Raw genomic sequence first — 105,060 nt, forward strand, 5'->3', positions numbered from 1 at the left:
ACTGACTCGTATGTGAGTGTCAAGAAAATCAATGGAGATATCGGAAGATGGGATGTTTATAAATTTGTCCCGAAGAGTTGAAGGCAATAATAGAATTACTTGTTTGAGATTGACATTTAATTAAACATATATATTGTCATTTTTCAATACAATACTCTATGTTAATTGATTGAGGAACTTCCATTATCATATCCATAGTGGTCTTCCCCTTCTTATTGTAGACATGGTGCGAATTGTTAAACTCATAATCATTAATTTTTAGCTTGTGTTAATTTAGGAAAATTCTAAGGTTTTTTTTGTTAAATATGAAAATTCTAAGGTGTTAATTGGTATACATAACTCTTATATCGAATATCACTTTAAAGTGAGTGGTGAAGACTTTGAATATGTACCAAGACAACGTCAATCTTGTCCTATCACTTTTTGACTTTGAGTTTGTACAAATCCTATCGCTTTTGACTTTGAGTTTGTACAAATCCTATCGCTTTTGACTTTGAGTTTGTACAAATCCTATCGCTTTTTGACTTTGAGTTTGTACAAAAGCACGGTGCCAATTGACACAGTAGCCCCAAAACTATCATTGTCCTTAGTGACTATTATTGTCTTTTGGATATTACTCTAGTATATTATTACTCTACTAAATTACATCAATTTATACCATGAATCACTAATACAAGTTCATTTTTATTGTAATGAATATTCATTGTTAAGTATTACACTCAATATACTTAGAAATGAACCTTTTGGTCAGTGGTACACGGTATAACAATTGCTACATTTCATTATTGTCCTTTACATTACTATCCTAGAGAACAATTCTTACATTACCTTCAACAACATTTCTTTATTTTTTAGTGGAGTTAATTCCAGCAATGGTCCTCCGACTATATTGATTTTCCAAAATTAGTCCTTGACTTTTAATTTGGACACTTTAGGTCCCTTGACTTTCAATTTCTTTCCAATTGAGGTCCTTTCGTTAGAATACGGTTAATTGAATTTTAAATGAAGGGGTAAACTCATCATTTCACTTGCCTATGTATTATTCTTAGTATTTCTCAATTGTATACGCGATATATATGAAGATAATCTTAGTCGAAACCCTAAAATGTTCCTCGTCGTTCCCCATTTGCTGACTACTCGTGTGTACGTTCCTCTATTATTGAGATGTTTACAAGGTATAACAGCGAAATACGAAGGGAGAAATACGAAGAATAATACATAGGCAGGTGAAAGGACGAGTTTACCCCTTCATTTAAAGTCTAATGAACCGTATTCTAACGAAAGGACCTCAATTGGAAAGAAATTGAAAGTCAAAGGACCTAAAGTGTCCAAATTAAAAGTCGGAGACTAATTTTGGAAAATCACTATAGTCGGAGGACCATTGCTGGAATTAACTCTTTTTTAGTGCCTCCAACCTTTAATTACTCAGGTACAAACGTAAATAGACTACTTCCACCATATACACACACAATAAGTAATCCACTTTCTGCATAATTAACAAAAATATAGGGTTACACAACATTACCCATGGACAAGGCCGATATATGCATTCGCAAGAGCCAAGAGAACTGTGCATAAATACTTTCAAGTACAGGGAAACCTGGACCTGCAAGGTTACTTTTTAGTACAAAATACAGATATAGTTATATCTTCTGCAAGGGAAAGAAAGAAATGCAGAAATCATCACAATTCGTTCCTATTGTTCCCCTCAGAAAACTCTTTGCTGGAGAAGATCAATTACTCCTCCAAATGGAACACCACATTATTCTTCTTGCTGAAGTAGTGTGTTGTGTGATCAACCACCTGTGTGAAACCGCAATTTACATTATTATTGCATCCTCAACACCCCCGAAGAAGACTGGAGTAATATGAATAAAGCTATCTTGCTGAAAATAACTTTTAAAAAAGCATACATATTTGAAGACCAACAAGCCACTTTGAGACATTTGTTGCATCACCTCTTAAAGTTGTGATAATGCAACACCTTCAAGTTCTCTCTTGTAATCTTAGTATGAAAAACCATTACATTCAAATCCATTAATATTAATACTCATTATGTCTTATTTTACCGGTCAATCTGTCATGTTTACTATTCATTGGTCAAACCAACTCTATCTTCTTTGCTTATTTTCTTTAGTATTTTTTAATTATTTTAAATTTGATTTTTTGTGTTTAATAGTACTTTTAATGTAGTTACTAAATATATAAATTTTATATACTAGTACTAAATTTAATATTATGAAAAATTGAATTCTAAATAACTTCAGTCAAGTCTCGTTAACCGAACCAAACACATAAAATAGGACAGAGGGAGTAATAATGATGACAATGACAACAATAATAAAAACAAAGCTTAGTATCCAAATTCAATATTGTGATTATTGTCAAAGGCCTATTCTGCTTCCTTATCCCGCATCACGGATTTTTTATGATGCACACTGAATCACAATGAACTCCCATTGCACTGATGTGATCTATATATATGGAAAGAAAGTTTTCCATGAATTACGTACAGGAGACTATATTATCCCTACCATGTTAGTCCAAATCTGGTCTCACTATATCTTGCAAAAATGAATCTTTTTGGACCTAGGAAGAAAAGGGATCCCCAAGGGACGAGCAACTTGAACAGACACCATATACTTAGTCTAAAGAAACTATGTAATAAGACAATGCAAGAAGGCCTTACATTTGTATTATTGAGTTCCAGATTGTAGAAGTCCATCACACCCCCGTTAAACAATGGTCCAGCATGCCATGTACCTCGGTTTAGCTTTATAAACTTCGAGCCTGAAATTTTAAATGCATGTACTTCGTCAACAGCAGGAGGCACATAGAAATGCCCACTATCTGATTGCTGGATATTAACACCCGTTTCTCCCTTAATTTCACTTGGATCTACAATAGATGACTTAGCAACTCCAAGATACCAAACATTGCCCCCAATTGATCCAAGGCACTGTGTCACATTGGCATGGTGTGTAATGCTTGAAAACTTCAATGACCGACCTTTGAGTTGCATAATGTAAAACCTGAAGTGTTGCATCCATAAGCAATTCATTCATCGATATGATTATGCATTCACATATATTGATGGATTTGGATGGATAAAGGAGAGCATTTGCAAATATATAGATACACACACGAAGAAACTTCTGGTGCCTTTTCTCCTACGAAATCTGAAACTTCAAGCACTTCCATGATCTAGAAATTTAATGTCATTAATCAAAGGCTCTTGCAAAAGCATGCTAGCAGAACATCAAGAATGAGCAACTCGAGAACCTATTATCCTTAGTTCTATTTCATAACCTTAACCTCTTCCATTAATTATCCAGTACACAAGCAATAAGCAATAAAACAATGAAAATCCTCTCCCATTCATTATCCATTTTATTTCCCTTTTGCTACCAGTAATTTATACGAGAATTGCTTACAAAATTAATCTTCATTATGTATTAGGTAAACAACAGTATGAACTTTTCTCTACTCTCTAGGTGATATCCTTAATTTCGCATATTACTTTCAGTTATGAATATCACAACTGCTTCAGAACAAAATCAAACTCAGCAGAAAGGCAATCTAAGCAACAAAATCAACAAAAAATGAAACTAACAATTTTACTGGCAAATTAAGGACAACTAATCGATCGATTGAGCTTGAGAGAGATTGAAAAACCTAGGAACGCCACGGCTGAGGTCGAGTTGAGCATCGCGGGGGCCGAACTCTTCGCCGTCGGGCGACGCCTCAATCACTTGTCCAAACTCTCGGAAGGTCTCCGGAGTAGCTTCGATGGGCTTCAGCTTCACCACGGCCGGAGAAGGTTTTGTTTCGCAGGCGCTCTCCATTTTCACGACTGAGAGTGGCTGAGAACGGTTAGCGCGAGGAGGGACCGGAATGGAATTTCTGCCACCACTTAGCGGTGGAAGTCCGATCAGCGATATGCCGCGGAGGACAACAACAGCTGGAGGACGAATAGCCACTCCATATGGCTTAATGAATAGGAGCAAATTGAACGGTGCGGATTTCATCAACATTGCAACAACTTTCTTCAACAGCAATTTACACAAAAGTTGATGATATCACATCTTACGGTTTATTTTATCCAATCATCGGATCAAATTTGTCATAAAATTTAAATTCTTTCTTGAAAATGTATATTGGTTTTACCTCTTGCAATGAAAAAAGACTTGTAATAATTTGCAAAAGTAAGATTTTAGAGAGACATTAAATCATAAATTTAATTCTTATCAATACATTTCTTCTTGATTGAATTCGTTACCACATACAAAGTATCATTATAATGTAGTATACTACCACTAAAGAATATATAAAAGACATAAAGATTGTGCTAGCAATTAGTGAATAATTGATACTAAATAATTGTATTAACAGATAATTTATTGTGTTTGTTGAAAGACATTAAAAAAAAATACGGAGTAATATTTTTATTTTTAACTTAACATGTCAAATTATGTTTACCAAACACATATAGTAGTTGTTTGGCATTTGACAAATTTAAAACAACTAAAGTTGGTTAAATCAATTAAATTTTGACTTATCACGGTTACCAAACAAAGTGCACAATTAGAAAAAATATGAATTGAGATAAAACACTATGATTATTTTATTGAGTTTATACCAGTTGAGTTCTCTTGACTATTGTGAATTACCTTTTAACTACTAACACTTGACCTAAATTAGTCATCTGTTACATTTTACGTTAACTTTTCGTCCATGTTAGGGGTATACTCATCCATTCACTTAGCATATTATTATTAACCATAGCAAAATACAAAACCACTTATAGTGAGGATTCTACAACGCTCTGACCACCGCCACTCCCATCTCTACTCAGCAGTGGCCGTCGGTATCGTCTTCCTCCGCTTGCCACATGAAGTGTGCATAAGATCCCAACTCCGTACTGTTATCATTTTTAATTTGAGTCTCCAATAGTAGTTTCAATTTGAAATCGCATATATATATTAATATTGAAGTGCAATCACAGTGTATAAACTTACCCATCATCAGGAGAAGCACGAACAACTTGATCGAAGTAAGATTTGGCCCTATTATCATAGTGTTCAGTTTCCCAATCAATTCCCCGCACATGGATAAAACTTCTCAAAAATATTACATTTTTCGTTATAAGTAACAAACGCTTGTCAACATTACTAGGAAATGTAATACTTTTACGTAAAACACAAATATTACATTTTCTCTTATAATAAATGACAAACATTTTATTTTTTATTAGTATTACACTTTTATGTATAAATACTACATTTCAATAATCAATATTGATCGACCTGTCACACAGATAAAGATACGTGAGATGGTCTCATCACACAAGTGTAACCCTAATTTATACGAAGTATTATATTCTTTATTATCTAGTCTATTTCTTATAGACTATCATTTTTATTCCTTCAAAATTTATTTTGTGAACCAAACATGCGATTAGTATTTTAGTTAATCAAAATAAGCATAATATAAAGCAAGAAAAAAATGCAAACGAAGGTAAAAAAAAAAAAAAAAAAATTAAAAAAATTAAGGCAATTTGAAAGATTCAACCATCACAATTGATTCTTTCTTTTAGTTATTTATTTATTTATTTCTTCAATAAAATGAAGAAAAAGATAAGTACTGCATGAGAAGATTGGGTACGTACGTGTAGACTAGGGCACACAAACGTCGAAGAAAAGAAACAGCAACCAATTAATTTAACTCTACTTTGACCCCGACCTTGAAGCTCAAGGAAACACCAAACATTCACATTCCTTTTTTTTTTTGAAAAATACCAAACATTCACATTCCTATATACGCATATAAATATCATAAATAATAATCTAAATCTACCCAAAAAGTCATCCTAGTTCTAGTCAATTTCAAGACCAACCAATTCCATTGTTTTTTAATGTGACGAGAAAAATTCATATTCACTATTTTAAAATGTGCATTGTATAAACTCCATCCATATATAATAGCTTGTAAATCATACATAAAAGATAAATTACATTAAAAAGATCTTATATAATAAATTTGATTGAAAGAACATTAATAAGGGGGGTGTATTCAATCATGACTTTCATAGAGTTTTAAATACTTTTATGAACTTTAAAAGTTTGAAGGTATTCAATTCAAACTTTTAGAGAGTCTTTAAAAGTCAAGCGGTATTCAATCAATATTTTTAAAGAGTCTTTAAAAGTCATGTGGTATTCAAAAAGTTATGAACTTTTGTAGACTTTTTAATTTTAAGACTTTTGTAGACTTTTCCTTCTCAAATATAAATAATTGAAATCCAACCATCAACCCCCAGATTTCAAATTTTCTTTCTAACAACTTTGAATGTTTTCTCTCTCTATTTTTTTTTCTCCCTATTTAAACTCTATAGACCTATCTAAATTCAATAAAATTATTTTTTTCTTCATTATCCTATATTTTCCTCATACCTAGACTTTACCAATTTTTCTCTCTCCTAAAAATTTGAAATAATATTATTTTTACTTCATTATTGCTTGTTTATATTGATTTTTATTTTTTTCTATGTTTCATAATATTCATATAAATACTTATATATTTTGATTTTTATTCTTTTTATGTTTATATTCATAATATATATATATATATATATATATATATATATATATATATATATATATATATTAACAACAGGTTACTACGAGTAGCAAATTATTGTTCGCAACAACAATTTGGGGTTGCAAATAGTAGCACCTTGTTATTGTTTGCAGTCTCAAATTGCTATTGCAAATAATAGTTCTTTGCGTGATGCCTAGCAATATATCAAGTATAATTTTATATATATTATTAATATTATTTTTTTATTTTTTTATTTTATGCAACTTGTAATTATATTTTTAAATATTTTATTTGATAAAGTCTTTTATTATATATAAATTTTATTATTCAATATTGTTATGAATTTTTAATGAAATATTTTTTTTTTGTTGATGTTTATTAATAATATATATAAGTAATTAACATATAAGTCTTAGCATACTATGGATAAAAATAATAATGTTGAGAATGTTGATGTGGGTGAAGAACTATATAATAAGAAGAATTTTATGATATATTATAAATGTTTTGTAAGAAAATTGTAAATGATAAGAATCAAAATCATTGAAAGTTTTTAAGGATGTATTCAATTTAGAATTTCAATGACTTTTGTAGACTTTTTAAAATAAAAAATTGATAAAAGTCTATGAATGTTTTTTATATAGACTTTTATAAAGTCTTATAAAGTTTTAAAAAGTTTTGAACAGCTCTATGAAAGTCAATCAAAATTTATTAAAATCTATCATTTTAAAAGTCTTTAAAACTCTACAAAAGTCATGATTGAATACACTCCCCTAAGAATTGAACTCGTGACATTTTAATACGAGAGTGAACTAATTAATTAATTTGATCGCTTTCCTGTACTACTGCACTGTTCGTCTGTGTATAATGTGTGAATTGGAATAAAGTCTGGCTTTAAAAATAAAAGTAGGTCTATTTCAAAAACAAGACTAAAAGTAGGTCATTTTCAATCAAGTGCCAAGTCATGAGTCAGTCTGTCAATGGTCGTTGGAAGATGGAGTTTAGCGCCGGCCCATCACAACTCAATGTAAATGCATATATACACGTATTTAAAAAAAAAATAATAGTATATTTTTTTTTTGAGTGACGAGAAAAAAATTATTGTTATTATTTGGGGTGTAATCTCATTTTCTGATCCTAACTTGTAAATAATTATAATAAAACAAATCAAACTAAATTGTTTATAATTGATCAACTCAAATTAAGATGGTTAATAGGTCGGAGTCAAACAATTTATATTAATATATTTTAATTAATTGTCTGTTTAATAAAGAATCTCTTTATTTGATAATAAAATAAGAAAGTGTCAATATTTAAGAAAGTATATAATATATAATACCTTGTAAAAAATTAAATCATGAGTGCTTTAAAAAAAAGAAAATTTCAATCTCGTACTCCCTCAACTTCCTTCCACTTTAAAGTGTTGCCTTTTGGTTCAGCAAAATCTTTTTGGAATAGTCTTGTTCTTGCGAGTCATAGGTGAGGACGTGTCATTCTTCTGGACTTATTATGTATTAATGCAACAATATTGAACATCACTGACGTACGTTAGTTTATACATGGAATTAATTTTCGGTCACCTTAATTTAAGACGGTCCAGCAAAATTTAGTTGAATTAATAATGACTTGATGGAGTGGAACAATCCAGTTATGTTCTCCCAAAATGTTGAATCATAAACATTTTGAAGGAGGTAAATTACGATGATGCACACAAGAGATCTGCTCATTATACTGTCAATGTTTGAACCTTGATCTCTTCTTCCAAATACCGCCTACTGAAACATTGAGTTATCCGAGCACAATCCAACTATATTGATCAGACTATTAGTCTGACAATTACAAAACTGTATTTTAACTCCCATAAGTAGTGATTTGTTGGTCTTTTAATTTGGAGTCAATCAGGCTATAAATACCAACTTAAGTTGATTTACTACAAGTTTCCCTCACATTGTGGTCGGGTCCAGGTTCACCTGGTTCACTCCGAGAGGCACAGAAGCTGGCCCAAAGAGAATCGTCACTTGTGGAAATTGGAAGCAGGTTATCCCGAAATTCTCTCCCACAAAGAGAGCTCATTTGCCACTTGAGCTACCCTGTTGGGTTGAATTATTAAGGGGTTTATAATACAAGGTAAATAAATATATCACTGTTAATTAACTTCCTAATTAAAGTGACGTTTCCATTATATTGACCGATTGGTGCATGTAGGATGATGGCTTCCCAAAGTCTTGAACGCAAACACATTTTCCCACTATAATTTCCGCTAATTTTCCATTCAGATTTCAGACAAACTATTTATCTATCCTTTGATTTCTCAGTTTCTCACCCCTATTTTCTTTTCTAACTTAAACGATGAGTTTGCTTTTCGAAATATCGATGATCTATTTTTATACTTTGACGCGGCCCCGAAAATACGTGAGAATGGATAAGGATAATAAGGTACATGAACACCCTGCTTAGTGAATATCGTGGGGTAACTTTAATTAAGTTGGTTAAATTACACGTTTGACTCTCAAAGGAGTATGGTTCAAGTCAATTAGCTATAGACAACTTAGATTGGTTTACCTTCTACAATGAACAGATACTACAATGTAATAGAACCAGTAGCTTTCAAAAAAAGATTGGTTTACCTTCTTATTGTCAATACCCTTGCATAAATATATGGGTTTGGTGTATTACAAATTAAGGACCTTTTTAATAGATTATGTACTTTCAGTTAATATATTATGTATATTTAGTTATAAATGAATGTACATAACATGTTAACTAAAGGCACGAAAGACCGTGACATTGCAAAATGTTCATACATATAAATATATAGGCTTATATCCCATCAGGCACTCTCAAGAAAAAAAACTAAGAATCAATGTTAATTTTATATCTATAAAAATCAGATGGATCAGATCAAACAAAAAAAAAAAAAAAACCTGATTATATTTTTTTAATTATAAACAATTTTACTGTGCAACTTTTAACACTATATATGTGTGTGGGGGCAACTTATGAAGCATCGTGGAAGGCCGGTATGGTCTGTTCTATATATACCAATCGCAACGTACGTATCGATCTCATCGATCATCACACAGAACAAATATGGAATACACCACCGGTGACATGACCGCCGCCGCATCATCATTGAAGACTCCATTCTCGCCGCCGTCTTCATCTGCTGCCTCGTCCCCAGCCGCCGTGTCTCCCACGAAGACGAGGAGTTCCTCTCCGGTGTCGTCGTCGGTTGCCGTCGTCTCTCCCTGCGCGGCCTGCAAGATTCTCCGGCGGAGATGCGTGGACAAGTGCGTGCTGGCGCCCTACTTCCCGCCCACCGACCCGCTCAAGTTCACCATCGCCCACCGCGTCTTCGGAGCTAGCAACATCATCAAAATGTTGCAGGTACATTAATTACATACATCACACCTCTCTTTTAATTGCATCATAAATATAATATTTAATTTAATAATGATTTCTATTTGTAAAATTCTAAAATTTTAATCACAAACTCAGCCGGACAAAATTTATAATAAGATAATAAATGACTGTAACTCAGAAACTCATTAGGTGAAAAGATTAACGTATGATCTCAATAAATAATTCATCATATTAGGTGTAACTCTACAATGCTACATAGTGCCTATATAGCAAGTTTGAACATTTTGAATTCTCATTTGGTGATTTGGGCCAATTAATTAGTGGTTGGAATCCTACCAACATCCACTTTTGACTTCAATAAACTGTTTGCTCTGATACCAAATTGAAATATGTGTTCTGTTTTTACAGGAGCTCGGTGAGGATCAAAGAGCGGATGCAGTAAACAGCATCGTTTACGAGGCGCAAGCGAGGATAAGGGATCCGGTGTACGGCTGCGCCGGCGCGATATGCCAGCTACAGAAGCAGATAAGTGAGCTGCAAGCGCAGCTGGCCAAGGCGCAGGCCGAGATCTTTAACATGCAATACCAAAACGCCAGTTTAGCGAACCTGATTTGCCTGGAAACGGCGGCGGTGGCGGCAACAACAACGGCGTCGGGCATCGGCATCCAAGAAGAACAACTGCCGTACTTTGACAACGTTGGATCCTTCTTTCTCGAAGATAACTGTGCAGCTCTGGAGCCAATGCTTTGGACATGGAAATGACAGACCAAAATCATATCATTAATTGAATCAGACGACAATCAGTTATTAGTTTATTATCATTGGCCAAATTGGTGTTGTTTGGCACATTACTTAGTATAGTAACACCAAATAATAATTAACAGGACTCAATCAGCTAGGATCAAAAGGTAAACTTCGGCCAAAACACATATCAATAGCAGTTAAAGCTACAGTTTTCTTGTAAAGTTAGACTCACTATATATACTTCTGTAGTTGTATCTCAATTTCTTTGTCCGATCTAATATTGCATTAATTAGTCAATTTAAAATAAATTTTGATTTAAACCCCTTTTTTAAACACTCATGATTATTTACAAGATAATATTTGACTATTTGTTATATACTAACTTAATTTTATATGAATATAATCTAACATATATCCGTGTTGGAAATTATGTAATTTCCGACCACCTAAAAGTGATCTTAAATCGAATCGAAAGTAAAAAGTGGTCAGAAATAGCAACAAAGATTTTTCCGGATACCAAAAGTTATCGAAACAAACTAGGCTTTCAACTTGATTTAAGATCACTTTCAGATGGTCGGAAATTCCATGATTTTTAGTACAGTATTTATTTAACAATACGCATTAGTAATTTGAATTCTCGATCTATTATATTGATTCTTTGTGCGGAAATATAGTTTCATTGATATCTTTGGACAGAACATAGGAGTTAGAAGTTATCTTTAGATTGATAATGTTGTTGATAGAAATGTAATTATAAAATAAAGTCAAGCTCAAAGCTAGGGATTCAACGAAAAGTATGAGTGGTCGTGAAGATGGGGCCAAATATAGTTAACGAAGTCACTTGATTGCAATAAAAATTCCAAGTCAATTTTAATTTTGCATACTTTCTATGTTAGTTAATCAACCAAACTGAATGACCTAATGCTCTCATCGTCAGCGACGGATCTATAGTGGGGACAATTGTCCCCTTCCTCTCACCCCACCCCATATATAGTCTTGTAATATAAATATATATATATATATATATATATATATATATATATATATATATATGACAAGTACCTTATGCTTAGATGGTATGTAGTGGCCTTTTTTATGTGAGAGGTCTTGGTACTTTATGCTTCATTATGTTGAGAAAGTATATTTGAACAGATACTACAATGTAATAGAGTCAATAGCATTCAAAAATAAATAAATAAATAAATAATATATATATATATATATATATATATATATATATATATATATATATATAGAGAGAGAGAGAGAGAGAGAGCATGTATAGAGTATAAGTAAAAAACAAAATAGATATAAATAAATGAAAGATGTGTTAGACGGGTTGGTAGAGCATGCATGTTATGGAAGGTTGAGTGTTCAACATTGCACTGCTAAATGGCTAATTTTGTTTCTATTAAAATGCATTCACACTTTGAAGGGAAAATTTTGTGACCATCATTTTGTTTTAATATATATAGAGATAGAGATTATCATTGGTAAAACATTAAAATTAGTAAGCATTTAATTTGTAGATACTTAATCTGTTGCTAAATATGTTGGTATATTTTAATGTTTTCTTGTAGTGTATTATATCAAAATGCATAAATATCAAAAGTTACGTTATTGAATCAAATTAGAATGATCGATTTGAGTCGTTTAAATATGAAATCATCTAGGAGAACTATTCTAAATAGGACCAAAAGCACATTACATTTGACTGAATTAAGTTTATATTTTTTACGAGTTATTATATAAGAGTAATTTTACTTCGTACATATTTTGAATAGTGACATGAGTTCTCATCGTTATCCAAAATAATAATAATAATAATAATAATAATAATTATTATTATTATTATTATTATTATTATAAATTCCACTAATATTATTCTACACGTTTTTATTCTTAATTTCCCGTCAAACCTAAATTAGATTATATATGTCTATAATGATTAAAACATATACCCATACTGCCAGCATCAGCTAGCTAGGAACATTTGCCCAACCATAATTTTCCACGCAGAATTTGGAGTGTTTCAACTTTCAACTACATTACAATATACCTCAATTTCTTGATTCTTGATGGAATTTTGACAATGTTGGCATGTTGCATTTGTACTTGTCATTTTTTCTTTTTCTAGAAAAATAATAATACTTTCCCTGGAAAATTTTGTCTTTAATTTGGAAAGACCATTGTTGTTGATAGAGTCTTTTATTCTCTATATTTTTGTTGCCACATTAAGTAAATACTAAAAAGTAAATTTCAAATTAAAGTACGTAAGATATAGTATGTAGAAAATTAAAATGGAAGAATGTGCATGTGCTCCACGTTTCACTTCATTCCGCTTTTTCATCCACTATGATCTCCCAACTCCTCTCTATCTGCTACCAGACTACCACCACTCGATCATCTCATTGTGAAAGTAAGTAGATGTGGACATTGTTAAGTAACTTATACTCAGTTGGTACCTCTATGGCTCTCTTCGAGAGAAGATTATATTATTGGATCGACTTTTTGAGTTACAATAGATAGAGAAAGTATATTGAGCAGATACTATTTTGTAACAGAGTCAATGGTACTAGCTAAAAAATGTATATATATATATATATATATATATATATATATATATATATATATATGCGGACATTAAGTGTGTAATGTCTTAGCAGATTGATTAAAGTTGTTAATATCAAATTTAAACACACACACATAATGTCCCATCCACTAATACCAAATTGAAAAATTAATGTGTTCAAACAATAATAATATTATACATTTATTATAATTATATATTTTTTGTCCAACAAAGTCTCTTTCTCTTTCACACACACACCTCTTCCAATCTAAATATATATCTTTTAGATTAAAATCTTTCATCACGTGTGATGTCGTGATGACCATTTCACATTAATCCTTTTCAAGCTAGCTAGTTACGTATAGTATATACAATTTCAACATTGTATATCACGTCAAGATAGTTTATTACTTATAATTTGTTATGAATATCCTTTTAAGTTTTAATCCAACCTATATTCACATTATGTTTATAACATACCATTCATTTTCCATGCTTATTCTACACGTTGCCTTCAATTTAATAATTTTTTATTTTTTATTTTTTATTTTTGGTTTCTTACCACTTAATACCGAAGACATGCATGCATGTATGGCATTTAATTTTGGCATGATTCACCAAAAATATAATTGGGTTTGGTACGGTGTGTTTCACCAAATAAGTAACATTAATCAACAGAAAATTTTATATGATGTAATTGTTCTGCTAATTAATCATGTACATACGAAGTACCTTTTCATGTACTGATTACTGAAGGGTCGGACTAAAATTTTCATATAAACTAAAAGTACCCTTAATCAGTAAGGTTCAAGTCAAGTCCAAAAGGGCATCACGATCCATCATTAGATAAAATGTCATTGGTTGCTGGGTATGGTTATACTATCCGTAAATTAAACAGGAGAGGTAAATTATACTAGGAAGATTATGTGCAATAGGCTCGACTGAGATAGTAATGACAAATACTGAACCCGTGACTTTTAAGTACGGACATCATGTTTCACCTACTCAATCCTCTCTTTCAGTACAATTTTTCATTTTTCTAAAAGAATGAAGAACTTTTTCTGAATTAATAAATGTGGTATAAAGATTTTAGGTGAAACTCAACTTAACACGGACATACAAGCTGTGGAAATGGAGGACTTTAGTCAAGTTAGTACTGCAAACATGTCCATACTTTCATATACATGCATCAATGCAATCTAAATGTAATGATATAGATCTTGAAAAACACAAGAACGATCAGATTTCAAACTTGATATTCAAGTCCAAACTCTTAATTGTTATCTTAATAGCTAGCTAGTTAGGTATAAATTAAATAAGCAACCACTATAAAGTGAACACATGGATTAACTATTAGTAATAGTCAAGCACATAAAAATATTATTATAAGTGCTTTTTTTTTTTTTTTTTTTCTTTCTCTCTCTTTGGTAGGAGGAGAAATTTTCAGAACTATCTCATGTAATAGTCTGCAAATCACAAAATAAACTACATTAGAAAAACCCAGGAAGACAGGTTCGACTAAGTGGGTATTTCCAATAATCAAACGTATGACCTTTAATTACAAAAATCATGTTCCCCCTACTCGACCACCCTGTTCGTTCTCAAAATGAAAAAAAAAAAAAACATATATATTTATTGGTTATATTAAGTGATCGAAATGAGAATTGAAAAAAAAAAATATATGTAGATTATTTTAAAACTGTTTATCTTTTTTTTTTTAAAAAAAAAAAAAAAAGATATGACAACATCATAGTAATAAGATCGAGATATTTAAAAAAAAAATCATTAAATTAATATAATTTTCTTATGCTTTTAATTATTTTTTCCCCTTTAATTTTGGGGCTGAGTTAATTGTAGGTGTTGTGAAAATGTCAAATTAGCCTGGTCTAAACGCACTAGTAAATCTACAAAATAAAAGAATATATATGTGTGCTAGTTAATTGCTATAGTAGCTAGACATCATTCAGCCAAATTGCCAACTTGTTTTTTGCGGCGAATCTCTTGGAAAAATATGGAGCAGTAATTTTGACATATTCTAGACTAGTGGCGGTCTAGAGGAGTCGAGACTTGAGTTCGATGGGTCAATATGACTAACTTCATATTATTTGATAAGGTTGTGTGTATATATATATAATTTTTATTGAAAATAATGTTTGATGGAGATATTAGATTCGGCTCAATAAAACAAGTTTAAAGAAGAGTGGAACTTGAGAATAAAAAGTCTAGGGGTGGGTGACGGGGCAAATTAGATTGTGAATTCTGGTTCACATTACAAGTTAGAGGCGTACTACAAGTCTACAACTGATAAATACTTATTTTAATATACTAAAAGTTTTTTTAAAAATGTATTGTATGTTCATTTTTAGGCGGATCCTAGTATTAAATTGTGTATTTTTAGTATTAGAAATGTGAACATTTAAAATATAAATTATTTTTTTTTTTGAGAATTTAAATTATAAATTGTGTTTCTATGTTTTAAGTATTTGTGAATATAATACAAAGTCATCATAAATTTTTAAAAGGTAAACTTTAAACATTTAGTAGGTAAATTGTGTATTTTTGAACTGAGTTTACATAATAATTTGCCCCCTATATTGGGGTTGGCTCGATTGAGGCCAATGTGAGTTCAATGTATAAGACTATAGGTATTTTAACGTCAAATACAATGAACATTTGTTTTGTCAAAATTTATAACCTAATATTTTGAATTGAGTCGTTTATCTTCCACCTTTAATTTCCTAATCTTTCGGCTTGACCTTGAGTCCATTCTTTAACATAAGAAATTTATTTGTGTAGTGTGGAACCTTAATTTATTTTATTGTACGTTAATTGATTGTAATTTGTTGTTATTTATGTATTTGAAATTGTAATTGTAATGACGACGCATTACTTAATTAAGCCAATATAATTATATTATTGAGCTCAATATAGTTTTTCTTTTAAATTGTTTTTAATCTTATTGGAATATAATATAATAGTTGTTAAGCATGATTTTGCTCTTTCATTGTGTGTTGCACGATTCTCGATATGGTTGCACCCATTGTATTCTCTAATAAAATTATTTGTAGAGAAAATGGTAAGCAAGAACGAACTTAGAATCTTTAAGTATGATGGAAGAGGTTTTGGCTAAGGAGAATTATTTTTTTGAATTTTTTTAACATTAACTTTTATAACAAAATAAAAACAAATAAATTTTATTTGTGTTAGTTTAAGAGAGATACACACACACACATACACAATACCACAACATTAATTATGAAAGTAACATCAAACTTAATATTTAAGTATATATGTCTTGCGGTTTTGAAGACTTTTCATTCGGTACGTTTGAAAATGTGAAAATTGTTTTTTAAAAACTGACAAATTTTTTAAAAATATTTTAATTTTATGGTGTTTAGCTGAATGTCACAAAACTATCTTTTTTGTTTGACTGAAAGTTAAAAAATTATATTTTTTTCTGTTTGGTTCATTTTCTTGAAAATGAACATATTAATTATTTGTAATAATAATAATAATAATAATAATAATAATAATAATAATAATAATAATAATATGGTGATGGTGGTGGTGGTGTGGTGGTTGTGGTTGTGGTGGACTGGTGGTGGTCGTGTGGTAATGGTGGCGGTGGTATTGGTGGTGGTGATGTTTTGGTTGTGTTGTGGTGTGGTGGTGTTGGTGATGATGGTGATTGTGGTGGTGCCGTGGTGGTAGTAGTAGTAGTAGTAGTAATAATAATAATAATAATAATAATAATAATAATAATAATAATAATAATAATAATAATAATAATAATAATAATAATAATAATAATAATAATAATAATAATAATAATAATAATAATAATAATAATAATAATAATAATAATAATAATAATAATAATAATAATAATAATAATAATAATAATAATAATAATAATAATAATAATAATAATAATAATAATAATAATAAATAATAATAATAATAATAATAATAATAATAAAATAATAATAATAATAATAATAATAATAATAATAATAATAATAAAATAATAATAATAAAAATAATAATAATAATAATAATAAAAAAAAAAAAAAATAAAAAAAAAAAAAATAATAATAATAATAATAATAATAAAATAATAATAATAATAATAATAATAATAATAATAATAATAATAATAATAATAATAATAATAATAATAATAATAATAATAATAATAATAATAATAATAATAATAATAATAATAATAATAATAATAATAATAATAATAATAATAATAATAATAATAATAATAATAATAATAATAATAATAATAATAATAATAATAATAATAATAATAATAATAATAATAATAATAATAATAATAATAATAATAATAATAATAATAATAATAATAATAATAATAATAATAATAATAATAATAATAATAATAATAATAATAATAATAATAATAATAATAATAATAATAATAATAATAATAATAATAATAATAATAATAATAATAATAATAATAATAATAATAATAATAATAATAAATAATAATAATAATAATAATAATAATAATAATAATAATAATAATAATAATAATAATAATAATAATAATAATAATATAATAATAATAATAATAATAATAATAATAATAATAATAATAATAATAATAATAATAATAATAATAATAATAATAATAATAATAATAATAATAATAAAAAAAAAATAATAATAATAATAATAATAATAATAATAATAATAATAATAATAATAATAATAATAATAATAATAATAATAATAATAATAATAATAATAATAATAATAATAATAATAATAATAATAATAATAATAATAATAATAATAATAATAATAATAATAATAATAATAATAATAATAATAATAATAATAATAATAATAATAATAATAATAATAATAATAATAATAATAATAATAATAATAATAATAATAATAATAATAATAATAATAATAATAATAATAATAATAATAATAATAATAATAATAATAATAATAATAATAATAATAATAATAATAATAATAATAATAATAATAATAATAATAATAATAATAATAATAATAATAATAATAATAATAATAATAATAATAATAATAATAATAATAATAATAATAATAATAATAATATAATAATAATAATAAATAATAATATAAATAATAATAATAATAATAATAATAATAATAATAATAATAATAATAATAATAATAATAATAATAATAATAATAATAATAATAATAATAATAATAATAATAATAATAATAATAATAATAATAATAATAATAATAATAATAATAATAATAATAATAATAATAATAATAATAATAATAATAATAATAATAATAATAATAATAATAATAATAATAATAATAATAATAATAATAATAATAATAATAATAATAATAATAATAATAATAATAATAATAATAATAATAATAATAATTAATAATAATAATAATAATAATAATAATAATAATAATAATAATAATAATAATAATAATAATAATAATAATAATAATAATAATAATAATAATAATAATAATAATAATAATAATAATAATAATAATAATAATAATAATAATAATAATAATAAAATAATAATAATAATAATAATAATAAATAATAATAATAATAATAATAATAATAATAATAATAATAATAATAATAATAATAATAATAATAATAATAATAATAATAATAATAATAATAATAATAATAATAATAATAATAATAATAATAATAATAAATAATAATAATAATAATAATAATAATAATAATAATAATAATAATAATAATAATAATAATAATAATAATAATAAAAAAAAAAATAATAATAATAATAATAATAATAATAATAATAATAATAAATAATAATAATAATAATAATAATAATAATAATAATAATAATAATAATAATAATAATAATAATAATAATAATAATAATAATAATAATAATAATAATAATAATAATAATAATAATAATAATAATAATAATAATAATAATAATAATAATAATAATAATAATAATAATAATAATAATAATATGTAAACTAACTTTAAAAAAGAAGAGATGGAAGAGAGATGAAAAATAAAGAACCCGGATCATGTGACTAAAAAAAGACTAAATACGCAAAATGGTCACTCGACTATAGCTAAATTCACAAATTGGTCCTCGACTTTCAATTTCAACCAATTAAGTCCTTAACTTTGCAATTTTAACACGATTTGGTCCTCCATCTATTTGACCGTTTGTTACTATGATTTTTGAGGATATATATGTAATATGTAATTTCATGGTCCATCGTCGGTTTTTTAAGGTTCCGATTACATTTCCAGACCGCACTGTTACATTTGAATCCATGGCGTTAGAGTTGGGGTGCACACAGGAGGTCACGTGCGAGATCGATCGAGATTAGGCCGGCGCTGCACCCCATGCCGGAGAGATTATAGATTTTGATAGACAGATCGACGAAATCCCTGGAGCGGCTCTACGAGAAAGCCGTGACTCCAAGCGACGTCAGCAAGCTGAACCGGCTCGTGATCCCCAAGCAGCAAGCGGAGAATCACTTCCCCTTCCGAAACGACGCAGTCACCTCCAAGAGCGCAGCGTTCTCTTGAGCTTTGCAGATGAAATTACATAAATATCATCATAGATCATGGTCAACAAACGGTCAAATCGACGGAGGACCAAATCGTGTTAAAATTACAAAGTTAAGGACTTAATTGGTTGAAATTGAAAGTCAATGACCAATTTGTGAATTTAGCTATAGTCGAGGGACCATTTTGGGTATTTACTCCTAAAAAAACTAAGAAGACATTTTCCAACAAATTGGACATTTTTTATGTTGACCATAATGAATATTTTCCTTTGACTTCATTTTTCCTTGAGTATCCAAACAGTGAAAATTTTAAAAATTTTGGGTTTCCAAACGAACCCTTAAATTTAAGAAAGTTGGAGTTATTTACATGAACTTGATATTTTAGAAGTCCTCTTTTTTTTTTTTTTTTTTTTTGAAACCAAAAACTTTATAGAGCACTAATTGGTAATAGGAAAAAAAAAGAGAGGAGAGAATACAATTAGGAGGAGTGAGAGTGAGAATCATATTAAGATTATGATACCCTAGCTGATGTATGGGCAATCAAGTTGGCTGATCTTTTAATGTGTAACAATAAACAAAATTAAAATTTGACATAATATTATAACATTGATCGATGATAGAACCAGTACTAGGAATGATCCATAGCCCTGTGAGTCAGAGTCGAGCTAGATTGCTTTAGCGCAATCAAATTCCATCAGAATAGTTGTGAGACCACAATTTTTTATCTATGAAAATGCCTCCCTGCAAATCAATCATATTTGTGTTGAATAGGGCCTTAAATAGTGGCAAAACACCCCATCATGAATTTAACTCAATATCTCTAATTAAGTTAGTAGAATTTCACAACATTTTATCCACATTCTCGTGGCTTTATAGCTCATGGCTTTGTAGAGTGTTCTTTAATGTATGTATATTGTGCTAAGTATGTTTATGAGGACTAAACTTATATGTTGAAGATGAGGAATTTTGAAGTAAAGAATGGTCTTAGGAGAGAGAGAGAGAGAGTCAATCTTATTTTCTAAAGAATTCTATCCCATTTATGGGGTGCTTGAGAGTTAACATACAACTATACAAGGTCTTAGTGGTATATCATTGATTAACTACATTTAATGGAGGAAAATTCACATATTTAATTATATATTTTCAATTTATAAATATTTTCATTCACTTACAAAATTTTAAAATATAATTATTTAATTATTTGTCATGTTGTAAATATAGTCTATCATCTATTTAGTTTTGTTTGGGAGTAAGTTTTATGAGGTCATTTTCGTAATATCTTAATCTAGTATACACTTTTTTTCCCTACCTCTACAACCTAGCTAATATCTCAATCTAATATACAATATAATACCAATAGCATGCAAGAATGCTAATTTTAAAACTGAGTACTATCCTCCAAAATTATACTTCTTCACTTTTACTCCGAGTAAAAGACATTTTTAGTCCTAAATTTATAGTGGCTTGGACAATTTTAGTCATTTATACAAAAATTTACCATTTTATGAACAGAGTTATTGTGGCGAGGACATTTTTGGTCCTCCGTCTATATTTCTGTTAGATAACTGTCTGAGAGAGGGGTAATTACGTCAAATTAGGCTATCTCCTTCTATCTATTATATCTATGTGTGTTTTGTTTTCTTCTCGGTCATAATTCGAAGGAGTCGGAGAGTCCAAGTTGCAGTTGTACGAAGAAATTGCCGGAGAATTGAAGCCGCCAAACAGGTAACAAATCAAATAGATAGAAGGAGAATCGAAGCCGCCAAACACACATTGATATAATAGATAGAAGGAGATAGCCTAAATTGACGTAATTGCCCCCCTCTCATACGGTTATCTAACAGAAATATAGACGGAGGACCAAAAATGTCCTCGAAATATAGACGGATGACCAAAAATGTCCTCGCCACAATAACTCTGTCCATAAAATGACAAATTTTTTTTATAAAGGACTAAAATTGTCCAAGCCACTATAAGTCTAGGACCAAAAATGTCTTTTACTCCTTTTACTCCATAATGTGACAAACAACGATAAGATATTTTCATCATCTGAGTCACAGAAAAAATGTCTACACCAAAGATTTGTGGGAGGTAGTAGAAGTTTGAAGTAAGAAAATTGAGTACATGTAGTATTTTCCTTTAAAACTTGGTGACAAATGTTAGAGGAGTTGCGGCCAAGTTAGTATAAAAATGAGGATTAGCATTAAAGGGGAAATTTTTTTTAAAAAAAATTAAAAATATAGAAATGCCTTTATAAAATCATACCTCCAACTAGAACCGAGTAGCTCTATTAAATTAGATTGTAGAATACATTTATAATTTGATAAATAATTAGCAAACATAGTTTCAAAAAAATAAAAGAGAGGACATTGATAAATCATTAAAAAAAAATAACAAACAAGTGAAGTTAAATTGAGAACTCTTGGGAGATAACTCAACTAATCAATTAACTTAAAACCAGGATTATGTGGTCCAATGGTATCCGGGTTGGACTTCTATTTAGAAGGTCGTGAACAGATGCTACAATGTAATAGAGCTAGTAACATTCAAAAAAAAAAATCAATTAACTTAAAATAAATTATTAGTAATCAAATATCACAGGAGAAAATATAAATTTAACGACTATTACATTTTACAATTTACGTTATTCACCCGTCTCAAAAACCTTGAAACCAAAGTTTGGTTGAAATATTTTAATTAGCTTAAAAACCTTGAGGTTCGCCAAAATTACAAAACAATAAATCCATGATGAGTCCCAAAACCTAGGCTAATTGCATTTCACTCCCTCGTCAGCTCTAACAAGTCTCAGTTTGACGCTCTCTCTCTCTCTCGCCGTCTTCTTCCATGTCGATAACCGCCGCCATAACGCTTCCGCTTACGGCCTCCAGTCGCCGATCTCTGTCTTCTTCCTTAACCGCTCCGTTCAGATTTTCTTCTCCTTCGCCTTTATCTCTGCAACGACGCGCTCTCCAAATCCCTGCTTGTCCCCCCTTCCGGCGCCCTACTTTCTGCATTTCGGCTGCTTTGTCAATGAGCTCTGAAGCTACCGAGAAAGCTTCTCCAGCTTCATTTCTCGATCACAAGGAAAGTGGATATCTCCACTTCGTCAAGTACCATGGCCTAGGCAACGACTTCATATTGGTAATATATAGACGCATTATGTATGTATGTATTTGTGCACACGTATACATACGGTCATAGGAATTTCTGTCAATCTGTGTGCTAACTTCTTCTATCAATTTTCTTTTATTTTAGAATGTTTAGAGGATTTAAATCGTAGATAGGATAATGCTGAATTTTTATGTTAGTGGATATTACAAATAAAATTTTGAGTTATTTCTGGAAATAGTGGCCTCAAAATGCATACAATTATGTTAACTAGCTACTTAATTATTGGTGAAAATTTTTTAATTCGGTCATCCACCAATGGAAAAAGGACTTGATATGTGAGCTTCATATGTACCATTCCTAAAGCATGCCATTTCACGGTTAGCAAGGTGGAAAATAATTACTGATTATTATCACAGATTTGTTTAAAGCTCAGTGATTATTTGTTCCTTTTGTTTTCAGGTTGACAATAGAGATTCAACAGAACCTAAAATCACACCTGAGCAGGCAGTGAAATTGTGTGATAGAAATTTTGGCATCGGTGCTGATGGAGTGATTTTTGCAATGCCTGGTACCAATGGCACTGATTATACCATGAGGATCTTCAATTCTGATGGTAGTGAGCCTGAGGTGATTTTTTCATCCTTAAATGAGGATATTTATTTCTAGGTAGCAGTTCACCACCTTAGAAGTTGAGTTACTTGCAAATGTTTAATTGTGCATGCAAAATATCACAATGGTTTAATATTCTTTTTCAAGGTGCAAAACTAGAACTATCTTTTTGAACTGCTTACACATTTATAATCTGTGACAGAGAGGTCCTTTTATATGCAGATGTGTGGCAATGGAATTCGATGCTTTGCCAAATTTATAGGCGAGCTTGAGAATTTACATGGCAAGCAAAGGTCTGCTTTCATATTATGCTTCTTTTTATGCTATCCTTCATTTTACACTTCTAAGGACATTGTTGGATACTACTTGGCTTTAGTTCTTTGAAGTAATAATTACTTTCAAATCTTGGATATTGTAAAAGACTTGCCCAAATACAAATAAAAAGTAATACTCTGTGATTCTTTCATCACTGTACATGAATTATGGTGTTTAACTAAAACAAACAGATAACATTTCCCTATTATTCACAATTGGGTGAATTTTGATTCCTGTAGTTTCACCATACATACTGGGGCTGGCTTAATTGTTCCTGAGATACAAGAAAATGGACAGGTGATATCTCTCTCCAAAGACATACACTCTCTATTGAATGTCTTGACATATAGTGTTCCATGGGCTCTATATTTGGCATGGAAGTTGTCCTTTTTTTTAATTGAAAAGTTGTGCATCAAAATGATATTTGCTATCTTTCTTCCTTCAAAATTAGATATTAATTCATTTCAAATTCCAGGTTAAGGTTGATATGGGCGAACCAGTTCTGAAGGCATCAGATGTTCCCACAAAATTACCTGCAAATAGAGATCAATCTGTTGTCAAAGGAGGACTGGATGTAGATGGAACCACTTGGAATGTAACATGTGTTAGCATGGGAAATCCTCATTGTGTCACGTTTGGTACAGGAAGCAAGGTATACTTCTTGCATCGATGCTTGTGTTTTCTGAGAGGAGTGCTATCTGGCCCTAATTTTGAAACTATTATTTTAATACTTCTTCTAAGTAGATTATATCATATAAGTTGCTGTTTGTACCTCAACCTTGTGACAAGTAGTCTCTTATAGGACATGAGCTTTATTTTCTAATAACAGAGGAGATATTAATTAGAGATTATTTGGTTTTCCAATTAAAATGGCTTGAATTAATTAAGTACTGTTTCTCTTTTTGAGAAAATCAAGCTTGCTTATTTTATGCCCTGTACTGGTGTATTTACTCCTGCATATAAAATGGGCTATCATACATCTATCCGCTTATTGTAATTGATGTGTATGGAATTAGCTAACATTGTCCTATTATTCTGCCTGCTACAACAGGATTTGCTAGTGGATGAGATAAACTTAGCGGAAATTGGTCCGAAGTTTGAAAATCACATTATGTTCCCTGCACGAACTAACACTGGTAAGTTTAGCCCTAAGTGCAACACTTTAATCTGTTGTGTACTTGTATCTTAGGGATGTTCTAGTTAGTCCCAACTTGTTCTTATAACATCAGAGTGTGATGAGTAACAAGTTCATAGCTAGATCCCACTGTCTCACTGTAGAAATTGGTAGCATGTGTCTTACTCTAAATTGTAGCTAATTGACAACTTTGTATTGGGAATGAATTTTGTTGATCACTGCAACATATTGTTGGATCTGCAGAATTCGTGCAAGTGTTGTCTTCTTCACACCTTAAAATGCGTGTTTGGGAGCGTGGTGCAGGTAGGGTTACCTAAACTATGTTTATTTTGGTCAATCGAAACACTTGATGATTTTGCAAGAGATGTTCCCTTTACACATCTATTGTTTATCTAACATTTGTGGTGAATGCAGGCGCAACACTGGCCTGTGGGACAGGAGCTTGTGCAGTAGTTGTTGCTGCAGTGCTCGAGGGTCGTGCTGGGAGGGTAAGTTCTAGAGTAGTCGAGTATTTCCACGTACAGAATAAAGAAAACAAAATCAGGTTTTCATGTGCTATATCTAATATCTTACTTGGAGTAGAAAAGTGTTTGCATTCTTAACGCAATAAAGTATGAGACAAACACGACTGTAATGAGAGAAGAAAAGAAGGGAAACTTTGTCAGTCATACTGTTATGGATGTATTGGTAGCTCAGTTTTCTCATCATTGACAAATCTTCCTTGAAACAGAGCTGCACCGTTGATTTACCCGGTGGGCCGCTTGAGATCGAGTGGAACAAGGATGACAACCATGTATATATGACTGGCCCTGCAGAAGTGGTCTTTTATGGATCTGTTCCTCTTTAAAGCCCTTAGGTATATTATTCTCCATTGTTACCTTCCTAAATGATTAAACTTCTAAATTAAGCTTTCAACATCTTCGTACCCAATTTTCTTAATCCAGTTCCTTGATGAAATGCTCAAACACTGTTGATTAAAGAGAAACTCTCAAGTCTAGAATGAACAAACTCTTTCCTTCCACATCCGGATTGGGGCACTATTATCATCATCTTTAGCTTTCTGTTAATACTGATCTTGTACTACACAAATATTTTCGCCAGTTAACTCTATCCTGCCACATGGATCACCTATTCATAAAGTGAAGAAATTTACTCGTTGGCGTCACATGAAAATTCCATTCTTATTTGAAAGCCAAATAATAACAATGTTAATTATTACAAAGTTAATAATAAAAATATTTGATTATTTTACTTAATTGCAAATAATAGAAAATTTTTTCTGACTACACAACCTGAATGAATGAATGTAGGTAAGTTTTCTGATGTTAAATAAAAGAAAAATAAAGACTCAAAATTTTCACACTAGAGGTGGCCTCATATATATATATATATATATATATATATATATATATATATATATATACACCAAATCAATTTTTATATCATGGACTAGGGTAGAGGTCTACTTTCATTGTTGATTATAGTCTACAGTAATATGTTTAATAGTTAACATATATTTAAACATAATTGTAAGATAATCTGTTAACTGCAAACACATAATATGTTAACTGCATATACAATCTAAATATCGTTTTTGGATTAAGATTTATAATGCAAGATAAATCTTAATCCATGGTATAACTTGCCATACCAAATAGTTCCAAATCAGTTGAACATTAAAAGAGTCAGAACTCAGAAGGGAACCAATGAAACAGCGTACATTATTATTATGAAGTTAGGTCTAAGACATGCTATATAACAAACACTAGTTCACCGCAATATAGAAGTTAAGCTTATGAGCAAAGAATAACAAGTTCAAAGCATTAGTAGACTGCACATAAATGTACAATAAGTTACAGCGTTAAAAGTTAAGTGGGATTCCCACGGCTCCCTGCCTGCGCTCAATTTACAATTTTTCTCCAATAAAAGTATGCACCAAAAGATTGCAACTTTTACCAGAGAATCAAAGATTTTGTTTTTTCTCTGGACACATTAACTATGATGCATAAAATCACCTCACTCGCTGTTTTAAACAAATATTCAAAACTTTTAAGCAGCTTTTGAGCATTAAAGCAAAATCTCCGATAATGCATTTATAGTTACTGATAGTTTCACTTGCAAATGCCTCGAGCCTCAATCATCATCATCAGCCTACTTTTTAACAGATACTTGCTCACTTGTTTCCTCGCTTTTGTCCATAGCCTTTTTGGCAAGCTCGTAACCAGCGAAGTTCATTGCACCAAGGGGAGCAATCCAGAAGAACCTGGGCAAGGCACCCTTTAACAATCCCATGGGTCCTTCGTGACGAATTATAGAGAATGCTAACACCGTCAATGTGACAGGCCTGCCTTGGGGAGCAGTCATCATTCTGGTCTTAATTACATCAAACGGTGTTGTCACAACAGCAGATAGACCACCGGATAAAGCCCCAACAGCGATTGTTTCCCATGGTTCCAGCTCTCTCTCTAATAGCTGCTGGGCAACCTGATATTATCAGAGCATAAAAGAAGTCACCACATAATACAGAGTCATTCAACAATATTTCTTAACCAATAATATGTTCATAAATGAAAGAAGGCAAAATGTTCTCTAGCAAAGGTGCTATAGTGCTATATAGGGCGTAAGAATGTCCCACAGCATGCATTTGAAGTAAGAAGTGGTGTGCAATAAGGATGGTACTCCCAAAGGTGTCCACACAAAAAGATGAGCATTGGCCAAAGGCGTTCACACGAAAAGAATCAAAGATGGTGTAGAATGCACCAAAATTTCAACACATAGACTTGAAGGGGAAAAAAAGGCAATAAGGAGGATCTAAAGCACTTCAAAAGATATCCCATACAAAAGCAACGGTTGGAGGAACAGTTTACTGTTTACCCCAGGGCACCAAATTAGCAAAATATGCAAAATCTAAAAGGTGATCAACTTCTAGAGAAAACAAAACGAACCTTCTTTGATTTTGCATAAAGGGCCATGCCTGCAACATAAAATGGAACCTCACGGCAGAGAGTGGCACCGGTCCCACGAAAGAAGCCTTTAAGACCATCTTGCTGCCAAGTACCTAAAATTGCTTGCCCTACATTGTCAAACAGACCAGCCTGTAATCTCTGCTTTAACACTTCGCATGGTATACGCACTGCTGTCCCCAGGACAGTGCTGCAAAATGATGCTATTGATTGAACCTGAGCAGTGTGGACAAGAAGCAGCAGGGTTTTTAATACCTCAGATAATGAGAACTTAAAACCTCCAAAATGACAGAACTACTGTTATAATCATTATAATAATAATAATTATTATTATTATTATTATTATTATTATTGTTCACTATTTGGCAGGGAGGAAATCTTTGATTACTTAGATTCAATTCAACATTTCAATTACAGAAGTAACATCAAATAAATGACAATGCAAAACTATGAACATACCAATATATATATATATATATATATATATATATATATATATATAAGAAGAAACGGATCAAAAGAAAAAAAAATTCAAATTTCTTAAGGCTAGTGTGAAACTCATTTTTTGTAGCACTCTGCAACAATAAAAGCAAGTTCAACAGCAATGTAGAAAGTATTCAAGGGTAGAAACAAAACAGAAAAGCAAGCCAATAAAAAAGAAATGCCTTGTTATATCCCTCACCTGTAGTTCTGGAAGCGTGGGAGCAAAGTTTATCAAAACAAGTTTACTTGCTTCAAAAATTCCGGTCCGCAATCCATGGCTGCAATTAAAGGCAACATTAACTATACTATACATGCATGTATTATAAAAGCAGCTGTACATATAGTGTAGCACCCAAAAATACAAAAAAAATAAAAAATAAAAAATAAAAATAAAAATCATCATGGCTAACCTTGAAAATTGTCCAACAATTGCAGGAATAGACCCTCTATACAATCCCCGCACTCCAATTTCTGGGAGCTTTGCCATGATTTGGGGAAAACTAAGGCTAGATGCTTGTAAAGTTGTCTGATAACCAAGTTAAAAACAGGATCAGGAAGATGCATGGCTAATGGAACACATGCACTGTCGCTTATAACACAAATTATTGATTAATCTTGCTTATCATATTCTAATTTCATTAAATGTCATGAAACCTATGTCCAGGGAAAGTCATCCACCACAGATTGATCCAGACTTGAATAGAGTTCATTGTATATGGACTTTAGAAAAATTATTCTTTCCACATCACAAAACTATTGGATAATGGAGATATATGTGAATTATGAGTACAGAAAAGTCAAAGAGCTTAAGTATTTCTTAAACCAAACTTAGCATTATGATATCCAAAAAAAAAAAAAAAAAGGCTTCTTGACCTGAACGCTTAAGTTTAGGTCCTAGCCAACATAAAATCATGTCTAATTCAAAGAATACATAACTGTTTTAGTGATAAGCTTAAATAAGAGAAGTATATTTGCAGACTACAATGGAATATAGTTATGGGTTTTGACAGCTAGAATATATTAATTGTGTATTGGAAAAGTAAGCAGATGCATCAAAAGAGGAAAAAATTGTTTGGAATTGATAAAGGAAACAAGAAAAAAGAGTAAGAGATAACTGGAAAGGCATTCACAAGGCCTCAAACCCAAAAGGATGCATTGTAAAATTCTTCAAGTTGGGGCATAGAAATAGAGAGATGCCCTCTTTATCACTAAAGATTGTACATTTTCCCATAAAATTATACAGGGTAGTTATGCTGTGAGTGCCAAGCCCACATATGAACAATTTCGAGAAAATTCAAGTCCTGATTTCTTGAGGAAAGTGTACCTTGATTGTATCAATAGGGTGCATCAATGATGTAGACAATGCACAAGCAAGGCCTCCTGCCAAAGCAGATTTTAGAACACTTCCAGCTGGAATCTCAACAGGTGGTGCAACAGCAACTACAGTTGCCGCCTCAAACCAGATACTCCTACAGTGTTTTATTTTTAATAAGTAAAAGTAACGGTCTAAGAAGCTTTATAAGAAGAAATAAAACACATTTCACTTTCAGTTCTACATCATATTAAATGAGCACCAGCCAGTTGAAACTTAAAATTGCCAATTATATATCAACCATGACAATGCAACCAAATTCCACAAGTTCCAGTTTCCATGTGCAAACAGTTGGTTGCATTTCATTCCTTTCAGGTCAAAGGAATATTACTACAAATCCATATAGTCATGTGCGCTCCACTTTAGAAATACAAAATTGAATAATAAAACAACACAAAACAAAACACTGCTTTGTAGCAGAGACTTTGCAAAGTTGGCAAAACAATATATACTCAAAAACAACTTTGAAATCAAAGAACATCCAACCAAAAATAAACACAGAAAAAGCTACAATTATGTTCCACCAAAACTTCGTTTTTTTTTTTTTTTAAATTAATGTCTTCTTTCTTCTGATTGGCTATTTTCTACCCTACCATTTTGATGAATCACTTTTCATAATTGAAAGCTTCTGTGTTTAATATGATAAGAATACTGCAAAAGAGATAGTTGAAGAAGCTGCAAAATTAAGAAAGTAGATGCTGCAATAGAGAGATGCCATAAAGAAAAATAATACATGTGAATGCAAGGGGAGAGAATGTTGCAAACTAGAAGCCCCATCTTTATAAATGCATCATGTCTAACAATCAAATAGCTTATAAATTATAATACTAGAGTACTGGCATTTTGAGGGAAAAAAAACCTTGTTTCTGAAAATTCATATATGAGACAAATGGAACTAGAATTTTACCGAGGATCTTCTTGTAATCTGTCTGAGGGCAGTAAAAGCATAAAATTCCGGAAATGCCCATAAGAGATGGATTCCTCGGTATCTGCATTTAGAAAGCGCATCATCGCAACAGCATTGTCTTCATTTGCTGGAAGCCCTGCATTTTTCAATGATGCTAAGATCTCACTTTTCTGCAGAGTCCCGGACTTGCTCAAGCAAAGACTAGTATAAGCCCGTAGAATAGTTGGTTCCTTCTGTTCCATTAAAGATAAAAACTGTTTCCAACCAAAAGATTTTTTAAACAAGTGACTTCTTGTACGACGCATGAATTCATGAGCATATCGTTTTGGTAGCTTTCTCTTTCTCATAGCAACTTCAAGATCTTCCAAGGTGACTTGGCCATCCCCATCACCATCCAACTCCTCGAAGAACCTCCTTCCTACAGGATTGAAATACATTAATTCTGACTGACTTGATAAAAGTGTCAAGAAAGAGCAGACAAGTCAGATACATATATTCCTATTAAATTGAATGTACGTGCATATATGAAAAAAATAATAAAGCTAGTGACAGAGTTACATGTACATCTAGGAACAGTGGAACACTAACAACCACCAAGCGAAATTTGATACGGAGTATTTGTTAGGAACTAATAAGATTAGACTCCCCTTCATGTAGTTCATAACCAAATTTAGGCAGGTAAGTTTTCTGAAATCTAAAGCATATCTAACTGTCTAGAATTTTCCTTTCATCAGATGGGGGAGGACTGTATTGGGCATGCTACTACAAGAATGAGAATATTAATCTACAGAGTTAATACCAGACCATATTTGAACTTTAATGACAAAAAGTTGCATTTTCACTTTCCTTCCATAGTTGTCTAACTACAAAGCAGAAGCTAAAGTATGTTCTGAAAGTAAATCCATCCCGTGAGGATAATCTGAGGTTAATACCAGACCTTACTTGAATGGTAGTAGCAAAAAGTTTCATTTTCACTTTGCTTCCATGGTAGCACTTACTACCAAGCAGCAACTAATGTTATGTTCCGAAAGTAAACCCATCTATAGACTATAGTACACAATTTCAGTGCAGTTTTCTTATACAATTTGCAGTAAAACAATAGTCCTAGAGAAGATAAATTAACAAGGAATTAAAAGGAAGAAATAAGACTTAAACTTCATTAATTTGTACTATATTTCAACATGGAGAATTAATTTGAATTTTAACCCATAACAGAAAAATAAATGATGGAAAACATAATAGTATCTCCTATTCCTAGTAAGCAGTTACTCCGTATAATAAAGAGTGGAAGAGTAAGAGTTCCAACATCTATTATTGACTAACATAGATATCAGATTCAATACTTGTTACTCCATAATACATACTTGTAAGCCTTAGAAAGCCCAATGACTAAAACTCACAAAATGCTACATACACATGCTATGAAGCCCAACATCCACCATACACCATATGTATTTGGTGACTGATCAATAAATAAAGTGTATCATGTAAACACAATGGCTAATAAAGCAAGCAATCATACTTAACATTTTAGTTAAACCTAGGCAAATGGACAAAGCATGTCACTTGCATTGAACAAATACAGAATAAAGGCATACCTTCAGCTTCCGTGTATCTGAAAAAGTCCTGGACAGAAAATAGTTTCTTCTTATCGGGATGATCTTGTGAAGGTCGACCTAGCTGAGGTAAGAGCTCAACTAGTTCTGTCAATGAAACAGATGACAAAGTTGACCTCAACCTTTCAACATTTGACAAGGGAATGCTGAGCAACCCATTGGCCAATTTTTGCGGTGAACTGCCTGCACTTTCTATGCGAGGACCATCACCATTGACTGCATCATCTCTCTCATCACTCACCGGAGAAGAGATTCCAACAATACTTGGCGGCATACCTCCCACTCTTGCAAAATTCAAGTTCCCCAAAAAGCCATTGAAATCAGCTCTTTTCCCCTCAAACACACTAATAAGCACCTTCAAATGATCAAACTGATTGGTGGGTGGAGGAACTGGCTCTAAGTCAGCAAGCTTGGATTCCTTCTCATGAAAATGTGAGTCAAGCTTTTGAAGATTCTGAGCTAGCTGATCAAACATAAACCCTACAAATCCCTCAAGTGATACATTATTCCCTTCTTCATGATTCAACCTTTCACAACAAGATACTCGGCCATTTGATTCCTTTTTCTTAAATTCACCTAAAACCCTTGGCTTCATAGCAGTCTCATTGGGAACAGCATCCCCATTACTCGTCTTGTGAACCCACTTTGTCCCAACCTTAAATGTGCCAGGAAGAGCCTGAGCAAAATTATTCATCATGAGTGACCAAGCCAGAGCAAAATGTAAACAGTCAAAACAATTCCCATTGCTCTTCCCAACATCTCCTCCCCCATATTTCTCTTTCAACCCTTTCCTAGCCCCAATCTCATCTCTATCGCTCTGCCAACTGCTCCCGAAAAACCCTACAAACTTCTTACTCGGTACCTTCACAGCGAAACTCGTCTTTTCCACATCAGTAACCACACTCTTTCTATTCACATTTAGCTCTGAGCTTTTGCTGTCATCACTAGAATCAACCACCACAACCTGAGAACCAGGCCAGTAGTGCTCTAAATCCTTCGCCACTTTCTTTATACTGGACTCTATCGGGGATAACACACCCCTGACCACTTCCATTGAATTCCGAAACGAATCCGCAGCGTCTCCATTTCCAGATACCATCAACATCACTCCAAGTCTCACCTCAACAAGACAACAATCCTCTCCCTCTCCCTCTCTCTCTCTCTCTCACTAAAATATATATAAATCCTGCCAATACAAAAACACACTCGGAAGCTCAACAGTCAATCCTCATTGAACACCAAAACCATCCGAATCAGATCCACACAACCCCAACTTATCCGTATCATTCACATGAAACAGCAGTAAATCCATTCAATCCGTTCTTCTACGAACACATCAACGCGCCTCTACATACTAAGCCGCGCGTGTCCACCTATATTACACACACGGAGAATCGAATTGAAACGCATAGTACCAAATTCGAGAAAGATAAACTTGCCTGCCTTCCTTCTTCCTTCGTCTACCTCAACAACTTAGAGTCACAAAAATTCTGCAAATCTGCGAACAAAATCTGAGGTCTCCGTAAGATATAGTGACTGTGAAGGGGGAAGCTAGGCGAAGAAGAGGAAGATGGAGAGGTGGCTCATCTATATCTATTAATTTTCTTTGTTTTTTATATTTATTATTTATTATTGTGTGAAAATCTTCATTAGTTTCTTCTCCCAAAAGATCGAATCCCCAACTCTAATGACTCCTCTCTGACTCAACATAATATTTGAGATTATGTAAATTATGTGACTTAATGACTCAGCAGATATAAACAAAAGAACTGTTCATTTTTAACATAATCTATGCACTATCATGCCAAAGTAAAATCGTCATTAACTATTTAAAAATGTGCATGATAAATTCTATCTTATAATCTTAATTGATAAAAATCTATAAAGATAAATTAAAATTGTCTATAATTAACAAGTTTAAAATAAAAAAAAAAAAAACTAATAAATAACTTTTATTACAAGTTAAATTTTAAATTTTGTGATTATTAAACCAATAATTCAAACTTATTTTTTTGTCACATAAATATTATTATTTTGTTTGGATCTGAAAAATTGGAATATATGGACAAAAAAAAAAAAAAAATTAAAAATTCAGTCGATTCTGGTATTTGTTAACTGGAATGGCGTAATTAGCCTTGGTTTTTTCCCTGCATGTAGGGGTAATTACGACTTTTAACTGAACAGTTGAAGTGGCTGAAGTTTTCTTGAAGGGGTGGAAGGTCTCCCTTAATTAATATAACGAAATTCCCTTTTTTAATTTTCTTTTTTTTTTTTTGGAATTTAGATAATGACTTACAAGTTACAATGTGGATAAAATGCTGACGTAGATACCAGGTAGGGGGTTACCACATAGGCTCCACGTGTTCAGTTTTAGCTCAAAGTATTAATTACTCACCCTTTGTCAAGCTTACTCACCTCATTTTTAATTATTTTTTATGATTTTTTTAAAATATAAATTTGTATAAATGTTTAGTTAATTAGCTTTTTTACTCCAAATTTGTTTTAGCTCATTTTAATTATTTTTTATGATTTCCTTACAGCGTCAATTTTAATTTATTTGACTACTATTAGTTGTTTTAGTTAGTTTAAAAATTAATATAAATGTTTAGTAATTAGCTTTTTGTACTCTAAAATACTAAAATTCAAAAAGTTATTCAAAGTAACTTTTTCAATTAGCTTTTTGAGAAAAGAAATTATACCAAACGGCTATTATCTAACAACTAATTTACCAACCACCTTTCTACAATCAGTTAATATTATCAATACTTATATCTTCTAATTAACTCAATTAGCTAACAGCCATTTACCAAATATGGCCATAATAACTAACTCCAATGACCCTTACATCCCGACCTGACGATATGTCTGATTACATCTAATATTATTAATGAGCTGTTATTATTTTTGATCCCTCAATTATTAATTGTATTATAATTAATGCATAAGTATGTTTTTGTTATTACATTTGGTCATATTAGTCAAACCTCAACAATCATTTGTTGAGAAATGTATTTTTTAAATTGAGATTGTTACAAGAACACATTTTAGTAATAGTATTGTGTGTTTATATTTGGATAAATTATTTTTTTCCTTGTAGCAACTCTAAAGGAGAGACAATTGCATTTTTTTGTGAGTAGCTATCAAAGATTTGGTCAACATATGTAAATGTAGCAACACAAGTATATTCGTGCATTAAATGTGATAAAATTAATAGTTGATAACCATTGATAGATTAAAAATGACAATATTTTTATTATTAACACTAGCACTAAGCATTCAACACTATCCAGTGTGCTGGGTACAATTTCACATTATAAAATTCTCTATTTTTATATTATCTAATTTAATAGTATATATGACATTTATACATCTAAAAATAATAATGTGTATTAAAATTTTATTAAACACAAAAAAAAAATGAAGAAAAAAATATTAGCCTAATAAATAAATAATAAATAAGTATTTAAATAATAATAATAATAATAATAATAATAATAATAATAATAATAATAATAATAATAATAATAATAATAATAATAAGAGAAATATCAGAAGTAGCACATGACTATATGAGGTAGGTGGATCATTTCAAAACCTGCACCTGTTCTCTCATAGTCACATACAGCTACTCTATACATATCCAAACTTAATTTGTAGGAATAAGAATCAAATAAGTCATCAAATTATGCATCAAATTGAAATTAGGATATCCATTTAAAAAAAAAAAAGTTATAATTAAGTTAATGAACAACACAAATTCAAGCAATTGAACATAAAGTGACATGTTGATTGATAATTAAATGACATGACGGTTACCAAATTAAATTATATTTGTACTTTAGGGTCAGTTTGAAAACTCGAAAAATGACTTATGAAAAATGTTTTTTCAAGTTTTTAGTGTTTGGATGTAGTAGAAAAATTCAGTCAGCGAAAAACATTTCCGTTGACTGGGAAAAATGTAGGCATTTTTGCGGAAAATGACTTGTGCCAAATTTTGACGTAAGTCATTTTCCGCCACACACTCAAAACACGGTTGCCTTCGCTGCCGTCATTATCTTCGATTCCTCAATTTCCATCCATTCTTATATTTTCCTAAATGCAACCAAACAATGTAACGAAAAATATTTTCCAAAAAGTTAATCATTTTCTAAAAAATATTTTTCAGAAATTATTTTATTGCTTTCCAAACGGATCATTAATTAACAGCAAGCTTTAGTACGTTATTCGTATGTAGGACAGTAGGAGTAGGTTTCATTGTGCATTTACAAATAGGACAGTAGGAGTTGGTTTTTATAATTTATTTTGTCAACAACTCATATTTCAGTTATGAAAAATGATTATACAATTGAACACAACTACTCTTTTGTGTGAGTATTTATTTATTTATTTTGTTTATCGCTCTATTTATTTATTTTGGATGAAGAAGGTAAAATGATTAGATAATTGTAAGATACACAATACCAAGTTACCAACACAAGCTATTATATCCCTTGTATATGCGTTGAGCTTAGCTTGTCCATGACCTAAGCTCCACGCTTCGGGATACCATGTTTCAATAATATGTATATATGTAAAATGTCAAGTTCTCTTTATTGTTAAACAAAGAATTGAAGCCATTTTTTTGAGAAATATAAATATAATACAAAATATAAATAATCATTCAAAATATTGAGAAATTATTTTATTATATGACTATGTACAATTTAGTCCATTTACTTAAACTTTGGTAAATTTAATATAATTCTTTACTTTTAGTTTTAAATTATTCACAAAGGAGAAAAGAAAACATTCAATACCAAATTGAAACCTAATTTAAATTTTAGAACCAAATACTAAGGACAAAGAAAACACCAAATTGAAACCTAAAATAATGTACTCAATAAAATGATGTATGAAATTGCAAAAAATTATTTACAAAAGACTAAATTGAAAAAGACCTTTTACGAAGTAAATATTAATTGAGAGGGATGCATCCAAGAGGGTGAAAATGACAAATAACTATATATGATAGATTAAATTGAAAATTACTTTAAACTACTTTTCAAAGGGAATTGAAGGGGATACTCCAAGAAAAGAACAAAAGATGAAATTAGGTGGACGAAATGTTGTCATGAAGGGGTACCTTGCAAATAAGACAATAAATATTTTGAATACAATGCAATATCTATTCATGTATCTGTTCATAATTATTTTCTCAACCAATTAAAGCACAAAAAGTCAATATCGCCTCCACTGAGGCTCAAACCCAAGCACAAATTAAAGAGTCAATATCGCGGGCTCAAACCCACAACCTCATCCCACATAGGAGCAACTTGGTGCCATCACAAGATCATATCCTTGGCTTCTTGTTCTTTTAATACATAGATTTCATCAAACTAAATTCTAACTTATAGTTTCTTGATTCAAGAGTCATTAGATGATGTAAATCTGAGTCCTTTCAGTCAATAATTCACCTTATTGTACTATGTGCACAAGCAAAAAATCCACACTTTACTCCATCCTATGAAGAGCAAGAGCCTAGCTAATCCACACTTTACTCCACCCTATGAAGCCCAACTCCATTACTCCAATGATGTTTGAGGTGGGGTTCGAACCTCATCCTGCTGCCTCCCGCCATGACTTGAGACTAAATGATCCTGGGGCATTTTGAATACTTTCTATATTTGATAAGTGTATATCAAAATTTTTCATATCCTACAACTATGAAAAGGAACTCTCTAAAAAGACGACACCACTCTGAAAAAGTCTATCCCTTCTACTGAAGATCAAGCCATTTGAGTCTAATTCAGAGGCCCCTCAATAAAGAACAATCCATATAACCTCTTCTTTGAAGAACAAGCCATATAATCTCTTCTTTGTCACTTGAATTCCAATGGTTGTGGAGTGTTAAAAATAAGATGATTATCCGATCCACTTGAGTTCCGAAAGTTGTGGAGTGTTCGTTGAAAAATAAGATGATTGTCCATGGATTTTGTACTCACGTATGAACACTCGTTGTAACCAATTTTAAATTTAATACATAAAAATTCTGAATTATGTTTTGTATTCACACATTGTTAATTATTTCCAGAAGGCTAAACTTATTATAGATAGACATAAGTACGTATTCGTTGGTCAAACCTAACAAAAACTTAAGTTTCAATTCAAACTAACACATATTGCGAATAACGTTGAGCCAAAAACTTTTGGTTTTCAGCTTTCCCAACTTTTCTACACACGTTATTAACTAAGGTATATATATTTTTTCATTTAAATTAGTCCATTTCTGCCCCTACTATTCCTAAGTTAGTTAGAGTTAGGTATGAAAATAATCTATCCTCCGTTCTTAACTTCCAAATTCTTGCAACCTTCCCGATTATACCTTTTTGTAGAACACGTTAGAACTCAGTCAATTTTACCTGATGACCGGGTTACAGTAGTTCAGTTAGATATAGGAATGACAGTATATTTGGTTCGTGGGGTAAATTTTTAGATATAAATTTTATCCTATATAAAGAATAAAATAGATTGAATATGTTAGATCTCACTGGAACTCTATTATATATATATATATATACCGCGCATACATCATTAGATATGCATAAATACATTACACAGTATTCGAAAATAATATATATATATATATATATATATATATATATATATATATATATATATATATATATATATGCACTTCACACAAATTCAGTTGATCGATCTCTATCCCCACTGCTGGTACAATGGGATGTTCATTATCATCATCATATCCATATTTGTGTAATTATTATCTCCTCCTTAACGTTTCTCTATGGTTTGGATTCATATTTGCTGAAACCAACAACTACTCGCTAGTTTTCACACGGTGTCCCAACCAGACAAGCTCCGCCGCATCGCCGCCATTGTTACCGTCGCCGCTCCTGTCGTCTCTCTTCCAGGAGCTCGTCGACAAGTCTTCGGAGACCAGCTTCTTCCACACCTACGTCGGCGACGACACAACCGCCATCTCCGGGAGGTTCCAGTGCCGGCGCGACATCAGCAACCGCGACTGCCACGCCTGCGTCAACCAGCTCCCCGGATTCTCCGCCGCTTTCTGCGGCCAGACCGTTCCCGCCAGGGTTCAGCTCTCGGGGTGCTACCTTCACTACGAAGCCGAGGAGCTGATGGGAGCCGATCAGACCAGCGCTCCGTTCCAGCTGCTGCACAGCGCGTGCAGCCAAAAGAGAGCCGACGAGCGGAGCCGGCAGTTGCGGTACCAGGTGTTGGCTGAGCTGGAGAGATGTGTGATGAACGGTGAGATTGAGAATAGGGAGGAATTGGAACGTGGATTTTGTAAGCTGAGGTATGAGTCGATGCACGGCGTGGCTCAGTGCGCCGGGAACTTGGGACACTGTGAGTGCGGCGAATGCGTGAACATGGCGGCTCAAATGGCTCTGGATGAATGTGGCTACTCGGCTTCTGGGGAAATATATATGGACCGGTGCTTTGTCAGCTACAAATATGATCATGGTAATTTTACTTAATATGTTTTTATTTTCTTTAAATTCAATTCCATATTGTCATTATAATTTTTAATTTTGAAAGATAATAATAGTGCATGGATTGATGTAATTGAAGATTATTTTTATTATAAAATAATTATGAAAAATTGTTGATGGATTGGATATGATAATGAAGGATCTGGAAGCTCGAACGGTAGGTTGGTGGCAATTGCAGTGGGAGGCATAGTTGCTAGTGTTATTGTGGGAGCAATATTGGCTTCACGGGGCAAGAAATATGACGGTAAGTCAAATTATTTGGTATTTTTTTCTTTATTATATTATCATGCATATTGAAATTGTGTACTATCATAGTATTAAACGTGTACGTTTATACTAGTATATATGTTATTATTACTCTTATTGTTGCCTTCAAATATAACAGGATAAAACTTATTTAAAATTTTTATGTACAATCCACTTTGACCTGAACCAAATTCATATTGGACCTCACATATATTTGTACTACAGAATAGTCACTTACAATGCTATTTTGTTAATTTTTTTCCAACATAAAAAACCCGGGCAATGTTAATTTACACGTACAAAATGCTGGATTTCGTCGCATAAATAGTTGCAAAATTGATTGTTTTGATTTGGTGCATGCAGATTGGTGATGGATTTCTTTTCTTCGATCAATTCGTTTGGACTTGCAGGCCAAGGCTGTCTCAAGATCGTTAATCATCTAGATAAAGAAAAAACAAAAAGTTGGTACTATTAGAGTGTTAGGATAATGAATTTTAGTTTGTAGCTAGCTATCAAATATCATTGTTTTGTTATATATTAAATTGTTTATTGGTTGCTAAAGACATTGTGATCGAGCAGCATAGCTATTAAGACTTTAAAAAATATGTATTAACAGATACGGAGTATTACATTATAATAGAGTCAATAGCATTCAAAAATTATGTGATTGAGTTTAACGAACATTCTATTATTTAATCATTATTGTATTATAATTAAAGTTGATGCGATTTATTGACGATTTTGCCATATATTTGTATGTTTTGTCCCTTTCCATCTTATTTTTATTAAGAATAAGTGTCAAGAGAATACTCTTTATTAATTGGTTGCCACTCTTATAAAAAAAAATATCAATTAATTTCATGTGTAATTAATTATCATTTATGCATATATAATACTGAAATTGTTTTCGATATATTCTGCATGCAAAATATTATTTCAATGTATTTCCGGATTTCCCAATTCCCACCATGATAAATAAGAAAAACTCTTTTCAAAAAAAAAAAAAAAAAAAAAAAAGTCTCTTAAATATAGACCGTTAGTGAAGTAGCGGTTGAAAATTTTAAGGCGTAACTAACCTTTGTGAAAGCAGCGCAATATCTTCCCCTTCCCCGGCCCTGCAGCAGCTTCATGGTGCCATTGGTTTAGCCGGAACGGTAGATCATCTCCGCCGCGGACTGGACGGTGAAAGAATGGATCACTACAACGACGCCACCGCGGCGAACTCCGTAATCACTGTTTCCGACGTCTCATGCCTCTCCCGCCCTCCGGTCGGCTACCACATCTTAGAGATCACCCTCATCTCCGCCCAGGATCTGCCTCCCGTCTCAAAGTCCCTCCGCACCTACGCCCTCGTCTGGACCAATCCGAATCGGAAACGGACAACCTGCATCGATCAGAACGGCAACGCGAATCCTACCTGGAACGACAAGTTTTCCTTCAAGGTTGACGATGAGTTCCTCGCCTCCGAGAAATCTACCGTCACCGTCGAGATCTACACGGTTTCGTGGTTCCGCGACGTTCTCGTCGGAACCGTTTCGGTGAATGTTAGCAATCTCATCTCGCCGTCGGAGAAGGGAACGAGAGAGGTGGCCCTCCAGATTCGCCGTCCTTCGGGTTCTCCTCAGGGACTGCTCAATATGTCCGCCACGCTGCAGGAGAACACCGGTACCTCGCGAAGCATGCCGCTAAGCGATCTGATGTCCACGGCGTCGGGTTACAAGAAGGATCTAGAACTTGAAAAGAGGAATATTCTAGAATATCACAACTCAGAAGACGAAGAGCGAGAACGGCTTCACGCAAAAATCCTGCAATGGCGGCGATCCATGACCCCAGACATGATGTCTGATGTCAACGGCGAAGAGTTTCCCGGGAAGCCTGGCTCCATCTGCAACGGCTCAATGGTGAACGGCGGATCGATGGTGAATGGCGGATCGATGGTGAACTACGGCTCGGAAGTTTGCTCCGACGTGGGACCGTCGGCCTCCGTTGTGGCGGCGGAGATAGCTCAGAGTTGGCAGGCGTCAGCGGCGCCGAGGAAGGAGATAATGGAAAGGGGAGTCGGGGATAGCATGGTACTGCCGGCGAATTTGACGCCGGAAGAGGCGAAGAGGCGGCGTGAGGCGGCGGAGGACGATGAAAATGAGGAGGAGATGGAGATGATTCCGAAGAACGCCGGGCGGCGGAAACCAGACAATGGCATGTATTCGTGCTTCGTCTATGGATTTCAGTTCACCATTGTCTGCGGAGCTAATAATAATCCCCCCAAAACCAAAAAGAAGAAGTCAGACAAAAGTTCTGATTAATTTTTCTTTGTTTTTGTTGCTTTTGGCATTTGAAACAACAGAGACCCCCTCAGTTGTTTTTTTTTTTCTTAATACTTATTTTGTACTCAAAGTTTCAAACGAAGAAATTTTGAGACAGAAAAAAAATTGGAGAAGAGAATTATTAATAAAAATATCTTACCTTCATACTCAATTTGAATTTAACGACATTCATTGAGAAATTGTAATGCTTACAGACTTTAGCTACAAAAGATCACAACAAAATAAGCAAACTGAAGGTTGAACATAAACTGTTCATATGCTCATAGTTAACTAACTTTAAAAAAAAAAAAAAAAAAAAAAAAAAAAAAACCAATAAATTACTCTCACCTAAGCATCAAATTTAGAATCTGAAGATTACCAAATCAACTCAATAAGAGTTGGTTGCTTATCTTCCATGTAGGAAAATGATAGCTGCACTCAAAGGCTATATTAGTTTGGAATAGTAATGTCTTGATATGAAGAGTGAATGAATATTTGTCATTGAGAGCAAAAAAAAAAGGGCATTTTTCATTTCACCTGTATATAGATAAAACAGATCAGTATTTTAAAACTTTACATGGGGCTGGGCTGCTGCCTACTTTCTGCAGGCTTAAAGGCATCTATAGGTTATAGATTTGCCTAACAAAAAGATAACAGTAATGTCTGAGCATGAAACAAAATTAATCAAATTATATCGCCCCTTTAAATATTAATGAATCACTATGCTGTAAACAAAAGATGAGCGGCCACTTCATCGCCTTGCCGTCGCTGCTAAGGTCTAAGCTTGTCCCAGCTTATCTCCTGAGCACACTGTCCACACACAGTACTGCAACCCGTTTTGACACCCTGACTTCTGAGCGTAAGCATGTGTGCTAGGTTTGTACATTTTCGAGCCATTGCATGGTTTCTTGCAGTCTCAACAATCTGTGCGAGCTTAATGGTTAGCCTGTTCTCACGCACAGGGGGTGGTTTGTTGGAGATTGCGGGCTTCCTATCAGTTGCAGAGCCATTCTGGGAAGGTTGTTGCCTCTCGAATGTAGGTTCATCAGGTGAAACTCGCCGTACCTCCTCCCACTCAAGACTTCTCCGATATACTTCCCAAGCCATTTCTTGTTCTTCTTTGGATAGTTTCTCCTCCTCATTCTCTTGCAAGAGGGTCTCGTGTTCATGGTAATGTGCAATCCAACTAAATAAGACAATTCATTAGACATTTCATACTTACATAGGCTCTGTTTGGCATACCTAGCTTATAAGCTTAGAAGCTAGTAGCTACTAGTTTATTTTGAAATGTTATTTGGGTAACGTTTCAAAATAAGCTACTCCATATTACTTTAAACCCTTCATGTTTTACCAAACAGAACTTATAGCTTATTTGTAACTTAAAATAAGCTATAAGCTCTACCAAACATAACCATAATTCCCCACAAATCAAAGCAGATTCTCATTGCACAAGTTATAGATATTATTGATTCGTTCAAGGATTGAGGACACAGGAAGGAGAATAAGAACCAACCTTGGATGATGCCTGTCAATCAATGTTTGCATGAACTTGTCAGAGGATACACCTCCATTTGGAAGAGGCAATTTCTGTTTCAAAAAGCTACCAACATGGTCAGTAGTATTTAGTTCACTCAAACTTCCACCCAAATCTGGAATCACATCAGCACCCTCATCATCTCCAAATTCAAACAGATGCAGCATCTCTTCTCTTGATATGGTTCGATGTACTTGCTGCCGATCAACTACCCTTGCAGCAAGGCCTTCCTTAGTAACCTGTTTTAGTCAATCCCATCTCACATAAACCAAAAAAAAAAAAAAAAAAAAAAGTAAAATACAGCTAGCAATTTAAACCTTTAATACCTGACGCTTATATATTTTTTCCTCCATGGTTGCATGTGCCAGTAGCCGATAAGCATAAACAGGTTTTGTTTGTCCATACCTGCAATTAGTAAAGTATCATGTCATTGTATATTTGTGTGCCATATATGTATCTTTAATCTCACAAAAATCTACCCAAAGCACACCTCCAACTCCTATATATAGCTTGAAGATCATAAGTTGGGTTCCATGATCCATCCACAATAATTACTCGGTTAGCTGCATGAAGGTTGATTCCAAGAGATCCAGCTTTGGTTGATATCAAAGTACATTTGACCCTTCTATTATGTGGCTCATTAAACCTCTCAACAATTTTCTGCCTTAGAGAAGATTCTGTTCTTCCATCTAACCTGCTCACCACAAAACAAAGGAAAAGGTCAAAAGCTATTCACCCTTGGCCTCAATGGAACAAACAACAGACATGTACACGAAAAAAAAATAAAAACAAGAGAAGTTCAACGATGTTGAACCTGGAATGTAATTTGTAAAACTGCAATGATACTTTTGAATAACAACAGACATGCAGAAGCATGTGCAATTATAGATTACAAACATAACCTCCAATTTAGACTTAATCTAAGATATTTGACACAAAATATATCCAACTCGTGAACTCTTGAGATCTTCAAATGGATATACACACCTAAACCAGTCTTTCCCTTGCTTCCAAAACTTTCCTTTTTTCCCTGGGCGTGGCAATTTTGAAAGATAGAGTTCAATGAGGTCAAGTGTTGACAAATTCTGGCTAAATACCAGTACCTTATCACCAAAATTAGCACACATTGTCAGGATTTCAAGAAGCAGAACCATTTTGCCACTATAGTCAACCTCCTTGTAACTATTTTCCTTTAGAAGATCACTCCACCAGTCCTAGTAAAAACAAAAATAAGAGTAAGGGTGCAGAACTAGTTTATAATTGTCAAAAGAAGAGTGTGCAAGAACAGTGTAAGTTGCATAATAAGAAAATTAAAAGAAGAAGAAGAAGAAGAAATTAATAGCCATTGACGTGGTAAAACATCCAAAGCAAAAGCCACACGAAATAATAATCATAAAATAGAAAAATTAAAAGACAAGTTGTCGGTGTAATATTCATAGGACCCAGCCCAAGTTTGACAAGGCTTGGTAGATGAGCAATTATTAAACTAGGCTCTTGTCTTTAGGGGAAGGAGACCCAAGTGATATGAATCCTAACCCATGAAGATCTTTACAAGACGAGCCCTGATTATCTCAGATTAGCTATCCTGTAAAGATTCTATTCCCCATACAGAGTGGAATTAGGTTTCATACCTATAAATATGCATTATAATGGCAAGACAAGGCATTCAATTCAATTCAATTCAAGATCATGTACATGTAATCATCAATACAATACAAGTTAGTGGAGTTTGGCTTGACACGGCCCAAAAAGGCCTATGGTTTTTTCCTTTTGGGTTTTCACAAAAAAGTCCTTGTTCCTTTATGTACTTTTCCATGCCTTTTTTTTCACTATTATCTATATTTTGCATGGTCCGCATGGATCTAGGCTCATGAGCTGGTACATGAAGGGCTGGGAATATCAGGTTCCAGCACAAGTTATTAAGAACAAGACTCATTTATCTAGAAAAGAAAATAAAGGAACTGAAAATAAGTTGTTCAGAAGACATACAAATCATGCAAAATTGCAAATAAGGAGTTGGAGACAGTAAGTTCATACACACCCCATGAAGAAAGCCATTTGCATCTTTTCTGAGAGGCAATTCACTATTGTTATTTGGCTTCTCTGCAAAAATATGAAACATTTCTGAACAACTGTAGACATCAAACAAAAGCTAGGGCAAATATGAAGACAATGCTTAAAAACTAACAAATCTTTGTAGGATACAGATTAAAGAGTACATGCAATCCATATTTTCACAAGCTCTTCTCATCAAGTTCTGTGAAAATTTTACATGCGAATAAGAGCAACTTGTCATAGAATGTCAACTGTTTCCCCTCAATGAATCTCAATGGTTATGCACTTGGTTATGGTGATTTTATATTAACAAAAATGTAACATTTTAGTTTGCTCAAAATGCGAAATTTAATATTTTATTGAGAAGAAAACAAATTTAAATTTTTTTTTTTTTTTTTAAAAAGAAAAAAAAAAAGTACTAACTTGATACAGAAAGGGAAAGCACCTGAGGGAATCACATTATTGTCTGCGTTTTCATCACTTGAGCAATCCTCAACAATAAAGTTCTCAACAGCATCTTCACGCTTAGTAGTTCCTCTGTTTTCTTTCATTAGTTGCAATATCCCAGGATGGTTCCATATCTACAACCAGCCATTACTTCAGCTGAGTCCTAACCATATTAGATGCACACACTTGTATGCATATATGCGTGAGTTAAAATGGTGAGTTTCCTACTTCCCAGAGTTAGTTTCATAGTGTAGTTTGATTTAGTTATTGGCCTGCAGTTTCATGGCCCAAGTACATATTTTTCATTCATTTTACCAATTCTGTAAATTGAAAGCAGTAGAGAGATTTGATTATTTCAATTCTCAAATTCAAACATGCAAAGCCAGGCTTTTGCAATGTTACCAAGCTGTCCACATAGGAACCAAGCAATGTGTTTACTCGGTTCATACAACAATATTAAGAATTATTAGATGAGAAAATGTACCTGAGCTAAGGCTTGGTATCCTGCAAAAAAGGATCTCTTTCTTATCGTCTCACCAGTAACCTTATCCTTTGTGAAACCATGCACATCAAGAAATCTTTTGTATAATTGTCTCTGTAAAGGAGAAAGCTTAACAGATATTACAAAGACAATTTTTGGTGGCAAATCCTTCTTCACTACATTCATATCCATCCTCTGAACAAATCCTTTTAATTGCTCATAGAGAATATGAGATCTTTGGTTCATAATCTTCACATCCTCAGCAGTTGAATTGGTGTGTTGACCATTTTCTATAGGATTCTGAAACCTACATAATAGTCAAAGAAGGATGTGTTACACCACTTAGGGGGGAAGAAATTAGGAATAACTAAAAGCAATAAGTCTTTACCGATTTCTAAATTCATGGCTGCTGCCAAGAAATCCTTCTCTAACAAAATCTACCATCTGTCATGAATAAAATCAAAATCAGAAAGTTGTAGAATAAAGATCAAGTAATTTACAAAGTTAAAGGATTACAGCTTTCTTGTAAACTTACACAGTAGTACTCCATCAAGTTGTTCTGAAGAGGAGACCCAGTTAAAGCAATCCTTCTCTGACATTTTACTTGTTTCAAGGCTTGCGTGACATCAGCCCTTGTATTCTTGATGATATGAGCCTCATCACAGACTAGTATATCAGGCCCATCCTAGAAATTGCATATGCAATTTGACAAACACAGAAAGTCAGAATAAGAAACCAAAAGGGGGGAAGAAAAATACTGTTGTAATTTTATTTGTTTATTTGCTTAAAATATTAAAAGGAAATAGGTCGGTAAGCAATTAAGCACCAGAAATATGAGATCCATTAGAATGTATTAACTTTCCCTTTGTAAATGAGTGGACATACACCCTTTGTCCCAAAAATATAGTGACTACAACAACAACAACAACAAAAACTATATTGCATTTAATATAGGTTTCACTAACTAACCAGCTTGTATTGTTAATTCATTTTTACTTTTATATTGTACATCTGATGGGGGAAAGGGGATTCGTACCAAAGGCAAATGCCTGAAAAGGGCCTAGCTTACTAATAAGATAAACCCTGAAAGCCTTAAATTTTTCACTTCTGCCATGCTTTCAATGACTCTCTTTCACCAACCTATCTTAAACGAGTAATTCGCTTATTAAAAGGAATGATAGGAGTACACAAGAGTAAAGTGTTGAAGGAGCAGATGGCATCCCAATAAATGTTCGGTGTGTAACTGAACATAATCCAGTAGAAAAATTAAAATTTGATTTCAGATAACTCAGAGATGATATTCAACTCCAGAATAACCCAACTATGGAATCATTAAACAGACGAAGTACCTGCAGTGACTGGCAAATATCTCTTGCAATTTGCCGGTCCTTTATATGCTTTCCTAGAGACAGATTTCGGAAAGCAGAATAGCCAATTAAAAAAACACCACCTTTGGATCTCCATTTCTGCAGCAATTCAGCCCTTCTCTCCCTGAAACAGGAGGTGCCAAGGGGGAAATACATAAGTGGCCTCCATCAAGATTGTGAACAATTTTTACTTATTCCATTATGGAGTAGTCCTTTGAGAAGTAAGCTATTGAAAAGCTCAAAGAGATCCAAAAATTGCAATTATAGGTGGTACAGCAAAATATATTCCCCATTAGGCATAAAAGAAGACCATAGAATTAGCAAATAGTTGATCTCCAACCAATTCAAGTATTCAACCAAAGACTGAGAATAGTTATAAATAAACAAATAAATAAAATTGGTATAAAATATTTAAATAGATTTACCTTGGAACATCTTCAAGCATAAAGACACGAAGAGGTTTAAGTTCTGTTGGCCTCCATTTCATAAATTCAATCCTCCAATTATGCAGAACACTCACGGGTGTAACAATGAGGGCAGTTCTTAAACCCAAATCAACACATCTCATTGCAGCATACAGAAATGCAATTACCTGCAGAAAACCTTGAACACTGAGTACGTGCAATTGTTTATGAAAATCCAATTAATTTGAACTTGGATGCAACAAAGACATCAATACCAAATGTTGTAATAAAACACAGTGTTCTATTGGGGTGATAATTAACCAATCTCATAACCATAGGGGAAGTGCAAACAATTTTAGGGAGGAAAAAAAAAATACAGAAGACTAATCAAAACTGTGGAGTTGTTTTTCTAAAAATTTTCTTAATTGTAGAACATCATTAGCAATATGCGGATATATCAAGTGCTTTGTAACCATGTTTAAGATAGCCTTCCAATCTTTTGTTCATCTTTGTATAATTGATCACTGTATCTGCTTAAATAGATGTTATAAATCTGAATATGATCAAGAGAAGCAATGGTGAAAAACCATGCAATTTGGTACAAAGGTATTTTTTATAATTATTTCAATTTCATGCCAAAAGATTTAGTTATAAACTTATAATCACATCAAATAATGAAGCATGGGAGTTGTACAAAAACGGCAGCCAGAAAGCACAAAGAAATGATACCTGAAAAGTTTTACCTAAACCCATAGTATGAGCTAGGATGCAGCCAAGCCCTTTATCACCAGACTTCACATTTTTAATTGATTGAATTATATTTTCCCACATAAATCGAATACCAGCAACCTGCAGGAACAAGATATCAATGCCTGTCACTGGAAATTAAACGGACCTGTTAATAGCTAGGGATTTTTTTTTTTTTTTGAAAAAAAAAAAATAGAGTTTTCTATTAAAAAAAAAAAAAAAAAAAACTAGAGAGTTCTCCATTTTTTTCAATTTGACATAGCTTGGCTGGTTTCCTTAAGTAATGATAATAAATTGAAAATAAAAAACAAAAATAAAAATTTTAAAAAGCGAACAAAAACCAGGATGAATTAAAGATACTAAGATAGCAAGACTTCCAATGTCACCAAAGGAAATTCAAGATGCCAGAAATGTGGTAATCTGAAATCATTGTACTTCACCTATATAATAAAGTAAAGGCTAAATCAACAAGGAAAAATGAACCTGGTGGGATTTCAGTTTTGCTGACATGCTGGGGGGAATCCTAACAGCCTCCTCACCTTCATCCCTCACCACATTAACAACATAACCTGTCTTGGCATCACCGAGCATTTCAACACTACCATTTTCATATGATTTTTTACTAGAGCCTCCGAAACTCATCATCCTAGCCTTACTGGAAAATTGTGCTTCCAACGATTTGAGACGTTCTTGCCGTTCCTTCAATTGTACAAGAATGAACGACATCAATTAATACCTCATTCATAATATAAATAAATATAAAGGTCTCCAGTAATATGATTTTACTTTTTCAATTGCAATTTTTCTTTTGGTCTCTTCTCCCAATTCAGTATCATCAAGGATTCTGCGAATTTTCTTCTTGCGCTTTCTTTTAGTGCTGCAACATGGAAAGTATAAGTAAGCCTCAGAAGATGATAATAGAGCATTTGGCAAGTATAGCACCAAACAGATTTCAAGTCTTAGAAAAGTAGGAATATACATCAGTAGGTGTATAGAATACTAAGTGGAACATATTTGGAGCATGGGGAGGGAGTGGAAAGTTTTGAAACAGTAGTACCCTCATCTTACAACTGTTTAAACTAAAATATAGAAAACTCAAATAGAAGGGCTGGAAAAAGGATGAATCCATAAAGAAAGATTTAGAAAATGCTTCAGTCAAGACTCCATTCACATGCCCAAAATGATGAACAGGGAAAATACATGTTCCACGATCACTTTCAATAAGTATCCCAAACATGCTTGGCACAAACATTTCCAAGAAAAACTATTTTACAATAGTAGTTTCTGAAAAAGAATGTGTTTAACAAAAATTCAATACATTTGGCTGATTACATGATGAAAGCTCTTCTTGGAATGGTGATTTTGGTTAAAGTGGCAATAAAGGGCATGCATTGATTAAATTTGAGGCTAAGCTTCTTTAAATGTAAGGAATTAGGGATATTAGAAGCATCACTATTGTATTGTTAAAGTTCTAAACTTATTAGAAAAGAACTTACTGCCCATTTGGTTCACAGAATATAAACAAAGGGAATAGGAATAGGATTCCATAAAGAACATAATAGTAAAGGAACAAAATGAGAATACTATTTCACTGTTCAGTTCCAAAAAAAAAAAAAAAAAACATAGATAAGGAATAATATTCCATAGTTTTGATAACTTAAGAAACATAAAAGAAATAGATAGTGATATATCCAAAATGCAAAAAGACACAGGGCACGCAAATGTATAATATGAAGCATTAAAAAGGATGGTATTTTAGTCTTATAAAAATAAAGCCTACTCCTTGCTCACAAGAAATAGCTAATACCAATGACTGGGTCCAGAATGAAAGATTTTGAAAACGAACCAAACAACATTATTGGCCAATTCCATGAAATCATATTCCATTCCCTGCTTATTATGCAAACCAAACATGCTATTACATTAAAAGCATCAATTTTAGGCCCTTGGCTTACAAGGACTCAAGGAGTACTTAATCTTATCTACTCTAAAAAGTGTATTTAATAATTATTTTTTTACTTTTAGCTTTGATTAGATGCAGATGTTATCTATGCCAATTGACAATTGTCTATATTCTAGTTCATACCCGGCATGGATGTTTGATTCAGCATCTGAGTTGTCTGTATCAGAATCAGAACTTGAATCATCTGCTGCTAAACCTTGAGATTCTATAGCTTTCTCAAATGCTAAAGTCAATTTTTTTAGTATACTTGGTGAACAACAGCAGCACTGCCAACCAGATGCTTTAATTCCTGACAAAAATTCCTCACCAAGGTTCCTTTGTATGCATAAACTACAGAATAATGTTTTGCACAACCTACAGCTTAATAGATCACTACTTCGTCCACACCATCTACAGTAGCACTCAGAACAATCAACATCCTGTACAATGGACAAGCGTCAACAAAACAAACACAATATGAGAATATGAAATAAATGCTCATAATTACACACCACCATTTATCTAAATAGAAACACAAATACCAGGGAAGATAATACTTTTACCTTCATCTTTGCTACCATCAAGGTTTTGCAATCCATACAAACAATGACATCCAAAAGTGGATGTCGACATACTTCATTAGCAACCTCATCACAAGCAGTGCAGCGAAAATTTTCATTGTCATTCCTCACGGGAAGAGAATTAGAATGCAATATATCAGTTTTATAACCTTGTGAATTGCATTGATCCCCCATATCACTCACACCACATGGTGGAGAGGATCTATCCACAGTAAGATCTTCCTCATCACTATCTATAGTAATAACCTGACGCTTTCTATTTTCAGCATCAAGCTCATCAGTTACAAGCTGGCGTTTGGACCCTCTGGCCTCAGCAATTGAAGAATCTCCATTGCATTTTTCCTTATCCACCTCCAATACACTAGATCCACATGCTTGCATTTCCAAATCTTGATAAGAACTACCATTTTCGTAGCATTCAGAAACTTGGTCCGTTGTTTCCTGGTTAAAAGGAAAATAAAAATAAAAATAAAAACCAGTAACAGCAAGTTACCAAAAAGTTATACCCTAACATAAATATTAGACTATATCAAGAAGACAGCTAAGAGAGAAAAATGTAGGCAGGTATATTAATATTCCGGCAAAACAAACTTAAGAACATGATTCCCTAAACCATGCCTAGACACATGAAAGCTGAAATCCAATGGAAGTGTTACCATAGAAGAGAAGTTGAAATGCAATCCAAATTAAGCATGTGAACAAAATTAGGAGTTATCCAATTAACTGAAAAACAAATGGTATATCTTAATTAACCATGTGAAATTTACCAATTTCCGCTTGTTCCTATGCCGTTGTTTCAAATGTCTCTGGAGCTTCTTATCAATTTTCACATCATCCTCCTCTTTGACCTGTCAATAAACATAGTTATTAACAAATTACATTTAGATAGAACAATAAAATACTAGAAGTGATAGAACTACTTGATGAGTATAATTATTAGGAGATTAACCACTAAGTAGCAGGAAGGGAAAACAAGATAAATATCCACTAATATGATGACAAACAAGCACAGGCTTGTGAAATTAGAAGGGAAATATATTACATTTAAAATAAAAAGGGAAAGAAGGAAACTCTGAAAAATAAAAGCAAAAGAAAATTTATTTAAAAAAAAAAAAAAAGTAAGTAGAACTAGTAGATACCATTTACAGACCTTCCTAAATTTTCTCTTTTGTTCTTCAGATAGATCATCTACAACAAAAGCATCAACCGGATCATCTTCTATATCATCAATTTCTTCGACCTGGGGAAAGTAAATGTTAGAATGGAACCTTATAATTAACGGACCAAGCCTATGTATAATTTATATATGTATATGATGTTCTCGTAATCTTGGAATAATATTATGTTCTGTCTCATAAGATTGTATCAGAGACCTAAAGGTTGCCAAAAACACCACCTAGGGTTAGAGTACTGAAAAAATAATCTCAAAATCTAGCAATTGGGAGCAAGAGTGGATTTGTTCTAGCCTTCCCACACATTTAATGCACTCAAATGTGATTTGTTAAGGAGGGTTGCAGAGGTCTATTCAAGCCTTCTCAAACATCGACAGCACTTGAATATGAGGCATGATGGCACTCCAACAATGTGACACGGTTGACAAGGTGTTTGGCATCAAGGGGCAAGCTTCGGTGTTAGTTGGTTCCAGTTCACCTTTGGTTTGCATAGCAACTATGGTTCAAATGGAGTATTGATTTCTACATCACATGTACAGATTGGGGCTCAATAGCACTAGAGTAGTAGAGTTGACTATATTTGTAACAAGTTGGGCATCACCAATATGGCAACATCAAAAGTATTAATTAAAAAATTGAAAAATCAAAATAGAATATGAATATATAAATTAATGAGGAAGAAGTATATAATAAAGCATATTGAAAAAATTAAGATAATATTGAATGGTAAAAGGAACAAGCAAACAAGCAAAAATTAATGAAAACATCATTTAATGAGTTTTCTCAAACTCAAATGCAAATCAGCTGGTATAAGGATCTTTATGTCTACAGTGAGAAAACAAAAGTAGGGTGGCATTACAAGGATACAAGGAAAATCAATACTATCATGGTTTTCAATTCATAGATTCATCAAGTGGACACCGTTATTCAGCTTATAGAATCTTCTTCTTGCTTTCATATTTAATCAGACTGCTACCTATGTTTGGGATTATCATATGTGGCATTCAGTGTATAGATAATGTTGATTAGAGTGGATCAAAACACACAAACACACACACACACACACACACACACACACACACAAAGAATGACTTGATTCAAGAAAAGAATAAAGAAATAAAGTTTGCACCAATAAAAACTCTGAACTTAGGATGGTTACACTTAGAAGGCTATTAAAGGTTTCACCTCATCTACTCCGGGAAATTTTAGACCCAGCTCAGCAGCTTGCTGTGGAGTACTAGCCAAGTAAACAGAAGCCCACTGCTTGCTTCCAAATGAAACATTATCCAAAGATGACTTATCAGAACACATTTTGTTGAAAGAAGTCCAATCTATACTAGTGTCCAATCCTTCACTGCCATCATTTCCAGCGAGTTTTCTCCCTAAAAAACCGCTAGCGCCCTCTTCTAGAATTTTACCATGTTTTCTGTCCCAAATAAGTTATTGTTAGCATGACTACACATAATTTAATCATTAGTAACATATAGATAAGAGAAAAGCAGAGAATTCACCTTCTTACAGGTCTGTGAATATCAAGATATTTCTCAGCATCAACAACTGCTTCACTGAAATCACTTGTAACCTGAGATCCAACCCACTGAGTTCTCCTTTTCCATGCTTCAGTGCAGCAACCATTAGGAGCTTGACTTTCAATCCACTTATATAGACTTGGAAGTTCAATTCCAGCACCATCAAGTTGTTCCTGTTCAAATGGAGACAAGGAAGTTGAGCCACTAAAAGAATAGACAAATAATCACAAGTAATCCATCAAAATTAGATGCCACATTCGTTTAATGACAAAATTGTGGAATCACATGCTTTTGGGAACAAACTGGCCTTCCAAGCTTGTGCATCCATATAGATCAGACAAGAACCAACAGTAGTTATTGACTATCAAACGGAGAATGAATTATTGACTTTCAACAACTCCTAATGTGAGGAGAACAAATTATTTTAAATCGAGTTTTATCACCTTTCTGTCTTTGACAAGTGTCTAGAAGATAACTGCATCTCACAGCCACAATTATAAATAAAAATAAAAATAAAAAATAAAAAACAAACAAACAAACAAACATATTCCATTGATTCCTTACTTTTATTACTAAAGATATAACATCATTGCTAACCACAAATCATAAAACTCAGTTGTGTATATTCAGCTAAAGTTGTACTATAGCCAAAATGCTTTCCTTCCCTTAAAATTTTATGTTTGGTTGACCCATTAATACTTCCATTATCTCTTCTCTCCTTTGAGAAAGTAGCATAATAAACCCACTGAAGTTTGAGGCGGCAGTTCGCCATCATGATCAAACAACTACAACTCATCCTCCCTTTTTAAACTTATTGTCCCACCAAAATTCCACTACAAAAATAGCCATGCTGCAATTATGCCTTATGCTTTGGCATTCCACCTCTTTGTTAAAGTGGAATGTACGCAGAAGGCCAAGCCAAAATTTAAATTCTTAATAGCAAGTATTAAGCATATATAATGATTAGTGAACTTTCAAATTGAATTCAAGTCTTCATTCCTTTTAATCTAAGGCCAGAAAAAGTATAGTATTTCTTTCTATTCTTTACAGAACTTATAGGTGAAAAATGAGTAGATCATTAATCACAACTCACAAGGACACAGCATTATAATAAAAAGATGGAAGTTAAAAATAATTTTTTTTTTAAATAATCATAAAATAGATGTTACCATGAGTTGAGCACTCTCTGCCTCAAGTTCATCGAGCTGACTTTCCCACTCTTGTTTAAAATTTCTCATTTCTTCAGCCACAGCACTTTCCAACTGAATGAGCCCAAAATTAATGCAGAAGTCAAAGCTATACATCAGCTTTGGTGATAATCACATGAAGACGGAAAGGAAAAATAAAATCACATTTGATACAGAGACAAGTTAATGAAATAAATATACAATACATCATCTGCACTGAGAGTTTGAGCCAACTCAGCCCTAACATCGCCCTCCACTTTCGCTAGTGACTCTTCTTCTAAAGCCTCCTGAGCCTCTGCAGCCTATGAAAAAGGCCCCAGAAAACACCAAAGATGTTAATACAAACAAATCGACCAAAACTCGTTATACCCAAACAGATACAGAAATATCTTGAGATCAGAGGCGGGGAAGATAAAAAAGCAGTGATTTGTAATGTTATACCTTACTCTCAACTTCGAGAAGTTCAGCAATGAGCTCTTCGATTTCCTGCTCGGTCAATGGCTCCTGCCGTTCACCCAAAAACCAATAAATCAAATCGGAAATTCAAAAGAGCATATCTCCATCTTACTTTTAATAGGCAAACCAAATTGAGGAGACAAAAAGTGCAGTGGAAATGAAATGTAACATTGCTGTAGTGTAATACCTCGGGGAGCAAGTCCTCCTCTTCCCCTGCTGCTGCTGCTGCTTCACTCTCGTCGTCTCCGTCGTCGATGAATGAATCCGAAGCTGATGAAGCTTTCTCGATGTCTTCGTCCTCCTGTTGTTCCTGCTGCGTTTGAGTTTGCTCGGCTTTCTCTTTCTCTTCCTCCTCCTCTTCCGCCATTGGTGGTGGTTTTGGGTTTTCGAAATCCAGGAGCGAAACAGGGATTTTGCGTGGGAATATTGCGATTTTGGAGGGCTAGGGAAGACAAGAGAAAGGAAGAGAAGCGAATTTCATTCTTATATAGTAAGAAAAGCGGGGATTATTGATTTATATTTATATTGGGAAAGATTAGCTTAAACGTCACTGTCTCGTGTTTCGAATTTTGCTTTACAATTTTTACAACTTTATTTTTCCTTATATACGGATATGATTTTATTTTTTCTCTTTTTTACTTTAATTTTAATCAATTTAATTATTTTTAATTATTTTTATGGATCTCATAACTGCACTATACTTGCACGAGATTTTAAGTGTCATGTAAGAAAATAGAGAAAAAAAAAGGGGGAAAAAATATTTAATGAGGGTGGTCGTCATGTAGGACCACCACCCTCAACACGCCCAGCACTGCTAGTGCATCGTACGCGCACGAGCTAATTTCTTTTGTTGTCTTTAATTATACTGTGAGGCTCACTGCATGAGGCAAAAAACTTGGGTCTCCTTTGCAAGAACCACATCCTTTCTCTCTCTCCCTTAGAGCATCTACACTAGTGGAGCATGCACAAATAAAGAAAAAAAGTAAGCCATGGTGGAGGACAGAGAGGGATGAAAGAGAAAAGTGGGGAGCATATACAAGGGAGGGGATTATTGCAGTAAAATGGGTCCCACCTCAAAAAGCATCAATTGTGCAACAGTCGCGTGGGGGGAAACGGAATGGTCCACTCGGACGTGTGCAAAGCACGCGCCCGAGTGGTGCGTCAGGCGTGCTTGACCAATTACATTTTCATATTTGTTTGTTTAAAAATCAATTTTTGTTTTGTTTTTTTTTCCCCTCCTCTCCCACATTATCTTTCCCAATCACTCTTACATTCTCCCCACTAAATATCCACACTGATAAGGATGCTTTTAGAGCATCCACATTAGTTGGGGAGACATCCACATTAGTTGGGGAGATTTGGGAGATAATGTAAGAGTGATTAGGAAAGAGAATGTGGGAGGGGAGAGGAAAAAAAAAAGAAAAAAAATAACAAAATAAAAATTAAAAAAAAATAATAATAAAAATCTGCCGCGTCAGGCGCGCTGTCAGCGCGCCTGACGCGCTACACGAGCGCGTGCATTGCACACGCCCGTGTAGACATTGGCTGTGCGCAAACGCGCACAGCCAGTGTTAGTTTTTTATTTTTCTTTTTTCTTTTTTGCTGACATTGTCTCCACATTTGCAGGACAAATATCTTGTAAAATAATCCCACCCCACATTTGTTATTATCCCCACCCAAGATAATTCATCTGGCATATCTCCCTAATATCCACTGATGTGGATGCTCTCTCATTGCCACATCACCTATTTTGCCTCAAAAACTTCACCATGAACCACTATTGGGGATTGGCCTTACTACCAGAGTTCTTTGGCAATGTGGTTGTCATATCATACTTATCATACTAAAAATTAATTGGTGATAAGTATGTGGACTTTAACCACACTCTTTCATGATAAGTAACAGCGAATCGAGCACAAATTGGTGATAAGTAAGTGGACATTAATCATTTAACAACATCCTTCCATGATAAGTCACAGTGTCACGTCTCTAATCAAACAGTTGTAGAACTCGACCAACCTGGCCGACGCCTAACAACCCCAACCTGCGCCTACATCCCATCCGGGACTAAACTCGATTTTTGCCTCGCCATTCACCCGAACACAACTTTCGCCTCGTCATCAATCTGAACTCGTAACATATGATTTGATACCAATTGTTGGATTTTAGCGATACACTACACAACATGCGCCACACATGCCATATGCGACTAGACTCGGCTTTCGCCTCGACAATGATCCGAACCCGTGATATCGACTTTGATATCAATTGTTGGATCTCAATTAGGTGGACATTAACTATTTAACCACATCCCTCTATGGTAAACTACAACACCACGTCTCAAATCGAGTATGGACTGAACTCGACCAACTCGACCGATGCCAAACATTTTTATTTTTTAAATTAATAAACTTAAAAGAATAAAATAGTCATTCAAACATTTATGAGTGTTTACAACTTTTCAAAATTAATTTTGGATACATCTCACTCGCTTATCATCGCACGATAAAGATTATAATAAACGACTTGCATTTATTAAGTTAGATTAGAAGTTAAAATTGTTTGAATATGTAAAGCAATTTAAAACTTGAATGATATTAATGTTATTTGTGGATAATTAAATATTAAGTCGCTTTAACCAAAAGTGTGTACCTTATCGATATCAAGTCACTTTAATCAAAACATTAAAAGTTAATTTAATCAAAAGTTAGTAACATTGAGATTAGTCCATTACAGGATCTCAATATACACTTATGCGTTTTTAGGACTACAATCAACAAGAGCTCTTTTAAATATAGTGACAACACATTTAGTGATTGTTTATAAATTTGTTGATAGTTAATTGTATTAGTTATTTTGATCAGTTATTAGTATTAGTGAATTGTATAAAGATGTTTGATAAATTATTTGATTAATGTTAATGTATAACATGTAAAGTAGCTTATAACATTTTAAGTTTTATTTATTTATCAATTGTTGGTTTTGTTTTTCTTTTATATAGCAAATGTAATATTTTAACTAATTGATGTGGTAAGTACACAAGAGTATATGAATATGTAGTTAGGTGGGAATGTCTAAAAGTGAGTAAATTTTTTGTGTGCATTAATATTTGACCATTTATGTTGAGTTATTAAGTCACTGTGATTTACATAACCCCAAATGCTATGTGGCCATGTGGGGAGCTGGGGTGTGAGGGCCTCTGGGGTTGGAGATTCAACATTTTTAAGAGAAGAATGCACAAAAAAGTTTTCCCTTCATCATGTAATAAATGTGCTATTTATAAGTAGTGATAAGGGACACATACCGAGATGGCGAGATCTCGGCATACCTGACACGTGTAGTGCATGTAGACATGTAGTCGGCTGGTTCGACGGCGGTGGAGTGACGCCCACGCATCGCAATATTCCTGATTGACCACTAAGTCGTGCAGACGAATCAAGATCAGGGACATGGGTTAAATTCTCTAAGTAGACCTAATTGAGTCGATCGTCCCGACTTCACTAGGTCAAGGCCGATCTTAAGGTGGGGTGAAGGCTCATGTTGACTAGTCATTTGCTTGATCTTCGCATTTAGGTCAGGTAGATCGAACATGTGCTCAGGAACAATTTCCCGCAGTGACTAAGTTGGGTACCGAGTAAGTATGGTAACATATACTCTGAAAATATTCCCATCACTAATATAATTTTAACAATTATTATTGTTGTTATAGCTGCTTTGTTTTTATTATCAATAATCAACAATAATAATAATAATAAAAGTAGTTAATAATAATTCATCATTACAAATATTCTTTTTCTAATAAAATAACTAAAAGAAGTTTAATTAGGTCCATTTTATAATTTGACAAAATTTAACATATTACTTATATCAACGCTCAAGTGACAGTCATCCTATTAAAAATTATTATTATTATTATTTTAATAATTATAAATAATTAAAAAAATCAACCCCTCCCCATCTCTATTTCCCCATCTCTATTTCCGACTTGGGAGATGAAGAAGTTCCTAGGAGACAAAGACGGAGAGGGGTGTTTTTATTTTTTATTTAAAATTATTAAAACAATTTTACTAATAATTTTGGAATAAGATGATCACCACATAAGTAATGACGTGATGAACATGTTAAATTTGGTTGAATTGCATAATTTTAAACAGTCAAAAGACTTAATTGCATTTTTTTAGTTGGATAACCCAATTACACTAATGAACTTGACACCAATACGGCAGACCTCAATCCTCGTGGTCGATGGGTTGGATCCAAGAACCATGTTTGACATCGCTGAGAAAGAATCAAACCCTTGGCAAATCTTGGGTAATCAAGCGAGGAGCCAGTCACTCATGCACCTGCAGACTCTTCGCGCCCTGTGGCTGTAAGATAAGCTAAACAGTTACATAATTCTCCAAATCCAGTCTAGACTGAATAAAGCAACAAAGCCAACCTTGCTTCATATGTTGTGCACTAGAAGTGGATTTGCAGACCTCATCTGTTTGTAGGAACAAAATATATAGCCATTATAAACAACTGAGTATCATTTTATTGCCACTACTGACATTATTGTTACAAATGCTATTCCTGCAAACAAATCAATGAGTTATTTGGCCTGTGATTAAAATAATTAAAATAAAAAGTATTACATGCTTAGCACACAAATATATTATTTTGTACAAAAAATGCAATATCAGACGCGGGGCGGGGGGGGGGGGGGGGGGGGGGGGAATATTATTCTACAAAGAAGTATTTTGTAACATACAGCAGGTCAGCAGCTTTTTGGTTCTCAGAGATTCTGGCCATTGTGCAAACTATATGTTACAGGTCTCGCATATTACATTTTAAGGCCACATAGTTGTATCCTGATGGTTACTCATGTCAGCTCAGGCACAATGGGCTACATTAAAAGTTGATTTTCTTTTAAAGGATTTTTCCGTAACTGAACAAAATATATATATAATCTAATTATCTAAACAAGTAAACATAGAGCATTTTGTAGTCTATTTGAAGTAAACTGTAAACATAGAGCAAATCATAGGCAAACATTAACTGTTAACTATTAAGAGTCTAAGCAAACTAGCATTCTAGCAAAGTAAGGCAACACTGCCAACACAGCCCCAATTCCTAAGCAAACTAAGCAATCCGTCAGACCACTCAGAACGTCACTGGTTCACTGGCAACACAGCCCCAATACCCAATTCTGAAGCAAACTATGCAAAATCATCTCAAATTCATTTTCATCTATTATCTATAGGAAGCAATAAATTATAAAACGCAACTTCAAATAATCAAATGCAACCCAATCCAAAGTGCTGATGAACTAAATTTTAGTTTTTTAGGTTTTTCTCTTTTATCCAAAATTCCAGTCTTCCAGATGAAAAAGAAATTAAGAACCAATCAGGCAATCAATTAGGTTTAAAGAGACAGAGCAGCTGAGCAGATAATCCAGATATCAAGCAATTGGTCAATGGAATTCAAAACAAAGGACAAAAAGCAGCTATTTGCGGCAGTGGACCATACCGTGAGCGCCTGAGCGGTGAGCCTCGGCAGTCGGCAGATATCAATCAATTGGCGTCTGCAATCTGCCGGTATGCGCAGTGCGGTAGTGGTAGTCGCGAAGAGGGCAAGAGGTGAAATGGTAATTGGTAAAGGAGCCGCATAGGAAGAAACAAGAAGAAAGGAATAAAAAATTATATATATATATATATATATATATATATATATATATATATATATATATATATATATATATATATATATATATATATATATATATATACAGCCCCAAAACGACGTCGTTTTGGGGCTGTATAATTCTTTGCAGTGGGGGCAGCTGCCCCCATGCTCCCTCCGTCACTGATCAGAATATGGAAAATTTGTGGAGTACACCATAAATGCTTGTAACAACATTCACATCATGCCTGCATGTAACAAGTTCCCCATCCTCATGCATTTCATCTAAAGGATTCTAAGAGTGCAGTTAGCATTTCAGATTTGCCCAGATGATAAAATCTGCCTCTCCTCTAGTAAGAGTGTGCACAGATCAATACCTAAAAGAAACCAGTCTAATCCACAACACGTAACTAGAATCGAAGTTTCTCTTCCAGTAGAAGAGAACTTTATCCTTGAACAACACAATTTGTAGAAGACTACCATGACTTGGAATCTAATTATCCAGTTCAATGAATTTGACTGTCCACCTTTGGAGCATCACATTTGCAGTTTACCATTAATTTCACGCACCACCAACTTAGAGTCATTGACCACAATACGGAAGCTTTCATGGACAAGGTAACTACATAATTCGTGTCTAGGTTCTGGCATAAGTGATCTTAGTTCAACAAGGGGATTTGTGATCTCTGAACAATTGAACAATTCCTTACCAGGTTGCACATGCTTCCACCAGAAGTCAGAAAGTGCAATCTCCAAGGCTTGCCAATATTCTTTATCTCGATTCAACCTAAACAAACTACTTCCTTTGGTAGTCCAGATATACAAGTCCATCCAATCTCGATCTAAGATCTCCATCAAACCTTGTGCCTGAGGAATGTAATTAATGGGAATTCTACTACAAGGCCAAGCCTTGGTCATATCACCTCCAAAGAATGGGCATTTGATTTCTAAAACACCTCGGGAAGGCAAACCATGAACATAGGTATCGATTACTCCATCAGGGGAAGCTGCAAGCCAGCCATCTTCTGGGTACATATTGTGATGGACCTGAAAACCATGCAAGGAGACAGGATTTCCAGTAATAAGCATATATCTCTCAAGAGCTTCCTCTTCCTTGATGTTGCTCCAACAGGTGGCTAAGTTTCCAGCAAATGGTTCAATTGCCCCAATCTTCTCTAACCAAAGTTGAACCCTTCGGCGGGGCCAAAAACCAATAGCCTGACTGAAAGTACTTGCCATCAGTTTACCCTTTCTCAAATGTTGCCAATTCTTGAACCGATTCTGTAAACCATTTGATTGAAGAATTGGATGATAGTATTCCAAAGGACTAGTAGCATAGCTGCTATGTCTTAATTGTCTTTTACTGTGGCATGTGAGTGAAGAAGCAACCAACTCCTTAAGATTTTTACAGCGCTTGCAAATCGAAAAACATGTAAAATGAAGACCAGCAAAACGCATACCCTTTGCTGTAAAAGTTATACCTTTCAAATTAGCGATGGAACAGGATAGTATCTACTAAAATAAAATTCATCATGATATAATGATAATATCATGATGACATGATTTGCACAAAAAAAAAAAAACAGAAAATGGATCGATAGGATTGCAAACAACTTCAAAGGCAGTAGAAATTGCAGAATAGAACAGAAACAATTAAACCCATTTGTCCAAGTATTGAGAAATTAAGTTTCATATCTCTGAGAATGGATTACAATTTATTGGATGAGTTGCATACTTGCATAGTTGCATTCCAACAGGGATGATTGGATAATTAATAAGCATGTGCCTAATATACTAGCAAAATGAAAAAACACTGAAATCTCCAGGATTTTCTCGGCTTCCTTATTCAGTTACACCTAAAGCAGTCCTAGGATTTAAAATCTCCATAAACAATTTCCGCCGGCACTAAATAACTACTTCAGCTATTGAATGACCAAAGATAAAATCAATTACAGAAATTGAGACACTCCACAGATTGAGAAACAGTACAATATAGGCAACTTTGACCCCAAAAAAAAAAAAAGATCAATACATGTGTATTAGCAGAAGTTTGATACTAGGGTATCGATGCGGGCAGGCCCACCCCACTGCTGGCTGAGATATTTGATGGCCGACCCGCAGGCTAAATTTCTCTAACCTTAACCAGCACATGCATGCTGGTGGGAGTGGTGGGTCTAGCGACTAGCGGGCTGGGTTAAAAATTTAAAATTTTAATTTTATTTTATCAAAACTAGTCCATTTAGCTTATTAAGAATGATATCAAATATGCCCAAAGTTGTAGATTTTGACAAAGAACCAGTGGTTTGGAGCCCTATAGAATTCATAGGGAGTACAGAAGCAACAGAATTCAGAATTCAGAATTCAAAAGACAAAACACTTGCAAGAGTTAATAAAGTTGCAAAAATACCAAACACTTCCAAGACTTAATGTAAGCCAACAGAATTCAGAATTCATACACATGCTTCTATACTCCATATGAACTCTATAGCCCCCAAACCACTTGAATCATTCATGCGGAGTATTAAAAAATATATAGAATTCACACGGAGTACACAGAAAATTTCCAATAGCAGATCAGCAACCATTCACCAATGGAATTTTTCGTCTAATCATGTGCGGTCTAAATAGTTCTTATCTCCATTCAGGGACGGAGCCAGGATTTCCTTTGAGTGGGGGCGAAGAAGCAAAGGTAAAATGAATTCAAAAATGTTCAAATACAAGGTTCCAACAAAAATAAGGAAATTATGGCAATGCAAATAAAAATCAGTATAGACATACTCACTGCTCACATTCAAAACAATATTAGACATTCTCACTGCTCAGTGCTCACATTCATATAAAAGCACATACGACCAACACTTTGATTGTGATTTCTTAATAGATATTTCCTGGAGGGTTTCAAAAAGAATATATTTCCTGGAAATTTTGATAAAACTAGTTGGAGCAACATTCTAATCAAAGTCAAGCAGCCAGTCTGCTAAACAACCCTCACTGACTGGTACATACTTTTCTTTCTCTTTATAATTTGTTTCATTTTAACAACCACAACAATTCATTTCTTTCCATACACCACTGCACTCTAACAACCAATTCTAATGAATAATTGCCAAATTAAGGTTTACACCTTTTTTTTTTTTCTTTAATCAATTAACAACTTCTATTAGGCAAGATTAAAAACAATATTTTGGCAAAAACTGATGGACTAATTTCACATTCAAAACAATATTAGTCTATTATACATACTCACTGCTCAGTGCTCACATTCATATAAATAAAATTAGAGAAATTAGGGCAAAAAATAATTAGCCAATTAGGAACTACGAACCTGAGATCGTGAGACACTGAGACTGTGATTAGGAACCAACGTGGACTCCTGCTGACCGGTAAGGCGGCGACCGGTCACCGGTGTGGCGGTGTTCCGCGTTTGGTGGCGACTGGCGAGGTGCGACCAGCGACCGTGCGAGGACAGAGGCATAGACAGGGACACTCCGACGAGAGGGGCAGTAGCCGGTACTCCGGTAGCGAGTCTCTTCGGTCTCGAGCCAAATGGTGGAGTAAGGAAAGAGCGAGCAGATGAATACTGGGGTGGAGAAAACGGGGTTTAGGGTTTATCTAATTCCTTCTTTTCATTTCTTTGCATAAATAAACACACTTTAATTCATAAAAATAATAAATAAATAAAAAATGTGGGTCTCACTCTTTCCCTCCCCCCACCCCCACCCCCACCATCAAATTTAACAATTTACTTTACATATTCACATCCATAAAATATTCTTTTCACTTTCAAAATGCATATCACATTAAATTTGTAATTAATTATTTTTTTTATGTACTCAGAGTTTTCATAAATAATTTATGATTGATCAATTAATTTATAGAATGTCATTGGAAATGAAATGCTGAGTAATATATTAGATAAACAGAAATTTCCAACCGACTATCTTAATTGATATTTCCTTACCTTTCTCATGCTATTGTTTAATATAATCAAATAGTGGTTTAGAGTTTTTTCTGGTCGTCTAACAAAATAATAATATAATCAAATACATACATACATAACATAGACAAGCAATTTGGAATAAGAGCATAAACAAGGTTGGAAACAGCAAAATCTAAGAAAAATAAAATTGCTAGAATACTAGCTAGTAGAGACTTTTCTCTCATAAACAAATTTTATATTCGGTACTAAACATACAAATTAAGCACAATTCGGGCTTCTTCCCGGCCCGCCATAGTAGAAATGGGTTCCCCAGTCGCTACTGTAAGAGCTCTTGATGTCATAACAATTAGTGTTCTCTGCAAGTGTGGATATGCCTTGAACCGAGCTGAGACTGTTATCGGAATCTACAACTTCAAGGTTTCGGAAATAGCTCGCCTTTCTAAACCCTTCTTCTGCGTAATAGCCCGAGCCCATTTGGGTGGATGTGTGTTCGCCCGTGGCCCGAGAGTTCACCACCTCTCCTCCCCACTCCACCATGGTGGCCCGATCCGCCAAGTGCGTGAATAGCTCCGCGGGCCAGTAGCCCACTAAAGTGTTGTCACCAAAGCCCATCCACCAATTCCCAATCTTTGGGTCCTGCAATCAAATTACATGAAATTATGGTACATTGCAATGTGTAAAACCCGACCCGTGAACAACCCACATCAATACTGACCGGCAATTTATATTGTGGATCACTAATTATTTTTATTGTTAGTATACTAAAGATTTATTTTTAACGTACTGAAAGTTCATTTTTAAGTAATATATTTAAAAATGAACATTTAGTACATTAAAAATAAACATTAAGTATACAAAATGCAAGGTGGACCATTAAATACAAACTAATAATTTTATAATGGGCTAATTTCATAATTGTATGGACAAGATTTGATATGGACCTTCCATATGAGGATGGTGATGTCATATTGGCTTCCATCAATGGCAGATACGGGAGAAATGGCAGCACCGATTGCAATTCTATTATTTGTTTGCACAAATCCAGAACACAAAAGATTGTAGCATCCGGTTGCTTGATATGCATCACTCTGTAAATATTTCATATAAAACGTATTACTTTACACGTTACTATATTTAAGATATATTAGGTCAAATGTAAACGAAAACGAAATAAATTTAAAAGGTTTATTTACTCTTTTGCCCTTAAAGAGGTCAAAAAGATTTATTGCCAGTGACACATTTGACATGTCACATGGACTAATTAATACCATTACTAAATGCATGAGTTGGGCAAAGTGGGAAACTAAAGCAGAGAGCCTCCCACTTCCATGCATGCATTAATATTTCAAAGGACCACTAGCATTTACTACTACACCCTTGTGATATTGGAATTGTCATCTTCATGTCCTGTCTAATATGGTCTTTTAATCTTTTAATGTTTAATGACTTTTAAACAGTCATCATGTTCTTCAGTGCCTTCCCCAACTTTTTTCAGCTTTTATTGCCCATCCTACCAACAAAATGATTGGCTCAAAATCTTGAAGGAAAATATTATATATCTGAATTTCTTTAATAAATAATTTCTCAAGTGTCATAAGTTATATAGTATTAAGTGTTACATTTACTTTATATTCATTGATTATTCGTGAATTTAATGATTCATGTACATCATTTTAATTTGTTTGATTTTTAAGTTCTCATATATAACTACTTAGTTTGTTAAATAGTCAAAATTTACAGGTGGATAGGTGATTTATATGTTCAACTTTTTAAATTATTCTAAGCTAACATACACAACAAAATAACAATAATATATTATTCCATCTATATAAATATGTAATTTTAGGGCTAGATAATAAGAGATCGAAGTACAATTTGCATTTTCTTTAGGCATACCAAAAAATATTATTTTTTTCATCTCATTTTATGTGTTTAGTTCGATTAATATGATTTGACTCAAGTTATATAATTTTTTTCGTAATATTTAGTTTAGTATTAACATAATATATATATATATATATATATATATATATATATATATATATATATATATATATATATATCACATTTAAAAAATGAAAAAAATATCAAAATTTATATTTAAAACAGTAAAGAAAATAAGTGTAAAAGAAAATGTTTGTTTACCTAATAAATAATAAACATGTCATACAATTAAAATGATACACATAAAATACTAATAATTAATTAAATAACCTCATTTGGTTATGCTAGCTAATACGTTTAAGTGTATTTATTTATTTATTTTTAATTTATTTCTTATAAATACTAATTTTGGTTTTATATAGAGGCTATAGTTCCAACTATTCAAACTTGACAACAAAAATAAAAAGGAAAAAAAAGGTAATCGATTTCGAGGACTACTTAACTTTCAATGCACGGAATCCAAATAATAAATGCAATTTAAACAAAGAAATTGGTACTTTGTGGGAGCATCCCTTGACCCAAGGCAAGGTTGACTTTACATTCAAGATTCCTCTACTAGGATTACCAAATTTTATGGCTCTGACTAACTTATAATTAATTATATAATTATCGTTTTCGTACCTATTTCTAATCCCCTTTCAAATCTAACCATATCGATACCAATCCACACAATTTTCAAGATTTATAGTCATTCAAATTTAACTTTTTTTTTGTCTAATATTATTTTTAATTATTAAACTTAATATTATGAAAAATGGGATAAAAAATAATTTCAATCAAACTTATACTGAACAAATAAAAGGCGAAACTGCACAAATAAACTGGGACAGAAAGTATTATATAAAAAATGAGGATAGAAATCTGACCGTCCAATAAGTGAACAATCTAGGCCTGTTATCACCATACAGCTCCGGACTAACCTGACTAGTAGAAGAATCAAAGCTTTAGAAATTTAGCTAATTGTTTTTTTTTTTTTTAAACAAAGAAGTTTAGCTCTTTTTTTAAAAAGCAAAGTTGAAAAGAAAAAGAATAATGGGATAGGATTGGGTGTGAGAGGGAGCAGGGAGTTGGAAGGAGTACCTGCCAGCCAGCTTCTATGCTGTTGAGATCTGAGCCGTCGAAAGATCCCGAGAGTACCCAGATCTGGGAGAGGCTGAACTCGTTGCCTATCTCAATGGATGGGTCCCACACGTTAATCGTCGCCTTCGCTCCGTATATATCCTGCGAGGCTCCGGTGTACGCGATTGCATGCTATACAAATTCATGACAACATATTTTTTTCTGTTTAGTTAAAAAAAAATAAAAAAAAATCCCACAATACCACACCTAATAATATCGTCTACTATTTAATGCCATATCTTATTTTATTTGAAAAATCAATATTACACTACATATTATAATATCACACGATATATTATAATACTTTCAGAATTCACTTAGTGCCATGTCAAAATGTCAAATGGGATTTACTCCTCCATAAAATATTATGGTTATTTATTACAAACTTTGACCATAGAAAATAGTGTAGTAATTAATGCCCAATTTGAATTTACCATACTACAAATTCTCTAAATCTATTACTATAATATATATTTAATGAGTCATATCAAGAGGGTGTTTGGTTCATATATAGCAATAGGAATCGGAATGAAAATTGAATATTTGATAATGATATGAGTTTGGGTAAAAGTATTTTGTATGTTTAGTAATATAGTGGAATTGAAATGATTACCTAATATTTGGTTATGTATAACCCTATAATGAGAATAAATGTTTTAAAAATACGAACAAAAAATCAAGACAATCGATCATATATATAATATAAAATGACATCTAAAGCACCAATATGAAAAAAAAAAATCTAAAAGCACAAACTCAAACTTACAAATCATATTACCAATAAGATAGAATGATGCATTTTTTAATTAGGGAATGATGTTTTTAATTGAAGCGATAATCAAATCTCATAGTTATGTTTTAAAAAAGTTGTCAACCAAATACTAACTATGATTTTGATTATCATTCCTAATGTATAAACTTATGAATCAAACACACCCATTTTTTTTGTTTGGGTCATGAAAAAACTCATAATTACTATTCTATGGTATATATTAGTAAACCAGACTCTTGTGTAATAAATGGTTAATTAACCACATAATAGAGGTAAGCGTATTAAAAAAATAATAATAATGCATGTGCAACAAGTTGAATGAAAAGGTAAAATTGAGACAAAAATGAATAAATTTAATGTAGATAGTAAACACACCTCATGGCCATTGGCGCTAACACCGTCCGGCGCATCAACACGGCGGTCAAGCGGCACATATCGCCGTTGTTTTTTCCCAAAGTCGTAAAGAGACTTGGCCCTCAACACATCGTGCACCGTGCTCCGCCGTATCGGCACCGTGCCTTTGGGGCAGCGCAGCCCGTTCCGGTGCCACAGCTGCGGCACGCCGCCGCCGCCGCTACTATTCTTCATCGTCTCATCTCTCACCGCATCCTCTTTCACCGTTTTCATCCTCGGCATTTCCGGCGGATCTCTCTGCGCTCATCATCGCATCATATCATTGCAAAGGATCAAATCAAACCTCAATCATACATATCATTGCATTATATTGTCGCCACAATAATTTCTAAAACCCATCCCATAATTAGCAATGATGTCTTATAATATAAGCTTGTTGCTTAATTTATATGAAAGATATATAATCAACATCTATGAGTGTTGCAGGTAAATCAGTCGCTATTATCCATAAGTGATTGGTTCAAAAAAAGAATATTAATCCGTCATTTTGAAAGGAGGAGTCGAACTTGTAACTTTATGGTTATTAAACCTAACAATCTGACTTGAGTTGACTAGGTTGTCCTCTCATTCATGGTATATTTTGATCATATTAGGTATTGTAGAAACATTGTAGAATATAATGCTTATATTTCCCAACTAACATTATATTCTTAGAAATTTAGTTTCAAAATAGGGTGTACCTGGATCTTGTGATTCTTGAGAAGAGGATGATCTAGAGCTGGCTGTTTTCTTTTATGAACACAATCAATGATATCTCCATCTGGGCTCTAAACAAAACCATAGTATATATATAAAAACACAAGATATACATATATATATATAAGGAGAGAGAGAGAGAGAGAGAGAGAGAGAGAGAGAGAGAGAGAGAGAGAGAATTGAAAGAAACCTGAATGGTGAGAACTGGGGGTTTGTTGATCTTGTCAAGATGCTTCTCAATCCTATCAAGCCTTAAGCTGCTGACATGTCTGTATCTTGTGTAGTTGAAGGTTTGGGTCTCAACAGCCTGAGACCTTTGCCAGAAGAACCAAAGAAAAAATGGCACCAGAAAAACAGAAGAAGAAGATCTTCTTCTTCTTCCAAAAATGACCATTTCATTCATTGCCATAACAAAAGAATAAGAATTTCTTTAAGCCCAGAAAGAAAGGAGATCAAAAAAGGGTCTGAAAGAAAGCAAACTAGAAACCCATTAAGAGATGGAATTCCCAACTGCTAACCACAAATTAAAGCTGAAAGCTCCCCGGCCTTAATATCGATCACCAACTAACGAACAGGGAATTGAAATTGAAGAAAATCCAGAAAATGACTTTTGTATTTAATATATATATATATATAGTGATTTAAGTGTTGACAGAAATGAATGAAGAGAGGTGGGTGAAGCAGAATTAAGAAGGAGGAAATGAATGAAGAACAGTAACTAGATAGCTAGCACAAAACCCCAAACATCTGCAGCTTCATCATGATTGATATTATATATCACCATCTCTGCATGGAATTTATATCCAAATATATATATTTATATATAATAATTGATGGGTTTAATTTAGTTTGGTCTAGATAGGGTTGAACTGAACAGGTTAAATTTGAAAGGGGATGGAGCTGATATATGTGTATATGTGTATGTATAGGTAGAGAGAGAGAGAGAGAGGTGATTATGAGAATGGTAATAAATCAGAGAGACCTACCCATCCTCTCAACAAAGCCCACCCTCTTTTATTGCCACTTGAATATTTCATCTGCCTCCCTGCCACCTCACAATCTTCACCATTAATACTCCTTAGCTAGCTTGCTTTCTTGCTTTTTTTTTTTTTTTTTTTTTTTTTTTTTTTTTTTTTTAACTTCTCCTCTTCTACATCTCTTTCGGCTTAGCTATATACAATGACTCTCATTTAAATTTGGAAAATAAATAAATTTTTATTTACTCCATTGATTATTTTCTGTTATGCAATAATATATTGTGGGTTGGAACTTTCCATTTGGAAGAGTCACACTTATGTCGCTTACCTCTAAATATATACCATACGAATTATAAAGTGTATCTGGACTGTGTCCCATATATATTTATAATATAATCTGAGTTCAAACCTTCCATTTGAAAGAGCCACAGTTATGTTATTTGACTTCTAAAGTGTATATCCCTCTCTCTCTCTCTATATATATATATATATATATATATATATATATATATATATATATATATATATATATATATATATATATATATATATATATATATATATATATATATATATAGAATAAAGTTCAAATGCGGCGGGATCTTCCCGTGCGGCGGAATTTCAGAATACACCAACAGTGTTAACAGTGTATGGTGTTTTTACTCACACCTAATGGTGTGTGTTTGGTGATGTAGGGCTTTATTTACTCTGTTTTTTGTGGTGTATTTTTCTAACGTTGATGGTGCATATTTGTTGAACTATTGGTGTTGCCGCACCTCGTCTCTCTCTCTCTCTCTCTCTCTCTCTATATATATATATATATATATATATATATATATATATATATATATATATATATAAAGTTCAAATGCGGCGGTGTGGCGGAATTTCAGAATACACCAACAGTGTTAACAATATGCACCAACAGTGTAAGAAAAACACACCACAATGAAATGCAATAAAACATCACAGAATACACAACAGACTCAAAACAATACATACACCATATAACTCACCACCCCCAATGGTGTATTTCTGAACAGTGTATGGTGTTTTTACTCACACCTAATGGTGTGTGTTTGGTGATGCAGGACTCTGTTTACTCTGTTTTTTGTGGTGTATTTTCCTAACGTTGATGGTGCATATTTGTTGAAGTATTGGTGTTGCCGCACCGTAAGAAATTGTCGTACCGTAAGACACTGCCGCACCTGAACTCGCCCATATATATATATATATATATATATATATATATATATATATATATATATATACACCTCCAAACGTGCGCATCTAGCACTCTATATATGTAAAATTCAAAATTTGGGATCCATGCATTCATTATATCTTAACTAAATTGGTAATTGAATTTGATGAATATTTTGTCAAGTACTACCATCTAACTTTCAAATTAGCATCTTGTTATCTAACTTTCAAATTAGTGTGTTGGTGGATATTTTAACCTGATATATGATGATTTACACTACATTTATTTATTTATTTTTAAAAAGATAACACGAGAAATTTAAGTTCGACTCCAATGAAAGTAGCGACGTATTGACTTTCTTAGTTTGAACCGATTAAGATATGTATGTGCACCTCCTTATGATCATTTACTGGCTAAGGTTACAATCGATGTTTCAACTTTCAACCAGAGCAGAGCACACCGGCCTTCAGGTGATATTTGTAGATTTTCCTGTAAATCAAAGATGACAAGAGAAACCCGCAATCACCATTCAAAGGTTTGAATTGAGTAAACATCGCTTCTATGTAATAGCGGCAAACTATCAAGGAACAATAAATCACTATGTTTATTTTTTGTACCGGTTCTATTAATATAATTTAAACTATAACAATTATAATTAGAGTTAATACCCAAAATCGTCCTCGACTATAGCGGTTTTTCTCAATTTCGTCCTAAACGATTTTGGTGACCTAATATCGTCCCAGACTTTTGTGTTTCGCTCAATTTAGTCCTCCATTTGTTATTCCGTCAAATTGGTGTTAAATAAATGGAAAATTTAGTAATGTCAATATTGATCTCTCTTTACTTTCAACTTGTGAAGTGCGAAATTCCTCTTTCTTGTACGAATTACACCGAGAATTACTCCCGGACCTACAAATCAAATGTTATATTCGCAGTTTTAGGAGTAATTCGTAAAAAAAAAAAAAGGATTTCGCAGTTCACATGTCTATGAGTAAAGAGATGTCAATATTAAAATTACTGAATTGTCTATTTATTTAACACCAAATGGACAGAATAACAAATGAAGGACTAAATTGAGCAAAAACACAAAAGTCTGGGACTAAATTGAGCGAAACACAAAAGTATGGGACGATATTAGGTCACCAAAGTCGTTTAGGACGAAATTGAGAAAAATCACTATAGTCGAGGACGATTTTGGGTATTAACTTATTATAATTATTATAGAGTACTTGTGGAATTATAAGTCAGGTAATAATTTGCTTCAAATAAAGTACATAACTGAGCTGAGGGATCGTAGGATACAAAATAAAAACATCATGCTTATTTAATTTGTGTCTAAGGTAATGAATGTATGATGGTCCAAATAATTCGCAATAAATTTTGTTGATTGATGAATGATCAATACAAGTATTCTCAATTATATAACAAATAATTCCCACAAAAATTTATAAATACAACTAATGAATTTAAAACATTTTGTAGAAAGTATTTCCAAGAGTTCAGAAAACAAATTATTTTGATGTTCACTATTTTAATTGACTGGTTGTTTAATTTATAAATACATTTTAATTTGATAATCAACTTAATTAGATAAATTAATTAATATGTGTAGATAGTTGGAATACGCTTTTATGTTTTATACATTTTATGCTCAACACACCCATCATGTGTGCAAGGTCTATTACTATTAATCTAATTCTAATACCAAAAGAGTTAATACATACTCAAAATAGTCCTCGACTATATTGATTTTTCTCAATTTCGTCTAAACGACTTTAGTGACTTAATGTAGTCCCAAACTTTTGTGTTATTGTTTAATTTAGTTCTGCATTTGTTATTACGTCAAATTGGTGTTAAATAGATGAACAATTTAGTAATTTCAATATTGGCCTCTCTTTTAATTTATTTATAATGATTAAATAAATCGTTCCTCTTTTAAGAGCAGGACTCATTTTATAATTATTGTAAATTTGAAAGTTTAGTAATACTAAGATTGTATCCTTTAATTTCTCAATATGGAAGGTGTGGATATGTCCACACTTTTTATAGGGGAGAAAGGCTCTCCCGTACGTGAACCTTCCCCTGAACAAGAATAACTTTTTTTTTTTTTTTTTTTTTTTTAACACTCATGATTCTTTAAAATGTAGTATTTGTTCTATATTTTTTCAACCTAAAAAATTAATATAATATCCCCACCATTAGAGTTTGTTAATGTGAACAACATTAACTAATTAAAGCAAACAATTTGTAAAAAATTTCCACTAAGAGTAACATTTGCATGTGTGTTTTGTGTAGCCACCAACTTGATAGTTAACTTTTTGTTTCCATTTTTCTATTTAATTCCTTTTCCGTTGTGACCTTTCTTTACTCCAAATCTAAGTATAGTTGGACTTGCTACTCACTTAAAGTTACATCCAAATTATCTTCACTGCACCATACACACCATCACAACCTTATGCTACTGTTTAGTTTTTTTTTTTCGTTAAAAAAAAAAACTTTGCAATATATTATATATTATTATTACCCCAAATTATAGAATTAATTTATGTATAAATTGAAAGGTCAAACTTTGCAGTGTATTATAATATTTTGGTATGGTTTACCAACTTATACTTTGCTTCCAATTAATATATATTATATTATATTATATTATGATATTTATTGTGAAATATATACTCTACCAATGAAAAGGATGTGTTGGCTGCCTAATTAATCATGCATTTATCTACCACTAATAATTAGGGTATTGGAGAAACAGTTGCAGCTGAGCTAGCTTAGCTTGCTTTATCTAATGGCCCAATGAAAGCTACAAGCTAAGAGGGATCATAATTGGTTCTAATTCAATAATTAATGACCTATATATATACTACCTTGAATTATGAATTTTTTTTTTCTAATAAGGGGACGATCGATTTTTATAGGGTTTAAGAACTAATAAATAATGAAATGGACCGGGAGTGCAGCAAACAAGGGATATAATTAAATATAGTAAATAATAATAATAATAAAAATACTGAAATTTCAAAAGTGAAAGTATTGGAGAATGGAAGGATTCTTTCTTCTATTCTGTTGGGTAGTGAGCTAGCGCTGAAGAAATTCACGAGATTTTCCCATAATCCATGCTACAATGCGCTCATATCCACGTCTACATACATTATTAATAATTAATTATTTAACCTCAATTACAACTAAACTGGTCGATCAATCTAAAATAGTTTCTTAAACTTTGTTTCGTTAGTAACCCTAGGTGTAAACTTATAGCTATTATCCGAAAACAATGTGCACAGAATAAACCTCGCTCCTATGTAATAATTTTCATACCACATAGAAAAGGTAAACTGCACTACAAATACCTTGTTGCTTGACTGAAATGACGTTGATAAGTATTAACCTTACGATCTTTAGGTACAAGAGTCATTCTTCACCCACTCGATTACAGTTTTTATGGCTGGTGGTAGCTAGAAACTTATTATTAATAATTAAATTGAAATTAATACATTAGAATTTAGAAGTAGGAACACTTAATATGTGGCATTAATTAATGTTGTAAGCTTCGAGTCTCGAATCTCGAATGCTGCTTTAATTGTGTGTTTGTTTATGAAATTGAACAAAAAAAATGAAGATTGTCAGCTTCTTTAACTCCCCAAACGCCAAACCTGGAACTCCGGAATTTGACTCACATTTTTTAATGTTGTACGTTGAGTTAAATATATATTAAAACAAACTAGCCTACTAACCATATCTTCATTCCTTGAGATATTTAATATTAATATTAATATTATGAGTGAATTAAATTGGGTGCCCACTCCTGTACATTTATCATCCCCCACCCATCCCTATCCTTTTAGTTTTCATTTTTATTTTAATTAAAAACGAAAAAAAAAAAAAAACTAAATGAATCTAAGATGAACAATACCGACAACATCAGCAAAAATAGGGTTGAATTTCCCTCGAAAAGTAGAAAAAAGAAACATGAGAACTTTGGTGCAATTGAGAATGATGCATGAGCCTTCATTCAATAAACACACATATAAGAAAAATACTATTGTAGTTTTTTTTTTTTTTAATATTAAATATTAAATATCATTATAACTGAGAATTTTTTTTTAATATTAACTCAATGAACACATAGATTTTTGAAATAAGGATTAAATATGCCATTGAATTGCACACAATAATGCAATTAGGCCATTGACTTAAAAAAAAACTACAATTAAATCTATAAACTAACCAAAACAATTAGTCTAATTTACATAACTTTTTTAAGTTTCTAACAACTCATCCCAAATTTAAAATATTTTTTCTTTAAAAAAAAAAAAAACAGCGCTACGACTCCGTCTCTGGAAGATTTCATTCTTCTGGTTTAAAACATGGATCAACAACTACTAGTTCTTCGTAGATGTTTTGCTGCATTTAACGCATATCTCGAAGAGTGAATTTCGCCCTTTCATTTTGTAGTCTTTCATGAAATATTCTGGCTAATCTTCTGTATTCATATTATCAAGATCGTCCATATTAAACTTAGCCAGTAGGTCTGGAGCTATATATGTCCTTCGCATTTTCATCTTTCAGTGGTTGTTTCCATCTTTGTCTCTTTATGGGAATTTGTCCATCTTTCAGTTCTTCCCCGATGGAGATGAAAACGAAGCTTCTTTTTTAAAAAAATTTATTATTTTTAAGAAATATTTTAAAATTGAAGTAACCTTTAAAAATTTGAAAAACTTGCCAATTAGACTAATTGCATAAAATGAGTTAGTTTAGAAATTCAAGTGTAATTTTTTAAGCAAATACTAATTTTGGTCCTACGAGTATTAGCAAAATGACGATTTTAGTCCACATGTTTAATTCCTACCAATTTTCAACGACTATTGTTTTAGTACCAATTTTAATCCACATATATTATTTTAATACCAAAATTCATCACGTCGGTCACCTATCTATTTAAGACATCTCGAAATCTAAAAATTGTAAGGCCATTTTCGTCCTCTTCAACTTAAGATTTCAATTTGAGTATAAATAAATGAATTTAAGCCCTAAGATCGATCCCAATTCGCAGTTCTCCTCCTCATCCTACCTTAATTTGAGGAGAAAAACTGCGAATTGGGATAAATTTTAGGGCTTAAATCTCTTTATTCATGCTCAAATAGGGATCCTAATAATTTGAAAAGCACGAAACTACCCTTAATAATTTTATATTTCGGCATTGTCTTAAACGAAGGGTGATCGTCATGATGAATTTTGACATTAAAATAATAGTTGTGGATGAAAATTGGTACTAAAACAATAGTCATGGATGAAAATTGGTAGGAATTAAACATGTGGACCAAAATTGTCATTTTGTTAATACTCGTGGGACCAAAATTGGTATTTGCTCGTAATTTTTTAAATTCAGTAACCTAATTGCATTATCGTGAGCAATTCAATGACCTATTTGACACTTATTCTTAGATTTTTTTTTTAAAAATAGATCTCCCCAAGATATAATAAAATATGGTTAGTAATAAGGTTATATTAAAAAGAATATCCATAAAATATTTGGTAAACAGTAACACAATTTGGGTTCAAACTTAACTATATAAACTAGTGCTCAAAAATTGAATAACACAGTTCATAACTCATTCTATATTTAATGGTCAAACAGAACCACCCATGTTCACACAATAAACGAGTTTTGAATCTAAAAATTACGGAGTATTAGTTAGGGTCCCTTGGAGGGTGTTAGAATTAGGATGATTAGACTACTCTAATTGGATCACTCTTAACAAACTCCATTTTTGCTAATTAAAATTTGTATGATTATTGCAATCTCTCGAAGTCTCGAATCACAATTCTTCAACTGCTCTAGTCTTTTCATTAAAACGCCACCTTAGTCAAGAGTCACAAGACACGTTAACAGCTCTTCATTTGAAGAACTAATAAGGAAATTTTGCACTGAACCACTATTGTTGAAAGTCGACAATTGGCATTTTATTGTCCAAACTTCGGTTCTATTGGAGGCTCTATTTTCCTGGTCAAATTCCCAAAATTTAGCCTTCTTTAATAGTCACATGCCATGCATGTGTCATCTGACCAAAAATTTAGATCAGAAATATGGCCAGACAAATATGTTCTGATGACAATGTGCCATCCAGAACGAAGTGCTTTCTTGTTTGGATGACTTTCCTCCAACACAAATTGTATTAATATAAAAATATAATACTTATACTGAAAAATTAATAATACAAGGATAAATTAATTTTAAAATATAACATTTTAAAATCAAAATGTAATATTTAGGAGTTGGAGACTTACTTCAATGAGAAAATGTAATATTAATCATAATAAATTAATCAATTATCAATTATATTACTTATAAGAGAAAATGCAATACTTATGAAAAAAAAAATATAATAGTATTGATAAAAAGATGTAATTTTTTTAATCAAAATATAATATTAAGAATTGACTTGAACCCAACCAATCTCACACACACATACATAAAATACATTACTGATGTTCTTTAAAAATTATTTTAAATACTCAAATAGCTGAATTCCCTCAATAAAAGTAGAAGAAATAAGAATATCTCACAGAAATTTACATAAAACTACGAGCTATGTGACTAACTAAATGGCAAGAAACACATAATGGAGTTAAAAATTCTGCCTAATAATATTATGTAATGCAAGTACAAAATTTTGAAACTTTGATGAATAATTTACTTACTGGATTGTCATTTTTTATTCCTTGCTGAAATTACTCGATCAAGGGTTTCATCTGGAACCATGATTCCACTAGTCTCCAAGTCTGCCACTATGGCAACGGCAGCATCAAGCTCCTCAAGATCAAGGCATAGCATGACGATTTCATCGTACAAAGGGCTGCAACACATGGATACAATTCAATAATTAGCCGATCCTATCTTAGGTCTTTAAGAAAAATAAGTACAAGATGTTCACAAAACGAATCATGTCATTGGACTAGAAGTGGAATCAAGGACTACATAATGACAGCACGAATATCATTTTTGGAGTCTAAATCCAAACTCATGGCAAAAAGCATCTGAATTCATCATTCATTAGAATCTAGCATTTACCTGCCAAATACATAACCAAGACTGTGTGTTATCTGCAGAATTTTCAAGAAAGCCGAAGGCATGGGAGCTCGAATTGCAGCACGCAGTATGATAGCACAATCCCCAATTGTGGGTGTTCCACCCAATGCTATAACCTGAAATATAAGTTGGTAAAACTTTCTCAGTCAACACAAAAATTTGAATGAGAGCTGAGCCAAGGAGTGAAGAGGACGGGAGTGCAAAATATTAATTGTACCTTTGACATTATTTCAATTCCCAATTCAACTTCCCACTCCTGTGACCATCTTCGAGGAGGTTTGTTCTTGAGCTCCTTTTCCCATGTCCAACCCCAAACATCAGCAATTGTGTACATATCTTCCACATCAAAAATTTTTCTTTTCCTCATCTCCTTTAATGCTTCATGTATATCCAATGGGATCCAGTCTTCATCATCATCATCCTGCATAATCATAAGCAGTATATTTAACGAGGAAACAAAATATTCCACTACACAAGTGCTGTTTAGAAAGAAAGATAGATTGCCAATATGAGCTTAGTTTTACTTCAATTTAACATAGTAGAACCAAGACCAATGTCTTGCATCTGTTAATGTAGCCTTGCAGACACAAACTGGGAGAAAAATGCACTTTGCCCTCTCCAAACTTGTGGTAGTGTCACTTTTCCCCCTTCGAGTATAAAGATAAGCAATTTTGGAAGAAGTCAACACAGATAAGTTTTAGGTTTCAAACTATTTTATTCAGCAAAAGGAATACAGAGGAAGACTAAGAGGTATGGAGTAATATTTATGGAATTAGTCATTCAATATAAAAGCATGCATATAAACTATTGGAAAGTTAGAATAAAATCCAGTTAGTGGTAATGTCCTATTTTGTTTCCCAATTTGTAGGTTTTCTAGTTAGGGACACTTTCCTTTTTCCTAAAACTAGGGAAGGCTCTAGCCTAAATAATGCAGACTTTCATCTATGAAAAATCAATAAACCCTTGTTCATAAACTGGAGGTATATAATCTTTAACTAATAGAAGAACAACAAAGTAAAAAATGATTATAATCATACCATTGCTGTAATTCTTGACCTTCTTCGTGATTTTTTTGAAGAACTAGTTTGATCAGAGTCTTTCAGCAGCTGCACTCCAATCATTTGAAGAGGTTTTGCAGTTTTAACTTCTTTTTCTTTGACCCTGTCACCTACTTCTGCTTGGGTTTCAGTTTGCTCAACTTCCACTTCCACTTCCTCCTCTTCTTCTTCTTCCTCCTCCTCCTCATCTGCCTCGTCATCTTCAACATCTTTTGCAACATCATCAACAGTTTCAACATCAGGAAGTTCTAAGTCGTTTACTTCCAATTGCTGGCTGTCATTTTCATTAAAGCCCTCTCCAAGAAAACGGCGTTTCCAGAACTCTGTATCTCCCTCATGCAACTTGATGCGTGAGATCAATTCATCCAGTTCTTCATCAACCTGTAAAATCAACTAACAGTAAGCATACAACGTCTGGAGTATCAAAAAGAAGGAAAGATGTTAATTCATCTAATGTGCCACATCAATTACGAATTTATATTAAAAAATCAATCAGATGCACCTCTTCTTCTTCCTCTTCAACAGGAGGAATCCATAGGGGCCGGCCTCTTGAAAGATTTATCCTCCTTGCTTTCTGTACTCGTTGGTAGAGCACATTTCTTGTTCCATCTGTTGGAAGATCCTGTGCTTCTAGTTCTTCCTTTAGCTCTGACACAATCATCTTACTAGCAGCCTTTGGTTTCAAAGCCTTCTGCTCAGGACCTTTAACAATTTTCTTCAATCTTTCCCAAACACGTAAGTAATCAGATTCAGATACATTTCCCAATATAGCAGGTCCTTCATTGCGCAAGGTATTCAAAAGCTTCCTGTGGTATATCCTCCATTCTTCAAGACACCTTTGTTTAAAGGAGGTTTCCATGGGATTGGAATAAATATATCCTTCGGCATCAGGATCTAAAGGAGTTTTTCCCCTTCGTGGGACCCATCTCTTGCGTTCACCAGTAAGCCCCCCTTCTGCAACATACCTGAATGCTTTGGTCAATTTAGTCAAACTCAAAGGTATAATTTTACAGATTTTGCTCAGTATAGAGCTCAAAAAATGCAAAAGAAAAGAATATAAAAGAAAAACTCTTATGCACTAAAAAGAATGTGATTGTATTGAACACATGATTTGAACCAAATAACAACTTAACAGACATAATTGGCTATTTGGTTATTTAATTACTCGATATAAAATCAAACAACTTCTCATACATCAACAAATGATCTAAACTATGTGGTTTCCTCATTTTTAACTGAACCAAACTTAAACATTGTCTCTAGAGTCTAGCCTAGCCTGACATGTACCCAACAAATACATATAGGAGAGCTAAAAACAAATTACAAACTCTTAGACAACAAAAAACAGACAAGTGGAAATAAATTTGCTATGCTAGGATAGAAGGTTCCACAATCAGGGATTAACACACCAACCTGGCTATGTAATCAATCTCATATCCAAGTTCAGCCTCTTCTTGCAAGGGCTCAATCCATGAGCTAACCAATGTACGATATTTTCTGCTCAGAATCATTGCTCTAGGTGGAATTGTTTGGTTATCTTTAAGCATAGCTTCAAGGGCTTCAAGTAATTCAACAATTCTCCCTGTTACCAAAATTTTGGTCAATATTCATATTTGAGACCCAAAAAGATCATATGAAGGGTTTATCTATTTTCCCTTTGACATACATGCAACAAGACAAAAGTGGACAATATTTTTCTTAGGAAAAAAAAAAAAAAAGAGGACCAAAGGGGAGGCTCCTGTGCTCAAGGTAGGAGATCAGTCCACCACCATTCAAGATGCACCAATCAAAACAATACGGAGTAATAATAAAATAAAATAAAACAAAGAGCAGTTTAAATAGAATATTAGTGTACCTTCTCTACAAAGAGCACGGAGATACAATGAAAGCGGGTCACCATATTTTCCCTCATTATGCAAAAGTCTCATTCCACCTTCAAAATTTTTGAGAGCTCGGAAATGTCGAATGGCTTCACGTACCACACAATACTTGGAAAAGCATTCTACCAACAAACTGAAAGTGAAAATGTAAAATGCCACTACTCATTTTAATGAATTAGAAAGCTCTAAACCAAACATAGATTCCATCAGTTTAACCATGAGAACATTCCAATTTCCAGATTCCAACTTTTCTATATGCCACTTCGGGCATTAGTTAAGTGCAAAAAGTAGTTAAGGTAATTTTAGGAATAAGTCTGAAGTGTTGGGAAATAAAGTATAGAAAAGAATTTCCAAATTCTCTGAATCACTGCTCTACCCTGCCACCCAGTGATTCACTAAACTAAACAGGAGGTAGAAAATCCAGCCAAATACAGGAAGAATGTCCAGTTGTTTGAATGAGACACTTGATTTAAAAAGAATATTTGAATAAAAAGCCTAGGTCTTTAAACCAAAATGATTGAGGCATATTATGCTAATCGCATGACAAGTATTAGTAGGAGAAAATATAACTCACCAAAATCAAATCATGATGCTCAGATTTAAGTCTTGAAGAACCACAAAACCTCAAGGCCTTGCTGAGTTGGCAAAGGCTTTGAGGTCAGAGATTTGAACCTCACTAAGAGCAATCCTGATTAGATAATTTAGTCCCTCCTTAAAAGAGGGTTTTTAGTTCCCCTGTATTTATGGGTGTCATAAATTGTTGTAATTGAGCATACTAATTGTTTATCATGTCATTGGGATAGGGAAATTCATTGGTATTAGTAAGTTGTTAGTTTAGTCGTATTCACTGTGTTGAGCAAATAAATAAAGTATTGAAGAACAACAAACACCAGAGATTAAAAAGAACATTATTTTCACGAGAAAACCCTTAAAGGCAGAATAGTAATCCACTGTAAATATATTTTCTTAGAAAAGGTAGGAAGAAAAAAGGGAAATTTTTCTTACACATAAGTTCTCATATTAGGTTGCAAACGTTTATGGTCTTCAACCATCATGCCCAGTAGCTCAGCAACATCTTGCACCCTGCATTCCACAGTCAAAGCTCAGTGCAAATGGCATGTGGTGTTCTATAAAATTCTAATGTTTCTCAACTATAGATCAATCAGAATACGTGTCAGCAAGTTGCTACTTTCCCGAATAGTAACTTATCTTTAAAAAGCTAAAACAAAAGAACCCAATATCAAGATAAAAAAGTCATGCACTTGACAAATGACGTCAACAATGAACACTGAGATCAAGACAAAACAGCATGAGATGAGAAAGGGACCAATTACCATAATCAAAGATAAGACCTAAATTCATCCTTAGTACATCCCCAAATTTAAAACACCTCAAGAGTGCTCAAAGTAACCCCCTAGCCCCAAATAAGTAATAAGGGAAATCCGCAAGACTAGCCCAGATCAATTATCTCTTATTATTTTTTAAACTTTTCTTCCACACTGCACCAAGACCCTAACACTTCCAAACATGACTTCAACTTCTCATGCATTCTATAGTCTAGCAAATAGCTCCAGAATCATAGAATGTAATGTAACATCATAACATACCGAATCCAAAATTGCATCAAACACTGTGTAGAATTGACCAAAAAAGAGTTCTACAGTGAACACAAATTCAACTAACTAGAGTGATACTATTTATTGACTTTGAAATAGTGGGACTCAAACCAGTCAAATGATTAAGGTCAACTCTAAGCCCTATTCACTTCACATAATAAAAGTATTCCAGTAAAGAAAATGATCTGTGTGAAAAATATATTATTCGCAAGTTTTTCCAATGTTTAGATGCATCTCGTAACCTTGAACAAAAAACAAATCTAAAATTCATGAAAAGACCAAAATAACCTTCTTCCAATAAAAATAAAATCCTAATCAACTAAGCTAGCCACCACCACCCTTCTTCCCCTCTAGTAGCTTCCACTGCAACAACCACCAAGTCAGTTGCTGTCATCACCACCCACAAATCTGGCCACCACATCTTCTATCACCACCATCCACAAGATTTTTATATAGTGAAAACAGTAAAAACTTTATCATATTGAACCTAAAATAGTTAAGTTGAAGTCATGCTCAGTTCTTTAAATTGAAAAGAACCAGCGAACTCAAAATCCAAATACATGAGATAATTTATACAACAGCAAGGTCCCATAACTGCTTTGCCGAAAAACTAGCACAAATTAGTATTCTTTTGTTCCAAAATTCTTGCACTACAGCCAACAGGGAATCAGCTTGATGGGATGCACTTGCATTTGCTTGAGCTTGGCAGATATCATAGCAATGGGAATGCAAATGAGAACATTTTCAGCCATGCCAATGGCAGTGCAGCATTTTCACTGCATGGGTCCCATTAATACGACTGCTCATGGTCAACCAGTAGCATTGGTGAATGGAAGGGATATGGGGGATGTTGGTGACTAGAGGGTAGGGCAGGATGGGGGAGGGTTAGGAGGGGATAGGGTTACTTTGGAAAAGATGATGAATTGGTTTTTTTCATGAAAGATAAGTTTTCTTTTTCTATGCAATTTGGACAATTTGACCCAACTAAACATAAAATTTTCATTTTTCCAGTGAGGTATTTAGAAATTTTAACTCTATTTACACTAAAATAAATAATCATATTGTGCACATCCGAAATATACTATCGGTTAAAATTCTAGTGGTGTCAACTGGCCCACTAGTTCAAAGGGGTGGCTTTGCCACTGATCTGGAGAACAGTGAAACTTGTTTGCCTGTATAATGTTTTAGGATACTTTGGTCAAGTCTAATGGATAGTGCACACTATTTTACACCAAGTTAACAGGCTATAAATGTCTGGCATACAATAACATCTAACTGTACAAATGGAAGAACTTTGAATATGAGAAATACATTTTGCGACTGACCTATCATAAGACTCAGCCCTTGTATATGCTTGGATCACCCAATTATAAGTCTCTGTATCAGGTTTCATATAAGCTGCAAAAAAAAAAAAAAAAAAAAAAAAAAAAAGAAGCTAATCATAAGTTTATACTGGTGAATTCAAAAGAATAGGATACTGTTTTGATCTAATAAGAAGTAATCAAGCCAGAAGCTTGTGACAAACAAGAAGTCTAGCCTGCATTAATCAAGTTACATAAAAAGTAACTTTGGTATCTGCATTCTGCTCAAATACTTGTAGAAGCCAAAATAGCATGTAATAATGCTATGTCAAAACCCAAATTAAGGCTATGATTACTTTATCTCACAGGAGTGTGATAAGAAAGACATTGAAGATAGTTTTATCCTATACCATGACCATCCAATGGCCAAATAAGATAAACTTCCTGTACCACAATTCGAATGGATGGGTTTAATTTGTTGTGCATTAAGGACTACCGTAAAAGGAAGTAGTGTACTTGCGTGTGCAGATCACTTTTCAATCCTGTTAGGTAACAGGGCAAAGAAAAAAGATTATTTACTTAAGGTAACTCTAGAGAGCGTAATTTGTTATTTTGTTGCCTTCATATGGAACAAAGTCTATTGTAGTTCAATGCTTAGCCAAGTTATTAGCTTATGATATCTAGATTTAAGCATGCACATTATGAGAGATAGGAAGCAAACATGTTAAACAAATTTGCAGCAATAGAAGCAGAAAAGAATCACCTAGGAAAAGGAGGGACATGAATTCATGAAAGAGGAGGAGGTTTAAGTAAAAGCCTGACAAGAGAAATGAAGAGACAGACCTTCTCCATATTCCATGTTTTCAAAGGTTGCAAATGCAACTTCAGGTATACCACATGTAGCCTAGCAAAAAAAAAGGGACAGGAACAATATTGTTATGTTAGGTGAGTTCTCATCAGCCAAAATGAAAATGATCATAAAAGATTCATTTTCTGCAATTACTGATGCAGTAGTTTTATACTAGGAATCAATCAATAAAAGAAGTAAATTAAACAACAGAAAAGAAAATGGTCTTCATAGTAGAGGTTCCATGTTTAACTTAGATGGCCAACAAATGCATATTGTCTGGCCAAATTTTGACATTTGTGAATTCCATCATTCACAGTAGCACATAGAATAGGCAAACCCTGGAATCGTGGAGCTACCACATATAAGGGGTACATGATTTAAGAATACGAACAAGAACTTTGGCCATATACAAGAAGTCAACCCATGAAATTATATTTCTAATGTGGCTTTGACAAAGGAAATAAGGTACAGAAAAATCACATAAGAAATTGTAGAAACTATGCTTCAGTTTTTGCAAGGTCCAAAATGAATACTTATTTCAGTGTCAAATTGGCGCATGTGATCCTGTTAATATCAAATATGTACACAAAATTACTACAGACTACATCCTAACCTCTAAAAAGTATGGAACCATGTAAAATATTGAAATTTATCCACCATACTGCTGACTTGTCCATCTAAGGCAATCAATTTATTAAAGGGAAACCGACGCAATATTTTGTTGGTTATTGAAACTATCCTTAGACAGAAACCATGCACATTGCATACCCTTCAGTCTTCAATTTTGAGCATTTTTTATACAGCAAGCAATAATGAATCTGCTAAAAGTAAATACCTGCACACTCAAAAGACAATTGAAATGAAAAGTGGTAGCCATTCTTCCAGCAGCCTCCATCTCATAGGCAATGGTTAATGCATTTGAGTGATCTCCTGCTTTACAATCTTCTTCAATTAAAAGATCATAAATCTGATCAGTAGCTCTAAGCCCACCCTTAGCACCCTTGAAAAAAACCTTATTGGCATTTTCCAGATGGTTGCTTCGCACAAGTTCCTCTACTCCAAGAAAAATACCTGTGAGTTTTTATGCTAGGACAAAATATACTGTAAATGGAGTGAATGGAGTGGCAAAGAAAGCTAGATGCTAGTGTTCACTATACCAACAAGAATTAGCCAAGCTTGGCGAATGTCATACTTCAGGTTTTCCATTGCTGCCAGAATTTCTAAGCCTCTCGTAGCAAGACCTTTTGAACCAAACAAACGAATCAATGCCACAAATGTTTCATGGAGAGGCCGTAGACCTTCACTCAACTCCCTTCTAAGAGCATGCATCTGTAAATGTAGCATTGATATATCACGGAGTTTAGCCTCACCTGATGTCCAATTTGAATTGAAGTCAAATTAACTTTGAAATTGCCAAAATATCTGGATTGCCACAGTTCAACTATCACAAGAATATTAAATAAAGAAACATCATGCCCAAAACTCAACCCAACTATCAACTAAATGATTTATCTTTCATTGTTCCCTTATATGCCTAATGCACTCAGAGTTTCAAATCATTGTGCTGGAAGAAAAATCTAGGCACACTAACATTCCCCACAAAATCAATCACGGCATGCATCCAGACAATAGAATACTTTACACAAAAAATAGAACTATGCAGAAGGTATACGCATAGTGAGAAGCACGACACTTGAAGCAGAGAGCATAGTGGGATGAAAGAGGCTTTTATGTCACTTTCTATGCTAAGAAGCAGTTGATCACATTTCACTAAACATTCACACACGCAGAATAGTACGGGGGAGAGAGAGAGAGAGTTACAGCTCCCTCCACATCGAGGTTGAGGACATGAGAAACGATCAATCCATGAAAAGAGCGAGGTCCAGGATAGAGTCCAGCAGCAATCATATCATAAATGACGCCAGAGACACCGGAAACGTCAGCGTCGCGAGCGCGCTCCATCAGCTCCTCCATGAAAACCAGCCTGAGCACCTTCTCAGTGCCGGACGCCATCAAGGCGCCGCCGCCGTCGTCATCCTCAGCCGTCTTCGGCTGACTCGGCGCTTGTTGCTTCTTCTTCCTCGTTCGCCGCTGCGGCGACGATACAGCTACGACGACTCTGCCGGCGGTGCGGGGAGGAAATGTTCGCTGCCGGAGAGGTACCGTCGTAGTGAATTTAAGCTTGAAAGGAAGCTGTGTAAGTAAAGCGGCCATTTTAGCGCATAAATTGAAAATCGGAGGGAGGGAGGGAAGATTTTAGCACCGCATTTGGCGGAAATGAATTGTGGATAAGCCTTGCTGGGTTTAGCGCAAGCAGACTTGCAGTTGCAGAACCTGGGTTTAAGATGAAGCGAAATTCTGTGCGCTTATTTAGGTCCGATTTTAATCGGTTCGGGTCAATATTTGCAATCGTATTGGAATTTACCTAAAACTCCCCATCGTCACATCGTGTTCTAACTTCTGAGAGCAATTACTCAATTAGTATAATCTTTTGGAAAAATGGTCAAATAAACCCTCAAACTATTGCTAAAAAATTAATTAGCCCTTATAATTTTTTAAATGTGCAATTACACCCATGAACAATGCATTTTGATGCAATGAAGTTCAAATACAAATAAATTCTGCTATCATAGGTCATTTCAGATCTCGCAACTTTTTGGGTCATTATGAATAATATATTTTCTTAAAAATTGCTATTAATAACGAGTTTAAGTCTAGAAAGAAAAATAAAATAATAACAATTGTGGATGAAATCAAAGATGAAAACTGTATTTCCATTTCCTTCAAGCAACGATTCAAATCATCAAATTAGAACACAATTAAGCAAAACTAGATGGGTAATTAAATAGGCATAATGTCGTAGTTTAATTAAAGCATGTTGGAATCTAAGGCTAGGATGGTGCTGAGGTTCATGGGGTGCATGTAGTCAGGGGATCCATTCATGATCTGATCAACAATCAATCTGTTTGCCCTCTCTGATGGGTGGAATGGATCCCAGAACGCATACTCATCCCTGTTGGAGCACAGGTTTGATAGCGGTGTGCATAGCCCTACTCCATTGTACGGTCCTTGCCCACAACATGCCACTTGTGACGTCACAAACCCTGTCCATCCATTCCCGAATCGAACTTCAATACTTCACATTGTGTATATATGTATAACCAAGGTTGCAAAAAAAAAAAAAAAAAAAACAAAAAAATCGCCGCCGGTTCAGCTGGCTAGCCGGTCTAACCTAGCCGCCCTGCAACGAAGGAGGCCGATTCCGGCCCTTCCTCGCCGCGGTCGCGCGGTGCCTAGCTCCTAGGCGCGATTTTTGCAACAATGTGTATATATGTATAACTCATGTATATATAAAGTGTGTGTGTGAATTGAATATATTAATGTACCAAAAGCTTGAGGGCTATTGATGAAATCCAAGTGCATTTGATTTGTGTTGGCTCCAATGAAGATATCGGTGCCAATTTCGCTATTAAGTTCTTTGATCATCTCAACTAGTTGAGGGTTGTACAAGCTCGCCGCGTGCTGTAACTCGGTTGCACATTCCCCGCCACGGCTGTGCTGTGCTAGTTCCGCTGGCACACAACCTAACGGTCCGGTCCCCGTTACAATGACCCTTCGCGCTCCCAAATTATATAACCTCTACATTATGAAAGTGTTTGAATAATAAAGACTCATCAGTCAAAACACAAACTCGATCGAGGGTACCTTTAACTGGCTTGAAAGTTGCAATATATTTTTAAAATTAATTATGAGGATGTATTGATGGAGTTGACTTACCCTTAAAACTTTTTTGTATTCTGAGATGACGTAAGTGACATACTGTGGAAGGGGATACTGGCGAGACCTTACGGAAAAAGGCACCAAATAATAGTTGTTCACAAAATCATTACCGCCTAGCGTAATTAAAACTAGTGCGTCGTTCACTAGTTTCTTCGTCCTCTTTGCCCCTTGAATGGCAGACACTCTTTGTTGGTACTGTGCAAAATAATCTAGTTGCTGGTGGATACGGATTATATTTACCTGCAAAACAATTAACAATAAGTTGCATTATATTATTTGGAACAAGACCAACAAGTTTGGTAAGACAATTGACATTATCCAACAACCCCCAAAAATAGACCTCAAAACCCTACCCATACAATCCTGAGTATGCTTTTCTTGGTGGGGAATCTGTTCAACTCTCAGTGAAACGATTAATTGGTCTTTTTTGTTTAAATTTGTTGGTTATAGGTCACTCCAACCAAATCGATTGGACAATTTGTTTGATAACCATAATATTAAATTCAACTACTTCTAGTGGGAGCAGTCCAGCACTACAATGAGAATGCTTTGTTTAAAAATTGAACATTAGGGGCATTGGGGCAACTCTAGCCAAGTTTGTTAAACCATTAATTTGATAATCATTACAAGTTGGACTTCATGTGGGAGCAGTTTATTAACCTTATCTGTTAGAACTGATTTGACAATTTAGCTCTATCATGGTTACAAGGTGAGATTTACTCATGCATGCTCTAGAATAGTAGCTGGAGGTTTCCCTTGTAACTAAATAAAAAAAAATTGAACCTTAAATCTTGTTTAACTTACAAATTGGACTCCGGTGTCATTAAGCACGCCAACACCGGCAGAAGCAAAGTTGGCACCGACGAGAAGCTTTCTCCCTGACAGCGCCGGATTCAGGTACGGCATTAATGGTTCCGACCCTAGCTGTTCACCTACATTATAAGTACAAACACCCACCAAATTAACATAAATTTCCACAAATTAAACATTATTTTTCATGATACATATATATATATATATACAAATTAAATTAAAACTGAACTGATAATGTCGGGGATGTTGAGGCCGTTGGAGAAGCGACCGGTGGGGCGGTGCGTGGGATAGTCTATCCCGTACGGCGGAGAATCAGCGCGGGCGCTCGTGGCGAGGAAGTTATTGTTTCCGTTATCAACCAAGGAGTCTCCGAACACGAAAAACGCTCGACCTTGGACGGCGGCGATTACGACGTTGTCCATGGCCAGAAACAGGGCGGCAAAAACCGCCACCCCAAAACCGCTAGAGCTAGCCATATATATATGAAATAACGAAGAAATGAAAACAAGAAAGTGGTTGGTTAATTAGGTTGTGGGATTGGGGAAGAAGAAGAAGGGGTATATATAATAATTATGGAAGCTAAGCTAAGCTGCCATGCATGCATGGAAAAGATTGAAGGAACGCGGTAACCGATTCAACTGTAATCATCAATGCAGGGACAGTTGTTAAGCTGGGTGGGAAAATTTAATTAAAGTTTTATTGTTCATTGCGCCCACACCATTATATATGTGTAATTACCGAAAACCTTTTAATTTGGAGTTGGACTGATGGTTGAACTGCCAGCCAGTTAGCTAGCCGGCATTGCATGTAATAAGGGAGGTAGGCTGCAGCTACATCACCAGCGCATGCACGTGCATGGCGGCTGAGGTGTACTTATTATTCTTGTAAAATCACACAAGTTAGGTTATATGGAAACAATATATTTCAATTTTTGTTACCTAATGTGACATTATCATATCTAGGGTGTGTTTGGTTGGTGGATTTTGCCTACAGAAATAAGTATGAAAGTGATTGTTGTTGTTTGGTTGATAGTTTTTTAGAACACTATTATGGGTTTTGAATACTCCATCAATTGAAAAACTCATACCCAAATAAAGTAAGAGTTTCATTCTCTTATTCATTCTCAAGCACTACTATTAGTAACCATTCTGATTCCGATTCTTATGTGCGAACCAAACACACCCTTAATGTGCTCAGATGACATGTAGTGACATCTCCCATGTGGGAGGTCATGAGATCGAGCCTCCGTGGAGGAGTTGTTGAGAGAAAGTTTGGACAGATACTACAATATACTCTCTCTGTGTGGACAGATACTACAATGTACTCTCTCTTCATTAGGTTGAGAATGGAGAAAGTTTATTTGGACAGATACTACAATTCTTTGTACTTCATTAGGTTGAGAAAATATGTTTGAACAGATACTACAATTTTTTGTGCTTCATTAGATTGAGAAAATATGTTTGGACATATACTACAATGTAATAGAACCAGTCGCATTCAAAAAAAAAAATAAAGTTAAAATCATGTGTGATATAGGTGATAATAATAAAACTAATAATATGAAAATTATTTTTTACCCATTTAGTCATTCCTTTGAAGTTTGAAAGCATATAATTTAAGCATACCCTTGTAGCTAAAAGGCGAACTTAACTATCCATTCATATTTTATGGATTAGTAATATAATAATCCGGCCGTTAATAAATTTAAAAAATTAAAGAACGAAGTGTATGATAATGTTTAATAGTTTTATTAAGTTACATCATTACAAAGTACTTCAAACCAACACCATCGAAGCATTACGGGGTAATTTCAAACAAATTGATTAGACAATTAGTTTAGTAAGTACAACTCCTAATGAGAGTAACATATTAACCATTTTGATTTGAGCCAGTTATATATGAACAACATCTTATAATTTACCTTCTTGTGGTCCTTTATCGCTCAGGTCACAATGTAAGGTTTATCCAATAAACATATTTAGATGGTTGCTACAAATTTCTCTAAAAATAACCCAAAAAAAAAAAAACAAAACAAAAAAACAATGGATTGAGGATAAGTAACCAGGGAAAGGGTTGTGCACGCAGTGCAGTGGGTGGTTAAAGATCTCAACAAATATTTGTACAACGTCCATAGCCTAATTAACAACTATATATAATGTGTGCATTATATATGTTATACCAGAATTTTCAGGCTCTTCATAACAGTTCAAATAATGGTACCATCATATCACAATGAAAATAATGGCGCATCAATATGAAAATAATGGCTGCCCTGATTAATTCCTTTCTTTTATTAAAAAATTATTTTATTTTATATTGTTAATTAAGTTTGAACCTCAAACCTAATGGTCTGATCTCTTACCACTCATGCTTTAGAGACTGGGGAGGATGTAAACCACGTGATGTGTTTCAATTGGCTTAGCTTATAGGATTAATTTGAACCATGCCATGCGGTTGCTAGCAAAGTAAAGCATAATAATGAAGCTATTTTGGATTAATTGACAAGTTGAAATTGTGTCTCATAGGTTAAATATGTCCCTAAACTTTATACAAATAATAATAATAATTAAATCATAAACTTTTAAAAGTTGCAATAAATCCATCAACATGTTAGTTTCAAGCATCAAAGATCGCAAACTCGATTGTTATTGACCTATAATAGCAGGCCGGTCACTATTGGTCCGACGAAAATATGAAGAAGTCTGACGACATTGTACTCTAACGGTCGCCGATTTGGGTTGGTCACCTTCGCCAGCAGAAGATGACCATAATTGGTTGCCTTCTTGGTCGCCTTCGATGGTAGATTGACAATCACCGAAGCATTGTCAGATTTTTATTTGAACTATATATGGTGACCGGCTATTACATGTAAAAAATTAATTTGTGGTCTTCAATACATGAAAATAACATGTTGATGGACATATATAATTGTAACTTTTAAATGTTCAAAGGTATAATTAACTTTTATATAAAGTTGATGTGCCTATTTGATATTTTTCATTTTATGTTCTATTGGTGATATTTATGAGGGAATTACAATTCAAATAGTATACCCAGAAGGGTAAATCTCATTATTTCTTGACATCCTAAAACATGCATGAGGAACTTAATGCCTCTTGCTAAAACAGATATATATATATATATATATATATATATATATATATATATATATCTCAAAATTTTATGAGGAATGACAATTTTCATTCTTAAATTATAGTAAAATATAATAATATTTTTCGTCCTTCAATTATATATGCAGTCACTTTTCACACCTTCAATTGTCTTTGACATAATTTTTTTTGTCCTATACTATTGTTACCAGTAAGCAAAAAAGCTACATTGCAGACAAATTAATAGATGAAAAGTGATGACTTGTGTAATTAATGGACAAAATGTTATTTTCCTATAATTCAAAGACAAAAAAAATAAAATTGTTTTCTATTTTATATTTCTTTTGTCTCATTTGAGTCCTAACTAATTCATGTATACCATCCATCATTTCCACACATAATCTGATGCATATATAATATAATGCCATTGCAATACAATTAATGTTCTGAAATCACCTATTAACAAAGATGTGAATATACCGTTAGTTGGGATAATACAAGAACTGGCCGTGCATGAGTCAAACCTGCAATTTACCTGGCGGGCAAATCTGCAGGTTGGTTCATGTAAACCGGTTAACACAATAATATTAACATATTAAATATGATAGGTTTTTAATAGGTTTAACGGGTTGACTTGTTAATATGCTAAGGTTAACCTGTAGTTCACCTGTAGTTTACCTGGTCGGCAAACCTGCAGGTTTGTTCATGTAAACGGGTTAACACAATAATATTAACATGTTAAGGTTCTTAATAGGTTTAAAGAAATTGACTTGTTAATAAGCTAAGGTTAACCAATGACGTGGAACACGTTAAGCTAGGCTAAACACTACCTGTTATTTTATTGTTGGTGTCATGTTAATAGGTCGTGTCAATAATTGTAGGGTTTACCCAAACCCTATAACTTTATTGTATAGATATATAGATAATAATGTTAAATTACATTATTACCCCTCTAATTTATATTTGCGTAATAGCTAAATATGGAGATTGTAGTCATTTTATCAATAAATAGACTCAATTCTTTCCTAACCCTAATACGGATAATAGGATAAGATAGAGGTAAGGAAATACTATAAATATATATCGACGCACTACACCGCTGTTTTTCTAATATAGTTCCCGCCAGATCGACAAATAACTTAACCCTCCGATCGGAATCTACATTTCGAAGTTATTAGCTATGGAGATTCCATTGGGTGCTCGCTTTCAACCTTTTGATTACGACGTGCTCAAGTTTCTCTTCAATTTCGTTACGGGGAGGAGTTGTGTGGACGATGAAGCGCTGATTCATCAGGAAGATGTGTTCGGTGAGAAGGAGCCATGGGAGTTAGTTCCGTCGGGGAAAAAAATGGCATACTTTCTGACTAGGTTGAAGAAGAAGGCCAAGTCCATGAAAGGATCTAGGGTTCAGCGAACTGTGGGGAGAAAGATGAAGGGAAAGAAGCCGGGCACTTGGCACGGCCAAGACATTGGTAAAGCGGTGGCGGACGAGAACGGGAGGTTTCTGATGGGGTATAAACGGAGCTTCCTCTACAAGAACAAAAGTGAAGCGGAACAAGACGGAAAGTGGCTGCTGAAAGAGTTCTACCTGTCGGAGACGATGATCAGGAGAGTTAGGGCCGAATTTCCTATTGTGGAAGAGAGAGAAGATTTCGTGCTGTGTCGCATAGAGCGAAAGAAAAAAGATGATGATGAGGATGATGATAATGATGAAGAAGATGATGAAATAACGTTGGAACAAGGCGGCACCAACAACAACGTTTCCGAGGCTATTGTTTCCGTTCCCGTTCCGGTTCCCGTTGAAACACCGATATTGCAGATCGCAGAGGGTATCGATGATGATGATATGGATTCATTCTTTGTTGGTGTTCCAGTGGATACATTATTGGCACCGGCGGATAACATGAATTCATACGACATTAATGTTGGTGTTCCGATGGAGACAGCGATCGCAGAGGGTATCGATGATTTCGATTTGGATTCATTCTTTGTTGGTGTTCAGGTGGACACAATCGCAGAGGGTGTTCCAATGGAGACATTATTGGCGGCACCCGCCGGGGATACCGATGGTGGCTCCTACATCAGTTCTGGTGTTCCGGTACCGACTTCGCCGGAACTGGGTTTGGAGTTTATGGATTTTAATGAAATATGGGATATCGAAGATGTAACTACGTTGATAGATTTTCATTCTTAATACAAAATTCTTTCTCTTTTGTTACTATAAACTATAAAGTATTGTTATGTTACACTCACTCACGTGTACGATTGATTTTTTTTTTTTATGGGTTTCAAGCAATACGTGGACCATAGTCTCTTTTTTTATCGAGTGATGCGGACCCAATACCTTTACCATGATTTTGATACTAAATTGAAATATGTGCTCCATCTCAAAAGCCTAAACTAATATTTTTTTTTTTTTTTTTTTTTTTTTTTTTTTTTTTTTTTGAAAGCCAAGTAAATTGGCATATTTTAATTAATGAAAGGAATCAAACAATCAGGAGGGACATAGTCCCAATACATAGAATGTTCCTGATCAAAAGCTAACGTAACTAAAGTATGAGCACTAACATTAACTAGTCTAGAGATAATATTTAAAGAGCAATAAGTAAAAAGGGCCATTGTTGCCCGGCATTGATCCTCCACCACCCCTTCATAAGATAGGATGGCCGTAGGACTAGATAGTAAATGATGTCGTAGTTATGTGCAATCGGTCAGCATATCCACATCGAGTTCGTTACGCTCCTTAAGCCATGATAAAGCTTCTTTGCATGCAAGGGCCTCCGCCATAAGGGGTGAAAAACAACTCGGAAGCTTGCCATTCGTTGCCGCCTTGAACGAACCATCCGGGTGAAGTAGTACAACACCGTAAGCCGTGTTGCCCGACTGTGGACGAAAGCCTCCGTCGAAGAAGCAGCGCGGACGTCCCTGGAGCGCCGGTGCAGGTGGCGGTGCTACGTGAACACTGCCCAGGCAGTGTGCTTGGGTGTACGCCGTCTTGGCCGTGACGGCACGCCTCCATGTAACGGTTGGTCGTGGTAATGCCCTTTTCCATACAGCTTCGTTCTGGGCGTTCCATAAGTGATAAAGAACTCCTACCATTGTGGCAAATTGTTCCTCCGTTAAGTTGGCCATAGCACCCATTATCCATTCTGGAAAAGTAGCAGCAATAATATTTGTAACAGGCAAACCCGAAATATTCCAAACTATTCTAGAATAATCACAAGAAGTTAGTGTATGCATAACATGCTCATGAGATGTATCACACATAGGGCATGTAGGATCAATTTCTACTCTCTTTATAATCAGGTTGTTTGTGATTGGAAGGATATCACATAAGGCTCTCCACAAAAAGGTTTTCCATTTGGGTGGGACTTTCAACTTCCACAATGTGATCCACTTATCAAAAGCACCAGAATTATTCTCAAAATTTCCAACAATCTGCCTATATGCATTTTTAACAGAATACTCTCCCCTTGGATCCTTATACCAATACCACGAGTCCTCATACTCCGGGCTAATAGGGATCCTAGATATACGAGCCACATCGTCAGGTTCAAATAAATCACATAAAATACGAGGATCCCATGAGTTCGTTTGTTGGTCATGTAAGACTAAAATATCACATGCATCATATAATATGTGATTGTAGGATCAACTAACCTCCAGCCATAGTTTCTTGTTACGGTTGAGCGATCCGGACTACTGCAGAGATAACGATTATTTTGTCTCTCACTTTACTCAGCTCTCTCTAGATGGTGTATGAGGTATGTAGTGTGAGCAGTGAGAGGACTAGTGACCTTATATAACCACTGGCCATCATTGTGGTTGATTGTCTTTAGGTCTCCTAAACCCTAACTAGACTCCTAATCATAATGGTAGTCTAGCTATTAGGTTATTAGTGTTGCACCACATATCAAATACTGAATATTATCATAACTTATCCTAATGTTATAATAATAGTAACGGATGAACGTTACATTCTCCCACTTGGTGCAAGCACTACCACTCAATAACAGAAAAACACCAACCATAATGATATGTTCTCATTAGCACGAGTAGTATCCATTATGATCAAATGCAAATTGCCATTGGGCACTTAATTAGGAAACAAAACCCAACGAAATAAACCCTATGTTTATTCCAAGTCCCTGAAGTACATTTTCTCATCAATATAAAGCAAATGAAGGTGTACACACTTAATTGAGAAAACGTCTGAATGCCAAAGAATTTTATTAAAACTGAATGTATATATATACAAATTACAAATTGGGCGAAAGTCCCATTTTCTGAATCAGATCCTTGAACTTAAATAGTGGCATGCCTTTAGTCAAGGGATCTGCTAACATCAACTCAGTATGAATTTGTTCAATGAATACAACTTTATTTTTGACACGCTCCCAATTGCTAAGAACTTGATGTCGATGTGCTTAGTTCGACTCCCACTTTTGTCGTTCTTAGCTAGGAAGACTGCAGCTGAGTTGTCACAATAGACTTTCAATGGCTTAGATATAGAATCCATAACTCTAAGCCCAGAGATAAAATTCTTTAGCCAAACACCCTGTGAAGTAGCCTCGAAACAGGAAACGAACTCGGCTTCCATGGTAGAAGTAGCTATTAAGGACTGTTTAACACTTCTCCATGAGATAGCCCCACCGGCCATAATGAAGACGCACCCAGAAGTTGATTTTCGAGAATCAACACAGCCAGCGAAGTCCGCGTCTGAGTAACTGACAAGATCTAAATTGTCCGTCTGCCTAAACCCAAGCTTGTAACCTTTGGTTCCTTTGAGATACCTTAGAACCTTCTTTACAGCTCCCCAATGGTCCAACCCCGGATTGTGTTGGTAACGCCCTAGCATTCCAACCGCAAAAGCAATATCCGGCCTCGTACAGACTTGAATATATCCAAGACATCCAACTGCTGCAGCATAAGGGATGTTCTCCATGGATTCCTTCTCCAAATCATTTTTCGGACATTGGTCCAAACTGAATCTATCCCCCTTAGATCTGGGAGCAGCGTTTGGTGAACAATTTTGCATATGAAATCTCTCTAAAACTTTGTTTATATATGTTTCTTGAGATAAACCCAGTATACCCCGTGACCTATCTCTCTGAATTTTAATGCCAATAACATAAGAGGCATCACCCATATCCTTCATATCAAAGTTCTTAGAAAGAAATTGTTTCACATCACGAAGCATCCCCTTATCATTGGTAGCAAGTAAGATGTCATCCACATATAAAACAAGGAAGCAAATTTTACTCCCACTCACCTTTTGGTATATACAATTATCTGAGGGATTTTCAACAAAACCAAATGAAGAAATTACCCCATCAAACTTGATGTACCATTGACGGGAGGCTTGTTTTAAACCATATATGGATTTCTTAAGCTTACATACTAAATGCTCACCACCCCTAGAAGAGAAACCTTCAGGTTGTTTCATATAAACCTCCTCTTCTAGATCACCATTTAGGAAAGCGGTTTTCACATCCATTTGTTGCAACTCAAGATTAAAATGTGCAATTAATGCCAGAATGACCCGAAGTGAATCTTTCTTTGATACAGGAGAAAAGGTCTCCTTGTAATCGATTCCTTCTTTTTGAGTAAATCCCTTGGCAACAAGTCGGGCCTTGTATCTCTCAATGTTGCCTAATGAGTTTCTTTTAGTCTTAGAAACCCATTTACAGCCAATTGCCTTGGCCTCATTAGGCAACTCAACAAGATCCCAAACTCCATTGTCCTTCATGGAATTCATTTCATCTTTCATGGCTTCTAACCATAAGTCAGACTGTGCATAATTTGTGGCTTGAGAGAATGTTTCAGGATCATCTTCAGCCCCTATGTCAGATTCTTGTAGATACTAAACATAATAACTAGGAACTGCTGATCGCCTTATCCGAGTAGACCGTCTTAAGGTTGGACCCTCATCACCTTGTACAGGCTGCGGGGCAACTACCTCCTCAGGAACTGGTGGCAGTTCTTGAATCGGTTCAGTCTATATCGGCTCAGAATCTTGCTGTATATCCGGAGTTAGTTCAACCATTGGTTCGAAATCTAGTTCAGGCGGTTGCTGTAAGTCCTGAACTGGTTCTTCCAAAGGCTGATCCTCAACAGTTTGTGGAATCTCAACGGTAGATGGTATATCTGTAGGCAGAACTAAAGGAGCACTGCGGATAAGTACAACCCCACCAGATGACGTAGAAGGTCGAGAGTCAGTATGATCGAAGGAAGGAACTAAGTCCTTAAAACGATCACTCCCACTAATCGAGTCATCTTCAAGAAATTTAGCATTCCTTGATTCCACTATCCTAGTAGTATGAGATGGACAATAGAACCTATAACCCTTAGAGGACTGTGCATATCCAATAAAGAAAGCACTAATCGTCCTTGGGTCAAGTTTCTTCTCGTGTGGGTTATATATCCTCACTTCAGACGGACATCCCCAAACACGCATATGTTGCAAACTCGGTTTCCAACCTTTGAATAACTCAAATGGTGTCTTAGGGACAGCCTTGGTTGGAACAGGGTTTAATATATACGTTGCCGTCTTAAGCGCTTCATCCCACAACGACTTCGGAAGCTTAGAGTTGCTGAGCATACTCCGCATCATATCCAGAAGGGTCCGGTTTCTTCTTTTAGCTACACCATTTTGGTCCGGAGAACCAGGCATGGTGTATTGGGCAACAATCCCATGCTCTTGAAGAAACTTAGCAAAGGGACCAGGTGCTTGTCCATTCTCAGTATATCTACCATAGTATTCACCACCCCTATCAGACCTAACTATGTGTATTTTCCTGTTACATTGGTTTTCAACTTCAGCTTTAAATGATTTAAAGGCATCCAATGCTTCATGTTTATGATGAAGTAAATACACATAGAAAAATCTTGAGAAGTCATCAATGAAGGTGATGAAATATTTCTGACCAGGTATTGTCATATCAGGACAACATATGTCAGTATGAATAATTTCCAACAACGTTGAACTTCTATTGGCACCTTTCTTTGACTTGTTTGTCTGCTTACCCTTAATGCAGTCAATGCAAGTCTCAAAGTCAGTATAGTCTAGAGTAGAAAGTACTCCATCCTTTACCAACCTTTTAATACACTCAAGGGAGATATGACATAATCTTCGATGCCACAACATTGAGGAATTGTCGTTAATACTACACCGTTTGGTGCCGTTTTGAACATGTAAAGAATTGTAAACTGAATCATTCTTTAATTTAAGACGGAAAAGACCATCAGACATTGTACCAGTACCAACACAAGTAGAATAACGAAATAACCTGAAATCATTGGCATTAAATTCAAAAGAATATCCGAAGGGTATAAGTCTAGATACTGAAACTAAGTTCTAGAAAAACTAGGAACATAAAAAGTCTTTTCTAACGTCAATACAAAGCCATTGTCCAAAACTAAACTGCAAACTCCGACAGCTTCTACTGGTGACGCAATCTTGTTTCCAGAGAAGATGCTACACTCAGTTCCCATCGGCTGTCTTAGTTTTGTCATATCCTGCAAAGATTTTGCAATGTGGATTGTTGAACCAGAGTCAACCCACCAGGAATTAGTATTAACTTCTGACACGTTAGATTCGAAACAAACGAAAGAAGATGAAATGTTACCTTTTTGGGACATCCATTTCTGAAACTTGATACAATCTTTCTTCATGTGTCCCTTCTTTTTGCAAAAGAAACACTTATGTATCTTCTTAATGTCTGCTTTAGGGGTTAGTTTCCCCTTTGCAGCCATGGTAAGTCCCTTAGGCTTTCCAGACATTCTTTTAGGCCTTGTTGTGGCCATTAAAGCACTTTCCCCGAGCTCAGTTAAAAGCCGTGTTTCCTCTTGAGTACACATGGTAATCAATTGATTGATAGACCATTCATCCTTATGTGTATTATAGGAAATTTTAAATGCATTATAGTCTTGAGATAGGGTATTTAGTGCAAAGTGCACTACAAAGGCATCTGGAAGAATAATCTTCAACTTCTTCAATTGAGCCGCAATGTCCCTGAGCTGTATGATGTGTTTTCGCGTTCCCTTGACAGTGGAAAGACGCATATTGATAAACTGCATTATCAGGGTACTTGCCAGAGATTTGTTCGCGTCAACAAATTGATCATCGATGGCCTTGAGTAATGGCTCAATGTCCTCAATATCATCGACGGGACCACGAATCTCTCTGGAAATTTTAGACTTAATGAGGAATACGCCTAAGCGATTGGCTGTTGCCCATCGCTCGTATAGCGTTTTTTGTTCCTCAGTGCTTTGCGCAGTAAGCTCAGCAGGCTTCTCAATGCGAAGAGCATAATCAAACCCTAATATTCCTAAATTCAATAAAACAGCGTCTTTCCACTCTTTGTGATTATCATAATTAAGGATAGGAATATCAATTGTTATTGATTGAGTGATTGGAAGAGTGACTGTAAAAAGAAAAATTGAAAGCTTGGTTAGAATATTTTCGAGGCACAAAATTAGAGAGAGATACTGAAGTAAATAATATTACCAATGTAAAATTATGCAAAAGATAAATTCGGATGCTATAAAAATTGCCTGTGGGCTAAATTTTTACGCATAATGAATTTACCAAAACTGAATGGTAGAAACGGAATGAGTGCGATTTTAATTTTTCCACCCTGACAAAACTACCAAAACTATATGCCGATACATAATCTCTGTGGGCAAATTATGATCATAGCATGGTATTTCATCCTAATTAACCCTACAAATATAACAAAATTGCATGTGGGCTAAATTTTGCCATATCACGCAGAGTGAATTACAATATTCTTGCATTAACTTTATGTGAGTAAAACTTAATATGTAATTTTGGAAAAAATTAAAGATGTTGTGGCTACTCTTTAATTAACCAAAGAACATAATCACATTAGCAAGAAAACCTAATAAACAAACAGATTAAACCAAAATATGATAGACAATCCTTAGGTATACTCCCAGGAAAGTTGGTCGAGACGAAGCTCGGTTAAAAACCAACTCCTTAGACAGAGTAGCGTCGCAAGGGGACTAGTAGCAACAAGGCTTTTAAGCCAGGGCCATAGAACTAGTATTCCTCCCCAAGAAACTTCCCTAATTCATGTGTTCTCATTTTTGAAGTAAAATCGTTTGAAAGATCTAAAGAGTAGTTTCACCTATGGATAAGGCTTTGAATAGGGTAAACTACAAATTGTTTATGTACTTTATGTGCTTTAGGACTTTATAAAACACGAGTGGAGTAATAACTGAAGATTGAGTAATAATATGAATAATCTAACCTGAAAGTCACTAATTCACCTAAAAGGCACTAAATCATGCATAGCATATAATTCAGACCTAAAAGGCTCTAAATTTTTCTTAATGAACATGCTTTTCTACAGGCATAATTATAACAGTCAAATAATTATTGCAATAAAGAGATAAATAGCATGCTCAGATTATGCATATTACTCACAAATACTCCACAATTAAATTGCAAAACTTAATACTATTTAAACTGAAAAACATTATTAAATTAAAATTCAACTGAAAAATTAAAAACTGAATAATTATTCAAAGTTGAATAATAATTTAATAATAGACTTAATAAAAAAAAATCAATTGGATAATTTAATTAGAAGAAGTCCAAATATGATGAAGATGTTAATCTGAATGAATTGATGTAATCTAAATATCAATTCAGGTTTAGCCCAAAACCATAACAAGCCCAATAAAAAATAATAATAATTTTTTTTAATTATGAGCCCAGGTTTGGCCCAATTGGGCCAAACCTGGCCCAATAACTAAACCATCATTCATCATCTCCTTCTTCACGCAGGAGTAGCAGCACAGACCATGGACACCAGCGACGAATAGAGGAGCAGACTTTTGTGTCACGGTCTGTCCGTCCGTCTACATCACCGGAACGGCCGCCGGCTCCAGCCATAGCCACCACCGGAATTCCAGAACCAAAAGGAATTCCGGCGAAGCAGCAAAAACCAAAATTAATTATCCAATATATATTTTGTTTGTTTGTTTCTTAATGCGGAATAAACCAAAATTTCCAGCAGTCCAGACAATTTAATTGCGAACCAAAGAATATTCACCATATGTAATTGAATTATACAAATATGTATACAACATATGCAAATATTATATGCAATTAAACGAACTAGGCAGAGATTATTTATAGCGACTGATACCAACTGTAAGACTAAAATATCACATGCATCATATAATATGTGATTATAGGATCAACTAACCTCCAGCCATAGTTTCTTGTTACGGTTGAGCGATCCGGACTGCTGCAGAGATAACAATTATTTTGTCTCTCACTTTACTCAGCTCTCTCTAGATGGTGTATGAGGTATGTAGTGTGAGCAGTGAGAGGACTAGTGACCTTATATAACCACTGGCCATCATTGTGGTTGATTGTCTTTAGGTCTCCTAAACCCTAACTAGACTCCTAATCATAATGGTAGTCTAGCTATTAGGTTATTAGTGTTGC

General features: G+C 33.8%; 12 protein-coding genes and 1 long non-coding RNA gene across 21 annotated transcripts; 5 read left to right on the plus strand and 8 right to left on the minus strand.

The window, feature by feature from the left end:
* Positions 1–1,521: 1,521 nt before the first annotated feature.
* On the minus strand, positions 1,522–4,055 carry LOC109190215. 2 transcript variants are annotated; one of them, XM_019340666.1, is made up of 3 exons: positions 3,676–4,055; positions 2,690–3,032; positions 1,522–1,803 (listed from the first exon to the last, which is right to left on the minus strand). In XM_019340666.1, exons 1-3 carry the CDS (start codon positions 4,032–4,034, stop codon positions 1,738–1,740), a joined length of 768 nt encoding a protein of 255 aa, XP_019196211.1. In that variant the 5' UTR covers positions 4,035–4,055; the 3' UTR covers positions 1,522–1,737. The 2 variants fall into 2 exon arrangements, with proteins under 2 accessions (XP_019196211.1, XP_019196212.1); XM_019340667.1 differs by having other exon boundaries at positions 1,522–1,813.
* A 52-nt stretch (positions 4,056–4,107) lies between these two features.
* Positions 4,108–21,579, plus strand: LOC109190375. Of its 2 annotated transcripts, none has more exons than XR_002055681.1 (3): positions 4,108–4,189; positions 15,390–15,394; positions 21,568–21,579. It is a non-coding gene; the product is annotated as an uncharacterized LOC109190375 (long non-coding RNA). The 2 variants fall into 2 exon arrangements; XR_002055680.1 differs by lacking the exon at positions 21,568–21,579 and adding an exon at positions 19,343–19,353 and having other exon boundaries at positions 4,112–4,189.
* LOC109190374 (LOB domain-containing protein 1-like) lies at positions 9,627–11,024 on the plus strand. The gene is made up of 2 exons (XM_019340840.1): positions 9,627–9,984; positions 10,369–11,024. The coding sequence occupies exons 1-2, from the start codon at positions 9,688–9,690 to the stop codon at positions 10,720–10,722; spliced, it is 651 nt and encodes a 216-aa protein (XP_019196385.1). The 5' UTR covers positions 9,627–9,687; the 3' UTR covers positions 10,723–11,024.
* Positions 21,580–22,627: 1,048 nt separating the features above from the next.
* Positions 22,628–26,208, plus strand: LOC109190837 (diaminopimelate epimerase, chloroplastic). 2 transcript variants are annotated; one of them, XM_019341466.1, is made up of 10 exons: positions 22,628–23,014; positions 23,444–23,611; positions 23,816–23,886; positions 24,148–24,205; positions 24,384–24,560; positions 24,960–25,044; positions 25,287–25,346; positions 25,458–25,531; positions 25,774–25,899; positions 25,988–26,208. In XM_019341466.1, the coding sequence occupies exons 1-9, from the start codon at positions 22,718–22,720 to the stop codon at positions 25,888–25,890; spliced, it is 1,107 nt and encodes a 368-aa protein (XP_019197011.1). In that variant the 5' UTR covers positions 22,628–22,717; the 3' UTR covers positions 25,891–25,899; positions 25,988–26,208. The 2 variants fall into 2 exon arrangements, with proteins under 2 accessions (XP_019197011.1, XP_019197012.1); XM_019341467.1 differs by having other exon boundaries at positions 25,774–25,888; positions 25,986–26,208.
* Positions 26,209–26,830: 622 nt separating this feature from the next.
* On the minus strand, positions 26,831–33,971 carry LOC109190695 (mitochondrial substrate carrier family protein C). Its single transcript, XM_019341260.1, has 7 exons — positions 32,367–33,971; positions 30,769–31,186; positions 29,814–29,958; positions 28,900–29,015; positions 28,689–28,767; positions 27,989–28,222; positions 26,831–27,527 (listed from the first exon to the last, which is right to left on the minus strand). Exons 1-7 carry the CDS (start codon positions 33,487–33,489, stop codon positions 27,195–27,197), a joined length of 2,448 nt encoding a protein of 815 aa, XP_019196805.1. The 5' UTR covers positions 33,490–33,971; the 3' UTR covers positions 26,831–27,194.
* A 5,114-nt stretch (positions 33,972–39,085) lies between these two features.
* LOC109190558 (cysteine-rich repeat secretory protein 3-like) lies at positions 39,086–40,699 on the plus strand. The gene is made up of 3 exons (XM_019341061.1): positions 39,086–39,869; positions 40,038–40,142; positions 40,508–40,699. Exons 1-3 carry the CDS (start codon positions 39,104–39,106, stop codon positions 40,513–40,515), a joined length of 879 nt encoding a protein of 292 aa, XP_019196606.1. The 5' UTR covers positions 39,086–39,103; the 3' UTR covers positions 40,516–40,699.
* Positions 40,700–41,334: 635 nt separating this feature from the next.
* Positions 41,335–42,447, plus strand: LOC109190365. Its single transcript, XM_019340830.1, has one exon. It carries the CDS (start codon positions 41,335–41,337, stop codon positions 42,445–42,447), a length of 1,113 nt encoding a protein of 370 aa, XP_019196375.1.
* Positions 42,448–42,948: 501 nt separating this feature from the next.
* On the minus strand, positions 42,949–56,835 carry LOC109190556 (protein CHROMATIN REMODELING 20). The gene is made up of 25 exons (XM_019341059.1): positions 56,537–56,835; positions 56,335–56,397; positions 56,100–56,195; positions 55,876–55,968; positions 54,689–54,879; positions 54,363–54,603; positions 53,156–53,245; positions 52,773–52,853; positions 51,988–52,446; positions 51,569–51,864; positions 50,269–50,359; positions 49,966–50,181; positions 49,465–49,584; positions 48,757–48,923; positions 48,314–48,455; positions 47,500–47,649; positions 47,353–47,408; positions 46,968–47,271; positions 46,482–46,617; positions 46,023–46,084; positions 44,969–45,195; positions 44,472–44,675; positions 44,308–44,386; positions 43,961–44,220; positions 42,949–43,633 (listed from the first exon to the last, which is right to left on the minus strand). Exons 1-25 carry the CDS (start codon positions 56,714–56,716, stop codon positions 43,219–43,221), a joined length of 4,419 nt encoding a protein of 1,472 aa, XP_019196604.1. The 5' UTR covers positions 56,717–56,835; the 3' UTR covers positions 42,949–43,218.
* Positions 56,836–62,203: 5,368 nt separating this feature from the next.
* LOC109190557 lies at positions 62,204–65,606 on the minus strand. Of its 2 annotated transcripts, none has more exons than XR_002055740.1 (2): positions 62,485–64,706; positions 62,204–62,385 (listed from the first exon to the last, which is right to left on the minus strand). XR_002055740.1 is itself a non-coding variant. In XM_019341060.1 (2 exons), the coding sequence occupies exon 2, from the start codon at positions 63,466–63,468 to the stop codon at positions 62,548–62,550; it is 921 nt and encodes a 306-aa protein (XP_019196605.1). In that variant the 5' UTR covers positions 63,469–63,476; positions 65,336–65,606; the 3' UTR covers positions 62,204–62,547. The 2 variants fall into 2 exon arrangements, 1 of the variants encoding a protein (XP_019196605.1); XM_019341060.1 differs by adding an exon at positions 65,336–65,606 and having other exon boundaries at positions 62,204–63,476.
* Positions 65,607–66,032: 426 nt separating this feature from the next.
* LOC109190216 lies at positions 66,033–71,851 on the minus strand. Its single transcript, XM_019340668.1, has 7 exons — positions 71,086–71,851; positions 70,880–70,966; positions 70,161–70,436; positions 68,975–69,145; positions 68,761–68,814; positions 66,892–67,038; positions 66,033–66,586 (listed from the first exon to the last, which is right to left on the minus strand). The coding sequence occupies exons 1-7, from the start codon at positions 71,302–71,304 to the stop codon at positions 66,209–66,211; spliced, it is 1,332 nt and encodes a 443-aa protein (XP_019196213.1). The 5' UTR covers positions 71,305–71,851; the 3' UTR covers positions 66,033–66,208.
* Positions 71,852–77,545: 5,694 nt separating this feature from the next.
* LOC109190796 lies at positions 77,546–89,227 on the minus strand. Of its 5 annotated transcripts, none has more exons than XM_019341411.1 (14): positions 88,696–89,227; positions 88,032–88,203; positions 87,710–87,927; positions 86,868–86,928; positions 86,049–86,121; positions 84,113–84,190; positions 83,083–83,240; positions 82,641–82,809; positions 81,730–82,192; positions 81,207–81,608; positions 80,387–80,590; positions 80,152–80,285; positions 79,782–79,936; positions 77,546–77,724 (listed from the first exon to the last, which is right to left on the minus strand). In XM_019341411.1, exons 1-13 carry the CDS (start codon positions 89,086–89,088, stop codon positions 79,789–79,791), a joined length of 2,673 nt encoding a protein of 890 aa, XP_019196956.1. In that variant the 5' UTR covers positions 89,089–89,227; the 3' UTR covers positions 77,546–77,724; positions 79,782–79,788. The 5 variants fall into 5 exon arrangements, with proteins under 5 accessions (XP_019196956.1, XP_019196957.1, XP_019196954.1 ...); XM_019341412.1 differs by lacking the exon at positions 77,546–77,724 and adding an exon at positions 78,684–78,941; XM_019341409.1 differs by lacking the exon at positions 77,546–77,724 and adding an exon at positions 78,961–79,083.
* Positions 89,228–89,622: 395 nt separating this feature from the next.
* On the minus strand, positions 89,623–92,145 carry LOC109190266 (GDSL esterase/lipase At5g33370-like). The gene is made up of 5 exons (XM_019340741.1): positions 91,697–92,145; positions 91,459–91,586; positions 90,652–90,894; positions 90,261–90,513; positions 89,623–89,978 (listed from the first exon to the last, which is right to left on the minus strand). Exons 1-5 carry the CDS (start codon positions 91,941–91,943, stop codon positions 89,743–89,745), a joined length of 1,107 nt encoding a protein of 368 aa, XP_019196286.1. The 5' UTR covers positions 91,944–92,145; the 3' UTR covers positions 89,623–89,742.
* A 5,129-nt stretch (positions 92,146–97,274) lies between these two features.
* Positions 97,275–98,247, minus strand: LOC109190367. Its single transcript, XM_019340831.1, has 2 exons — positions 98,238–98,247; positions 97,275–98,188 (listed from the first exon to the last, which is right to left on the minus strand). The coding sequence occupies exons 1-2, from the start codon at positions 98,245–98,247 to the stop codon at positions 97,275–97,277; spliced, it is 924 nt and encodes a 307-aa protein (XP_019196376.1).
* Positions 98,248–105,060: the final 6,813 nt, after the last annotated feature.

Source organism: Ipomoea nil, unplaced genomic scaffold (assembly GCF_001879475.1).
Source record: "Ipomoea nil cultivar Tokyo-kokei standard unplaced genomic scaffold, Asagao_1.1 scaffold1576, whole genome shotgun sequence".
Taxonomy (NCBI): domain Eukaryota; kingdom Viridiplantae; phylum Streptophyta; class Magnoliopsida; order Solanales; family Convolvulaceae; genus Ipomoea; species Ipomoea nil.

What these genes read in the sequence shown, in the direction of transcription:
- LOC109190215 (XM_019340666.1), bottom strand. Translation starts at nt 4,034, where the DNA reads ATGTTGATGAAATCCGCACCGTTCAATTTGCTCCTATTCATTAAGCCA. An exon ending in CTCAGCCGTGGCGTTCCTAG is followed by an intron (nt 3,033 to 3,675) that starts GTTTTTCAATCT and finishes GCAACACTTCAG; the next exon opens with GTTTTACATTATGCAACTCA. An exon ending in TGGAACTCAATAATACAAAT is followed by an intron (nt 1,804 to 2,689) that starts GTAAGGCCTTCT and finishes GGTTTCACACAG; the next exon opens with GTGGTTGATCACACAACACA.
- LOC109190374 (XM_019340840.1), top strand. Translation starts at nt 9,688, where the DNA reads ATGGAATACACCACCGGTGACATGACCGCCGCCGCATCATCATTGAAG. An exon ending in ACATCATCAAAATGTTGCAG is followed by an intron (nt 9,985 to 10,368) that starts GTACATTAATTA and finishes CTGTTTTTACAG; the next exon opens with GAGCTCGGTGAGGATCAAAG.
- LOC109190837 (XM_019341466.1), top strand. Translation starts at nt 22,718, where the DNA reads ATGTCGATAACCGCCGCCATAACGCTTCCGCTTACGGCCTCCAGTCGC. An exon ending in AATTTACATGGCAAGCAAAG is followed by an intron (nt 23,887 to 24,147) that starts GTCTGCTTTCAT and finishes TGATTCCTGTAG; the next exon opens with TTTCACCATACATACTGGGG. An exon ending in AGATACAAGAAAATGGACAG is followed by an intron (nt 24,206 to 24,383) that starts GTGATATCTCTC and finishes TTCAAATTCCAG; the next exon opens with GTTAAGGTTGATATGGGCGA.
- LOC109190695 (XM_019341260.1), bottom strand. Translation starts at nt 33,489, where the DNA reads ATGTTGATGGTATCTGGAAATGGAGACGCTGCGGATTCGTTTCGGAAT. An exon ending in AGATTACAAGAAGATCCTCG is followed by an intron (nt 29,959 to 30,768) that starts GTAAAATTCTAG and finishes AAAACACTGTAG; the next exon opens with GAGTATCTGGTTTGAGGCGG. An exon ending in ACCCTATTGATACAATCAAG is followed by an intron (nt 29,016 to 29,813) that starts GTACACTTTCCT and finishes CTTGGTTATCAG; the next exon opens with ACAACTTTACAAGCATCTAG.
- LOC109190558 (XM_019341061.1), top strand. Translation starts at nt 39,104, where the DNA reads ATGGGATGTTCATTATCATCATCATATCCATATTTGTGTAATTATTAT. An exon ending in CAGCTACAAATATGATCATG is followed by an intron (nt 39,870 to 40,037) that starts GTAATTTTACTT and finishes ATGATAATGAAG; the next exon opens with GATCTGGAAGCTCGAACGGT.
- LOC109190365 (XM_019340830.1), top strand. Translation starts at nt 41,335, where the DNA reads ATGGATCACTACAACGACGCCACCGCGGCGAACTCCGTAATCACTGTT.
- LOC109190556 (XM_019341059.1), bottom strand. Translation starts at nt 56,716, where the DNA reads ATGGCGGAAGAGGAGGAGGAAGAGAAAGAGAAAGCCGAGCAAACTCAA. An exon ending in AAAAGAGAAAATTTAGGAAG is followed by an intron (nt 52,854 to 53,155) that starts GTCTGTAAATGG and finishes GTTTATTGACAG; the next exon opens with GTCAAAGAGGAGGATGATGT. An exon ending in AGCCATGAATTTAGAAATCG is followed by an intron (nt 47,272 to 47,352) that starts GTAAAGACTTAT and finishes ACTATTATGTAG; the next exon opens with GTTTCAGAATCCTATAGAAA.
- LOC109190557 (XM_019341060.1), bottom strand. Translation starts at nt 63,468, where the DNA reads ATGCGTTTTGCTGGTCTTCATTTTACATGTTTTTCGATTTGCAAGCGC.
- LOC109190216 (XM_019340668.1), bottom strand. Translation starts at nt 71,304, where the DNA reads ATGGCAATGAATGAAATGGTCATTTTTGGAAGAAGAAGAAGATCTTCT. An exon ending in TTAGCGCCAATGGCCATGAG is followed by an intron (nt 69,146 to 70,160) that starts GTGTGTTTACTA and finishes GAATTTGTATAG; the next exon opens with CATGCAATCGCGTACACCGG. An exon ending in GCATAGAAGCTGGCTGGCAG is followed by an intron (nt 68,815 to 68,974) that starts GTACTCCTTCCA and finishes TCTACTAGTCAG; the next exon opens with GTTAGTCCGGAGCTGTATGG.
- LOC109190796 (XM_019341411.1), bottom strand. Translation starts at nt 89,088, where the DNA reads ATGGCCGCTTTACTTACACAGCTTCCTTTCAAGCTTAAATTCACTACG. An exon ending in ACCTCGATGTGGAGGGAGCT is followed by an intron (nt 88,204 to 88,695) that starts GTAACTCTCTCT and finishes CTACATTTACAG; the next exon opens with ATGCATGCTCTTAGAAGGGA. An exon ending in GAGATTGATTACATAGCCAG is followed by an intron (nt 82,193 to 82,640) that starts GTTGGTGTGTTA and finishes CAAAGCATTCAG; the next exon opens with GTATGTTGCAGAAGGGGGGC.
- LOC109190266 (XM_019340741.1), bottom strand. Translation starts at nt 91,943, where the DNA reads ATGGCTAGCTCTAGCGGTTTTGGGGTGGCGGTTTTTGCCGCCCTGTTT. An exon ending in CAACATCCCCGACATTATCA is followed by an intron (nt 91,587 to 91,696) that starts GTTCAGTTTTAA and finishes CTTATAATGTAG; the next exon opens with GTGAACAGCTAGGGTCGGAA. An exon ending in ATGACACCGGAGTCCAATTT is followed by an intron (nt 90,895 to 91,458) that starts GTAAGTTAAACA and finishes ATTGTTTTGCAG; the next exon opens with GTAAATATAATCCGTATCCA.